Source organism: Zingiber officinale, chromosome 7B (assembly GCF_018446385.1).
Source record: "Zingiber officinale cultivar Zhangliang chromosome 7B, Zo_v1.1, whole genome shotgun sequence".
Classification (NCBI taxonomy): domain Eukaryota; kingdom Viridiplantae; phylum Streptophyta; class Magnoliopsida; order Zingiberales; family Zingiberaceae; genus Zingiber; species Zingiber officinale.
In genome coordinates, this window is record NC_055999.1 from 8,561,876 (window position 1) to 8,706,054 (window position 144,179).

Consider the following 144,179-nt stretch of genomic DNA (forward strand, 5'->3'; position numbering starts at 1 on the left):
ATTTTCTCGGACAGGGACTCCTCCGGGGCGTGACACGTCTCGAATCAGAGTCCTATGTAAACAAATACATTTACTTTTATTTAGCTAGGATACAAACAAATAGCTAAATAAATCCTAAATAGAAATTTAGGGATAAACCCTAAACCATATCCCTCAACCTTTCTAACGGTTAATTAGGGTTAATTACCTTAACCCCAAACAACCCTTTAGATAGAAATCCAAAACCTAATTCATCTACACAACCTCATGATGAATAAATTATCAATAGGTATCAAGATCATACCTAATCATCTAACACATGATTATCTAAAAAATATCCAAATTTGAAACATGATCTATAACATGTTCCAACCAAAAGTTCAATTCAAACCTAACCCTAATTCAATACATAGAGAACAACTCTTTCACCTTACCTTAATTCCAGTTGTTGTTGCTGCTGAATGGTTTACTGCCGAAACCAGAAAGTTCACAAATAGAACAGAGCAGATCAAACCTACTATTGATGCTGGATTAAGGTGATTGTTACTATCGAAACCAAGCAATCCACAAAAATGGCACCTTGCTAGAATTCTTCCCACGGAACAGATCAAGATGATATCAAACAAGAGTATCACGGATCAGAACAAGATTGAATATCACGGATCAACTAGTAGGTCACACTATGGAAATCATAGATCAAACAATACCCTAACCTTACCTCAACCAATTGTCTTCAGAAGGTGTCACCCGATTCGATTCTGCGTCCAGGGATTCCTCTGACCTTCAATCAACAGCAAGGCAGAGGAGATCCAAGATCCAATCAGGGGAAAACCGCAATAGAGTGATCCAACACTTCCCATAATCCAACAAGAAGAATCATGAAGAACAAAAACCCAAATCAGATGAAATCCTTGAATCTACGAAATGCTCGACGACGCTTACCTCTATCGATCACCTCTAGACGACATCACACAACCCAATCCAGCTGAGAAGATGCGGATCGCTCTGTGAGCAGCTCAAGAAGAGGAAAGGGAAGGTCGATTGGTTGGGAGACGACGCGATCAAGCCTCCACTGTGCCCTAACCGTACGACCGGTCGCTGAATCCACCGAACAGCAACTCCTCGGCCGAAGACGCCCTAGAGCCCGCTGGTTTCTGCCGAGCTCCGATGACGTGGTCCTCTGGTATCATCGCCGAGTCGTCCGCGAGAGAGCGCGTCGAGTGGAGGGAGATCGGGGGAGAGGAGATCGGGAATAGGATCGGGTGGAGACGGCGATTTGAGGGAGAAAAGGAAAAGAAAGGAATTTATAATTAAAACTTTTTCTCACTTAAACGGGTATCCCAAACAAGCTTTATCTGAAGCCAAAATTTTGTCCCAGCAACACCCGTCATACTAGCTCCGAAAAATCTCCAGAAAATTTCTAAAAACTCCGAAAAAATTTTATAAGGCTATTCCTCAAATAACCCTATTTGTTTAAATTTTTCGATATCTCACAAACACGGCCGGAACAATAATAATAATAAAATACAACACATATACATCCACGCAGTTTAATAGTTAACAAACTAGAACAGTGATAAGAAGACTAAAAAAAAAACCCTACTCAACTACACCCATAAAGCACAAAACTGATGTCCTACTCCACTACACCCATAAAGCTCAAATCCGACGATAAAATCAACTAACCTCTTCTGCCGTCTAGGCAGGCATGTAGTAAAACAAATCAAAATAAAACTCATCTACAATATCCTTAAAGTAACTCATACAAGTCCTGATAATGCAATAAGAAACATAACAAAAGACCAAATAAATATATCCTCTCTAGATCTTCAGGGGACTAGCGATTGGAACTCTCCGAACAACCTCAACCTGAAGTAAATATCCATGGGGTGAGTCAACTCCTCAGCGGGTAATATTGACATGCATAGTAAGAAAATAATAACTAGCAGTGATCATGCGTACAGTCTCCTGACATAAGAAAGATAAAAATGCAACTGAATAAACAGGAGAAAAATGTACTAACTAGGACCTGAGTATAAATATAACAAGGTCGTCAGACCGAGAGTGTCATAAATCCTGTATGCATGTCAATCATATGCATCCATATAAATGCAGCAAATAAATGTAGCAAACACAAGCAATAAATGCATCATGCATATGATGCAAATGTCATGGTCATCCCTGACACCAGCCAGCCATCTCACACACGATGGTGAGACCGAGTGGGTAGGGCTGTGACAACTGTGCACTCTGCCATCACTGCTCCTGATGAGTGATAGAGTGGACGGGATGCTGTCGGAGTACACCTATCCTCCTACCCTAAATCATAAGTGGGGGAGCTCAATGCTCTCATCTCCCGATACGCGATGACGGGGAGGGATCTCTACCGGCTACCACGCTGCGTCACACTACACATGAGTGGACCAACGGAGGCAAATAGAGCAAACTGTCTGTCGGCTACCACGCTGTGTCTCTAAACCAATAGAGACTAACAGAGCAGAACTGTCTGTTGGCTACCACGCTGAGTCACCGGACCAACGGAACCTAACAGCAGAACTGCCACACACCTGTCTGACATACCACTAACCCATGAGTGGTGGTGTGTGCAGATCCATGTAACTGGCGATGTGCTCGACAATAATGGAGCATACTATCGCACAGCATGCAATCATGCGAGATAATGCATGACACTAAACATGGCAATATCCTGAACAGCATAGAAATTACCATATATATAAAAAAAAATGTGTACAATAGGACAATGAATCAAATCAAAGGTACACAGATCAGATAAGGTATCAAAACCTAGGTCCTGAACATAATAAAAACATGGTTGTGTCACTACCCTTATAAGCATGTATAATCAGATAGGTACTAGCATGATGTGTATAACAAATAAACAAAACAAGCATGTAACAGACCCGAGTAGTGACCAACCGAAGCAAATAAGAAACACAATCATTGCTATTTGTTAAAAACACTACTATGCATATCAAATGACATACAGTCAAAGTACCCGCCTCCAATAGAAAGGTCAAACTGGTCCAAATCCGACGTCGAGATGCTCGTCTCGCGTCAAGGTCCTGTGTCACCAATATACATACATTTTTATTTAGCTACAACTCAAATGCATAGCTAAATAAAATCCTTAAGGCTAAATTAGGGTAAAACCCTAATCAATCTAACCAGCTAGTAATCCAATTTATCCCTAATTCAATACATGTACCTAGGTTAACGTTAGTTATTAACCTATCTATCAATCATCGACAACATGATCAAAACCATGATCTATAACATGTATCAAATGCCCTACACCTTACCTTATTTCTCAGCTACTCCCTTTAATCCACAGGCAAGGAAAATTGCTGCTGGACGAAGTAACTACTGCTAGAAACAAAACAAGCAAACCCAAATCAGTAATTTCCCTTCCAAACCATGTTCCCTAATAATCCTGATTTCAAATCTAAATTTCCAATAGCAAGAACTAGATCAAAACACAATTTGGGTAATCAACACTTACCCTAATGTCACCAATCCTCTACTCCACCAGAAGCAACTAGCTGTTCCGAAAGCCACCCAACACAAGTGCTGCTCACGGTAGGACAAGAATCAGAGCACAAAATTGAAAAAAACCAAACCCTAAGCCCTTACCTTCAATCACACAGCCGAATTACTGCTTCTCACTGTCACCTTCTCTAGCTCTCGGCTTCCGGCGATCTATGGCACAACGCGCCAGCAACACAGCAACGGGGAATGAAAGCAAGGCAGAGGAGGCGATCGTCGCTAGGGCAAAAGGGAAGACTATTGCCGCGCGATGTGCGGCTCGGGAGGCTTGGATCTTTGCCTCTGGTTGAAAGCCCACTCGTGTAAGGGTGGCGGTGGACCAAATCTAGGGCACGACTCAATCCAGTGTCGATAGGCGACGGGCAAAGGAGGGGGAGGCGACGCAGGAAGAGGTGAAGTGTCGGCACAGGCAAGGCGGCCAACTGTCGACGCTAAGCAGAGGGAGATTGGCTGAATGTCGGTGCTCAGGAAGGAAAAGGAAGAGAGGTGAGGGGGTATCGGGTTTGGCGAGGGAGAAGATGAGAAGAGGGGAGAAGAAACCGCCGTGTGCGGTTAGGGCACGACGTCGAGCGCGTGAGAGGGGAAAGAGGGAATCGGGCACGCAAGGGTGAGGGAAGAAATGAAGAAAAAATAAAATAAAAGAAAAGAAAATATTTAAATTAAACATTTCCTCACTTAAATGGGTAGCCTAAACAGGCTTTTCCCGGGGCCCAGTTTTATCCATGTAACCTCGTCCATACGATCTCCAAAAAATTCCAGAAAAAATTCTAAAAATTCTGGAAAATTGCCTTATCATTATTCACCATTTTTTTGGTATTTTACACATGGAGTATCTTTATCTAAAGAGATGTCTCTGAAGACATCAAAAGAGATAGAAGAGATGAAAGCAGTTCCTTATGCTTCAGCAGTAGGAAGCCTAATGTATGCTATGTTGTGCACGAGACCTGATATCTGTTTTGCCGTGAACATTGTTAGCAGATATCAAAGTAACCCTAGACAAGGACATTGGACTGCAGTAAAGCATATATTGAAGTACTTGAGAAGGACTAGAGATTATATGCAGGTTTACCAAGCAGATGATTTGCAACCTGTGGGTTACACGGATTCTGACTTCCAATCAGATAGGGACAATAGTAAGTCTAAATCAGGCTATGTGTTTACTTTAGGAGGTGGAGCTATAGCATGGAGGAGTGTTAAGCAGAAATGCATTTTAGACTCAACCATGGAAGATGAGTATGTGGCAGCCTCTGAGGCAGCCAAAGAAGCTGTATGACTTAGGAACTTCCTAATGGACTTAGATGTGATTCTTGGTTTGCCCAAAATCATCACTATTTATTATGATAATAGTGGTGCACTAGCAAACTCGAAGGAACCATGAGCCCATAAGGCAAGTAAACACATAAGCGCAAGTACCACCTGATACGAGACATCATAAAGCGAGGAGAAGTTGTTGTCGCGAAGATTACATCAGCAGATAACCTGGCAGATCCTTTCACTAAGGCCCTTCTGGCGAAAGCTTTTGATCGGCATGTTGAGGGGATGGGAATCAGATGTATGCCAGCATTTATGGCAGCATTTATGATAGCATAGTCTTTTAGTATAAGTGGGAGATTGTTAGAATGTATACTAAAAGTCTAGCTTTTTGTAAATATTTATTTTGAAATAAGAATCACATTGGTCAAATGTCTACATTTATGTTAAGTGTAGTTGTCCGTTTAATTTATATTCTAGATAACATGGTGTGAGGCTTGGATCTTTGCCTCTGGTTGAAAGCCCACTCGTGTAAGGGTGGCGGTGGACCAAATCTAGGGCACGACTCAATCCAGTGTCGATAGGCGACGGGCAAAGGAGGGGGAGGCGACGCAGGAAGAGGTGAAGTGTCGGCACAGGCAAGGCGGCCAACTGTCGACGCTAAGCAGAGGGAGATTGGCTGAATGTCGGCGCTCAGGAAGGAAAAGGAAGAGAGGTGAGGGGGTATCGGGTTTGGCGAGGGAGAAGATGAGAAGAGGGGAGAAGAAACCGCCGCGTGCGGTTAGGGCACGACGTCGAGCGCGTGAGAGGGGAAAGAGGGAATCGGGCACGCAAGGGTGAGGGAAGAAATGAAGAAAAAATAAAATAAAAGAAAAGAAAATATTTAAATTAAACATTTCCTCACTTAAATGGGTAGCCTAAACAGGCTTTTCCCGGGGCCCAGTTTTATCCATGTAACCTCGTCCATACGATCTCCAAAAAATTCCAGAAAAAATTCTAAAAATTCTGGAAAATTGCCTTATCATTATTCACCATTTTTTTGGTATTTTACACATGGAGTATCTTTATCTAAAGAGATGTCTCCGAAGACATCAAAAGGGATAGAAGAAATGAAGGCAATTCCTTATGCTTCGGCTGTAGAAAGCCTAATGTATGTTATGTTATGCACGAGACCGGATATCTGTTTTGCCGTGGGAATGGTTAGTAGATATCAAAGTAATCCAGGACAGGGACATTGGACTGCCGTAAAGCATATATTAAAGTACCTGAGAAGGACTAGAGATTATATGCTGGTTTACCAAGAAGATGATTTGCTCCCTGTGGGTTACACGGATTCTGACTTCCAATCAGATAGGGACAATAGTAAGTCTACATCAGGCTATGTGTTTACTTTAGGAGGTGGAGCCATAGCATGGAGGAGTGTTAAGCAGAAATACGTTTCAGACTCAACCATGGAAGCTGAGTATGTGGCAGCCTCTGAGGCAGCCAAAGAACCTGTATGGCTCAGGAACTTCTTGATGGACTTAGATGTGATTCCTGGTTTGTCCAAAATAATCATAATTTATTGTGATAATAGTGGTGCACTAGCAAACTCGAAGGAACCATGAGCCCATAAGGCAAGTAAACACATAAGCGCAAGTACCACCTGATACGAGACATCATAAAGCGAGGAGAAGTTGTTGTCGCGAAGATTACATCAGCAGATAACCTGGCAGATCCTTTCACTAAGGCCCTTCTGGCGAAAGCTTTTGATCGGCATGTTGAGGGGATGGGAATCAGATGTATGCCAGCATTTATGGCAGCATTTATGATAGCATAGTCTTTTAGTATAAGTGGGAGATTGTTAGAATGTATACTAAAAGTCTAGCTTTTTGTAAATATTTATTTTGAAATAAGAATCACATTGGTCAAATGTCTACATTTATGTTAAGTGTAGTTGTCCGTTTAATTTATATTCTAGATAACATGGTGTGAGGAGACACACAGAAGTTCATGTTATCAATTCCTTAGAAATTATAAACAGTTGCTCACAACTAAGATGGAATGGGACAAACCATTGGAGTGGTTGTAGTGTAATTAGGTATTAGTTTATCTTAACTAATAAATTACACTAGTACACTATGAGTGTATTGAGCAGGACCATTTGAGGTAGTTTTTTTTATATTTAATATATTAAAGAACAAAACCTCTATTATTATGGAAATGCGTATTTTTAATCATGATATAATAACAAGAATGTATACTTAATATTTATTTCTTTAATTTATCAAAGGGTACGATTTAGTTCGTTAAATCAATAGGCTCGATAAGTTGGGAAATGATATTATTTATATGGTGTGTTGTTGATTATAGAATGAAAATATGTCCTAGTAATCTAGGTTGATAATGTCCCCTTGAGGAGCTCATAAGGATTGTCATGTAAACCCTACAGGTGGACTTAGTCTGACATGACGATAAGGATGAGTGGTACTACTCTTGGAGCTAGATATTAATTAAGTGAGTTGTCAGTAACTCATTTAATTAGTGGACATTCAATATCTTAAACACAGGGAGACTAACACACTCATGATAAGAAGAAGCTCATATAGTAATATAGGATTGGTGCGGTAGTGCAGTAATAACTCTTTAGTGGTATGAGTTATTATTGATGAACTCGAGTTGGGTGTTCGGGGCGAACACGGGAAGCTCAAACTCATCAGGAGACCAAAACCAATTCCTCCTCTAGGTCCCTATTGTAGCCTCCTATTTATAAAGTCTTATATCCACCAAAAACCCAACTTCTTACCCACCTCTTGGTGGCCGGCCAAACCTAGCTTGGAACCCAAGCTAGGGCCAGCTAAACCAAACCAAGATGGAAGCCAAGTTGTGGCCGGCCCTAGCTTAGAGCCCAAGTAAGGGTGGCTAGCCACATTAAGATTAAAAGGAGTTTTAAATTTTGAAATCTATCCTTTTGTGGAAGACATGGTTTTAAAAGAAAGTTTTAAAATTTTATAATCTTTCTACAAAGGGTTAAGAGAAAGATTTGATATCTTTCCTTAATTTGTAGTTAAGAGAAAGATTTTAAATTTTGATAAAACTTTCCTTTTTATAGCCATCCACATATTTTAAAAGAGAGATTTTAATTTATAAAATTTTTCTTTTATAACCAACCATGAAGGGATTTAAAAGAGAAATTTTATTTTAAAATTTTTCTTACCGGGAACAAATAAGGAAGTTTTAATTTTATGTTTAAAACTTTCCTTGTTTGGATTTAAAGGGGTGACCGGCCATGACAAGAAGAAAAGGAAGTTTTAATTTTTTTTGTTTTAAAACTTTCCTTTTTAGTCATTGGTAAGGAATATAAGGAAGTTTTAATTATGTTTAAAACTTTCCTTATTTGTCAAGACCAAGGAATATAAAAGAGAAGGAGGGGGTGCCTCACCCAACAACACATCTATTATTCTTCCTCTCTTATTCCTTGTGGCCGACCCATTCTCTTTCCCTTTTCTTCTTCTTTGTGGCCGGCGGCATCTACCTCTTGGAGCTTCATTGGTGGTCGGATTTCACTTGAAGAAGAAGAAGAGAAAGGTGACATTGTTTCCTAGCATCCCTTGGAGATTGGTTGGTGGCCAAAACTTATCATCCTTTGGAGGTTGTTGGTGGCCGAAACTTGGAAGCAAGAAGAGAAGGCTCGGGTGGATTTCATCTTGGTAGATCATCACCCACACGACGTCCAAAAGAAGGAGAGGAATACAATAGAAAATCAAGAGGTCTATAAGCTATAAAAGGTATAACTAGTTATTAGTTCCCGCATCATAACTAGTTCATCTTTTGTATAGATATTGAAAAATCAAACATAAGAGGTTATCAGTTTTTGTTATCATTTTTGTTATCGATTTTCATTTTGATTTCATGTTTCGATATTGTGCGTGTATTGAGGTCTCTATAGTTAAACCTAGTTTACTGTAAGAAGTTAAATATCCAATTTCTCTATGAGACTTTGTCTAGGAAGGGGTGGATGATCCCATACCCAAGAAGGCCTAGTGCATTGCCATGTTTAACCTGGAAGCTGATCTTAGAAATAGATATTTGATAACTTCTGTAGTATGATTTAACTTAGGAAGATCTCATCGGTTGAACTTAGAGTAAGAATGTTAAGTTTCGTTCCCAACCCAAGTTTAACTTCTAAAGGGGAAATTTGGATTAATAATATTAAACATCGTTTTCAATCCAAATTTAACTTTAGTAGAGCACATGGGTAACTAGGATAGTTCTATGCTTGTACGAATTTTTATACAGGGGAACTAGGACGGTATTCTGAGTAGCAACCAACAAATCTAACATGGGTTTAATAACTTTTTTCAAAAATACTTATTCAATTAAATTAAATTTAATTAAAAAATGTTTTAAACTTAATCAAACTTAATTTAAAAAACATTAACTCAAATATTAAACCTAATTATGAAAACCTAATAAAATTTAAATACAAAATTAAAAACATCTAAAATTAGTTAAAATCCAAAATTAATTACTACTTTAAATTAATTAAAAATTAATTCAAACTTCATTAAAACTCAAATTAATTTAAACTAAAATTAAACTAAACTTACACTTAAATTAACTCAAGTGTAATTTAAAAGCAAACTAAATCAACTATAAATTAAAACTAAATTAATTAAATATTAATTAATAATAATCATTAACTAATTTACCTTAATAGACTTTAATGACTAAAATACTTTAACCTTAATCAATATTAAATAAATAATTAATAAGTTTAACTTAATTATATTAGCTTTACAATACACTTAATTAAATCTTAATGGTTTTCAACTTGAAATCTTAACTTTAATCAACAAATTAACTACTTTAACATTAAACAAATTTAAATAAAATTAATTCTTAAATCTTTACCTAATTAATTCCTAAGAAACTAATTAAATTCATCCTTAATTAATAATAATTCATGATAAATTAAACCATAATTATTAATTACGAAACTATAATCAATATAAATTAAAATAAGCAATAATTAATCTAACAATTATAAATCAAATTTTTAATCCTTATTTAATTAAAAACAAATAATCATACTAAATTAAACTCAATTGAAACTAACTTTGAATTATTCCAAATTAAATTTAACTGGATCAATAATCTAAAAAATCAACATATAACCATAACAGTTAAAATTAATTGTTAACCTAATTAATAATAAAATTATAAATCAACTTAATTAACTCTAAATTAATACTTTATTAATTAGCTAATTATCTTTAACAAATAACTTTACAATTTCTAAACTAAACATTAATTTATAAATTTAATTAATTCACAAAATAAAAATAAATGTTACCATTAATATCAACTTAATTAATAATCCATTTTAACCAAAAATTAATTTAACATAATCGAAGTTCAAATAAAACTCAATTTTAACTTAATTACAATGAAACTCACAATCAGTAAAGTCATCTCACACAATTATAGGATTACCATATGATCCGGTGGTCAAGGCAAGAGACCCCATTACGAGGGGTCAACACCACGTGGAGGTTAAAGGGCCAGGGAGGCCCGCCGGAGAAGGGTGAGCCGATCGGACTCACGGGAAAATGGTAGGCCGATCGGCCGACCAATTAACACCTGATAGTAAAAGGCGCCCTGACTAGGGTCGGGGTTCCGACGCTTAGTTGAAACAGTAGCTAAGAGCCTAGCGGAGGGCCTAGGAGAATGTGCCAATACTACCAATAGTCCTAACATTGGAAATATCCCTAGCATACCGAGGTCAATGGCAGGCCGGAAGCAAGGTGAGTACCGTCCGGCCGGCGCGTAAGAAGAGGAGGAGCTTGCCGGACGGACCCCTCGTCTAGCCGGTCGGACGCACCGGACTGGGAGCAGTAAGGAAAGGTGAATACTTTATGACAGCTATCAAGTCGTATGGCTAAGCCATACTTCAAGTCTGACAATGGGATGTTCTGTTGTCCCATCGAAGGCGCGATGGGACTGTGGCAGTATGGCGTCAGGTAAGCTTTCTGACAGACACATACCGAGGTATGGGCTGCGGACACGTACGCGCCTCGGTGGGCGTGTAGGAGCTCTTTCACTGCTCTATATAAAGAGCCGCAGACTTCGCCGGAGGTACGCGTTGAACACTTTTGGAGCTACTTTTTCCACCACTCGCTTACCTGACTTGAGCGTCGGAGGGTCGCCGCCGGGAGCCCCTTCCCGGTCCGACTTCTATGCAGGATCGCCGGAGCTTCGGAGGCCTACGCCATCGACTAGGAGAGCGACACGTGCCCAGCGTCCTTTGGTTCGGCGATTCGGACAGGATCAATTTGGCGCCGTCTGTGGGAACGCTCCTGTATCCGATCGGAAACAATGGACGAGGCTGGACGACAACACACAGTGACGCTTTCGAATGAGGAACTCGACGCTCTGATCGAGATAAGGGCCGCCAAGCTCGTGGAGAAAAAACAAAAAGCAACAGTCGAGCGGCCGGAGCAGCAAGCAATGTCAGCGTCTGGTGGTCGAGCGGAAGCACCGCCGGCCACCGTTGCATTTCATCGAGCCCTATTCTGTACCCCTGAAACTGCAGCAGCTCATAGAGATCGGGGATCTTCTTCGGATGAGATGCCTAGATGAGAAGACAGAAAAGGGAAAGCCCCCCGAGCGGACGCATCGCCCGAGCGGATCAATCGCCAATTTTCAGAGGATATTCTACGAGACCCTCTGCCCAAGCACTACGTGCCTCCGACGATCGGCGAGTATAATGGGACAACCGACCCAGATGATCATCTGGGTAAGTTTGATAACACCGCTACGCTCCATCAATACACAGATGGAGTAAAATGCCGAGTTTTTCTTACCACTCTCTCGGGATCGGCTCAACGGTGGTTTCGAAGGCTGCCGGACGGATCCATCACAAGCTTCAAGGATTTCCGGACGGCCTTCCTCCATCATTTTGCAAGTAGTCGGCGCTACCAGAAAACGAGCGTGAGCCTGTTCGCCATCAAACAAGAAGCCCGTGAATCGCTCCGAGCTTACATCCAGCGGTTCAACAAAGTGGCCATGGACATTCCAACGGCCACCTCGGAGACCATGATGAATACCTTCACACAAGGCCTAGTGGATGGGGACTTCTTTCGGTCGCTCATCCGAAAGCCACCCCGAGATTATGATCACATGCTACACCGGGCTAATGAGTACATCAACGTAGAAGAAGCGCATGCGGCCAGGAAAAAAGAAACTCCAACCGAGCGGGCTCCACCTACCGAGCGGAAGCCTCCGGCCGCTCATCAACCGCCCAGAGGACCGAGGGCCGAAGCAATCCGCTCCCCTTATGTGAGGTCCCACATGCAAGAAGTAGCAGCTGAACGGCCCAAGCCAAAGAAGAAATGGACTCCCATGTTCTGCTCAATTCACCGCACGGACACGCATAACACCAGAGATTGTCGGAGCCTTCCTTTGATTGCTCATCCTGTTCCTCGAAGTGGCGGGTGTAGATCACCGTCGTTCGACAGGCGACAGAGAACTCATGAAGCCGATCGGATGCAAACTGATAGGCGACAGCAACAGACGCCTGATCGGCACCGCTCTCCAAGGCAGGAGGATCGCCGAAAGTCACGAGAAAGGTCTCGACCGTCCGCTCGGGAAGAAGAGAATAGAAGTAATATTTCCTGAGGCGAGATCAACATTATTGCTGGCGGGCCGACCGGAGGAGACTCTAATCGAGCCAGAAAGGCGAGTGTCCGGCAGCTCCAAATCCATGCAGTCGGTTGCAGCCAAGAGCGGGCGAACGGACCGGAAATCAGTTTCGGGCCTGGGGACTTGGAAGGAGTTGAAGTACCCCACGACGATGCCCTACTCATCAAAGCGGTAATAGCCAATTACACTATTCACCATGTATTTGTTGACACAGGAAGCTCAGTCAACATCCTATTCAAGAAGGCGTTCGATCAACTACAAATTGATCGAGCCGAGCTGTTACCCATGACAACTCTGCTCTACGGGTTTACGGATAATGAAGTTCAGCCGGTCGGACAGATCCGGCTGGCTATCTCGTTGGGAGAAGAGCCGCTCAGGAGGACAAGGACAGCAAACTTCGTGGTAGTCGACTCTCCCTCGTCCTACAACGTCATTTTGGGACGACCGGCGCTCAGCGAATTCCGAGCGGTCGTCTCAACCTTCCATCAGAAAATCAAGTTCCCCGTGGAGGACAGAGTGGGAGAAGTACGGGGAGATCAGCTAGCAGCTCGGCCGAGCAGAAGCCAATTCGGTTCGGAAGGTGCCCCGGATCGAGGTAAACGCCATCACTGAAAAGCCACCCTCTTTAATTTATGAAGAAAAAGAGGAAGTACAGATTCACCCAACCCGATCGGAGGCCACGACCTTTATTGCGTCCGATCTGGAGGACAACCAGAAGGAGGAAGTGATCAAATGCCTCCAGAGAAACTGTGATGTCTTCGTCTGGTCGACGCATGAGCTGCCTGGAATTTCGCCAAATATAGCGCAGCACGAGCTACATGTCCGACCGGACGCTCGGCCAGTGAAGCAGAGAAAAAGGGATTTCAGCGCCGAGCAGAATTCCATCATCCGGGCGGAAGTTGAGAAGCTTCTAGAGGCCGGCCATATACGAGAAGTGCAGTTCCCGAGCTGGCTGGCTAACGTGGTATTAGTCTCCAAGCCGGGCAACAAGTGGAGAGTATGCATAGATTTCCGGGATCTTAACAAAGCTTGCCCGAAAGACTTTTATCCTCTACCCCGGATAGATCAGCTGGTGGACTCTACAGCCGGCTGCGAATTAATATGTATGCTCGACGCTTACCAAGGATATCATCAAGTGCCGCTCGCCCGTGAAGATCAAGAAAAAGTCAGCTTCGTGACGGCCGACGACACATATTGCTATAATGTGATGTCGTTCGGATTGAAGAATGCGGGAGCCACCTATCAGCGCTTAATGAATAAAGTATTCAGAGAGCAGATCGGGCGAAATCTGGAAGTGTATGTGGACGACATTCTCATCAAGTCCGTCCGAGCGGCCGATCTCTTCAAAGACATGGAGGAAACCTTCCGAACGCTGCGCAAATATGGAGTCAAGCTAAATCCCCAGAAGTGCCTGTTCGGAGCAAAGGGAGGACGTTTTCTGGGATACATAGTGACCGAGCGGGGAATCGAAGCAAATCCCAGCAAGGTGAAAGCTCTACAAGACATGCCGCCTCCAAAAAATACAAGGGAAGTGCAACGTTTGACCGATCGATTTATCTCCAAAACTGCCGACCAGAGCCTCCCTTTCTTCAAAATTTTGCGCAAGGCCACTAAGTTTCACTGGGATGAAGAATGCGATCGGGCGTTCGAAGACTTGAAGGCATATCTGAACTCTCTCCCGGTATTAGCCAAGCCGACTGCGGGTGAGCCACTTTATATGTACCTGTCTTCAACCGAGCATGCAATCGGCTTGGCGTTAGTGAGGGCGAGCGGAGAAGAGCCCGTGTATTTCCTTAGTCATATTTTAAAAGATGTTGAATCTCGCTACACTGGGCTTGAGAAGCTGGCTTTCGCTCTGGTCCTCGCTGCTCGGCGCCTTCGCCCATACTTGCTGGCGCATACCATCATTGTCAAGACCAATAGTCCGCTCGGACGTGTGTTACTGAATCCAGAAGCATCTGGGCGGCTCATCAAATGGACGACGGAGTTAAGTGAATTTGACATCCAATACCAGCCCCGCTCGGCGATCAAAGCGCAATCCTTGGCCGATGTTGTGATTGAGGTGCAAAGGCCGGAGCCGGAAGCTATGTGGAGAATATATGTGGATGGGTCGTCCACTCGGCTCAGAAGCGGGATTGGAATATTGTTGCTCTCCCCTTAAGAAGAAAAGATGCACTTATCCGTCTGGCTGGATTATAAAGCTACCAACAATGAAGCAGAGTATGAGGCCCTCATAGCCGGCTTGCAGGCAGCCCGGCATGTGGGAGCCGGTCGGGTAACACTTCACTCGGATTCGCAGTTGGCCGCTCAGCAGCTCTCTGGTACCTTCGAAATCAATAGTGCTCGGCTTAAGCTCTACGCTGAAGCCTTCGAGAAGCTCAAAGCTGATTTTAGAGAAGTTATTATCCAGAAGATACCTAGAGCAGAAAATCAAGCGGCCGATGAGTTAGCCAAGCTCGCGAGCTCAGTAACGCCGGTCGCCATTCAACAGCCAATGGAAAAAAGTATTGTTGGTGGCGCACGTCGACCGGATGGATGGACTCACGTTTCCAAGCGACTGGCGGACACCCATCATAGAGTTCCTCCGCTCGGGCGCCACACCATCCAATGAGAATGAAGCCCAGCTGCTAAGGAGGAGAGCCGGTCGGGTAACACTTCACTCGGATTCGCAGTTGGCCGCTCAGCAGCTTTCTGGTACCTTCGAAATCAATAGTACTCGGCTCAAGCTCTACGCTGAAGCCTTCGAGAAGCTCAAAGCTGATTTTAGAGAAGTTATTGTCCAGAAGATACCCAGAGCAGAAAATCAAGCGGCCGATGAGTTAGCCAAGCTCGCGAGCTCAGTAACGCCGGTCGCCATTCAGCAGCCAAATGAAAAAGTACTGTTGGTGGCGCACGTCGACCGGATGGATGGACTCACGTTTCCAAGCGACTGGCGGACACCCATCATAGAGTTCCTCCGCTCGGGCGCCACACCATCCAATGAGAATGAAGCCCAGCTGCTAAGGAGGAGAGCCGGTCGGTTCACACTCATCGGCGCTCAGCTTTACAAAAAGGCTTTCTCACACCCGCTGTTGAAATGCGTGAGCTCGGAGGACTCGGCTTACATCCTCCAAGAAGTACATCAAGGATCATGCGGAGGGCATCCGGGCGGACGATCACTAGCTAAGAAGATCCTACTAGCTGGATACTTTTGGCCAACCTTACAAGCAGACGCCGCTCGGACCGTGTCGACGAGCCTTTCGTGCCAGAAGTACCAGAACTTCTACCACCGGCCGGCAGAGGAAATGAAGGCATCAATAGTCTCATGTCCGTTCGATCAGTGGGGAATGGATATCGTCGGTCCATTTCCTATGGCGACCGGACAGCGGAAATTTCTGCTAGTGGCGGTCGATTATTTTTCTAAGTGGGTGGAGGCCGAGCTGCTAGCCAAGATCACCGAGCAGATGGTCAAAAAGTTCATATGGCAGCACATCATCTGTCGGTTCGGCATCCCCCGTCGACTTATCTCCGATAATGGGGGCAATTCACGGGAAAGTTGCTCGAAGATTGGTGACAAAGCTATGGCATCGAGCAACACTTCACATCCGTGGCATATCCCCAGAGCAATGGTCAAGCCGAAGTGGCCAATCGGGAAATTCTCCGTATTCTGCGCGCTCGGCTCGACTATTTAGGAGGAAGTTGGGTGGATGAAGTGTCGGGCGTCCTATGGGCCATCCGAACAACTCCAAAGGAAGGGGCGGGCGTCACTCCGTTCCACCTGGTGTATGGCGGCGAGGCGGTCATTCCGGTCGAAGTCGGTGTTGAGTCCGTCCGGATCCAGAGCTATGATGATGGCAACGCTGAATGGAGGAACATGGAGCTGGATTTGGTCGACGAGGAGTGAGCCAAGGCGTCCGTTCGGCTGATGGCGTACCGGCAGCGGATGAAGTAAAATTACAACCGCCGCGTAATCCCCAGATCCTTCCAGGTCGGCGATCTTGTCTGGAAGAAAGTCAAGCCGGTCGGCGACGTCGGCAAGCTGGAGGCACCATGGGCGGGCCCCTTCAAGGTTATTGAAAAGCTCCGCTCGGGCGCCTATTATCTGAAGGATGAAGACGGGCGTCAATTGGACCGGCCGTGGAGCGCGAATCATCTCCAACCTTATCGAGCTGGGTGAAAGGTGCACTAATGTAATTTATTTTTGCATATATTTTGGTCGCCTGTACCCTTGTAACGCAGGAAGCACAATTAAATTAATGCAAAGGATGGCCAAGGGTTCCGCCGATCGGCAGTATCGAAGTTAGCCGTTAAGGTCGTCGAGCTCCGACGTTAAATATCGAGAGACGCGCCGGCGTCTATAAACCCTCCGAGCGGAAGACCGTCGAGCTCCGACGTTAAATATCGAGAGACGAGCCGGCGTCTATAAACCCTCCGAGCGGAAGACCGTCGAGCTCCGACGTTAAATATTGAGAGACGAGCCGGCGTCTATAAACCCTCCGAGCGGAAGACCGTCGAGCTCCGATGTTATATATCGAGAGACGAGCCGGCGTCTATAAACGTCCGAGCGGAAGACCGTCGAGCTCCGACGTTAAATATCGAGACGAGCCGGCGCCTATAAACCCTCCGAGCGTAAGACCGCCGAGCTCCGATGTTAAATATCGAGACGAACCGCGCCTATAAACCCTCCGAAGCGGAAGACCGCCGAGCTCCGACGTTAAATATCGAGAGACGAGCCGGCGTTATAAACCTCCGAGCGGAAGACCGCCGAGCTCGGATGTTAAATATCGAGACGAGCCGGCCTATAAACCCTCCGAGCGGAAGACCGCCGAGCTCCGGCGTTAGAGACGAGCCGGCGCCTATAAACGTCCGAGCGGAAGACCGTCGAGCTCCGACGTTAAATATCGAGAGACGAGCCGGCGTCTATAAACGTCCGAGCGGAAGACCGTCGAGCTCTGACGTTAAATATCGAGAGACGAGCCGACGTCTATAAACCCTCCGAGCGGAAGACCGTCGAGCTCCGACGTTAAATATCGAGAGACGAGCCGGCGTTTATAAACCCTCCGAGCGGAAGACCGTCGAGCTCCAATGTTAAATATCGAGAGACGAGCCGGCGTCTATAAACGTCCGAGCGGATAGCCAGCCATGTGATGTATCCCGCCGGTAATAGCCGACAGATGACAGAGCCTGTACTTTAAGGCCAACATGGGGCAGAGCGGCTCGCATAGCAAAATCTATGGAAAACCCCTTTGAGGTAAGGCGCAAAGCAAAAGATGGTTAATTAGAATTAAAAATGTTAGCACGTGAACGAGTGACGTTCGCGCGTCAAGCGGCTGCCCGATTGCATGGCGAAAGACGTCATTGAAGGCAAGCGGCTTGAGTCCACGTTAGAGCGTGAAGCCGAGCGGAGTAGGTTTAAAGAACACTTAATGTGACGAAAGAAAATTTTCTTGTCAAAACAAAAGTTGAAGGAATGGAAAAGATAATCTATTTATGCCGAAGCTCTGGGCAAACCAAAAAACTTACAGCAGAAAACAAGTCTGGCCGAACGGCAAGGGCACAAAAAAGTTGATGAAAAACACTTCTCACGCGTCAAAATCAAAAAGTGCATCAGGAATGGCGCCCATCACGGTGGCCAGATCCTCTGGGGGGATGGTCAGCTCGGCGGGAAGGTGGCCCTTAGTCTTCAAGTGATCCACAGCCGCCTTGATCACCTCTTCGAAGGTAAGGGAGATCTTGTCAGTAAATTTCTCCCCAAAGGCATCTGAGCGGACGAATGCCTTCCTCACTTCCTCAGAGCGAGCCGACTCCCCCTCCTGATACTCTTTTAGCGCAGCCTGGGAGGCATCGTTGGCAGCATGGAGAGCCTTTAAGTCTTCATCAAATTTCAGCAAATCGGTCGAGCGGCTCTCCTTCTCGGTGGTCAGAATGGCATCCAGATCCTTGATGCGTTGCTCTAGCCCTCTGATCTCCACCTTCATTCGGTCCATGTCATCGATGGCCTGGCGCTTCCGAGTGGTCGCCGTCTTGATCTCCTTATCTCGTTGTTTGACCATCGCTTCAAGCCGAACGACCTTGCTAGCCAGATCGGAAGCTCGTTTCCGTTCGGCTTCCAGTAATTTTTTGGCCTTCTCCAGAGCGGCCGTCGATGGTCGGTTGTCCCCTGCGGCTTTAAGTTTTTTCAATTCATCCTCCAGCTCGGCCAACCGATTGCTAACGACAATCTGCTCCACCCAGTTCTGCGAGCCAGAGTGAACAAGTTAAAAACTAAATTCAAATACACGAACAAAGAAAGAGAGCATACCCCGGTGGCCTGTTAAAGGTTGCTGTCGCCGAGCTGCCCGGGAGTCATCGCGTTTATTTGGCGCCGAGCATCCTCCCAAGCTTTTGGAAGAGGACCAGTCAAGGTGATCTGCTACTCGGGGACCATTGGCCGATCAGCAGCAGCTATGTATTCCTCTGAGGGGAGGCGCAGGACGGTTTTAATTAAGTTCGGGCCGCTCGGCTCGCTCTGAGAAGCATCGGCCTTACCGGATGGCCCACCGTTGGACGAGGAAGGAAGCTCGCCCAAACGCCTGATACGGCGCAGAGTTCTTGAAGGGCTGGACGGCAGCACCTCATAGCTTGCCCTTGGAGAGCCATGTGGGGTCGGGGTACTCTCTAGAGAAATGGTCCCCGATAACATCGGAGCATCCGCGCCCCGCTCGGGCTGTGGCTCATCAAAGGCAGTTGATGCAGATGCCGGCTCTGGCCGTCTGCGCTTCCGAGTGAGCAGGGGAACATCATCGGCCGAACGGCCCTCCACCTCGGCTGGGGTAGAAGGTTCTGTGCCGCCCGCTGCCTCGTCGTGAGAGGTAGTAGCTGCTAAGGTTTCAGGGGCATCCTGAATCCCCTCACCTACTTCGCCAGTCGGATCAGCTGGATCAAGGCCTCGCTCGGCGACCTCCTTGTTCTTCACCGCTTCAATCTGAGCGGCTTTCAATTTGAGCTTCTCGGTAGCTTTGGCGCGCCACATAACTTCAGCTGCAAAAGCAAAAAATAAATCAGTTAGAACAAAATAAATAGGAAGATAAGGGAACTTACTCATGCTGCATGGCAGATCGGCTGGGGTAGGAGACAAGCCTAATATGTGTATTACTCCCGGAAGGAGCAGCTTGTCAATATGATAGCGTTGATCGACCAGCCGTTCGGCTGCATGAAGGTATGCCGCGTCGCCTCTAAATTTGCAGAGCTTCGGTTGCGCCGGCATCGCCGTCTGCCACTTGGTACGAAAAGTTGGCAGCTCGGGAAAACGCGCATAGAAAAAGTGCTCCTTCCAATGTTTGTTGGAGCTCGGCATATTATCAAAAAAGACGAAACCTATCCTAGACTGGAAAATGAAGGTGCCCCACTCGGCTTGCTTGGGATTAAAAAAAGTAGTGAAAGATCTTAGGGTCGAGGGGGATGTTGTTCAGTTTAAAAAGGACTATCACTCCGCTCAACAGCCTAATGGAGTTAGGGACTACCTGACCGAGCGGAATGCGAAAATAATTGCAGACTTGTAAGAAGAACTTGTGGGGTGGAAAGCGTAGCCCGGCCAAGAATTGGTCTCGGAAGAAAAGAACAGTGTCGGGCGGCAATTCATGAGGCCGATCGGCCGCTGTGGCTAATACTATGTGATGGTCAGGAGGAATATCGTATGTCCGAACCAGACGCAACGCGTCCTCCTCGTCAAAACGGCTCTCCGTGGTCGTGTACCATAAACCGGGAGCGCCGTCGGTCGACTGTGAGGTACTAGTCATGGTGTAGGACTGGGAATGAATGCGAAGTGGAAGGAAGGAGAAATAAAAACTAGGAAAGGATGCGGGATGATGAAAGAAATAGCTAACAGATAGAAAAAAGGAGAGGCAGCAAGGAAAAGGAATCCTTACGGGCAAAGAAGATGATCGAAGGGAGCCGTACAGTCGTCGGAAAGTTGAAACGCAAGGTCGCCGGAGAAAAAACGGAACAGAAGGATGGCTGGAGACGATGATGTCGAAATGCGGCGAAGAGCAGGGGTCGGGAACTTTATAAGGGCGGCCGCGATCAATTTCCATCGTCCGATCCAGGTCGTCAATAACGAGGTCATCATCCAGCCGTCCATTTCAAACGGCGGCTGTCCCATCGGATATGACGCCACCACCATACCCTGACAAGAGAAAGGTAGCCACGTGTCAGCAAGTTACGGGTTAACGCACGTGGTTGACGGAAGCTTCGGCATAAATTCCAAGGCACGGGCAAGATATCGCCGAACGGCTGAGCATCCATTAACCCGTCCGAGCGGACTAATGTAGCGGTCGTCACTCGATCAGATCGGCAGTCTAGTCAGTCGGACTTCGCCTCCTTCGACTAGACTTGAAGGGGAGGCAAGTGATCCGGTGGTCAAGGCAAGAGACCCCATTACGAGGGGTCAACACCACGTGGAGGTTAAAGGGCCAGGGAGGCCCGCCGGAGAAGGGTGAGCCGATCGGACTCACGGGAAAATGGTAGGCCGATCGGCCGACCAATTAACACCTGATAGTAAAAGGCGCCCTGACTAGGGTCGGGGTTCCGACGCTCAGTTGAAACAGTAGCTAAGAGCCGAGCGGAGGGCCTAGGAGAATGTGACAATACTGCCAATAGTCCCAACATTGGAAATATCCCTAGCATACCGAGGTCAATGGCAGGCCGGAAGCAAGGTGAGTATCGTCCGGCCGGCGCGTAAGAAGAGGAGGAGCTGGCCGGACGGACCCCTCGTCTTGCCAGTCGGACGCCCTGGACTGGGAGCAGTAAGGAAAGGTTAATACTTTATGACAGCTATCAAGTCGTATGGCTAAGCCATACTTCAAGTCTGACAATGGGATGTTCTGTTGTCCCATCGAAGGCGCGATGGGACTGTGGCAGTATGGCGTCAGGTAAGTTTTCTGACAGGCACATACCGAGGTATGGGCTGCGGACACGTACGCGTCTCGGTGGGCGTGTAGGAGCTCTTTCACCGCTCTATATAAAGAGCCGCAGACTTCGCCGGAGGTACGCGTTGAACACTTTTGGAGCTACTTTTTCCACCACTCGCTTACCTGACTTGAGCGTCGGAGGGTCGCCGCCGGGAGCCCCTTCCCGGCCCGACTTCTGTGCAGGATCGCCGGAGCTTCAGAGGCCTACGCCATCGACTAGGAGAGCGACACGTGCCCAGCGTCCTTTGGTTCGGCGATTCGGACAGGATCACCATACTTGAAAATTTAGAATAGGTGAGATGTTAAGAAAAATTTAAAATATTTTTTAAAATGTTTTGAAAACTTATAAATATATTTTCTTAAGAAATATTTTTTAAATTTTGATTGATGATTGATTGGGTGTATTATATATATAAATTATTGTTATTTACCACCTAAGTCTTTTAGATCTTTAAGTCAACCATGACCCTTAGACACATCTAGGAATATCTTCCTTGTGGGTAACAAGGATATCAAAAAAGTGTGTCTGGTTAAGGGGAAGAGACTTTACTAAAGGACATTTTTTTAAAAAAATATTTTTCAAAGATTTTTTTTATTCAAAATCTTACTTTTCAAAACATATTTTGAAAAATGTTTCAAAACATATTTTGAAAAATGTTTCAAAACACTCTTTGAAAAATGCTTGATAAAACTTCTTTACGAATCTTTTTGACAATTATCTTTAAAATCTCTTAATCAAATACTTTTTGAAAATTAATTTTACAAAACTATTTTTTAAAGCATCTTGGTTTTGAAATTAACTTGAAAATATTTTTGAAAACTGCTTTCAAGAGTAACTTTTACAAAATCTATGTTTCATTCTTTAAAAAAAACTATCTAAAAAAGATGCTCTCTTTGCAAATCATTTTGAAAATTATTTTTACTTATAAAATATTTTCAGATATCATTCTTACAAAATTTCTTGAAATATTAGAAGCATCATTGTTTTGAAAAAATTTCTTGAAAGATTTTACTTAGAGAATTCCTTAAAAATTACATGAAAACATTTTTTGAAATCAACGAGATCAACTTTGAAATATTTTTAATTGTTTCCAAAAGTATCTTGAAATTTTAAAAAAAATGATACTTCAATTTCCTTCCAAATTTTTAAAATTACCAACAACTATTTTTCAAAATATATTTGATGCATGTTCAATTTTAAAACCCAATATACATCTTATTATTGTCTTTCAAAAGGGAGTTATTACATCATTGTTGGTGCAAAACTTAGGAAATGCATTAGAAATCAAATACATTTATGAAGGGTTCTTTTTGTTGTATGACAAAAGGAGGAGAAGAAGGATTTAAGTTAGAAATCTAAATCTTTTGAGCTGACTTAACTTAAACATATTTGTCAAACATCAAAAAGGGGAAGATTGTTGGTGCAATCGACCTCCAAGGTTTTAATGTCAGAAAAATATGTTTAAGTATGTTTAAGATCTAGGAAGTCCTAATTGTAAGCTAAGCAAGAGAAATCTCAGTAGATCGTGGAAGTCAGGTGGGTAGGTCTGGAGGACCTGATCTCTCGGTAGCCGAATACTGAGTCCTAGCTGTAGGCTAGGGAAGAGAAATTTCGGTAGATCGTGGAAACCAGATGGATAGGTCTGGAGGACCTGATCCTTGGGTAGCCAAATACTGAGATTTCCCTTCCCTAGCCTAAATTAATTTTTGGTTAAAATGGATTATTAATTAAGTTGATATTAATGGTAACATTTATTTTTATTTTGTGAATTAATTGAATTTATAAATTAATGTTTAGTTTAGAAATTGTAAAGTTATTTGTTAAAGATAATTAGCTAATTAATAAAGTATTAATTTAGAGTTAATTAAGTTGATTTATAATTTAATGATTATTAATTAGGTTAAGAATTAATTTTAACTGTTATGGTTATATGTTGATTTTTTATATTAATGATCCAGTTAAACTTAATTTAGAATAATTCAAAGTTAGTTTCAATTGAGTTTAATTTAGTATGATTATTTGTTTTTAATTAATTAAGGATTAAAAATTTGATTTATAATTGTTAGATTAATTATTGCATATTTCAGTTTAGATTGATTATAGTTTAATAATTAATAATTATGGTTTAATTGATCATGAATTATTATTAATTAAGGATTAATTTAATTAGTTTCTTAGGAATTATTTAGGTAAAGATTTAAGAATTAATTTTATTTAAATTTGTTTAATGTTAAAGTAGTTAATTTGTTGATTAAAGTTATGATTTCAAGTTGAAATTCATTAAGATTTAATTAAGTGTATTGTAAAGCTAATATAATTAAGTTAAACTTATTAATTATTTATTTAATATCGATTAAGGTTAAAGTATTTTAGTCATTAAAGTCGATTAAGGTAAATTAGTTAATGATTAGAATTAATTAATATTTAATTAATTTAGTTTTAATTTATAGTTGATTTAGTTTGCTTTCAAATTACACTGGAGTTAATTTAAGTGTAAGTTTAGTTTAATTTTAGTTTAAATTAATTTGAGTTTTAATGAAGTTTGAATTAAATTTTAATTAATTTAAAGTTCTAATTAATTTTGGATTTTAACTAATTTTAGATGTTTTTAATTTTACATTTAAATTTTATTAGGTTTTCATAATTAGGTTTAATATTTTAATTAAATTTGAGTTAATGTTTTTTAAAATAATTTTGATTAAGTTTGATTAAGTTTAAAACATTTTTTAATTAAATTTAATTTAACTGAATAAGTATTTTGAAAAAGGTTATTGAATCCCTGTTAGATTCAAACTTAGCTTTGGGTTAATCAAGCAGGCTTTCTAAGAATAAATTTTCAGTTCAGTAGCGAGACATATGACCTTCTTGTGTATCAACGGTGGACCACTTGCTAAATACTTTCCATAATAGTTATGCCAAAAAAACTTAATATTAAATTTTGGTCTAACTAGCCCATGTTTGACTGGGGTAGCTTCGGTCAAATCCGCTAAGTCTAGTGCACCAGGTAGAATACACAAGATTCAGCCTAGACATGCCTTCGACAGAGCTTCCTTGACGTACTATCATCTCAATCCATTCCAATGTTATGCTATTAGGGTTTAGTAAACATTTTTAACTAACCATTCTAATTTAAGAGAAGATGCATGACATGTTATATAACAGATAAGTATGCATGATCATGGCAAGTCAAACAATTTAAACAAGTCATGCATGATACTAAATGTTGGTGTTGTTGTTGTTATTATTATTTATTAATATTATTGTTTTATTATTGTTGTTTATTAATATTATTGTTTTATTGTTGTTATTATTGTTATAATATTATTGTTATATTGTTGTTGTTTTATTGTTTTATTATTATTGTTTTATTGTTATTATTGTTTTATTATTGTTGTTTTAATATTATTGTTATTATTGATTAGTTTTATAATTAAATGGTACATGATTATAATTAGGTTTATAGAAGGTTTGGTTTATATTTGGTTTTGATTTATAGCTTAAATCTAGATTTTGTGAGTTTATAAAATTATTAATAATATTTTAAGTTTATCAATTTTCTTTTTCAAAACATTATTTTGTTTTTCTAGTTTTCTAAAATTTGATTTTGCATTTAGTTTATAGTTTAGTTTCTTATTTTTATTTTCTAAATTTTTTGTTAAATTGTGTTTATTATTATTTAATTTTAGATAATTATTATTTTGATTTAAATTCAAATTATCTTGAATAAATAAGTTTTGATTAACTAGATCTAGATCTAGATCTTGATTAATGTTTGAATTGATTTGATCAATTTTAGTTACATTTGAATTAATTAAAATTTTATTAATTAAATTAGTTTTGTTAAGTAACGTAAGATTTTCATGCTTTTTTAAATTCATTGTATAATTCAAACAAGAAGGATCTAAAGCATATAATTTTTCATGTAAAATAAATTATTTTACCTTAATTGATCCCCCTAGATCCATGGATCTTCTTTCTGGGCATTGAGATTTGTTGTGTCCTATCTTTTTGCACTTGAAACATTCGATGTAGTCCTTTGTTTTCTGGAATCTAGGCATCGGTTCCTCCTTTGCCTCTGGTTGTGCAAATTGGTTCTTTGAACATTTACTTTTAAAGTGTCCTTTTTCACTGCACTTAAAACATGTTATATGAACCTTAAATTTAGAATTGACAATTTTACCTTCTGAATCCTCGTTAGGATTCTCCCCCTTGACCATTGCAATTTTGGATTCAGGCTCGAGCATTTGGTCGGACTTAGGTTCAGGTTTGGACACTTGTTCTGACTCGAGTTCGGATCCATCAGCCTCCTCCTCAGCCACCAGTGCGATGAAGTTGATTTGATCTTGTTCTTCTAGATCTGGCTCTAAGGATAGCTCTCCGTATTCAGACTCGGATTTGAACTAACTTTCGACTTGATCTTCTAGCCTCGAAGAAGTCTCGTGAAGCTCGATCAATTTGGTCCATAACTCGAAGCATTCTTGTAATCTTCTAATTGACACAAAATTTTGTTAGGCAAAACACTAATTAATATATCTATTACCTTTGTGTTTGCTTGTGAGTTTCGAGAAGGTTGTTTCAGTGTGATCCAGTTGTCAAAACTCTCACTTCCTATGAAAGATTCCATCATTCACCTCCAGGAATTGAAATAATCTTGATCGTACGGTGGAGGTTCGTAGATGTTTCTGCCTTCTTAATAGGATGTCGACATTCTTGCAAAAAAAAAACTAGAAAACAAATTTCCAAGACTTTCGTCTTGGGATTAGTAGTGCTAAAAAAAGAATAAGAGATATTGTTTAAGAATTAAAGAGAACACTTTTTTAAAGAAAATGAAAAAGTTTTAAAAATTGCTCAAAAAATGGTTAAGTAATTTCAGAGCTATCAGGCTCTGATACCAATTGTTGGATCGGATGAGTGCGATAGGGGGGGTGAATATCGCGCTCTTCTTTTAAAACTTTTCTTTTACTTTAGAAAACAGAGTCATGCAGCGAAAAATTTTCTTGAATAATTTTCACCCCCCCTCTATCGCACTCATTGTTTTGAAAAATTTTCTTGAAAGATTTTACTTAGAGAATTCCTTAAAAATTACTTTTCTTTTAAAACTTTCCTTATCCGAGACTTTCGTCTTGCTTTAATACCAATTGTTGGATCGAATGAGTGCGATAGGGGGGGTGAATATCGCGCTCTTCTTTTAAAACTTTTCTTTTACTTTAGAAAACAGAGTTATGCAGTGGAAAAGTAGAGAACAAATTTGGATCAAGAGAAGAAGGATTTTGATAAGGAGAATGAATTGCTTGACAGTGGAAAAGAGGGATTCAAGCTAGCTCGGGAAAGGTTTTTAAAATAGAAACATGTGGCAGTAGAAGAAGAAAAACCGGAGCAAGAAGTTGACAAGAGGAAGAAGAAGAAAAGGGTGAGGAAAGCAGCCATCAGTGAGGGGACTTATTGTAACGCCCGCCCCTTCCGGGGGCACTAAGGCTACCCTAAGGGACGGGGTTACTTACACCTACCTAACATACATGTGCATATGATCTCATGGTAGCGGAAGATATTTATTAAAATTTTCTTTCTATTTTATCATATGCATCTCTTTTTTTTTTTTAATTAAACGTGGCATGTGAGCCATAAATCATACTAATATTCATACATAACTTAATCTATATTTACTACTTGAACATGAATATCTTATAAATCTACTGACATGAAATAAGACATCATAAATGCATAATATACTAGTTCAAGTTATCACTACAAGAAAAATGTCATTCAACAACACTCAAACGACAACGGTTTTATACCAAACCGTTGTCTTTTTGCCTTTTAACAACGGTTTTAACCAAAACTATTATCTTTTAGCAATTTTTTTGGCCTACGACAACGATTTTTAAAAACCGTTGTCTATTTATGTTTTTTTAAGACTACGACAACGGTTTTTAAATGCTACAACAACAGTTTTTGAAAATAGTTGTAAAAACAGTTTTTCACCGTTGTAAAAACTGTTGTCTTTGTCTTCAAAGACAACGGTTAAAAACCGTTGTCTTTGGGTACCCCCTTTAACAACACAGCCTTTAACAACAGTCCGAAAGGGGCTACGACAACGGTGAAAAACCGTTGTTGTAAGGCTTTTTTCTTGTAGTTATATCATCATAAACATAAGGTCCAAACTTAGCTCACATGCACAATTCAACCAAATAAAGTTTTTAAAACTAAATTAGATCTATCCACCATGCCACTTCCACACACACTTCCTGCCTTTCCTGCCGCTCCCCTTAGTTCATCCATTCCTTGCCTTTCTCTGCAGTACAAGGAAACATAAAACTATAAGCCCTAAGACTTAGTAAGTTCCTTTCCTACTCATAAAACCATAAATCATACGTACACATAAAACATATCATAGCATGTGAAAACATAACACAACCATATCATAGCATGTGAGAACATAACATAAAACGTATCATAGCATGTGAGAACATATCATGAAACATATCATAGCATGTGAGTACATTACATGAACTAATAACATGATCATCCAAGCATCATAAACATGATTTCAAAAGTATCTTTAATAAGTGTGAAGGGAATCATATAACATGTACATGTAGATGCAAGATGTTCCTTTGAAAATATGCATAATGAAATGAACATATGCAACATGTTTTTTTTTTTTTAAAAACATATCATATACATACTTGAACATAATATCAACATAAGGGCCCAGCTTGTACCACATACATACATAAATGCGCGCAATCCCTAGGACAGGGTAGCTAGCCCCGAACCTACTAAGGATCTAGGTCCGTTCATAGTCCGTCGACCTAGGGGCGTACTAAGGAGCTCATCCCTTTTTACGAGGCCCGTTTCATAGACCATCGACCTCGGGGCGCTTATGGAGCCCACCCTTGGTACAAGCCATACAAAAAATAAAATAGCATGTCATACATATCATGTATCATGTTTTTTTTTTATCATGTCATCATACATATCATGTTCTTGTCTTATCATACATGTCATATCATGAAGAGAGCTCTTGATCCCAACTTAAGGGAAGCATCTATTTGTCGTATCATGAAGAGTGCTCTTGATCCCAACTTAAGGGAAGCATCTCTTAGGCTTTTCTTCTTACTTAAGTCTTTCATAACATATCTCATAAACCATAACATGTTCTTATCATAACATAGGGCATAGCATGTTACATGAAACATAGCATTTATCATGTCATGAAGCATAGCATATCATCTCATGAAACTTAGCATATATCATATCATGAAGCATAACATATTATATCATGAAACATAGCATATATCATATCATGAAGTATAGCCTATATCATTCCATGAAACATAGCATATCCTATCATGAAATCATAGCATATAACATATCATGAAGCATAACATATCATATCATGAAGCATGGAAACTTAAACTAACCATATATCAAGAATCATACATTATGAGGAACCATAAGCATGCATAGTTAGATTCAAAACTTTTCCCCAAACTTATTCTTTCAATCTTGGCCGAAACCTTACTAGCATGAATTCTAAACTTTGGCCACCATAAGAACCATGAAACTTCAACCAACTATAGATAAATAATCATACATCATAAAGAAACATAAATAAGCATGGTTAAATTTCAAGTCCTTACTCTAAGCTCATATACTTGCTTGGCCGAACCCTAAGGTGAGGTTCTAAGATTCATTTGTACAACATGTAGCATGAAAACTTATCTAATCTCATACAAAAGCTCATACAACATGTAGAAACATAACTAAGCATAATTAGGTTAGAAAAACTAAATTCTAAGCTTACATTCTACCTTGGCCGAAACCTACAAGTAGGGTTTAAAGTCTTCTAGTGCAACATGTAACATAAAGTCTTAACCTAACTTCACACAAAGTATCATACTTCATGAATGAACATAATCAAGCATGTTTAGGTTTTAAATTTTGGCCCTAAACCTCATATCTTATCTTGGCCGAAACTTCACTAGGGTTTTCATTTCTTTTTTTTTTTCATATAACATGAAGCATAAAAAAAAATCTAAGCTATCAACACATACGAGTTCATTCATCATGAGGAAGCATAAATAACATATTATCATTGAAATTTCAAAAACCTTGCTCTAAATTTCATCCCTATTCTTGGCCAAAACTTGAAGATAAATTCCTCCTAATTTTATACAACATGGAGCATGAAAACCTAAGCTATCAACATATAAGAAAGTCTAACAAGTTTAGGAGCATAAACAATAGGATTCCTTTTTAAAGCTTTGCCCTAAACCCTATAACTCATCTTGGCCGAAACATTAGGTTAGGGTTCTTAAACTTTTTAATATCATATGAAGTATTAAACTTAGCTAACAACATGTAAAAGATCCTATATCAGGAAGGAGCATAGACAAGCATGTTACCAAAAGAAATTTTGCTCTAAACCTTCTCTTTTTGTCTTGGCCGAAACTTCAAGGTAAGGTTCTAGATTTCTTTTTTTTTTTTTTTGTACAACATAAAGCATAACTTGTAGACTTGTTTATCCTAAGTGACCACCAATCTATCTTGGCCGAAACTTGCAAGGAGATCTCTAAGGTTTCGAAAACATTTACATACAAGGAAAATCGATAACTACTTGTACTACAGTGAGGGGATACTCACATCCTCTCGCTTAATTTCCTAGAAGAAGTAGTCCTTGGTTGTGAAGCTTTTCCTAGAGAGCTTGCTTCTTGCTTGGTTCGGCAATGGTGAGGGAGAGGAGAGGGGTTTCGGTGGAGAGGAGGAGGGAAGAGGAAGAGAGAAAAATGAAGATTTTCATTCATTTTCTCTTTTTTATTCCAATTGAAAAGAAGAAGGGAAAATGGGTTTTTTCCTTCTCTTTTCTTTAACTCATCTCTTAATGAAAAGAGAAAGCAAGAATCATCTTTTCATTTGGGAGGAAGAAGGCAACTCCAACTTCTCCTTCTAAATAAGAGAAACCTTTTCTTACTCTTAACTATATTGTCCCTTCTCTTTCTAACAATATCTCCTCTTGATTCATTGGTTATCACATACATGTATCTAGTTAGAGGTCCAAGGTTCAAACCTTCGTCATCTCTTTTTGGTTCTATTTTATTATTTTTTTTCTTTACAAATTTCCACATAAGGCATATTTTTAACCATGGTAAAAAAAATATATAAACTTGCTAGATATCCTATGGGTGTTACACTTATGATGGTTACATTTCTCCTCGATCGTCATCTTCACTACATCAACTAAGACAATAGATGGGATCAATGCATTATTGCTTCCTGCTAATCTTTTCTTCTGTTCCTTTGAAGAGATCCAAACTTCCACACAAGACATTGATGAATCTCTAATTCTTGGTGTTAGTGGGTTTAGGAAGGTCTACATTGGGGAAATTGATGACAGAACCATGAAGGTCATAATCAAACGTGGTAACCCAATGTCAGAGCAGAATGTTCATGAATTCCAGACTAAAATTAAGATGCTATCGATGCCCTAACACAGGAATCTTATTCCCTCGATTGGTTTCCTTGAGGAAAACTCTGAACTTATCTTAGTTTGTGATTATATGGCTCATGGCACACTTCGTGAACACCTTGTATAACATAGGATGCAACAATTGCTAGGAGATTTTTCAATGTCAGATGATCTTCCTCCTAGTCTATCATAGGATGATACTATTCTAAAATTGAGAACTAGTTTTTTCCAACATGAAACGACTAATGTAAGAGATGTCAAACTTCAACCGGTCATAACTTTTGACTCAGGTATCAGAACGAGGTGATCTACAATGTAAATTGAAGCTCATTTAGAGATTTATATTTATTATATATCAGGTGGAATTCATAACCTGCCACTTTCGGATCCAAAATATATCATTTAGGGTCTTTTCAAAGACTCCATTTTTTTTTACTATTTTTGATAATTTTAAGATTTTAGGTATTTAGGGTATTTCCGTCCTTATAAGCTATTTTAGGGTTCAATGATCTATTTAAATGTTTTAGATCTTTTGTTATTAAATAATCTTTTTTTTCTTGATATTTTAAATAAAAACATACTATTTATAATAGATATTATGATTATTTTTTATTTATTATTAACATAAAAATATATGATATAAATTATTTTTTTATTAATTATAATCTTTTTAAAAAATTTATTTTTTAATTATCATGTATAGAATTTATTAATATATTATTTTATTTATTTATTTATTATTCTGCATCGTATGAGCTGTGATCTATTGCCTATTAAACTTTAGCTTTTAAGTTTTCCTCCAATAGATTATGACAATTGCATTATCTATAATAAAAATATACTATTTATGATAGATATTATAATTTATTATTATTATTATTAAATAAAAATATTAATCAACATATGATCTAAATTAATTTTTTTAATAATTATATATTATATTATATATATATATATAAACTAAAAAAATAGAAAAATATTAACCATGTCAAATTTTGAAAGTACTAATTATAATTAATCTTAAATTTAATATATCATTTAAGGATGAAAATAATAACTATACATTAATTGCAAATAATAATTACACATTAATTTTTAAACAAATTTGAGGTTGAGGTTAGTTATTTTTAAAGATTGCATTTTGAATGAAAAAATCTTCAAGGATGCAACATGGTAATTATATATATATATATATATATATATATATGATATGCATCATCTGTAAAATCTATTGTGTAATTTCCATGCTACTTCTACTTGCTTAGAGTATGAAACTTTGCCCTGTCTATTGTTGCTTCTCATCAATCAAAGTGTGATGAGAAAGAAAATATGATGAGAAAAAATAGTGGCGGGAGATAAAATATGATAAGAGAGGATGAGGAGCGAAATAGTGTGATGAGAGAGAAAATATAATGGGAGAGAATGAAGAGACAGAAAGTCGATGAGAAAAAAATGAGGAGAGAGTGGGTATGATGGGAGAGAGAGATTGAGGAGAGAAAAAAAAATAATGAGAGTGAAAGTGATATGAAAAAAAATTGAATAAATATATTAAGGACATTTTCGTTCAAAATTTAATAATCATTCTCATTCCCATCAAAAACTAAGGGAGAATGTGAGTTTCATCAAAATCCAAGTTTTTGGATTTCATTCCAAAATTTTAATTTTATTTCCATCAACCAAATACAAATTTTGAAAATGAATCCATTCAAAACCCTAAATCAAACATCACCTTAATTCCAAACTACCTAAAATACAAGACATTATATGAATAAATATTTTAAATAAAGCATACTATTTATAATAGATATTATAATTATTTCTTATTAAAATAAAAATATTAATCATATGATATAAATTAATTTTTTAAGTTAATTATAATCTTGTATTTAAACAATTACAATTTTTTATCTATCATGTATAGAATTTATTAATATATATTTTTTATTTATTTCCTTTGAACCGGATTACTTTTAAAGTTTAAATCCATCGTTTTTGACAAGTACATCATCTATAAATAAAAACATATCTATTTATAATAGATATTATAATTAATTTTTATTTTTTATTAAAAAATATTAATCATCGTATTAGATGATATACATTAATTTTTTAATTAATTATAATCTTATTTTTAAAAATTTATATTTTTTTATTAATCAGGTATAGAAGGTATTAATATATATTTTTATTTTATTTATTTCCTTCTGCATCGTCCGAACTTTGGTATGTTGTCTGATTAATCAGGTATAGAAGTTATTAATATATGTTTTTATTTTATTTATTTCCTTCTGCATCGTCCGAATTTTGGTATGTTGTCTGATTAACTTTTGCTTTTAAAGTTTACCATAGTCGTTTATAACAAGTGCATTGTCTCTCAATCTATATTGTTCTCGATAGAGGTAAATTATGAGTGACTATTAATTATTAATGTAAATAACTAAAATATGAAAGAAGATATACTTAGAAGTGTTGAGTTTTGATTTTAAGACCTCGTATGATAATACCTTATATCTCAACTACCGTACCACTTAGAGAGAATTAGGATGAAATTACCATGTTACATCCTGGAAAAGTTTTTCATTCAAAATGTAATCCTTAAACTTGAATAATTACAATAATAAATTTTATATATTTTGAGAATTTCAAAATGTACCATTTGGATAATAAAAACAAGTAAGTGTAATATATATAACTAATTATATAAATTCTATATAGTTATATCCGTAATAATATTTAATTCAATGAGGAACTTATCAAAAATTGGATAATTCTTTTTCCTTGATTATTTAGTAAAGTATGCATAATAGATTTATTAGGATTATTACGTCTTCAGCCTTTGTAATTCTCGGATGGTAGAGCTGTCGGGTTGACTGAGCCCGTCCTAGAATTTATGTAAATATTAATGTATAGTCATTATTTGTATTTTTGGGTTATATTAATGTAATTATTATTTGTATTTTTTATTTATATATTAAATGTAAGTTTAATGATAATTATTACTTTCGAAGTTTAACACCGTTAATATTTTTCTTTGAATGACATTCTATTTAATTTTTCTTTCTTATTTACTCTTGCTCGAAATAGATAATGTAATAAGACTTTCTAGTCTTAATTATTTGTCTTTAGTTTTATCCTCCTGCTCCAAGTATGGTAGTAAAAGATGGAATTCGTCATCCCAGCGGCCTCACACGATCAGTCCCATGACTATCTGTGAAGAGATAAATCGAGAAATTGTAGTTGGTGGTATATAAACCTTGTTCGAGCATCTCAAATCCATCAGCAATTTCGATTCATCAACAATGGCGAACACAGTGAGAAAGGCCACAAGTGTTCTTTTATCTTTGTTCCTCCTCTCATACCTAACGAATGACTGGGTGAGATTCTCTCTCATAAAAGCAAACTCTCGTCATTTTTTTTCCAATCTTTTGTCATATAAATAATTATTATTTGATTATTTGATCAATGTTCAAACCATTTAGAATTTTTTTTTCATGTGTTGGACTCTATGTCATGTTAGCAAGATTGATCTAATCGATGAACAAATTAATAAATGTGACAGGCAGCATCGGCGGAGACGGTCATGGCTGGCAAAGGGCCGTGGTGCGTGGCCAAGCCGCATACGACAAGGGAGGCACTCCAAGCGAACATCGACTATGTCTGCGGGTTTGCCGGATGGGTTTGCAACAAGATACAGAAAGGTGCACCGTGCTACTCCACAAGCATCGTCAGACAGGCATCCTATGCCATGAACGCCTACTTCTTCGTGTTTGGCCCCAAGGGAATTGACTGCGACTTCAATGGTACTGCCCGCATCGTCCACGTCGATCCCAGTAAGTCAATTATCAATTCATTGATTAAAACTACTGATTAATTAATTTGACGAATTTGCTCGGCCTCTCTGTTCTTGATTTTGATGCTTGGTTCACCACTTACTGTGGCAGGTTACGGGAACTGTGAATATCCTTCCTGAATCACGCTGATTAATTGCTTGAGGATATCGATGAAGTTTGAAGTTTAATTTAGTTGCACCAAAAATAAAATGAATAGCTTGTTTCCAAGTATTAAATAAATTCATAAATGAAGTGTTCGTTTATATCGATTTTTGAATTTTCATGCATCATTGCAATATATAAGTTTAAACATAAAAAATAATAACAATTAGAGGGTACATTGTTTCCCTAAATATAAAAAATCATACTAATAAATTATGACCCAACAAGATTGTCTTAATATAAAAGCTCCCCATATAGTTAGAAATAAAAAAGAAATTCTAAACCATTTTTATTATATCTTATCCCATCAGGGAAGATGGAATGCTAGGCACGACTCTGATATTAACTATGAGAAAACTCTGAGCTAGAAACAGAAGACATCGGATGATCTTGTGTGTCAAAAACTAAAAGTAGAGGAAAAAATATCAGCAACCGGGCTAGGGAGAGCTCCCTGGCACAAACACTATGATGCTCAAGTCAAACAGATGGACAAGAGAATATGTAATGAACAGTAAAATCAGAGTGCCTTAAGTTCCGTAGCATACCTATACCTGTAGATGGAGACTTTCTTATATAGTGTTACTTTTACTCTCTACGCGAATCTCAATGCATTTCCAATAAAAGACTGATCCTTTTGACATTTTCGATACATTTCTGAAAATGGACCCACTATCTCTTTGATTTGTAGAGTAGAAGCTTCCTCGCACAAATATCACGGGAAATATTCCTTTAATTCTCTGATAGATATTACACCAAACACCAAGAAAGAATATTAAGTCATTGAGTTGGTGAACCATTTATAATACTAGATGATAGGTCGATCGAGTCTGTCATCCGATTGGGCCTCATTCGCGCATAGGGGTCGAGTCGGCCAAGGGATGATGACCCTCTCGAGGGCTCGACCTCCGCTCGACCTTTTCACTTGGCTAAGGAGTCCAGTCAAGTCGTGTGCCTAGTATATCTAATTGGATTAACGGTCCGATCAGCAAGGCCACTTGATCGAGACACTTGACTCAGCTCCGAATGAAACTAATATAACTCAAGGTTCCATGAAGCATAGGCATAATGAAGTATCTAACTTAAACTATCCATTTCTGCTCCTTTGGCACACAAAAAAAATGTAAGATCTCACAAGCGTAACTAAGGAACTTAAAGGTGAATTTGTTGTGTTTTAATTCAAAGTATTCCTTTGCTTATTGTAATGAATCGATGTATGCATTTAGTCCCACATTGCTAAGCAAATAAAGGTTGGAAGGCCTTATATATGGAGCTCTTCCATCCTTGCTTAGCAAAGTTAAGGGGGCCTACACACATGCGAGGGTCGAGCCCAAATCAGGTGGTTTCGGGGGGTTCGAGCCAGAAATCCATAAATCGGGCGCGACGCACGCGATCATCGCGCGCAGGGGGGGTGCAAATCCCCAGCTCGTGGGCCTCGCGCTTGCAGGCGGCTCGGTTTTTTTTTGCCAGTCTCTAGTTTGGTCTGGTTCTTGGTTCTGTCCCGACCGTGCACACTTGGGTTTGGTCCACTCGTGCGGAAGCGACGCACGCTTTGCTTCATGCGCTGCTTCAGAGTGTATAAATACACTCCTCTGTTCCTGGTTCAAAACAAAAAACTTTCTGCTTTCCCTCTCTAGTGCGTGCATTTCCTTCTTCTCCTTTTCCGAGTTTTTCCCTTGTTCTGAGGCTTGGTTCCGCGATCTGAGGTTGAGTTCGAGTGCGTCGTTCGTCTTGGAGTGCACCTACCGACGACGCGAGCGGTTGTCGGATCTTGGGGGAATTTTGCCGGAGAGCCTCTGCACCGTGGGCGGCAATAAATTCTCTAAAGACAGTCGGCACGCCGACGCTTCAACCGGAGATACCAATTTCTTAACCCTACTCTTCTATTTACCTGTTTATTGCATGCTTGTTATTTTGGTGCAATTTACTACTGTTAGTGCTCTCTTTTTATAACAATTTTAGAGAATTTATTGTGAGCATCAATAGACATGATGAATGATAGGGTAACGGGGTCTGATGAGGCTAGCGCCAGACTCGAAAGATTTTTCGGGCAAAACTTCAGACGTTGGCAACAACAGATGAAATTTTGGCTTACTATACTAGGGCTATTCTCCGTTATAAAAATAGATCCTCCTTCACCAGATGAAGAGGAACCTGCCTATAGTGCTGCCTTACAGAAGTTTAAGCAAAGGGATTACCTTTGCCATGGGAGGATCCTGTCTGCCCTCTTAGACGCACTATTTAATGTATACTGCTCAACATCTTCGGCTAAAGAGCTGTGGAAATCTTTGGATAAAAAATACAACTCTGAAGATTCTGATTTAGAAAAGTATACTGTGGCAAAATTCCTAAACTTCAAAATGGTTGAAGGCAAATATGTAGTTGAGCAGACACATGAATTCCAAGTTCAAATTCATGGTCTTGCTAAAGGAGATATGTCATTACCTGAAAAATTTCAAATCTTATCTATCATCGAAAAATTGCCTCCGAGTTGGGAAGATTTTGGCATGACTCTTAAACATAGGAGAGGTAAAATCTCTCTTGAAGATTTGATGATTGCCTTAAATATCGAAGAAGAACATCGGAAGCAACATAAAGATAATGATAAAAGAATGCCTATGGATTTTAATCCAAAGGCAAACGTAGTAGTCTCATCTGACAAGAAAAAATTCAAAAATCAGAAAATGAAGAACAAGATGAAACTCAAACCAAAGATTCAAAAGAAAAATGGAACCAAGCCGTGCTGGGCATGTGGACAAGTTGGACATTATGCCAAATTCTGTCCTAAGAAGAAAAACCAGAGCAATATGTCCAACACCAAAGCACAAGCAAATGTTGTGACTGCTAGTGACGGCACCAGCGATAGGTTTGTTACCTTCAAACCCGAACTAAACTTGATCTATCAACCCAATGAATTGTTAGTTGATACAGGTGCTAATGTGCACTGTTGTGCTGATCGCTCTACCTTCCTTACTTATCAGGTAATTGAAGGTACTTCCGTGACCATGGGGAACCATTCTACAGCCAGGGTGTTTGGGATAGGACAAGTTGACCTGAGGTTCACCTCTGGAAAAGTCCTGTCACTGCATGAGGTGCATTATGTTCCAGCGGTCCGTCGTAATTTGATTAGCGGGTCAAAGTTAGTCCGCGCTGGTTATGAATTGAACTTTAAATGTAATAAAGTTGTAATATTACATTTAGGAACCTTTATTGGAAAAGGTTACCTTAATGAAGGTTTATTTAAACTCAATGTAGAAAATGCTACCTTAAATAAATCTACTGATATTGGTTGTTCATATAACATTGAGTCTTATAATATATGACATGACAGATTAGGATATGTAAATTTTAATACCGTAAAAAGGATGATGAATATAGACATGATTCCTAAGCATGCTATAAATGATAAGAAAAAATGTGAAGTTTGTGTGCAATATAAACAACCCCGTAAACCCTTCAAATCAGTTGATAGAAATTCTGATATTATAGAATTGATTCATACTAACTGTTGTGAGTTTAACGGTGTAATAACGAGAGACCATAAACGGTATTTCATTACCTTCATTGATGATCATTCTCGTTATTGTTATGTTTATTTGTTGAAAATTAAGGATGAAGCTTTAGATAAATTTATGGTTTTTAAATCTGAAGCTGAGAATCAAACAAATAAAACTATTAAGAGGTTAAGGTCTGATAGGGGTGGAGAGTTTACCTCGAACCTGTTTCAAAAAGTTTGTCAATATGCAGGTATAATTCACGAGGTAACTACTCCATATAGTCCTCAATCCAATGGTATAGCAGAACGAAAAAATCGAACCTTTGAATATATGATTATTTCCATGTTAGGCAGTTCCGGGTTACCCAACTACATGTGGGGGGAAGCTCTATACACTGCATGTCATGTGTTAAATAGAGTCCCCATGAGGTCAAGGGATAAAAGCCCATATGGTCTTTGGAAAGGCCGGAGGACAAGTTTGAAATACCTTAAAGTGTGGGGTGCCTTGCAAAGGTACTAGTACCTGAACATAGAAGGAAAAAACTTGGTCCAAAGACCGTAGATGGTATCTTCTTAGGTTATGCTCAAAATAGTATTGCATATAGGTTTCTGATTATTAAATCTGAAATTTCTGGAATAGATGCAAATACTATTATAGAACTTCGTGATGCTACATTTTTTGAGGATATATTTCCTATGAAGACGAGAACACCTCAGTCTATATCTAGTATTCCTACTAGAGATATACCTGCTTCCATAGAGGCCCCATTATCCGTAGAAGGTACACTTTCCTCAAGTCACTCTAGACTAGATGAATCTAGTGAGCATACAGAACTGAGAAGGAGCAAGAGGCAACGTGTGTCTACGGATCTAGGCCAGGACTTTATCACTTATAATATAGAAGGAGACCCTGTGACATATAGAGATGATATGGCTTCTCCTGAAGCTAAGCACTGGAAAGAGGCAATTAAAAGTGAAATGTACTTTATTATCTCTAATGCCACTTGGGAGTTGGTAGATTTACCTCCTGGGTGTACCACTATAGGATGTAAATGGGTGTTTAAGAAAAAACTAAAACCTGATGGGTCAGTAGATAAATTCAAAGTCCGCCTAGTTGCTAAGGGATTCAAACAGAAAGAAGGGATTGACTATTTTGACACTTATTCTCCTATTATCAGAATTACTACAATCTGAGTGTTAATAGCATTGACATCCATATATCATCTTGAGGTCCATCAAATGGATGTCAAAACGGCATTCCTAAATGGAGATCTTGAAGAAGAGATATATATGGATCAGCCTGAGGGACATGTAGTTTCTGGAAATGAGAATAAAGTCTGTAGGTTAGTCAAACCTCTTTATGGTTTGAAGCAAGCCCCAAAGCAGTGGCACGAAAAATTTGATAGTGTTATGACATCGTTTGACTTTGAAATGAATGACTCTGATAAATGTGTGTATGCTAAAATGAAAGGTGATAATTGTATTATCTTATGTTTATATGTAGATGATATTCTACTTTTTGGTTCTAACCTTTTTATTATTAATGAGACTAAGACCCTCTTAAGTGGTAAGTTTGATATGAAGGATATGGGTTGTGCTGATATGATTTTAGGGCTGAAGTTAACTCGTTCAACTGATGGAATAGCAATTTCTTAGTCACTCTATATTGAGAGAGTATTAGAGAAATATGGCTATAGCCAAGTTAAATCTGTCGTCACACCCTATGATCCTTCAAAAACTCTCCACAAGAATAAGAGTGGTGTGGCAGTGTCTCAATTAAGATACTCACAAATAATAGGTAGTCTAATGTATTTAGCAAATTGTTCTAGACCTAATATTTCTTTTGCTATAACGAAATTGAGCAGGTTTACTAGCTGTCCAGACAGAATGCATTGGGATGCATTAGACAGAGTACTTAGATACCTAAAAGACACTATATCCTTGGGCTTGTGGTATGAGAGATTCCCTGCAATCCTGGAGGGATATAGTGATGCTAGTTGGATAGCTGACACTGCTGAGTGTAAAGGCGTTACTGGTTATGTCTTTACACTTGGAGGCGGTGCAGTTGCTTGGAGGTCTGTTAAACAGACGATTATAACCCGTTCTACAACTGAGGCAGAATTGTGTGCTTTGGATACCACAGCAACTGAAGCTGATTGGCTTAAGGGTCTTCTTTCTGAAATTCCCTTGATGATAAAGCCAATACCTTCTATTTCAGTATACTGTGATAATCAAACAACAATAGCTCAGATTAGAAGCTCCAAGTATAACCAGAAAAAGAAGAGACATGTACGAATAAGATTAAAATTTATTCGTGAGTTAGTGTCTCTTGGAGTGGTGTCATTGGACTTTGTAAGTTCAAAAGATAATATTGCTGATCCACTCACTAAAGGACTTGATTCTGAGAAAATCAAGAGATCCAGTAAGGGAATGGGACTGAGGCCTATCCTGGTTTCATCTATAGCGGCAACCCAACCTATCTGATTGGAGATCCCAAGAAGTAGGTTCAATGTGGTATAAACAAGCTACAAGGGTGAACTGTAAGCATCAAATTGATTGAGATGTAATCTCATAGTCTTTTTCCCTGGATAGATGCTTGACTGCTAGTAAGGATGAGCTTAGGAGCTCTTAATGAGTTCAAGGTCTTAATGACAGGATGCTCGCAGTACATCCTTGGAGAACTTACCTATGTAAGTGTAACTGTGTGGCCGCAGTGTGGGGGGTCTAGGCAACTCTCCTTAGCACTTATGAAAGAAGATTCGGTGGCATGACCGTAATGCACCAACCCAGAAGGATTCAATTGTCGCCCGTGATGAGTTGTTACCAATTGATTTTCACATATAAAAGGTTTAAGTTCAAGACTGAGTTCACTTCAAAGCTATGTGAATAAGATTGGTGTACTTAGGTGAAAATTCAAACCGAAAGGTATTTTCACTAAAAGCTCATTACAACCAAGCCTCAGAACATATCTTTGTTTTCAACCAAAATAATTTAAATTAGTGGGGGATTGCTGTGTTTTAATTCAAATTATTCCTTTGTTTATTGTAATGAATAGATGTATGCATTTAGTCCCATATTGCTAAGCAAATAAAGGTTGGAAGGCCTTATATATAGAGCCCTTCCATCCTTGCTTAGCAAAGTTAAGGGGGCCTACACGCATGCGCGGGTCGAGCTCAAATCAGGTGGTTTCGGGGGGTTCGAGCCAGAAATCCATAAACTGGGAGCGACACACGAGCTCGTGGGCCTCCCGCTTGCATGCGGCCCGGTTTGTTTTTGCCAGTCTCTTGTTTGGTCTGATTCTTGGTTCTGTCCCGACCGTGCGCACTTGGGTTTGGTCTGCGCGTGAGGAAGCAGAAGCAACGCACCCGCTCGTGCGGAAGCGACGCACTCGCTCGTGAGGAAGCGGAAGCGACGCACACTTTTCTTCGTGCGCTGCTTCAGAGTGTATAAATACACTCCTCTGTTCCTGGTTCAAAACAAAAAACTTTCTGCTTTCCCTCTCTAGTGCGTGCATTTCCTTCTTCTCCTTTTCTGAGTTTTTCCCTTGTTTTGAGGCTTAGTTCCGCGATCTGAGGTTGAGTTCGAGTGCGTCGTTCATCTTGGAGTGCACCTACGGACGACGCGAGCGGTTGTCGGATCTTGGGGGAATTTTGCCGGAGAGCATCTGCACCGTGGGCGACAATAAATTCTCTAAAGACAGTCGGCACGCCGACGCTTCAACCGGAGATACCAATTTCTTAACCCTACTATTCTATTTACCTATTTATTGTATGCTTGCTATTTTGGTACAATTTACTACTATTAGTGCTCTCTTTTTACAATAGAATTTTTTTTAGAAACACACGAGCGTAATATTAAGAGATCTAATTATATAATTTCCATGAAATGGAAGGAATTACTTATCGGAATTCTTTTAAAAATGAATTGAAATATGGAATCAAATGGAAGCATGAGGGGATATTTAAGGGGGCGTTTGGTTCTTTCCTAGGAATAGGAATAAGAAAATGAATCATTGTATTATGGAATGGGAATGGGTATGAGCATGAATATCACTCTTAAAAGTAATGTTTAGTTAGTTGCATATTTTCTATCGGAATAAATCAAAAATTTCGTTTTTACCCTTAAAGGAAAATAAGAGAAAAAATTAGATGTGAGAGAAAGATGAATGTGAGAGAAAAATATGATAAAAGAGAATGATGAGGGAGAAAGTCTGATGAGAGAGAAAGTGTGATGAGAAAGAATGAAGAGAGAGAAAGTGTGATGAGAGAAAATGAGAAAAGAGAGTGTGATAGGAGAGATCATGATGAGAGAAGATGAGAGAGAAAATATGATGTGAGAGAAAGTATGATGGGAGAGGATGAAGAGAGAGAAAATGTAATGAGAAAAATGAGGGGAGAGAGTGTGATGAGAGAGATTGAGGAGAGAGAAAGTATGATGAGAGAGAAAGTGTGATGAGGAAAAAAGAGAGCAGTGGTGTGATGGGAGAGATTAAGGAGAGAGAAAGTATGATGAGAGAGAAAGTGTGTTGAGGAAAAAAAAAAGAGGGAGTGTGACAAGAGAGATTGGGGAGAGAAAAAGTGTGATGAGAGCGAAAGTGTGATAAGAAAAAAGGAGAAAAGATAGTGTGATGGGAGAGATTGAGGAGAGAGAAAGTATGATGAGAGAGAAAGTATGATGAGAGAAAAAGAAGGAAGTGAGTGCGATGGAAGAGATTGAGGAGAGAGAAAGTATGATGAGAGAGAAAGTGTAATGAGAAAAAAAGAGGAAAGAGAGTGTGATAGAAGAGATTAAGGAGAGAGAAAGTGTGTGATAAAATGATGAGAGAGAAAATATGATGAGAGAGAAGTGATATGAAAGAAAAATTAAATAAATATATTTTGATATTTGGTATTAAGGGAGAAAATATTAATTTTAGGTCAAGGGTATTTTTGGAATAAGGGAATATTTTGTTGGGACCGAAAAGTAGCTAGAGGGGGGGTGAATAGCTCGTCACGTGCTAGATGCTCGTCATTGCTTGTTTCTTCAAAGATGCGCAGCAGAAATACAAGAAACAAACCACACAACACTAACAAGGTTGGTTTACTTGGTATCCACCTCACAAGAGGTGACTAGTCCAAGGATCCACACCTACTCACGCACCCTCCACTAATAAAACCCTCCTTTTCGGTAACTACCGAAGGCGGAGAAGCCCTACAAGACTCTCAATACAAGAAGAACGGAAAGGGAAACAAAATACAAGCGCAAAGCTTACAATGAGTACAGAAAACCCTAACCCTAGCTTCTCTTCTTGTCTTTGATTCGTCTCTTGACTTGGAAAACCTCCAAGATCCTTCAAGGACTGGCGATCTGAGCTTTGAGAGCGCTGTAGAGGAGCTGGCGAGAGATCTAAGATGAAACAGTGGAGAGCTGCAGAAGGAGACTCCCGCCTGCAGCTCAAATATGACGCAACGGTCGGATCCCGATCGATTCGAAAACTCCCAATCGATCGGGGAGGCTTTGGATCGATCCACGGATCGATCCAGAGCGCCTCTGTGCTCTGGAAAAACGCCTGGATCGATCCACAGATCGATCCAGCGCTTATCGCACGAAGCGGCAGCGTCCCAATCGATCCACTGATCGATTGGGACCTCTGGATCGATCCACTGATCGTTCCAGAGGCTTTCTGTGCGCTGGGAAAAGCCTGGATCGATCCACTGATCGATCCAGAGGCTTTCTGTTCGCTGGGAAAAGCCTGGATCGATCCACTGATCGATCCAGCTCTTGGTTTTTGCCCAAAACCAAGTCCCAAGCCTCTCAAACCAACATCCGGTCAACCTTGACCTGTTGGTACATCATGCCTAGTATCTGGTCACTCCCTTGACCTGCCAGGACTCCCCACCAAGTGTCCGGTCAATCCCTTTGACCCACTTGGACTTTTCTCTTCGTGCCAAGTATCCGGTCACTCCCTTGACCTACTTGGACTTCCACCAGATGTCTGGTCAACCTTGACTCATCTGGATTTCCTCGTGCCAAGTATCCAGTTAATCCTTTGACCTACTTGGACTTCCACCAGGTGTCTGGTCAACCTTGACCCATCTGGATTTCCTTGTGCCAAGTATCTAGTCAATCCTTTGACCTACTTGGACTTCCCAACACCAGATGTTCGATCATGCTTGATCCATCTGGATTTTCCCTTGCCTGGCTTCACTCACCAGGACTTTCACCTAGCTTCACTCACTAGGGTTTTCCATCTGCCTAACTTCACTCACTAGGACTTTCACCTAACTTCACTCACTAGGGTTTTCCATCTGCCTAGCTTCACTCACTAGGACTTTCACCTAGCTTCACTCACTAGGGTTTTCCATCTGCCTAGCTTCACTCACTAGGACTTTCACAGTCAGGTAACCTACTTGACTCTTCTTCATCCACACTGATCAGTCCCTGATCAGAACTCCCCACATGAAACAACTGCACCTGCATTGTCCATGTGTCTACATGTATTGTCAAACATCGAAACTATGACCAAGACTCAAGTTTGGTCAACTCAGTCAGCCTTGACCTAAGGGATATTGCACCAACAATCTCCCCCTTTTTGATGTTTGACAATACCTTTAAGTTAGGACCACTCTGAGTTAAGCTAATCCCATAGCCTTAACTCTCTTCATGCCAAAGTATGAATGTTGGTTCCCTTCATTCTCCCCCTATGACCTCCCCCATAGGTAATGAAGGCCTAACTTAAACCACACATTCTCCCCCTATTGGCACACATCAAACAAACACTATCTCTCCCCCTGAAGAGATACTCATCATTGGTTATAACTGCACTCATTGAACCTTTATCCCTTTTTAAAACTCTCCCCCTGAAGAGTTTCTCAAGGTTGTAATCAACATCATAATGAAGGTCCCATACCCTTCATTTCCCTTACATTCTCCTGCAATGTAGACAAATGCCCAACCTTGAGCATTTTTCAACCACTTGAAATAATGAGGATATCCACTCCCCATTTCAAGTTCAAATGCTCATTCATGAGCATTTTCTCTAAAGAAGGTTAACCACCCTCCAAGGTTCATGAAAAATAATGTTTCATGTCTTTAACGAGTCCATCCCCCAAAGACATGGTGGTAACTTCTGTCATTGCACCAATAAATGACTTGGAGACCCTAAACCTTTAGGAACCCAAATTTAGAAGTTTTGAGGTTCAAATGTTCAAAATTTGAAACAAACCTCAACCTAAACTTCAATTTAGTCTTCTTTAACCAAACCATCCTTGTTTTTAACATGAAAACACCCTTTTTTATGTATACAAATGTATTTTGAGGGGTTTGGAATGATTATATTGACTAAACAAGGTTCAAAATGCTGAAATCAGGCTTTCTCAGCCAAAATCAGCATCCTGGATCGATTGGAGTTGGGTTCCAATCGATTGAACCTAGCTAAATCGATCCACTAATCGATTCAGTATGTGTAGATCGATCGGCTGATCGATCCAGCGAGCTTCTGCTCGCGAGAATTGCCTTCTGAATCGATCCGCTGATCGATTCAGACACTCCAATCGATCCATGGATCGATCGGAGCTTTGATAGTTGCTGAATTTCAAATTCAGCCAACTTCAGAAACCCCTAGAAAATTCTACAAAAATCCAAAAATCATGAAATTTCGTGTAGACACTATTTAGGGCATACTTGATCATGGAAAAATAGTTTTCTATGAAAATACTTCATGTTTTCAAAGATTGACACAAACTTGAAAACTTGCAAAAACTTTAGTGTTTTCTTCAAGTTTGTGTCTAACTATTCAATGGTGATTACTATAAAAAAATAGCTTTCACCAAGGTTTTCCAAAATCATTTTAAAATAATTTTCAAAACCAATATCCCATCACATTCCTTGGGCTTAATGCACATGACTTGTACATTAGCTTTCCCAATGATGGGAAAACACATAACTATGTGTTTTAATGAACCTAAACCTCAAAAGAATGCACTAAATCAATATCTTTGAGTTTTGTTCATCTTCCTAACATCTCACTTGTATCTAATGTACACTAAAACACATACAAGTCATCTTATTGGTCTTTGTGAAATGTAAAGTTTGGTTTTGCCCTAATCTAGGGATCATGCATATCTATCTAGGCATTTTGAGTGGTGAACACATAACAAGGATGTTACTTGTTGATTCCACTTGTGTGATACCACTTGTTGGTATAACTTGTATATAAATGTCATTTGTTTATACCACTTGTTGGTAAAAACATTAGTCCTTAATTTTAAGGAAATCAACATAATGCATGATAATATTATGACATATATCAAAATAAAATAGCTTTCAAAAGAAAGATTCCTATAACTACATGATGTATGTATGACATGACATGGTATTTTTATATTTTTCATAATAAAGGAATGAATGCAAAATACAAAACTAAATATAGTGTCATGGCATGTGATGGGCAAACATAACATGGCAAGGTTTAGCATAAATAAAATTACCCAGATTACCTATCTAAGTATCCTCAACCTTAGATAACTTAAAAATTAAACCTAGATTGCCCAAAAGTGCTTCAAGAAAATGCCAAAACCTAAATTGGCATTTCTAATTCTCTTGATTAATTTTTGCCAATTGAAATTAAGCGTATTCCTCAAATATTGGCAAATTTCATTTTACCACAAGAGTAGCACGTTAAATTAAGGCTTAGCTTGCCTTTAATTTCCTAAGAACATACCAAAATCCCAACTTGATAATTCTTATGTTTTCTCAAATTGTTCCATTTAAAATAAAATCAATACTTCTCCAATTTGGCACATTTTACTCTTTCAAAGAGTAAATCATAAATCCATTTCATTTTCAAAGGTTAATAATAACCTTGAAAATGCTCCTTGAGTGTCAATTTCTTCAAAGTTGGGTTAACTACCCTTCTTCTTAGAGTTGACACTCTCTAGCCCATTTATGGGGTAGAGAAGATGCTCCTAGGAACCCAAAACCTATTGGTGCTCCTTGGATGCTCTAGGTATTCACTAGGGATAACTTCCCTAGATACCTTCCTAGTGACCTTGTTTGGTTTCCTAGAAACCTTGGTCACATTTTCTAGGTCAACTCTAGGGATAGCCGCCCTTATGACTTTGTTAGTGACTTTCTTAGACTTTTTAGAAGTCTTAGTCACTTTGATTGCAAAGATACTTCTAGGGATATCTTCCCTTGTATCCTTAACTTGACCTCTAGACTTAGGGTTTATTCCATAACTATATGGAACCCTATTATAACTAGGCACATCCTTTTTAGCTTTGGGTTTGTCCCCCAAACCTCTATGGCCATTGGATGACTTTTGTACCCCTAAACCTAGGTTATGCTCATTTTACCCTAATAGGATATTTTCCAATCTTTTTAGGGTCTTTTCTAATTTATCAAGTCTTGAACTCAAAACTTGATTTTCCCTCACTAAGTCCTTAGTATTTGATTTTTCATTTGATCCATGAGCATTTTTATTCTTGGGCTTGTATCTATTATCCTTAGTGTTCTTGCCCAAAAGTCTATCTACCTTACTAACCTTAGGTTGGGTAGTCTTGGCATGTAGGGCCACATGCTTTTCCTTAATGCCCTCATGCTTTCTATTCTTATGGTAAATTGCGTTAAAATGATAAAAATTAGAACTATCATACTTTTTACCATAACGTAAAGGGGTAGACTCAATAAATGTTACCTTCTTCTTCTTTACCTTGGAGGCTCCCCCTTGACTAGTGCCTCCTTGAGCCTTGACCATCTTCTTCCCCTTGGGGCATTGACTTCGGTAATGCCCTTTTTGTTGACATAAGAAGCACACAATGTGCTCCTTGCTCTTCTTTGTTCCGGGGGTGGTCTCCTTGGGCTTCTTCTTGCCCTTTCGTGTCACTTGACCCTTCTTCTTGGCCAAGTTGGGACACTTGCTCTTGTAGTGCCCACTTTCCCTACACTCAAAACATATTATATGATTTTTATTTTTAATTGAAACATTTATACCTTCTTGTGTAGGGATGACATCTTCTCCTTTTGATCCGGAGGTAGAAACTTCCTCTTGATCCGATAACGATGCTCCTCCAATAGATTTGTCTTGACTTGTGGAGGTGGAAACCTCTTCCTCCTCTTCTTCTTTTTCTTGATCCGGCGTCACCAAGGATTGCTCCCCCTCAATCCTAGAGGTGGAGGCTTCTTCATCTTCATCTTGTTCATGGAACAAGGAGTAAGCTCCCTCCTTGCCCTCTTCATTGCATTCCGTTGAAGATGAGGCTTCTTGGACTTCTTCTTCGGAAGTTGAGCATCTCTCAATCTCGGAGTCCTCCTCTTGGTCTTGCTCCAATGAGTCGCCCTCTTTGGATTCTTCTTGGATTGGTACAGTGGAGGGGATCTCATGAATAATTGCCAACTTGCTCCAAAGCTCCTTGGCATCCTTGAATTGTCCAATTTTGCATAGAATTGTGCTAGGCAATAAATTAACAATAGTTTGGTTACCTTGTCATTTGCTTCGCACCTTTGGACTTGCTCTGGGCTCCATTTGCTTTTCTTGAGAACTTTACCCTTGGAGTTCGTTGGAGCTTCTAAGCCTTCCATAAGAGCAAACCATTGCTCTATCTCCATCATAAGGAAATTTTCGATTCTTGATTTCCAAGAATCGAAGCTTGTAAATGAATATGGTGGAGCCACCCTTGTGTCAAATCCAAGTCTATCTTGGAATTGCATCTTGAAGTTGAGCTTGATAAAATCTTGAACTTGAAGAATTTGTTCCAACTTCTTCACCCTCTAGCTTGGCTTGTTTTGTTCGCCTCTTCCGGCGATGATTCCGGTGAAGAGCAACCTTGCTCTGATACCACTTGTTGGGACCGAAAAGTAGCTAGAGGGGGGGGGGGGTGAATAGCTCGTCGCGTGCTAGATGCTCGTCGTTGCTTGTTTCTTCAAAGATGCGTAGCGGAAATACAAGAAACAAACCACACAACACTAACAAGGTTGGTTTACTTGGTATCCACCTCACAAGAGGTGACTAGTCCAAGGATCCACACCTACTCACGCACCCCCACTAATAAAACCCTCCTTTTCGGTAACTACCGAAGGCGGAGAAGCCCTACAAGACTCTCAATACAAGAAGAACGGAAAGGGAAATAAAATACAAGCGCAAAGCTTAAATACAGAAAACCCTAACCCTAGTTTCTCTTCTTGTCTTTGATCCGCCTCTTGACTTGGAAAACCTCCAAGATCCTTCAAGGACTGGCGATCTGAGCTTTGAGAGCGCTGTAGAGGAGCTGGCGAGAGATCTGAGATGAAACAGTGGAGAGCTGCAGAAGGAGACGCCCGCCTGCAGCTCAAATATGACGCAACGGTCGGATCCCGATCGATTCGAAAACTCCCAATCGATCGGGGAGACTTTGGATCGATCCACGGATCGATCCAGAGCGCCTCTGTGCTCTGGAAAAATGTCTGGATCGATCCACAGATCGATCCAGCGCTTATCGCGTGAAGCAGCAGCGTCCCAATCGATCCACTGATCGATTGGGACCTCTGGATCGATCCACTGATCGTTCCAGAGGCTTTCTGTGCGCTAGGAAAAGTTTTTACGTGGATCCAGAGGCTTTCTGTTCGCTGGGAAAAGCCTGGATCGATCCACTGATCGATCCAGCTCCTAGTTTTTGCCCAAAACCAAGTCCCAAGCCTCTCAAACCAACATCCGGTCAACCTTGACCTGTTGGTACATCATGCCTAGCATCTGGTCACTCCCTTGACCTGCCAGGACTCCCCACCAAGTGTCCGGTCAATCACTTTGACCCACTTGGACTTTTCTCTTCGTGCCAAGTATCCGGTCACTCCCTTGACCTACTTGGACTTCCACCAGATGTCTGGTCAACCTTGACCCATCTGGATTTCCTCGTGCCAAGTATCCAGTCAATCCTTTGACCTACTTGGACTTCCACCAGGTGTCTGGTCAACCTTGACCCATCTGGATTTCCTTGTGCCAAGTATCCAGTCAATCCTTTGACCTACTTGGACTTCCCAACACCGGATGTTCGATCATCCTTGATCCATCTGGATTTTCCCTTGCCTGGCTTCACTCACCAGGACTTTCACCTAGCTTCACTCACTAGGGTTTTCCATCTTCCTAACTTCACTCACTAGGACTTTCACCTAACTTCACTCACTAGGGTTTTCCATTTGCCTAGCTTCACTCACTAGGACTTTCACCTAGCTTCACTCACTAGGGTTTTCCATCTGTCTAGTTTCACTCACTAGGACTTTCACCTAGCTTCACTCACTAGGGTTTTCCATCTGCCTAGCTTCACTCACTAGGACTTTCACAGTCAGGTAACCTACTTGACTCTTCTTCATCCACACTGATCAGTCCCTGATCAGAATCTCCCCACATGAAACAACTACACCTGTATTGTCCATGTGTCTACATGTATTGTCAAATATCGAAACTATGACCAAGACTCAAGCTTGGTCAACTCAGTCAACCTTGACCTAAGGGATATTGCACCAACATATTTTGATTGATAAAAATAGGGTAATGACTCATTGAAGGGGAGGTACATGGGAATGAGTTGTTACCCAATTTCAAGGATTCATTCCCTTATTTGCATTCTATTCTTATAATCCAAACATTAAAAATGACAATCAATGATTCTCATTCTCATTCCCCACTTCTATTCCTCTAAATCAAACGCCCCTAAGTTAGGGATGGATTAATTTTAATTAGCTTAAGTTGAGGTAAATTAAACCTAAGTATAAGTTACCTCCTAGGTATAAAATACCCAAAGCGTACGTACTGTGCCGATTCCCATTTCTTTCACTCTTACCCGCCGTTCTCCCGAAGGAGCCACCGCCTCAGTTTGCCAGCTTCACCATCGCGACGAAGCGGCGAATCACTGTGTCCGAGCTCCGGCCAGACATCGTGCGTTGCAGTCCGGTGGAGGCGTCGACGGGGAAAGGCAAGTACATGTTGATTTTGATGCTGGGAGATCCATAAGGTAGACGATAGGAGTCTAAGTGTGTCTGATAACCGGATACGAAGCTGTTTCGGTTGATTGAAGAGCGATTTGAGGTTTTCTATGGATCAATGGTTTTGTCTTGCGAATTCCAATTCTTGTTCTTCTCGGATTCGTGCTCTGTTTCATGAATTTCTTCGAGTTTTCGCAACGGAGTTCAGCGTTTGCAACTGGGAATGGAATGGCTAGGCTTTGTGGTTCCTTCTGTGGTGCTTATGTTTCGAGTTAAAGGTTCGGCGGGGTGTTAGTTTTGTTTCGGGTTTCCTCTATGGAGTTTGATTCGTCTTAAGGTGTTATTACAATCCTCATTTGGTGCACAAGATTTCTAGAATTCACCGAGCCATTTGAATGCTACCTGTTTGCTTGAATGCCTGGTTGAGAGGTTAGATAGAGATGGAAGCTGAGTGTTGATCTCTGTGGATTTCTGAATTTGGTTTTCGGATTCGTGAGGTTGCCGAGTCAATTTTAAGAACAATCTGTTTTCTCCTTGATTTTTGGAAGTTTCGGATGGACGGTGGAAGGCTTAATCCATGATGTTTTACCTCGGTGTTTCTGCTGCTGTTCTTGATAGTATTGATTTGCTCTCTGTGAAGTTTTAGTCCATTGACATATTTGGGTTCACGAATGCTTTTTTTTTCCTTGTGATTGCCTATGCCTTGGTAGAAGTAGATCTGTTCCTTTGGGCAAATGGAGATATTAGTTCGATCTGTTGCGGTTCTGTATTGAATACAAATGTTGATTGTTCCTTATGTCATGTGAGGTTGCCGGATTTGTGTGGTCATACTTTAATTCCTTATAGCTAATTTAAGTTTTGTGATATGTTTTTCCAATTTGTATACATGAGTTAGCTTCAGTCATTTGTTAGTTTCTGCTAGCTTAAATTCTACATTCTACTCTCTATCTAGCTGCATATATGAGGTAATTTTATTTATTTGTTGTGTTCTTAATGCCTGTTAAAAATCAGTGAATTCATTCTTTACTACATTGAGCATGTGATAGATTGATAAGCATTAGCAACTTTATTTAATACATTGGGCATGTGTTAGATTGATAAGCATTAGTAACCTTATTTAGTGCCCGACTGGATTTGTGGTAAAATGACTGAGAAATTGGTGGAATTATTGAAAGAACCGAATGTGGTATTGATACAGAAAAAAATGGAGCTGAATAATATGTATATTGATATAGGAAAATGGAAATGGTTTATGTATTTTGTTATAGCTAACTGGATGGGTATGTGCATATGTGGTGACAGTACGGGTTGGGTGGCCCGGGATGAGCTCCGGGGAGGGCCCTTCCAAACTTGACTGGTAATTTATTTATGTTAGCTTTGGCTAAATAATTGCATGTTCTCTAGGAGGTACCTCTAGGATCATGGGACTGTTGACTGACTCTAATAGTGGTTACCGGATATGTAACATATTCACCCTAGTTAGCTAAATAGGATCATTTATGCATGATACATCCTTCTTTTCAGTATCATTATTGAGTTACGTTTCCATTTTTGTTTCTAGTGGCTATATCTGTTACTTTATGGATGTTCCTTCTATTCATATCGAACAGTGCTTGCTGGGCTGTAGACTCATGATGCCTACTTACAGGTGAGGGAGATGTACTCCAGGATGGGAGGGAGGGAACGCAGATGGGGTAGCCGAGGAGACTTGATGGATTCACGATACCGTCCAGAAGTTTCAGGAGTGCTCTGTATTTCTTGGTTTGTTGAAATAATGTTTGATATTGGTGTATGCGGTCATACATGTGTTTCACTTGTTTTTCGTATTTCCGGATGGTGGTGTTTTGTTTACGCTGAGTATGAAAGTTTTTCTGTGATATATTTGTTCAATGTCTATGATGGTCGTCTAAAAAAAAAATTCATAAGTCTAGGGATGTTTCAAAAAAGATAGAGAAAACATAATCCACCACCAATCTAAACTCCCCCTTAATCCAAAATTCCTTCCAAGATCAAGGATCAAAGATGCAAACAATTAGAAAACAACAAAATAAGTCATATACAGAAAATAGACATACTCACCAATAAGCAGAAAAGAAAAACACAAATAACCATAAGGAAATGATAAGGACTACTGCAACACATAATTGTCATACAATGTCATAGAAGACATACAACTAAACATACAAAACACATAGAGGTAAACACTTATGCAAAGTCAGAAGAGAGCACAGTGATGAAAAATAGCGTACTAGTGTTAGAATGTATACTAAAAGTTTAGTTTTTTATATAAACATTTATTTTGAAATGAGAATCACACTGGTCAAATGTCTACATTTAGTTAAATGCAGTTGTCCATTTAATTTATATTGTAGATAATATGGTGTGTGATGTTACACAGAAGATCATGTTATCAGTTCCTTATAAATTATAAATAGAAGCTCACAACCAAGATGGATTGGGACAAACCATTGGAATGGTTGTAGTGTAATTTGGTACTAATTTATCTTGACTATAAAGTTACACTAGTACACTATGTGTGTATAGAGTAGGACCATTTGAGGTTGTTCCTTTTATATTGACTGCATAAAAAAATAGAACCTTTGTTATTATGAATGTGCGTACTCTTAATCTCGATATAATAACAAACACATATACTTAGTATTTATTTCTTTAATTTATCAAAGGGTGAGATTTATTCGTTAAATCAATAGGCCCAATAAGTTGGGAAATAATATTATTTATATGGTGTGTTGTTGATTATAGAAGGAAACTGTATCCTATTTATTAGGATGATGATGTCCCCTTGAGGAGCTCATAAGGATTGTCATGTAAACCCTGCAGGTGGACTTAGTTCCGACATGACAATGAAGTTAAGTGGTACTACTCTTGAAGCAAGATATTAATTAAGTGAGTTGTCAGTAACTCATTTAATTAATGGACATTTGATATCTTAAACATAGGGAGATTAACGCGCTCATGATAAGAAGAAGCTCATAATATAATATGGGATTGGTGTGGTAGTTCAATAATAACTCTTTAGTGGTATGAGTTATTATTGATGAACTTGAGTTGGATGTTCAGGTCGAACACATGAAGCTCAAGTTCATCAAGAGACCAAAACTAATTCCTCCTCTAGGTTCCTGTTGTAGCCTCTATGTATAAAGCCTCGCATCCACCCAAGTCATCCTTATGACCAGCCACATCCTTCCTTGGTGCCCAAGCAAGGGGTCGACCAAGATGAGTTTAAAAGTGACTTTAATTTTTTAAATCTTTCTTTTTGTAGCCATCTACAATGTTTTAAAAGAGAAATTTTAAATTTTAAAAACTTTCCTTTTTTGAAGCTATCGACATGGTTTTAAAAGAGAGTTTTAAATTTAAAAAATCTTTTCTTTTGTAGCCATCTACAATGGTTTAAAAGAGAGATTTTATTTTTGTTAAAACTTTCCTTTTTTGTAACCATGATTTAAAACAGAGGTTTTAATTTTAAAAACATTTCTTTTTTGTAGCCATCTACAATGTTTAAAAGATGAATTTTTAATTTTAAAACTTTCCTTTTATAGCCATCCACAATAGGAAATTTAAAAGAGAGATTTTAATTATTGTTAAAATCTTTCCTTTTTAGACATTACCAAGGATTATAAAAGAGGATAGATGGTGCCTTAGAAGAAATAATCATCTACACAATTTCTATTCCTCTTCTATTCTCCTTGTGGCCGGCCCCCTCATATTCTTATTCTCCCCTTGCTTTCTCATCTAAGGCCGACGACATCAAGAGGCTTCAACCATCTTGTGGCCGACGGGTTGCAAGGAAGAAAGAAGAACAAGAGGTGGTGTTCCTAGCTTTGATCCCTTGGTGCCCGAAAGTCTTGGAAGAAAGAAGGACTTGGGTGGTTTTTGCGTCTTGCTAGATCGTTGCCCACACGACGTCTAAGAGGAGGAGATGAATACAACAGAAGATCAAGAGGTCTTTAAGCTACAAAGAAAGGTATAACTAGTTAATTATTTTCGCTGTGTACTAGTTTATTTTTCCTTTGTATGGATCTTGAAGTACCAACACAAGAGGCAAGCGATCTTGTGCTTTAATTGAGGTCTCTGTAGTTTAATCTAGGGTTTACTGTAAGGAGTTTAAATATTCAATTTCTTTGAAAGGCTTTGACTAGGAAGTGGCGGATGATCCCATACCCAAGAAGGTCGAGTGCCTCGCCAACGACCTGGAAGCCAATCCTTGAAATAGATATTTAATCAACTTCTGTAATATGGTTTAACTTTTGATGAACACATGGGTTGAACTTGGATTAATAATGTTAAGTTTCGTTTGCAATCCAAGTTTAACTTTTGAAAAGCACATGAGTTGCTAGGAAAAGTTCTATGCTTGTACAAATTTTTGTACAGGGGAAACAGAACGGAATTCCGAGTAGCACCAACAACTAGAAGAGAGACAATAGTGTTAAAGATAAATAAAAGAGAAACATGTATAGGCCAAATATCTCTCAACACCAACTAGAACCTAAGCAACATGGCTAAACATCATCACTAGGAGGAAGAGGGGTCCAGTAAGCCAAATCTGAGCACTACATCATCATGTACATCTCGATCTAACACTGCTGAGAGGTGGGTCAATCCTGTTAGAAACCATGAACCTCCTGAAACCCCTAACGAATTATCTCCTCCTATCAAGTCAATCGATCCTCTACGGTCATAGGATCAGGAGTTGGAGTACGAATATCCACCTCCTCACCGTCAGAGTCCTCTGCAGCCTGACCGCGCCAGACCATCACTCCCTAGCGTCTCTCAAATCCTGCTAGAGATAGTTGTCGACACCTGATCTGATCATAATCCTTAGACAACTGATGTTGTTGGCCCCTAGTGACATTTATACCTCTAGATGCGAAAAATAATGTCAGTATGTGGAAAAATGACATGTATAACTTCCCCTGGATAGGGCTAGAGAAATGTAATATGAACTTAAAGACCTATAGATCGATGTCAATATCTACCCTATGTTCTAAGGCATACACCAGAACCAGATGGGGCAGCTTAATCTTGGCTTGCCCTTTAGTGACAATAGGTAAGATACATGCAATGACAATTTTGTAGAGAATGTTACTGTGGGCGGACATATGCATAGCATCAAAGATGCGCTTCAGTGGAGCCCAAAGAGCATTGAAGTAATACTGATAGATCACCTTGACCGACAGATGAGAAAATGAATTAGTAAAAGGCTCCACAATAGTAGAAAAGCATGTGAATGTGCTATCCGAACCTCTACATCCTAAGAATGGCTGGAGAATGCTAGGAGTGAACTCAATATTTATTCCTCCAACATGAGACACCCATGACCGATTAGTACTGCTGCTAGGATGCAAGTTATTGTAGAATTCCCTACACAGATCTAAATTGACTGTATGCGTGCAATGAACCCACCTATCTAATCCGAAATACTTGATTATCTCCATGATGTCGGGAATATCTCAGTAAAATATGTTTAGTTGAGATACCGATAATTCATTATAAAAAAGTTGGTATTCGCAAACCGTTGTCGTATGACCTTGGAATGAAACCGATCTATCGAAGGGATTGGGGCGGATTGCTGGGAGGTTCCCTCTCTAGCCCTACGCTTTTGTCTAAACTTAGTAATGCAAATGTATCCAGTATGAACCCAATCGGAGGAGTGAAACAAGGTAGACATATAAAGAAGAAAGATTAGTCTTAAATCACAATGAAACTGAGAGATATTGGTGAGAAATCGTTACCTTCATTCCATTACATTAGATTTGAAAGATTAGGGAAGAACAGATGAGTTGGCAACCGAAAACCGCATCCTCGTAGTGTCTCGGATGCCTACGGTGTCGAGAAGCAAACGGGAAACCAAAAATCGGCAAGGAAGGAAATAGGCGGTGGATCAAAAATGTAGAGGGGTTTTAGGTGGCCGGAGGTGACTAGAGGTGACTAGAGGTGGTGAGGAGAATCTTTAGATCCCGGGTAACGGCAGGCGGTTGGAGGAACTAGGGTTTCCATCGAGCCGCCTATTGCACGCAGGGTTATAAAAATGCAATTACCAGTTGACTGATGTAACTATCAGTTGATTGGTACTCGAAACAAAAACTCGCAGAACCCTCTATTCGTAAAAATTACTGTTACTAGTCGACTAGTATCTGCACTAGTCGACTGATACCTTATATCAACCTAATTCTGTAAATGGAATAGATTTCAAAAATTTACCAAGAATTCTACGGACCTCCAAAAATCTCCAAACTTTGTGGAGAGGTCTGTTTTATCAGTGTCTACGTGGTGAAATTATATTTAAAGATATATATGTCTTGGATTCCAAGGTTGACACAAGGTTTTAAAACTAGCTAAGTGATGTAGCATATCCTTGATCGAAAGTCCTAGTCTTGACTTCCTTATGATTTCTCCATTTATATTAGAGTATAATGCATTTCTTGCATTTATTTGTATGGTATTTATGCAACTCATCTTAATTCACATGAAATAAGGGATGATTCATAATTTGCAAGAACCTTGTGTCATTGAATTAAATTTTCAATCATGTTCAAGGAGCTATGTACACATTAATTTTGCACAGGTCTTCCTAATGATTGGTCCAATGAAGGATTAATGTCGCTAGATGTCATATTGGCTCAAAGTAATGTATCATAACTAACATGATGAGCCAAATGCATCATCTTAACATCTCACATAATTTCTAAATGAAGAAATACACAAACAAGGTTTCCTAGGTCTTGTGTGAGATGCATTGAGGTATATTCTTGAGTCTTAGAATATGGGATCATGCAAGGCTATAGCCATTATTCTACAAAGCACATACCAAGTTCTCTCCTAAGAGAGGTAAACTCCGCTTTGTGTAGTGGTTTGGTAAATATGTCGACAAGATTTGACTTAGATTCAACATAATTTAGTACAATGTCTCCTCTTGCCACATGATCTATAATAAAGTGGTGCTTCGCCCCTAGGGCGTAGCGTAGACGGTGGGTGCATGACATCTCTAGCGTAATGGCCAGGGGTCGATTCTCAAGAACTGACGACCTAGGGTTTATCCCACCATGCACCTATGGCTTATGTACCTGCATGAACCTCCCTCCATATCCATGGGGCCGACACTAGGGGAACCGCTAAGGTAGCGGATCTACCTTTTTATAATAAAGTGGTGCTTCACTTTAATGTGCTTTGTATAAGAATGATGCACCAGATTTTTGGATAAGTTGATGGTGCTTACATTATCACACAATACCTTAACTTTAGAGTAGTGAATCTTATAATCTTCTAAAGTATGCATCATACAACGTAATTGAGCCACATAACTAACCATAGCTACATATTTGGCCTCGGTGGTAGACAAGGTAACACAAAGTTACTTTCTAATACTCCAACTTACTAGAGAGGATCCAAGAAATTGACATCTGCCACTAGTACTTTTCCTATCTAATTTGCAATCCTCATAGTCAGAATCAGTGTACCCAATCAAGTCAAAATTTCCAGTCCTAAGGTAACAAAGACCTATATTAAGAGTGCTTTTGATGTGCCTCAAGATTCTATTGGGTCCCTTGTTTAGTGTTAGCCCTAGTACCAATTATGAGATAATTGATAAGGGCATTTTTTGTATCATATTTCACTTATTAATAAAAGGCAAAGTTGGCTATTATATTTATTTTAGTTCAATGCTGATTAAATAAGTATAATAATATCTTTGGGTAGTAGGTTCTTATCTACAACATATTAATTGATTGAATTCGTTGTGAGATATTGTAGATATACAAAGAACACTACTCTTAACTATTCGTAGTTAAATATTAATATACAAGGACAATATTAATGTGTTGAGACTAGTATGTAGGTCAACGGATGACTTAATCTCACAAGTCATGGATATGAGATATTAGGTTGATACATGAGTATGTATTAGAGAATATATACTGAATGCCCCTCCATGAGAATGTTTCATATATTGTTATATGAGTGTCATAAATATTCTCATGTGATTATTGGTATGAATAGTCCTTAGACCTGAAGTCACTACGTTTCCCTACATAAGGAGTTGTGTACTTTGGTATAGGAAAACATCACCTATAACAAGGTGGACAATAAAGTTGATCACTGGGTATGCAATGAATTATGTGGAGGGATGTGAGTGATGTAGATGGGATCTATCCCATCCATATAACGAAAGAGAAATCTGTGGGCCCCTTGATTAGTAGAACATAAGAAAGTATGTCCATGTTAAAATGAGTCAATATGAGATATTGAGCTTATTTGATTAAGTGTGTCTACTTAGAGATCAAGAAATATAAAGGTTGATAAGAGAATAACACGGTATATGTCTCATTGATCAATCTAGATATCAAGTATAGAAGGACTGAGTCATACAAGATAATAGACATGGACATGTTAGGTCAGATCTCGACATTCTCGTCACTTGGGTTGCATAGATGCATTGCATGATGTCACTCATTCCTTATGTATTTAAATGGTTTTAGATACATTGCCAACATTATGAGAGCCTATTAGGTCACACACAAAGAATTTGTTGATTTGGAGATGGATTATAAGGTTAAGTATAATCCAAATTTTACACATTGAGTTAGACTCGAATGTATTCGGATTAGACTCATTGAGTAATGGGTTAGACTTATTGGTTTATTAGGTTAATGGCTTATTGGATTAATGGTTAATCCAATATACTAAATCCAACCCATTAAGATTAATGAATATTAATAGAGATTAATACATCATTAATCATAAGGAAGATCAAGAGATAAAATATTTTTGTATTCATTGGATGAGAATAAAAACCATTTGTAAAAGTAACCTTTAGGTGAATTAACCTTTTTAGTAAAGTAACCTTTTGGTGAAGTAGCCTATTTGGTAAAGTAACCCTTTGTGAAGTCAGCTTATATAGATGAAGAGACTTTTGGGGTGAGTGTGATCTTCTTGGTTTTTGCTCTTCTTCCTCTTCTTCTCTTACCCAAAAACAACCTTGTGTAGTTGCTAGCACAACAAAGGTTGTTTCTTCTCCAAGTCATGAGTTCATGAGATGGACGGAGAACGTGTTCATTGATCAATCTAGATATCAAGTATAGAAGGACTGAGTCATACAAGATAATAGACATGGACAGGTTAGGTCAGATCTCGACATTCTCGTCACTTGGGTTGCATAGATGCATTGCATGATGTCACTCATTCCTTATGTATTTAAATGGTTTTAGATACATTGCCAACATTATGAGAGCCTATTAGGTCACACACAAAGAATTTGTTGATTTGGAGATGGATTATAAGGTTAAGTATAATCCAAATTTTACACATTGAGTTAGACTCGAATGTATTCGGATTAGACTCATTGAGTAATGGGTTAGACTTATTGGTTTATTAGGTTAATGGCTTATTGGATTAATGGTTAATCCAATATACTAAATCCAACCCATTAAGATTAATGAATATTAATAGAGATTAATACATCATTAATCATAAGGAAGATCAAGAGATAAAATATTTTTGTATTCATTGGATGAGAATAAAAACCATTTGTAAAAGTAACCTTTAGGTGAATTAACCTTTTTAGTAAAGTAACCTTTTGGTGAAGTAGCCTATTTGGTAAAGTAACCCTTTGTGAAGTCAGCTTATATAGATGAAGAGACTTTTGGGGTGAGTGTGATCTTCTTGGTTTTTGCTCTTCTTCCTCTTCTTCTCTTACCCAAAAACAACCTTGTGTAGTTGCTAGCACAACAAAGGTTGTTTCTTCTCCAAGTCATGAGTTCATGAGATGGACGGAGAACGTGTTCATGTGGATACCGTAGAGGCATGAACGTGCTGAGATATGCATATAATGAAACATTACTGCCGGGATTGGGAAGGGAAGGCAGTAAAGGTATAAATTCCCTTCATTAAACTTAGTATGTTCTTTGACCTAGGTTGATTTATCGCTCTTTTCATTGGCTTGAGAAGATCATAGTTTATGGAGGCCATGACCATGTAATGTTTTATTTATGTATATATGTGATGTGTTCTTTGATTGTATTCGATACATGTTTAGTTTAAACATAATTAGCTTCTTTTATTATATACCTACTAAAGTTTAGTACTCACTTCTAGCTTGATCAATTGTAGTAAGGTTTTGCCAAAGTAAAGTGACTTGATTTATCTTGCTAGAGTGAGACAGGACAATTGTGATATCCGACTATTAAATTTCAGGTTTGACTTAACTAAGTTGAGAACTTAGAGGCATATCCCATATGATGATATCCAAATTATACTAGTCTTGGGCAATTAGCTAAAGCTAACTCAAGATGAGCTATAATGTGCATTTCATAAGATAGGTAAATGAACAAATGAGTTAGATAGGATGTAATTGGTAAACGTTACCTACCTAAGTTATACTAAGTCTTGGTCGATTAGCCAAAGCTAACTCAATATGAGGTATAACTGTTAGAGTGTATACTAAAAGCTTAGCTTTTGTAAACATTTATTTTAGAAATAAAAGAATCACATTGGTCAAATGTCTATATTTATTTGTTAAATATAGTTGTTCAATTAATTTATAAAGTAGATAACATGGTGTGTGGTGTCATACATAGAAGATCATGTTATCAGCTCTTTATAAATTATAAACAGTTGCTCACGACTAAGATGGAAAGGAACAAACCATTGGAATAGTCGTAGTGTAATTAGGTATTAGTTTATCTTGACTAATAAATTACACTAGTACACTCTAAGTGTATTGAGTAGGACCATTTTAGGTAAGTTCTTTTTATACTGACTTAATAAAAGAACTAGACCTTAGTTATTATGGAAGTGTGTGCTTTTAATCCTAATATAAAAACAAGCACATATATTTATTATTTATTTCTTTGACTTATCAAAGGGTGAGATTTAGCTCGATAAATCAATAAGCTCGATAAGTTAGGAAATGATATTACTTATAGTGTGTCTTGTTGATTCCTAGTTATCTAGGTTGAGAATGTCCCCAAGAGGAGCTCATAAGGATTGTCATGTTAAACCCTGCAGGTGGACTTAGTCCGACATGACAATGAGATTGAGTGGTACTACTCTTGGAGCTAGATATTAATTAAATGAGTTGTCAGTAACTTACTTAATTAGTGGACATTCGTTATCTTAAACACAGGAAGACTAACACACTCATGATATGAAGGAGCCCATAATGTAATTTGGGATTGGTGCGGTAGTGCAACAATAACTCTCTAGTGGAATAAGTTATTGTTGATGAATTTGAGTTGTATGTTCAGGGCGAACACGGGATACTCAAGCTCATCGGAAGCCAAAACTAATTTCTCCTCTAGGTCCCTGTCGTAGCTTCATTAAAGTCTCAAGTCCATCCAAATAAAAGTCTTTCTTGGTGTCCAAGAAAGGAGGCCGACCCATTGCTTGGTGACCAAGCAATGGCCGGCCACCATCTCCTTAAGAGGGCCAACCCTCTTGCTTGGTGACCAAGCAAGTAGGGGCCGACCATAATAAATTCAAATAGGAGGGGTGTTTTGAATTTTTAAAATCTTCTCTTTGTAGAAAACTATAAGTTTTAAAAGAGAGATTTTAATTTAAAAACTTTCCTTATTTGAATTAGACCACATGGTTTAATAGAGAGTTTTAAAAATTTTAAAATTTTTTATTTTTTAACCATCCTCATGGTTTTAGAAAAAAAGGAAGAGAAGTTTTAAAATTAAAATTTTCTATTCATGTTAAAAAAGGAAATTTTTGAAGAGCAGTTTTAAATTTTAAAACATGATTTTAATTTTTAAAACTTTCCTTTTTTAACATACACTTTTAGAAAGAGAGCTCTTAAAATTTTATAAGAGTTTTTCTTCTTTTATAAAATTTTATAAAGAATATTTTCTTCCTCTTTAAGGGGGCCGACCACCCTTGCTTGGTGCCCAAGCAAGGGGGCCGGCCGAATAAAAATAAAAATAAAAATAAAAATAAAATCATCATCTAATGATTTGGTGATTGATTCAATCAAGAGGAAAGAAAAGGAAAATAAAAAAGGGAAAAGGAAAAATAAGAGGAAGATTTTAATTTTTGTAAAAATTCTTCCCTTATTTGCCTTGGGCAAGTAATATAAAAGAAGAGGTGAGGAGACCTTATGACACAACAACTCTTATTCTCTTGGTGGAGACTCTCTTGGTGTGGTCGGCCCTCTCTCTTCTCCCTTTCCCCTTGCTCTCTTTTCTTTGGTGGTGGTGGTGGCCGAATATTAGAAGAAGGAGAAGAAGGCTTTGGGTGGTGTTCACCTTGGAGGATCGTCGCCCACACGACATCCAAGGTGAGGCGAGGAATACGGCAGAAAATCTCGAGGTCATTAGCATACAAAGAGAATGTATAACTAGTATTTTTCTTCCGCATCATACTAGTTATTTTTCTTTGTTAGAATTTCAAACACAAGAGGCATTAGATTCTAGTTTTTCAAATTTGCTATTCGAATTTGTGTTTTTGTTTTTTGAATTTGTGATTCGATTGTTCCTTTTGGTTAAACCTAGAGTTATATAAGGAAATTAAATATTAGCTTTCCTTAAAAGGCTTTGTCTAGGAAGTGGTGGTTGCTCCCATATCCAAGAAGGCCTTGTGCCTTGCCATGTTTAACCTGGAAGCCAATTTTGGAAATTAATATTTAATTTAATTTATAACGTAGGTGGATTTGGATCAATAGTGTTAAGTTCCGCTTGCGATCCAAATCTAACCCATTAAGAACAGATAAGTTAAATTTGGAATCAATAATGTTAAGTTCCGTTTGCGATTCCTAATTTAACTTCTAAAGAACACAATAGGTTATTTAGGAAATGCTCGACACTTGTAAAAAAATTTTGTACAGTGGAACCGATACGATCTTCCTAGGACTAACCAACAATTGGTATTAGAGCTAGGGTTTGCCTCTGTGTGTTTTGGTTTTCAAATTAATTATGCACATGTCATACATAATTTAGGCAGGATAATAGTAGGATGTGTTAACTTTGTAGTTGCAGGCTGCAACTATTATGACATATAGATATTGTGCATGATTGGACCCTTGGACATGTCAAGGGCATTATTTTGTGTGCATGATTATATGTATCAAATACAGCAGGAGTTGTATTATTTTTAAAATTTTATTTTTGTTCGATCTAGAATACATGTACATTTCTTTGTGGAATATAGGATCGATATATGTAAAATTCTATATTTATCGCGGATCGTATCTTTGCAAGGCGCGGTACTATTGGAGGACCAGAGGCGCAGCAGAATAATAAGTAAGATAGATGCGACAACTCGACCCGGTGGCGGTGGCTAAAGATGGCAGCAGCTAGGGTTGGAGCACACAGAGAACAGTGATATAAAATGTCATAATAGTTAGAAAATTAATTTCCATATTTATTGCTTTTATTTACTGTGATGTGTGTGTGCATGTGATGTATGCTAGCATAGGTTAAAATCCTCAATTTTAAATAACTAAGTGGGAGAGGGATTTTAATAAATTCCACGGTCTCCATTACTGGTTTGTAAGTGATGCAACAAGCTTGCGTGTTGGCTCTGAGTGCCTCCCTCCACAACGGATGAGTTTGTTGCGGATCACTAGATCAAACTTCCTTTATGGATGGTTATAGAAAATTATTTAGGAGCGTGTGATCTTCTCCAACTAAAGGGGCACAATCCTATTTAATGGACTAAGTATCAAGTAATGGTATACACTTAGACGCATTCAATAGTATCCTCCCCAACGGAGTCACTGCTATTATTTTGTGTGATCAAAGGAAAATCAACTATTAATTTTATTTGTCATAAATTTAGGATGACAAGATAATAAAATTAATGGGTTACACCCTCCTCTTACAAATGTTGAATTTGTATACGTCCACACTAACGTGGCATGCAATATTCGTAGTGTTTTGAGGTGTTGGTAAATTTGAAATAGTATTGTTTGAGGAATCAATATTATTCTAAATTTAGAGTCTTGACCACAGTTTATTTTGTGATTCTTAGGATGACTTTCAACCCACTGGCCATTATACTGAAAGAGAATAGACTTACTGGTCCCAACTATATAGATTGGAAAAGAAACCTGGATATTGTCTTAACTGTTGAGGGCTATAAGTTTGTACTGTCAGAGGTATGCCTAGAAACACCTAACAGTGATTCTACCCCAGAGGAGATTGAGTATCATAAGAAATAGGTAAAGGCAGATGAGATGGCGTGGTGTTACATTTTGGCTTCAATGTCAAATGTATTGCAACATCAACATCAGGACTTACCAAATGTCAAATTCCAAATTTGACATTTCTTTTGCTTCTCTCAAGTGTGTCAGTTTAACTTAAAGTCAACTCCTCAAATTTTGACACATTTTACTCTTTCAAAGAGTAACACAATAATCCTTTTCATTTTCAAAGATTAACAATAATCTTGAAAATGCTCTCAAGTGTCAACTTTACCAAGGTTGGGTTAACTACCCTTCCAATTGGAGTTGACACTCTCTAAACCCATCTAGGGTGTAAAGAATATGCTCATAAGAACTCAATACCTATTGGTACTCCTTGGATGCTCTAGGTACTCACTAGGGATAACTTCCCTATATACCTTCCTAAGGACCTTCCTAGGCTTCTTAGAAGCCTTGGTCACTTCTACTAGGTCAACTCTAGGGATGACCTCCCTTGTGACCTTCTTTGTGACACTATTAGGCTTCTTAGAAGTCTTAGTCACATTGGTCTTTACAAAATTACTCTTAGAGACAACTTCCCTTGTACTTTTAGCTTGACCACTAGTTATAGGTTTGGTTCCATAGCTATATGGAACCCTATGAAAGGAAGTCACTGTTGGTTAGTCCTAGGAAAATCGTACCGGTTCCACTGTACAAAAATTTTATACAAGTGTCGAACCTTTCCTTAAATAACCTATTGTGTTCTTTACAAGTTAAATTAGGAATAGCAGACGGAACTTAACATCATTGATTCCAAATTTAACTTATCTGTTCTTGATGGTTTAGATTTGGATCGCAAGAGGAACTTAACACTATTGATCCAAATCCACCTACATTATTAATTCCATTAAATATTAATTTCTAAAATTGGCTTCCAGGACTGCATGGCGAGGCACATGGCCTTCTTGGATATGGGAGCAACCACCACCGCCTAGACAAAGCCTTTTTAGGAAAGCTAATATTTAATTTCCTCAAATAACTCTAGGTTTAACCAAAAAGAACAATCGAATCACAAATTTGAAAAATAAAGAAAAAACACAAACACGAATTTCTAATACGAAAAACTAGATCTAATGCCTCTTGTGTTTGGAATTCATACAAAGAAAAATAACTAGCATGATGCGGAAAACAATTGATAATTATACATTCTCTTTTTATGCTAATGACCTCGAGATCTTCTGTCGTATTCGTCGCCTCACCTTGGACGTCGTGTGGGCGATGATCCTCCAAGATGAACACCACCCAAAAGCTTTCTTCCTCTTCCTCTAAAATCCGGCCACCACCACCACCAAGGAGAAGAGAGCAAAGGGAAAAGAAGAAGGAGAGGGTCGGCCACACCAAGAGAACCACCAAGCTAGAGAATAAGAGTTGTGTCTCATGAGACCTCCTCACCCCTTCTTTTATATTACTTGCCCAAGGCAAATAAGAGAAGAATTTAAAAAAAAATTAAAATCTTCCTCTAGTTTTTCTTTTCCCTTTTTAATTTTCCTTTTCTTTCCTCTTGATTGAATTAATCACCAATCATTGATTGGGTTTAATCCTATTGGTCGGCCCCTTGCTTGGGCACCAAGCAAGGTGGCTGGCCACCTCATCAAGGAAAAAGAATAATAAATTTTTTATAAAATTTTATATGCCCTTATAAAATTTTACAAGCTCTATTCTAATTTCCTAAAGTAGGAGTTAAAAAACGAAAGTTTTAAAAAATTAAAATCATGTTTTAAAATTTAAAACTTCTCTTATAAAATTTCCTTTTTTAACATGGTGATAGAAAATTTAAATTTTAAAACTTCTCTTCCTTTTTTCTTAAACCATGAGGATGGTTAAAAAAGAAAAGTTTTAAAACTTTTAAACTTTCTTTTAAAACATGTGGCCTAATTCAAATAAGGAAAGTTTTATATTTTAAAATCTCTCTTTTAAAACTTGTAGATTTCTACAAAGAGAAGATTTTAAAAATTCAAAACACCCCTCCTTGTTTGAATTATTGTAGCCGACCCCTACATGCTTGGGCACCAAGCAAAGGGTCGGCCCTTTAAGAGGAGATGGTGGTCGGCCATTGCTTGGTCACCAAGAAATGGACCGACCCCCTTCTTGGACACCAAGATGGGCCTTTCTTTGGATGGACTTGAGGCTTTAATGAGGCTACGATAGGGACCTAGAGGAGAAATTGGTTTTGACCTTCCGATGAGCTTGAGTATCCCGTGTTCGCCCCGAACACACAACTCAAGTTCATCGATAATAACTCATTCCACTAGAGAGTTATTGTCGCACTACCGCACCAGTCCCAAATTATATTATGGGCTCCTGCTTATCATGAGTGTGTTAGTCTCCCTGTGTTTAAGTTAACAAATGTCCACTAATTAAGTAAGTTACTAACAACTCACTTAATTAATATCTAGCTCCAAGAGTAGTACCACTCAACTTCATTGTCATGTCGGACTAAGTCCACCTGCAGGATTTAACATGGCAATCCTTATGAGCTCCTCTTGAGGACATTCTCAACCTAGATAACTAGGACACAGTTTCCTTCTATAATCAACAACACACACTATAAGTAATATCATTTCCCAATTTATCGGGCCTATTGATTTATCAAGCTAAAGCTCACCCTTTGATAAGTTAAAGAAATAGATACTAAATATATATGCTTGTTATTATATTAGTATTAAGAGTACACACTTCCATAATAACTAAGGTCTAGTTCTTTTATTAAGTCAGTATAAAAAGGACTTACCTAAAATGGTCATACTTAATACACTTAGAGTGTACTAGTGTAATTTATTAGTCAAGATAAACTAATACCTAATTATAGTATGACTATACCAATGGTTTGTTCCTTTCCTTCTTAGTCATGAGCAACTGTTTATAATTTATAAAAAACTAATAACATGATCTTCTGTGTGTCACACCACACACCATATTATCTACTTTATAAATTAATTGAACAACTATATTTAACAAATAAATATAGACATTTGACCAATATGATTCTTTTATTTCAAAAATAAATGTTTACAAAATCTAGGCTTTTAGTATACACTCCAACAGTCACATCCTTCTTGGCTTTGGGTTTGTATCCCAAACCTCTATAGCCATTGGATGACTCTTGTCTAGCTTTTCCAAGGTTGTGCTCACTTTGCCCCTTAAGCTAGTTTTCCATTCTTGCTAAGGTTCTCTCTAAGTTATCAAGTCTTGACCTTAAGACTTGGTTTTCCCTTACTAAGTCCATAGATTTGGATTTTTGTTGATTCCTATGAGCATTGCTAGCCTTAGGCTTATATCTAAAGTCCTTAGAATTGTTGCCTAAGTAGTTATCTACCTTCCTCACCTTAGGTATGGTAGATCTAGCATGAGGAGGTATATATTTGTCCTTAGGTTTATCGTGCATTCTATTTTCATGATAAATAGCATTATAACGATTTAAATTTGAACTAGCATGCTTTTTATCATTTCTAAGAGAATTTGCATTAATAAAATTTACCTTGGGTTTGCTCTTACAAGCTCCTCCTAGATTTGTGCTTCCTCTAATCACCTTGGTTGGCTTCTTCCCTTTAGGACATTGACTTCGGTAATGTCCTCTCTGATTGCAAGAGAAGCACACAATGTGCTCCTTGCTTCTTTTTATTGTGAGGTTGGTCTCCTTGAGCTTTTCTTTGCCCTTTGTTGCTACTTGACCCTTCTTCTTGGCCAATTTGGGGCATTTACTCTTGTAGTGACCATGCTCCCTACACTCAAAGCAAATGATATGATTTTTAACTTTAATAATTGAAATCTTTATACCTTTGCTTGTAGGGTTGATGGTTGATCCTCCATTTGATTTTTCTTGCAATGTAGAGATGACATCATCTTCTATTTCTTCCTCTTCACTTGAGGATGTGGACTCTTCCACTTCTTCATCTCTTGAGGATGTGGAAGATCTCTCGCCTTACACCTCTTCCTTCTCTTCCTTTTCCTCCTCGAATGTTGACCTCTCGTCAACATCGGATTGCATCTTTTCTTCCTCCTCTTCTTCGGATGTTGACCTTGTGTCAACATTGGATTGGTCCTTCTCTTCTTGGACCAATGAGCCCTTCTCCTTGGGCTCTTCCACTTCTTGGACTTGTGTAGGGTCTTCATGATAGGAAATGATCTTTTTCCAAAGATCACTTGCATTTGTGGTTTCACCTACACTCAACAAAATATTAGAAGGTAGTAAATTATGCAAAATTCTCGTTACCTCCTTGTCCGCCTCCGATTGCTCTCGTTGCTCTTCGGTCCAATGTCGAGGTTGGAGGCGTTTACCTTTCTTGTCCGTAGGAGCTTCAAATGGGTCACTCAAGATAACCCATTGGTTCCAATCCATTTGGAACCATGTCTCCAGCTGATTCCTCCAAAAGGCATAGTCTTCCTTGTCATATGGTGGAGGAATCCGGATGTCCCATCCGAGAGGTCCTTCACTCTCCATCTTCTTCTTCCTCTAGCTTCTTGCTCTCTTGGCGGTTAGTCCGTAGAAGAGCGACCTCACTCTGATACCAATTGTAGGGACCGTGATGTCCGCTATAGGGGGGGTGAATAGCATTTCGTCACGCTTGTCGGTTGCTTCGTCTTGATAATGTGCAGCGGAAATAAACACAAGACACACACAACGCTAACACTACGGATTTACTTGGTATCCACCTCAAGAAGAGGTGACTAATCCAAGGATCCACACGACATGCTCACTCCACTAATGAAAACCTCCTTCTCGGTCACAGCCGGAGGCGGAGAAGCCTTGTACAGTACTCACACACAAACACAAACACGAACACAACAAGAAGAAACAAAAATACAATGTAATACACCCTTCTTCTTGCTTACTTGTGCTTGTCGTCGCCTCTTGAACCTTGAAGAACCTCCCCAAGTGCCTTCAAGAACTGGCGTGAGTAGATCGGAGAAAGCTCGTGAAGTATCACTGAAGAATGGCATAAAAGACCGCAAGAGATCTGGTTAAGAAAACGCTCCACCCAGGCTATATACAGTGCTCCCAATCGATCCAAATCAACCTCAATCGATTGCCACATCAGCACCCAGCAATCCCAGCAGTCCATCGCCTGCAACCTGCGCAACGGTCACTTCCCAATCGATCATCCGATCGATTGGGACTGCCTAAATCGATCGGTCGATCGATTCAGAGCCTTTCTGTGCTCTCGCGTCTGCGCGAGAGTTTCTGCTGCCCAATCGATCAATCGATCAATTGGCAGCTCCCAATCGATCTCTCGATCGATTGGGAAAGCCTCTGTGCTCGCGAATAATGCTCCCAATCGATCGACCGATTGATTGGGGTTATCCCACACTCGCAGCACAGTCCAATCGATCGACCAATCGATTGGACTCTATTGAATCGATCGACTGATCGATTGAACACTTAGAACATGACTCAAACTCAAGTCCTAAGTCCCAAACCCAACTCCCGGTCAACCGTGACCTACTGGGTCTCCATGTCTAGCACTCGACCACACCCGACCAACCTCGAACTATCCTTCTAGCCTCCTCCATCAGCCTTGCGTCCCTCGGATATCTCCCATCCTTCACGCCTTGCCTTCAAGCGCTTCCTTCAGCCTCATCCTAGTTATCGAGTTCTCCTTGCCAAGTTACACTAGGACTTGCTTTGCCAATATCACACTTGGACTTTCCAATTGCCTGGCTCCTCACCAGGACTTTCACTTTGCCAAGATCACACTTGGACTTTCCAATTGCCTGATCTCACTTATCAGGACTTTTACTACTTGGATTTTCACTCTTGCCTACATTCCTGTTGGATTTACCTTTGCCTAATCTCCAATTAGGACTTTCTCAGTCAAGTCTCCTGTCAACCTTGACCTCCTTGACTTCTCTTTTGTCTAACCTCCGATTAGGACTTTCCCATTGCCGAAACTCCAGTTAGGACTTCTCCACTGCCTAACCTCCAGTTAGGAATTTACCACTGCCTAACCTCTAGTTAGAACTTCACCATTTTCTAATCTCCAGTTAGGACTTCACCACTGCCTAACCTCAAGTTAGGACTTCTCCATTGCCTAACCTCCAGTTAGGACTTACCTAGTCAAGTCTCCTGTCATCCCTGACCTACTTGACTTGTGTTCTTCTCAACCTGGTCAACCCTTTGACCATCTCCACAACCAGACGATTGCCCTAGCAATCTCCATATATTCTCAAACATCAAAACTCAAATCTCGACTCAAGCTTGACTCAACTCAAGCTTAGTCAAACTTGTCAAACTTGTCAAACTTGACCAAGGAAAATTGCCCCAACATATTTCACGAACGAATGCACATGTAATCTAGATCGAACAGAATGTAAAATCCTAATAACTAATACAACTCCTGCTATATTTAATAATTACAATCATGCACACATATAAAATGTCCTCGACATGTCCAAGAGTCCAATCACATACAAACAAAATGTTGGAGTGTATACTAAAAGCCTAGCTTTTGTAAACATTTATTTTTGAAATAAAAGAATCACATTGGTCAATATATGTATTTATTTGTTAAATGTAATTTTTCAATTAATTTATATAATAGATAACATGGAGTGTGGTGTCACACTCAGAAGATCATGTTGTCAGTTCTCTATAAATTATAAACAATTGCTCATGGCTAAGATGGAAAGGAACAAACCATCAGAATAGTCGTAGTGTAATTAAGTATTAGTTTATCTTGATTAATAAATTACACTAGTACACTCTAAGTATATTGAGTAGGACTATTTAGGTAAGTTCTTTTTGTACTGGCTTAATAAAAAAAACTAGATCTTAGTCATTATGGAAGTGTGTGCTCTTAATCCTAATATAATAACAAGCACATATATTTAATATTTATTTCTTTGACTTATCAAAGGGTGAGGTTTAGCTCAATAAATCAATATGCCTGATAAGTTGGGAAATGATATTACTTATAGTGTGTGTTGTTGATTATAGAAGGAATCTGTGTCCTAGTTATCTAGGTTGAGAATGTCCCCAAGAGGAGCTCATAAGGATTGACATGTTAAACCCTGCAAGTGGACTTAGTCCGACATGACAATGAAGTTGAGTGGTACTACTCTTAGAGCTAGATATTAATTAAGTGAGCTATCAGTAACTTACTTAATTAGTGGACATTCGTAATCTTAAACACAGGGAGACTAACACACTCATGATAAGAAGGAGCCCATAATGTAATTTGGGATTGATGCGGTAGTGCGATAATAACTCTCTAGTGGAATGAGTTATTATCGATGAACTTGAGTTGTGTGTTCGGGGCGAGCATGAGATACTCAATCTCATGGGAAGGCCAAAACCAATTTCTCCTCTAGGTCCCTGTCGTAGCCTCATTATAACCTCAAGTCCATCCAAATGTAAGGTTCTTCTTGGTGTCCAAGAAGTGGGCCGGTCCAATGCTTGGTGACCAAGCAAGGGTCGACCATATCCTCTTTATAGGGGCCGACCCTTTGCTTGGTGACCAAGCATGAAGGGGCCGACCACAATATTCAAACAAGGAGGGTTGTTTTTGAATTTTTAAAATCTTCTCTTTGTAGAAAACTATAAGTTTTAAAAGAGAGATTTTAATTTTAAAAACTTTCCTTATTTGAATTTGGCCACATGTTTTAATAGAGAGTTTTAAAAGTTTTAAAACTTTCCTTTTTTTAACCATCCTCATGGTTTAGAAAAAAAGGGAGAAAAGTTTTAAAATTAAAATTTTCTATCAACATGTTAAAAAAGGAAATTTTGTAAGAGAAGTTTTAAATTTTAAACACATGGTTTTAATTTTTAAAACTTTCCTTTTTTAACTCCTACTTTAGGAAAGAAAGCGTGTAAAATTTTATAAGAGTTTTCTTGTAAAATTTTATAAAAAATATATTTCCTTTTTCCCCTTGATGAGGTAGCCGGCCACCTTGCTTGGTGCCCAAACAAGTGGCTGGCCATATTAAATTATTTAAAATTATCACAAAATTAAAATTGGTGATTGATTCAATCAAGAGGAAAGAAAAGGAAAAATTAGAAGGGAAAAGGAAAAACTCTTGGATGATTTTATTTTTGTAAAAAGTTTTTCCTTATTTACCTTGGGCAAGTAATATAAAAGAAGGGGTGAGGGGGCTTCATGAGAGATAACTCTTATTCTTTGGCTTGGAGACCCTCTTGGTGGCCGGCTCCTCTCTCCCTCTCTTCTCCCTTTGCTCTCTTTTCTATTGTGGTGGTGGTGGCCGAATATTACAAGGAGGAGAAGCTCTTTTGGGTGGTGTTCATCTTGGAGGATCGTCGCCCACACGACGTCCAAGGTGAGGTGAGGAATACGGCAGAAGATCTCGAGGTTATTAGCTTACAAAGAGAAGGTATAACTAGTAATTTTCTTTCGCATCATACTAGTTATTTTCTTTGTAAGAATTCTAAATACAAGAGGCAATTAGATCTAGTTTTTCGAATTTATTTTTCGAGTTAGTGTTTTCTTCTTTTTCGAATTTGTGATTCGATTGTTCTTTTTGGTTAACCTAGAGTTATTTAAGGAAATTAAATATTAGCTTTCCTTAAAAGGCTTTGACTAGGCGGTGGTGGTTGCTCCCATATCCAAGAAGGTCATGTGCCTCGCCATACAGTCCTGGAAGCCAATTTTGGAAATTAATATTTAATAGAATTAATAACATAGGTGGATTTGAATCAATAGTGTTAAGTTTCGCTTGCGATTCAAATCTAAACCATTAAGAACAGATAAGTTAAATTTGGAATCAATGATGTTAAGTTCCATCTGTGATTCCTAATTTAACTTCTAAAGAACACAATAGATTATTTAAGGAAAGGTTCGACACTTGTACAAAAATTTTTGTACAGTAGAACCGGTACGTTTTCCTAGGACTAACCAACACAAAATATGGTCATAATAGTTGGAACTAGGATGCCTGCACCCATAGAGTTAAAATAGATAGAAGAAATGAAGGCAGTTCCTTATGTTGTAGGAAGCCTTATGTATGTTATGCACGAGACCAGATATCTGTTTTGCCAAGGACATGGTTAGCAGATATCAAAGTAATCTAGAACAGGGACATTGGACTGCCGTAAAAGCATATATTAAAGTATTTAAGAAGGACTAGAGATTATGAGCTAGTTTACAAAGGCAGATCATTTGCTCCCTGTGGGTTACAAGGATTCGGACTTCCAATCTGATAGGGACAATAGTAAGTCAATCTCAGGGTTTTGTGTCTACTTTAGGAGGTAAAGCCATAACAATGGAGGAGTGATAAGCATAGATGTTTTTCGGACTCCACCATGGAAGCTAAGTAAGTGGCAGCCTCTGAGGTAGCCATAGAAGTTGTATGGCTCAGAAACTTCATGATGGACTTAAATGTGATTCCTGGTTTGCCCAAAAATTATTACGGTGTATTAAGATAATAAGTGGTGCAGTAGCAAACTCGAAGGAACCACGAGCCCATAAGGCAAGTAAACACATAGAGCGTACGTACCACCCAATACGAGACATCGTATAACAAGGAGAAGTTGTTGCCGCCTAGATTGCATCAGATGATAACCTAGGAGATCCTTTCACTAAGGCCCTTCAGGAAAGAGCTTTTGATGGGCATATTGAAGGGTTGGGAATCAGATGTATGACAGGGTATATGGCAGCATAGTCTTTTAGTATAAGTGGGAGATTGTTAGAGTGTATATTAAAAGCCTAGATTTTTGTATAAATATTTATTTAGAAATAAGAATCACATTGGTTAAAAGACTACATTTATATGCAAAGTATAGTTGTTCAATTAATTTATATTGTAGATAACATGGTGTGTGGTGTCACACACAGAAGATCATGTTATCAGTTTCTTATAAATTATAAATAGTAGCTCACGACTAAGATGGATAGGAACAAACCATTGGAATAGTCGTAGTGTAATTAGGTATTAGTTTATCTTGACTAATAAATTACACTAGTACACTATGAGTGTATTGAGCAGGACCATTTAAGGTAGTTTCTTTTATACTGACTGCATAAAAGAACAAGACCTTTGTTATTATGGAAGTATGTGCTCTTAATCCTGATATAATAACAAGCGCATATATTTAGTATTTATTTCTTTAATTTATCAAAGGGTGCGATTTAGTTCGATAAATCAATAGGCCCGATAAGTTGGAAAATAATATTATTTATAGTGCGTGTTGTTGATTATAAAAGGAAACTGTAACGCCCACCCCTCTACTACCCTAAGGGAGGGACGAGGTTACTTACTTGAATCATACAAACACACATATATATACATATGAAATCATGGCAGCGGAAGTGAGGTTTAAAAGTTTGATTTAATCATAAACATATTAACTAAACATGACATGTGAACAATATAATCATATCACATATTAAACATGCTAACAAGCTAATCCTTTAACATAACATGTGAACATCCTAGTATTCATGCATATAACTTGATTTACTATCAACCATTTGAGACATGATTCATGATATCATAAGCATATTAACATGAAACAAGAAGAACATAAGTGCATAAACTATCCATACTAGCTCAAGTTATTATCAAAAGCACAAAGTCAAAACATGTTTCTCATGCACAACTTAGATACATATAAGTTTGAAACCCAAATGGATATATTCTACCATGTCACTGCCATACACATCTTTGCCCTTCCTGCTGCTCCTCTTAGTGTAGCCATTCCTTACCCTTTTCTGCAATACAAGGAAAACATAAAACTATAAGCACATAGACTTAGTAAGTTCCTTTCCTACTCACAAAATCGTAAATCATAAATCAGTCATAGAGTAGTGACATATTCATTTAAGTACCATAGGCATATCTCAAAAGAGCATAAGCATAACATATGAGAGCATAATCAAAAGGTAGTAGCATATTCATCTAGGCATCATAAACATATCTCAAGGGAGCATTTTTTTTTAAAGCATAAAGATCACATAACATGAAATATCTCCATAGAGCATTCTTCTAAAGCATAAGAAATCATATATCATGAGACATGTAGATGCAAGATGTTCTTTTGAAAATATGTAACGTATAGCATGAATGAGTAGATGCGAGATGTTCTTTTGAAAACATATATCATATAGGTACTTAAATATAATCTCAACATGAGGGCCCGACTTTGTACCACATACATGAATTTGTGTGTATCCTAAATAGATCCAAGGTAGCTAATCTTGAACCTACTAGGAACTAGGCCCGTTTCCTTGACCATCGACCTAAGGGCAACTTAGGAGCCCATCCCTTTTTACTAGGCCCGTTTCTTTGACCATCGACCTAGGGGCAACTTAGGAGCCCATCTCCGGTACAAGCCATACAAAAGTAAAATAGCATATTATGATTCTTGTCACATCATAGTATATCATGTTCTTGTCATATCATAGCATATCATGTTCTTGTCATATCATGAAGAGTGCTCTTAATCCCAACTTAAGAGAAGCATCTCTTAGGCTTTTCATCATACATAAGCCTTACATAAGCATAACATGATGACATAAAGTGCACATAACATATGGCATGTCATAAGGAAAACATAACATGATAGCATATCATAGGTAAGCATAACATGATGGCATAAGTGCACATATCATATGGCATATCATAAGAAAACCTATCATGATGGCATAAGTGCACATATCATATGGCATGTCATAAGAAAGCATATCATGATGGCATAAGTGCACATACATATAACATATCATGGGTAAGCATAACATGATGTCATAAGTGCACATATCAATTAACATGGTGACATGAAATTCATATCATATTATAAGGAACATATAAGCATGAATCATGGGTTTTCAAGCAACATAACAATATGGAATCAATATCCTAATATCTGATAGTATTTAGCATGACATGTGAGACCCTTTGGAACCCTAGGTAGCTCCTTAACATAGTTTCCTTGTTTTGGCCGAAACATGTAAGCATGACTCTATTCTTTTTTTTTTCCAATTTAAAGCATGAAACCTTTACACCATACATAGCATAGCAAGTGAAACTCTTGGTAAGCATATAGAAGTTTCTAACCCTAATGCACAAGCCTTGGCCGAAACCTATAAGCATGTGTCTAGGTTTCTTTTAACAACCTAAAGCATGAAACCTTTAAACTAACATCATATGGTGGGTTACTTATCATGAGGAATTATAACAAGCATAATTAGGTTTCTACATTTCCTCTAATCCCTTTTATTTTTACTTGGACGAAACCCTAAGGCATCATAATAACTTCTTGTGCAACCTAAAGCATGAAAACATTTAACTAGCATCATATAGTAGGTTACATATCATGAGAAGTCATAAAAAAGCATAGTTAGATCCTAAATTTCATCTAACCCTTTTTATTCTTCCTTGGCCGAAACCCTAAAGCATCATTCTAACTTCTTGTGCAACCTAAAGCATGAAAACATTTAACTAGCATCATATAGTAGGTTACATATCATGAGAGGTCATAAACAAGCATAGTTAGATCCTAAATTTCATCTAACCCTTTTTATTCTTCCTTGACCGAAACCCTAAAGCATCATTCTAACTTCTTGTGCAACCTAAAGCATGAAAACATTTAACTAGCATCATATAGTAGGTTACATATCATGAGAAGTCATAAACAAGCATAGTTAGATCCTAAATTTCATCTAACCCTTTTTATTCTTCCTTGGCTGAAACCCTAAAGCATCATTCTAACTTCTTGTGCAACCTAAAGCATGAAAACATTTAACTAGCATCATATAGTAGGTTACATATCATGAGAAGTCATAAACAAGCATAGTTAGATCCTAAATTTCATCTACCTTCTTTTATTCTTACTTGGCTGAAACCTTAGGAGCATGGATCAAACTTTTCATTCAACCTAAAGCATGGTAGGTTACATATCATGAAGAGTCATAACCAAGCATAGTTAGGTCCTAAATTTCATCTACCTTCTTTTATTCTTACTTGGCCGAAACATGTAAGGCAAGACCCTAATTTTCAAGCAAATTTTAAGCATAAAAACATACGAAGCTACTTGTACTGCAGGTGAGAGGAATACTTACATCCTCTCATTGGATTCACTAAGAGAATACCCTTGCTTCGTGAAACTTCCCTAGGAAGGGGACCTTAGCTTGGTTCACTAATGGTGAGGAAGGATGGCTTGATTTCGGTGGAGAGGAGGAGGAATGAGGAAGAGGGAAGCAAAAATGAAGTTTTCCTTTCCTATTTTCCTATTTATTCTCAATGAAGGAAGAAGGCAAAACCAACTTCTCATTGAAAGAAGAAGAAGAAAACTTAAATTTTTCCTTCTTAGTGAAAGGGAGTCTTCTCTTTCCCTACCTTTAACTACAATTTCCCTCTCTTTTATAACAGCACACCCCTGCTGGGGCTACTGGTTATTACCTAGAACCACTTGCTAAGAGGTCCAAGATTCAAACCTTGGTCATGCCTCTTTTTGGTTCTAATTTTTTTCCTTTTATTTTGAAAAAATCCACATAAGGCCTATTCTAATCATGTAACAATTCATATGAAATCATTAGGGATCCTATGGGTGTTACAGAAACTGTGTCCTAGGAATCTAGGTTGATGATGTCCCCAAGAGGAGCTTATAAGGATTGTCATGTAAACCCTACAGGTGGACTTAGTCCAACATGACGATAAGGTTGAGTGGTACTACTCTTGGAAGTATATATTAATTAAGTGATTTGTCAGTAACTCATTTAATTAGTGGGCATTCAATATCTTAAACACAGGGAGATTAACACACTCATAATAAGAAGGAGCCCATATAGTAATATGGGATTGGTGCGGTACTTTAATAATAATTCTTTAGTGGTATGAGTTATTATTGATGAATCCGAGTTGGGTGTTCGGGGCAAACACGAGAAGCTCAAGTTTATCGGGAGACCAAAACCAATTTCTCCTCTCGGTCCCTGTTGTAGCGTCTTAATTATTAAGTGTTATACCCACACATACCCACCTTCTTACCCACCTTAAGGTGGCTGGCCAAGCTTAGCTTGGAGCCCAAGCTAGGGGCGGCCAAACCAAGGTTAGATGGGTCAAGTAGGTGGCCGGCCCTAGCTTGAATCCAAGCTTAGGTGGTCGGCCACAATAAAATTAAAAGGATTTTATTTTTTTTAAAAAAATTCTTATGTGGAAGTCATGGTTTTAAAAGAGAGTTTAAAATTTAAATCTTTCCTTTTATAGTTTTCTACAAAGGATTAAGAGAAATGTTTGATATCTTTCCTTATTTGTAGTTAAGAGGAAGATTTTAATTTTAGATAAAACTTTTCTTTTTTTTAACCATCTTCATGGTTTTAAAAGAGAGTTTTAAAAAGTTATAAATCTTTCCTTTTATAGCTTTCTACAAAAGATTAAAAGAAAGATTTGATATCTTTCCTTGTTTGTAGATTGTAAAGGAAGATTTTAATTTTTGATAAAACTTTCTTTTCATCCACATGTTTTAAGAGAGAGATTTTAATTTATAAAAGTTTCCTTTTATAACCAACCATGAAGGGAATTTTTAAAAGACAAATTTTTATTTTAAAAATTTCTAGAAATAAATTAGGAAGTTTTAATTTTGTGTTTAAAACTTTCCTTATTTGGAGGAGTTGTAGGGGCCGACCACATTAATAAATAAAAGGAATTTTTATTTAAATTTTCCTTTCATTAGCAAGGAAATTAAGGAAGTTTTAATTAAAACTTTCCTTATTTGCCAAGACCAAGGAATATAAAAAAGATGGTAGAGGTGTCTCACCTCATAACAATATATCTTCTATTATTCCTCTCTTCCTTGGTGGTGGTCAGCCCTCTCTTCTTTCTCTTCCCCTATTCTTCTTCTTAAGTGGTTGGCGGCATCATCTTCTTGGAGAGATCTTGGTGGCCATATTTTGATTGGAGAAGAAGGAGAGATAGGAGGTTTTGTTTCTTAGCATCCCTTGAAGCTTGGTTGGTGGCCAAAGTTCTTCATCTCAAGGAGGTTGTTGTTGGCCGAAACTTGCAAGGAGAAGAAGGAAGCTTGGGTGGATTCTCATCTCGGTAGATTGTCGCCCACACGACGTCCAAGATAAGAAGAGGAATACGACAGAAGATCGTGAGGTCTATAAGCTACAAAAGGTATAACTAGTTATTAGTTTCCGCATCATAACTAGTTCATCTTTTTGTTTAGATCTTGAAATACCAAACACAAGAGGCTAGTGATTCTAGGTTTCAGATTTATGATTCGATTTGTGTTTCTTTTTTTTTTTTATCTTGTGATTCTATTGTTCTTTTTGGTTAAACCTAGGGTTACTATAAGGAGATTAAATATTGAATTTTGTTGAAAGGCTTTGTCTAGGAAGTGGTGGATGCTCCCATAACCAAGAAGGCCTTGTGCCTCGCCATGTTTAACCTGGAAGCCGATCTCTGAAATAAATATTTAATCGAATTTGTAACATGGGTGGATTTGGATCAATAATGTTAAGCATCATTTGCGATCCAAGTCTAAACCATTAAGAACAAATAAGTTGAATTTCGAATCAATAATGTTAAGTTTCGTTTGTGATTTCAAATTTAATTTCTAAAGAACACAATAAGTTGTTAGGAAAGGCTCAGGACTTGTATAAAATTTTTATACAAGGGAACCGGTATGATATTCTGAGTAGCAACCAACAAACCTGAAATGGTCCTGCTCAATACACACATAGTGTACTAGTGTAATTTTATAGTCAAGACAAACTAATACCAAATTACACTACAACCATTCCAATGGTTTGTCCCAATCCATCTTGGTTGTGAGCTACTACTTATACTTTATAAGGAACTGATAACATGATCTTCTGTGTGACACCACACACCATGTTATCTACAATATAAATTAAATGAACAACTACATTTAACATAAATGCTGATATTTGATTAATGTGATTCTTATTTCAAAATAAATGTTTATTCAAAAAGCTAGACTTTTAGTATATATCCAAACATCTTGTGGTATCTCATCTTTTACCGTTGGTACTAAAGTAGACATGTCTTCTCTTATTTCCTCAAGAACAATTTTACTCATGGGCTTGTGGTTCATTACATAGTCCTCTTCTAAAAATCAGGTATTGGTGCTAACAATGACCTTCTGATCTTTAGAACTATAAAATAAATCACCTTTCGTTCCTTTAGGATAACCCACAAACAAGCGAACTTCTGTACGTGATTCCAACTTATCAGCGTCTCCCCTCAGCACATGTGCTGGACTACCCCAAATTTGAATATGTTTCATATTAGGCTTACGCCCATTCCACAATTCTGTGGGAGTAGAGGTTACTGACTTAGAAGGTACCAAGTTCAGAATGTACACTGTCGTTTCCAAAGCATATCCCCAAAATGAATTTGATAATTCTGAATAACTCATTATTGATCTAACCATTTCCATAAGAGTCCTATTCCTTCATTCTACCACACCATTCTGTTGGGGTGTACTAGGTGCAGACAGTTGAGATTGAATCCTTTCCTCTGATAAGTAACTCCTAAACTCTCCTAAGAGGTACTCGCCACCACGATCAGATTGTAGTGTCTTGATACCTTTACCATAATGTTTCTTCATATTAGCCTTGTATTTTTTAAACTTATCAAAGCACTCAGAATTACGGCACATAAAGTAAATGTACCCGTATCTCGAATAGTCATCTATAAAAGAGACAAAATATTCGAAACCACCTCTTGCTTGGATAGTCATAGGTCCACACAAATCAGAATGAACCAATTCCAACACATCTTTGGCTCTATACCACTTGGCCTTAAAAGGTCTCTTGATCATTTTTCCTTCCAAGCAAGATTCGCAGGTTGGAAAATTTTCCACCACTAATGAACCCAAAGGTCCATCGCTTATTAGCCTTTGAATCCTACTCAAGTTAATATGATCAAGCCTTAGATACCAAAGGTATGTTTGGTTCATTTTTGAAAGATGCTTTCTCTTATTAGATTTAGAAGATGTGTTATTAATTTCCATTTGTTGCATCATGGGAGTTATTAGATTAAGAGTGTACAAATTGTCAACCAACGTACCAAAACAGATAACCATCCTATTTTTCTTGGCAACTACTTTGTCATCAAAAGAAACAAAATATCCATCTTTAAATAATTTAGAAACTGAAATCAGGTTCTTTCTAAAACATGCCACGTAAAGACAACTTCTCAAAATCAAAGTTTTATTTCTATAAAAGATAAATAAACATCTCCCACTACAACAACCGCCACTCTCATAGCATTGCCCATGTAGACGGTGATTTCCCCTTCATGTGGTTGTCAGGTTTCCTGGAACCCTTGCAATGAATTACAAACATGATTAGTGGATCCCGTATTTACACACCAGGTACTAGTAGATAACACCGCTAAACATGTTTCAACAACTGATGAATAAGATACACCTTCATTGTTCTCGTTTATGTGAGGACAGTCCGTCAAATGAGCCATCATCTTGAGGATATGATCCCTTACGAGTGTCCCCTCAGTCATGGTGGTTGTCATTAAGTTTCTCATGGCCTCCTTCCTGGCAGCCTGATTCTGGTGTCCGAAGAGTTCCTTGAGATTGAGCATCATGTCATAGGTAGTGGGTAGGGCTTGATGCTGATGTTGCAACACATTTGACATAGAAGCCAAAATGTAACACCGCGCCATCTTATCTGCTTTAACCCATTTCCTATGCCTGTCAATCTCCTCTTCACTAGAATCCTTATCAGGCACGCTAGGACAGACCTCAAGAAGTACGAACTTGTATTCCTTAGCAGTTAAGATAATGTCCAAGTTTTGTTTCCAATCAATGTAATTGGGACCAGTAAGTTTATTTTCTTTCAATATAACAGCGAGAGGATTGAAAGCCATTTAAAATCCTAAGAATCACAAAATATTTGGTCAAAACTTTAGAATTTAAAATAATATTGATTCCTCAAACAATATCATTTAAATTCATCAACACCTCAAAACACCGTGAATTTTTTATGCCACGATAGTGTGGACGTATACAAATTCAAAACATTTCTAAGAGGGGGTATTACCCATTAATTTTATTATCTTGTCAATCTAACTTTATGACAAATTAAATTAATAGTTGATTTTTCTTCGGTCACACAAATAATAGCAGTGACTCCATTGGGAAGGATACTATTAAATGCACCTAAATGTATACCATTACTTGATACTTAGTCCATTAAATAGGATTGTGCCCCTTCAGATGGAGAAGATCACACAAACCTAAATAATTTCCTATAATCATCCATAAAGGAAGTTTGATCTAGTGATCCTCAAACAAGCTCATCTGATGTGGAGGAAGGCACTTAATGCCAACACGCAAGCTTGAATGCATCACTTACAAACCAGTAATAGAGACCGTGGAATTTAAATAATTCTTCTCCCACTTAGTTATTTAAAATGAGGAATTTTAATATGCACACACACATCACATATAAATAGCATAAAAGACAATAAATATGAAAAAATAATTTTTCAACTATTATGACCACATCCATAGCTATCCTCCGTGTGCCACCAACCCTAGCCGCCGCCAATGAGTCATGTCATTGCGTCTATCTTTCTTCCTTTTCCACTGTGCCTCTGGTCCACAAATAGCACCACACCTCGCAAGGATACGATCCTCGACAAAAATATAATTTTATATTTATCGATCTTATATTCCACAAGGGAATGTACATGTAATTTAGATTGAACAGAATGTAAAATCCTAAAACTAATACAACTCCTGCTGTATTTAATAATTAGAATCATGCACACACATAAAATGCCCTCGACATGCCTGAGGGTCCAATCACACACAAACACAATAGGGCCATAATAGTTGGAACTAGGATGTCTGCAACCACAGAGTTAATCTATTTGCACATCCTACTATTATCCTATCTAAATTTATGTATGAAAAGTGCATAATTTAACTGAAAACCAAACACACAGAGGCAAAAAACTAGCTCTGATACCAATTGTTGGGTGCTACATGGGATTCCGTTCTGTTTCCTCTGTACAAAAATTTATACAAGTACAGAACTTTTCCTAGCAACCCATGTGTTCTTCAAAAGTTAAACTTGGATTGCAAACGAAACTTAACATTATTAATCTAAGTTAAACTCATGTGTTCTTCAGAAGTTAAACCATATTACAGAAGTTGATTAAATATCTATTTCAAGGATTGGCTTCCAGGTCGTTGGCGAGGCACTCGGCCTTCTTGGTTATGGGATCATCCACCACCTCCTAGACAAAGTCTTTCAAATAAATTGAATATTTAAACTCCTTACAGTAAACCCTAGGTTTAACTACAGAGAACTCAATTGAAGCACAAAATTGATAGCCTCTTGTGTTGGTATTTCAGAATTCATACAAAGAAAAACTAAACTAGTTTCGCTGCAGAATAAAGAACTAGTTATACCTTTCTTCATAGACAAAGACTTCTTGATCTATTGTTGTATTCCTCTCCTCCTCTTGGATGTCGTGTGGGCGATGATCTACCAAGACAAAGACACCCGACCTTCTCCTTCCTTTCCAAACTTTCGGCCACCAAAGAATGCAAAGTGAAGAGGCCTCCTCCTTCTTCTTCTTCTCCACCAAGCAACCGACCACCAAGTGCTTCTTCTCTTCTTCTTATTCTCCTTCAAGCCATGACCACCAAGGTGAGATGGGCACCGGCCCTAGAGGGAAGAAAGGGAGGAAGTGGGGCGCCTCCCTAAAGAGAGAAAGAGAGAAGAAAAGGGTCGGCCACCAAGAGAATAAAAGAGAGAGAGAGCTTAGGTTTTTTTTAGGGAGCACCTCTTCCTCTTTTATAATCTTTGCTAGAAGCTAAAAGGAAAGTTTTAACAAAATTTTCCTTTTATTTGCTATTGTGGATGGTTACAAAAAAAAAAAGGAAAGATTTTAACAAAATTAAAATATCTCATTTAAACCATTGTAAATAGCTATAAAAGGAAAGATTATAACAAAACTTTGTTTTAACAAAATCTTCCTTTTATTCCTATAATGATTTGTTACAAAAAAGGAAAGATTTTAACAAAATTAAAATCTTTCTTTTAAATCATTGTAGATAATTACAAAAAAAGGAAAGATTTTAATAAAATTAAAATCTCTCTTTTAATCCTTTGTAGAAAGCTATAAAAGGAAATATTTTAACAAAATTTTGTTTTAAATAAAAACTTCCTTTTCTCTTCTATTATGGTCGGCTCCATGCTTGGGCACCAAGCAAGGCTTGGCCGACCCACATCTTGGGCACAAAGCAAGGCTTGGCCAGCCCCTTGCTTGGGCACCAAGCAAGGATGTGGCCGGCCCCTCACTTGGGTAGGAAGGAAAATCAAAATGGGTGAATGTGAGGCTTTATAGAGGCTATAGCAGGGACTGAGAGGAGGAATTGATTTTGGCCTCCTGATGAGCTTAAGCATCCTATGTTCACCCCGAACACCCAACTTGAGTTCATCAATAATAACTCATCCACTAAAGAGCTATTATTGAACTACCACACCAATCTCATATTACATTATGGGCTCCTTCTTATCATGAATGTGTTAATCTTCTTGTGTTTAAGATATCGAATGTCCATTAATTAAATGAGTTACTGACAACTCACTTAATTAATATCTAGCTCCAAAGTAGTACCACTCAACTTCATTGTCATGTCAGACTAAGTCCACCTGCAGGGTTTACATGACAATCCTTATGAGCTCCTCAAGGGGGCATCATCAACCTATATAACTAAGACACAATTTCCTTCTATAATCAACAACACACCATATAAATAACATCATTTCCCAACTTATCGGGCCTATTGATTTAACGAATAAATCTCACCCATTGATAAATTAAAGAAATAAATACTAAGTATATTGTTAGTTAGAGCCCTAGAGCCAATTATTTGATGATTGTTGTATGGACTCGTTGTATCATATTCTTATATTAATAAAGGCATTTGTTTATGGTTATTATACTTACTTGTATTGGTGCCAAATAACTAAGTATAATAGTGTCCTTGAGTAGAAGGTTCTTACCTATATCAATCGATTGGTTGAATCGATAGTGAGATGACATAGGGAACACTACTCTTAATCATTCCTAGTCGAGTATTAACATTCAGGGACAATGTTAATGCGACGAGACTAGCATGTAGGTCAACTCGATGACTTGATCTCACAAGTCATGGATATAGAGATATCAAGTTAACACATGGATATACATTGGAGTATGTATACTGAATGACCCACCATGAGAAAGTATCATGGATCGTTATATGAGTGTCATATACTTTCTCATGTGGCTATTAGTATGACTACTAGTCCTTGGACCTGAAGTCACCATGGTTCCCTACATAAGGAGTTACGTACTTTGGCTTCATCAAACGTCACCCGTAACTGGGTGGACTATAAAGGCGATTACTGGGTATGTAACAAATTATGCGGAGGGATGTGAGTGATGTAGATGGGATCTATCTCACCTATATGACGGGAGAGACATCGATATTCTTGATAGAGTGAGACCACTAAGTGCATGGCCATGCCCAAATGAGTCAATATAAGATATTGAACTCATTTGATCGAGTAAGTCTACTTGGAGTTCGAGATTTAGATTGATTAGAGGATGACATGGTCTATGCCTCATATTGATCAATCTAGATGTCTAGGATAGAAGGACAATGTCATATATTGTGAGGAGTCACAATTAGTAGTCACAAGGTGATGTTGGATCTCAACATTCTTATAACTTGGGTAGTAATGATGTGTTGCTAGATACCACTCATTACTTATGCTTCTAAATGGGTTTAGGAGCATTGCCAACGTTATAAAAACCTATAGGGTCACACACAAAGGGAAATTAGATGGAGATTAGGTTCATTTGATGAACCTAAAAGATTAGGTCCATGTGATGAACCAAATTGGATTAAGAGTAATCCAAAGTAGGCTAATTGAGTTGGACTCAATTTGGTTCATGTGTTAAGTGAGTCTAATTTGGACTTAGACTCATTTAATCAATTTAATTCAATGAATAGAGATTCATTAAATTAAAATTGACTTGAACCAATGGTTAGATTAGATCAACCAAGGGAGAGAAGTAGTCAAGTTTGACTTGACTTGAGAGGAAGATGAAGGGTCAATTTTGACTTGACCATTTGCCACCTCATTGGTGAGTTGGCATTAAGTGGTCCAATGATGATGCTCCACATCATCATGGTTTCTTAAGTGGAATGCCACCTCATGGGAGTTACCAAGAGTTGTGACTCTTGGCATCCCATGGAGGTTACAATTCCCCTTAAAGTGGCCGGCCACTTTTGATGAGGAGTAAGTGCATTTTGTGTGCGTGTGTGAGTAACTCCATCATCTTATTCCTCTCTAGTTTTCTTCTTGCTCTCCCTCTCCTCCATTACTGATCTCTAAGGTTGCTAGCACATCCTTAGAGGTTCTTCTCCATCTCTTGCTTGTGTGGATACACATAGAGAAGTGTCTACTTTGACACTTTCGAGATCCGGCGAACCGAGGACGAGCGGGATTGCGAAGGGCTTCGCATCAAGGGTAAATTCCTTCTCCTTGTAGATCTAGTTTAGAACTAGTGTAAGAAACTCATACTCGTAATGTTTTTTGAAATTTTAATCTTCGCACGGATCCGGTGGCTGGGGTTTCGGGGTTTCCGCAACACAAAAAGTAGTTTTTTCGGCCCGAAAAACCCAACATATATGTGCTTGTTATTATATCAAGATTAAGAGTACACACATCCATAATAACAGTGGTTCTATTCTTTTATGCAGTCAGTATAAAAGGAACAACCTCAAATGGTCCTGTTCAATATACACATAGTGTACTAGTGTAATTTTATAGTTAAGATAAACTAATACCAAATTACACAACAACCATTCCAATGATTTGTCCCAATCCATCTTAGTTGTGAGTTACTATTTATAATTTATAATAAACTGATAACATGATCTTCTGTGTGACACCACACACCATATTATCTATAATATAAATTAAATAGATAACTGCATTTAATTAAATGCAGACATTTGACCAATGTAATTCTCATTTCAAAGTAAATGTTTATACAAAAAGCTAGGCTTTTAGTATACATTCTAAGAGTTTCTCCACCCACAAGGAGCTATTCGAGCTAGCCGGAGGTTTTTCGAGGAGTCATCCACCGACAGATCGGGATCGTCCACCTTACAGACAACCATGGAGTAGGAGTAAGTGATCTTCGAACCACGTTACATAAATATGTTAGACGTTTGATTATCTTGGTTATTGCCTCTAGGTTTTGCTTTCTATTTATTAGATTTGTTTTATACTTCCTCTATGCACTAACAAGCATAGGAAACGATGATTTGGGTGAGATGTTATTCCCCCCCCCCCCCCCCTAGCGGAAGTCAAGGTCCCTACACTTAGTAGATGCATACTACATCTCTAAGGATCTTGAGGTAAGTACGCTAGAAAATTTGTTCCCTACTTTTGAACGTCACGAATCTCAAATTGCAAATCCAAAAGAAATAGAAAAGGCGAATCTCAATATTGCCCTAAAAGCAAAGACAGAAGATCGAGACTCCGAAGCCTCCATCGATGAAGTCAAAGCAGCTCTTATGGTAAGAAAGTTCAATAAATTTATTAAATCTAATAAATTTAAATCGCAGATGAGAAAGCATCTTCGAAATAAAAGAACTGTTCGATGCTACAATTGCAACGAAGAAGGCCACATCAAAGATGACTGCCCGAAATTGAAGAACAAAGAAAGAATAAGAAGCCAGCTCGACCCAAACATAATCTCAAAGCCACTTGGGATGACTCATCGTCCTCCGAACACCGGAATTGCTCTAACGACAATCCATCAAGAAGAAGATGAGTCTTGCTCAAAGATGAGCATAGATGAAGGGGGAGAATCAGAAGAAGAAAGTTGCGATGAAAGGGGAGCATCAGAAATTTAGGTAAGGTAGGTGCTCTATCTTCCAAGTAGTCCTTTCAGTTTATTAAAATTCTTACCAAAGATTTGGCAAAACATGAAAAATAAAATGATGATTTAAAAGGACAATTAAACAATTTAAAAATTGAAAATGATAACTGTAGGGGATCGGTGGCTGGCTAGAAGGGGGGTTGGATAGCTAGGTCACCCCCCAACTTCTTTTCTTCTCTACACGGTTAGTTTGCGCAAGCGGAAATGAAACTAACTAATGAAAACAATAAAGAAAGAATACCAAATCGCTAACAAGCTCGATGTAACGTGGTTCGGAGATTGCTTGCTCCTACTCCACGGTGTGTCCTTGAGGTGGATGAGCCCTTGATCCTTCGGTGGATCAATCCCCGACAATCTCCGGCTAGAGTTTTCTCCTTCTCGGTGGAGCAAACCTCTCACAAAGGATCTCTTCCTCTTTACAATGATGAACTTAGGTTTAGGAGGAAGAGAGTAGGCTTGGAAGCTTTGGGCAATGACAAGGAGTTATTCAACAAGCATGAGTAACCTCCTTCAAGCCCCAAAGATTCTCTTAAATAAGAGGACAGAGTTGATCATCATATCAACTCATCTCGGCACCAGTCGACTGGCAAAACCATCAGTCGACTAGTGTTACCGTTGGAGGTAGCCAACGGCTACTTCGCAGCACCAATAGTATGCCAACGGTCATTTACCAGTTGACTGCTAAAACATGTAGTCGACTGCTAAAACTTGCAATCGACTGATCCACACTGACCGAACGAACAGAACCATTATGTTCGTGCCCAATCGACTACATGTCGACTGCATCAGTCGAATGTTAAAACATGCAGTCGACTGCTACAGTACGCTACAGTACTTCTATAGTAAAACCCTAAAACTATGCTTTTACTCCGAGTACAATCTCTCGTGCACTCGTACCCTCACCCTTACGACTCATTTGACGCTTCCTTTGCAGCTTTAACAGAACTTTCAAGCATACTTTCTTTGGCTCTCGTCCCTCAGATGCATTCAAGCCTGCGGCTCGTCCCCAATGCCATCCTTCGCGTATGCCTCGAAATCGCTTCCCTCGACCCTTGTCCTCGCTGCCTTGTCCATGGTCCCTCGGATGCTTCATCCTTCACCGGACCCGAAGCCATCAACCTGAGTCGCATGTGTATCCTGCGAACCTGCACAACTCAAATACACATATCAGATACAAGGGTGAACCTAACTTAAACTCTTTGACACACACATCAAAACTATGATCGTACCGATCAAACCTAGGTTGATTGCACCAACAATCTCCCCCTTTTTGATGTGTGGCAATATGTTTAAGTTAGGCATAAATATCAACATGAAAATTAGAAGCAATATATAAACATGAAGCATAATACCCAAGCTCCCCCTTAACATATGCTCTCAACCATAATTTTCAAGTTTTGCACATAGTTAGGTTTTTAACTTAAACCTTTGCATTTCTCCCCCTTTGACACCATCAAAAATTGTACCAAATATGTATACATACTACGGTATAAATGTGGACTTAAAAATACCCAAAACCAGCTCTTGAAAGTGCTGGAAAACAGCTACCAGTCGACTGCTAACTGTCGCAGCCGACTGGCACAAACCAAATCGAATTTCAGCATTTTACTACCAACTTCAGAAATGCATAGAAAACTTTAGAAAATCCAAAAAATCATGAAATTTTGAACACACATTTCTTATAATGTTCTTTACCAAGGAAAAATATGTTTTCATGAAAATTCATTATATTTTTGAAGTTTTGATAAAAACTCAAACACCTTGAAAAACACTCAAGTTTGTATCAAATTAAACCTTAGTTATGAATTCATATGTTTCAAAATATCTACGCACTGTAAATAAAACATAGAATTATTTTCAAAATATTTGAAATGTCCAACTATGATCTATGGGCAAGATGTCCATTAATTAAACATTTGTCTTCCCCATAATTGGCCTATGATCACTAAAAATTGATACATCACATAACTCATCAAAATGCCATAAGCATAAGAGACTTATTAGTATCATCCCAGAATCTCGCATTTATGGTTGGAAAATCATACAAGTCATTGTGAGATAAGGTATAATGGTAACCTCTACTTAGCCCCCCTTGATCATGACTTTCTATCAAGGCTAAGTGCTCCCCCTTAAGGTCTCAAGTCAACCATCTTTCAAATATTTGAATAATTATTTCTTATGGTTGACTTGACCTAAAATCCTCTAACCCTTGAGGATTGATTTTGACACCCAATAGAAATTCTTTCTAATTGGGTTAACCAAATATTCCTTGGGGATCCATTTTCTATCTATGGTCTTGGTTTTTGATTGCCCCCTAGCAAGTAGACAATGATAGGTCTTTTCATTGTTGGGTTCATTGTATCCTAACCCATTTTTCTTAAAACTTTCCCTTTGGCTCCCAATGATCATGTTTAGGGTTTTAGAGCCAATTTCAAATTTTCTAAGGGCATTGGTAAGGTATTCTACCTTTTCCCTTAATTTCCTATTTTCTTCTTCTAAACATGAATCATTAGAAGAATTAGAAGAATCATGCATATTGTTGTCCTTAAAGCACATGGATTCTAATCTTTCTTCAAGCATGCAAATATCATTTTTCAAGGATTTATTTTTCCTTTTAGCTTTAAACAAATCATCATTTGTACTTGAAATAATTTTGATTAAAATATGGGGAGGAAGATTATGTACCTCACTTACCGAGAAGTCCGAATCCGAAGTTTGACCTCCCCCTTCACTTGAGCTCCCCTCTTCATCTTCACTTGAGCTCTTTCCCTCTTCATTTTCGGATGAGGTGGAGGCTATATCATCAATTCCCATTAGCGCAAAATTGACTACATGGTGCTCTTCTTCCTCCGATGATGATGAAGGATCATCGCATGTTGCTTTTAGGTTTTGAGCCTTCTTCCCCTTTTCTTTTGTCTTCTTCTCCTCCCTCTTCTTCCCTTCCTTTTTCTTCAAGAGAGGACAATCATCTCTTATGTGTCCTTCTCCTTGACAATTATAGCAAATGATCTTCCTTGTCCTACTTTTGCTTCTAGTACTTTTCCTAGCACGAGATTTGTTAGAAGAAAAAGATTTAAATGCTTTTCTCATCTTCCTTACCATATATGCCTCTTGATCGCTATCCATTGAGGCACTTGATTCTTCGGAGTCGGAAGATGGTGTTGATGAAGATTTCTTCTTCTTTCCCTTTCCCTTGTTTGCCACAAGGGCTACTCCTCTTGATCTATGAGCTTCTCCATCTAATCCTTCAACTCTTGTTTCATGAAGCTCCATTGTTGAGAAGAGTTCATCTAGAGAGGATTTCTCTAGGTCCTTTGATATGTAGTATGAATCTACAATGGAGCTCCAAGTTGTGGTTCTTGGGAAAGCATTTAGGGCTTTCATCATCATGTCTCGATTTGAAAGTGTCTCACCTACACTTGTTAGCCCATTAATAATTTCTTTAATTCTAGAATTCAAAATTGATACATTTTCTCCTTTCTCAAGCTTGATATTGTTGAGTTGAGTTCGAAGGAGGCCTCTTTTTGCCAATTTTGCTTCTGATGTCCCTTCATGAAGCTCCACTAGCTTTTCCCACAAGTCTTTGGCACTTGTATAGTTTCCAATTCTTGTTACTTTTTGTTATGGAAGAACATGTAGTAGGTGATGCATTGCCTTGGAATTTGCTAGATGCTCTTCTTTTTGCCTTTTGGTCCATCTTGTTATGTAGATTGTCTCATAGCGTTCATCCTTGGGTTCTTCAAAACGACTTCTCATGATTAGCATAATGTCAAAATCGGTATTGAAAAATAGCTCCATTGTCTTCTTCCACCATGAGAAGTCCCCTTCGAATTTCGGTGGATGAATGTTTGAGCCGGCCATTTTGATGAAGTGTTCTTCTCGGCGATTAGTCCGTTGAAGGGCGTCCTCGCTCTGATACCACTTGTAGGGGATCGGTGGCCGGCTAGAAGGGGGGTTGGATAGCTAGGTCACCCCCAACTTCTTTTCTTCTCTACACGGTTAGTTTGCGCAAGCGGAAATGAAACTAACTAATGACAACAATAAAGAAAGAATACCAAATCGCTAACAAGCTCGATGTAACGTGGTTCGGAGATTGCTTGCTCCTACTCCACGGCGTGTCCTTGAGGTGGACGAGCCCTTGATCCTTCGGTGGATCAATCCCCGACAATCTCCGGCTAGAGCTTTCTCCTTCTCGATGGAGCAAACCTCTCACAAAGGATCTCTTCCTCTTTACAATGATGAACTTAGGTTTAGGAAGAAGAGAGTAGGCTTGGAAGCTTTGGGCAATGACAAGGAGTTATTCAACAAGCATGAGTAACCTCCTTCAAGCCCCAAAGCTTCTCTTAAATAAGAGAAGAGAGTTGATCATCATATCAACTCATCTCGGCACCAGTCGACTGGCAAAACCATCAGTCGACTAGTGTTATCGTTGGAGGTAGCCAACGGCTACTTCGCAGCACCAATAGTATGCCAACGGTCATTTACCAGTCGACTGCTAAAACATGCAGTCGACTGGTGCAGTCGACTGCTAAAACTTGCAGTCGACTGATCCACACCGACCGAACGAACAGAACCATTCTGTTCGCGCCCAGTCGACTGCTAAAACATGCAGTCGACTGCTACAGTACTGCTACAGTAACGCTACAGTACTACTACGATAACGCTACAGTACTGCTACAGTGAAACCCTAAAACTATGCTTTTACTCCGAGTGCAATCTCTCGTGCACTCGTACCCTCACCCTTACGACTCATTTGACGTTTTCTTTGCAGCTTTAACAGAACCTTCAAGCATACTTTCTTTGGCTCTCGTCCCTCGGATGCATTCAAGCCTGCGGCTCGTCCCCAATGCCATCCTTCACGTATGCCTTGAAATCGCTTCCCTCTGCCCTTGTCCTCGCTGCCTTGTCCATGGTCCCTCGGATGTTTCATCCTTCACCGGACCCGAAGCCATCAACCTGAGTCGCATGTGTATCCTGCGAACCTGCACAACTCAAATACACATATCAGATACAAGGGTGAACCTAACTTAAACTCTTTGACACACACATCAAAACTATGATCGTACCGATCAAAACCTAGGTCGATTGCACCAACAATAACTTGAAAATGTAAATTGATAATTTAAAAAAGGATGCATGCCTGAAACCAACTAACTTTCAAAAATTAAAACTTAGAATTTATGGAAAGTTAAATGGGTACATTAGATAATATCAAGGCCAAATTAGAAAATTTTCAAAAAATAATATTCCTCCTAAATTTTTTATTAACCTGGTAGGAAGGAACCTATATTGTGTTCCAAAGTCTTATTTAGATTAAATTTTTTAATTTAAGGCTTTCAGACAAATTAAATGTTGAAATTCTTTAAAATGATTTGTCTAGAAGTGGTTGATGATTCAATAACCAAGAAGACCTAGTGCCTCGCCACAATCTAGAAGTCGATTATTGAATTAAATATTTAATTGATTAACTGATAAGCTTGTGAAATTAATACTTTCAATATTTGTTAAGTATTTAAAAAGTTCATAACTTGAAATTGGTTTAAATTTGTCTTACTTATTCTATTTTTTTTAATTTCAAACTTCCCATATTTTTACCCTTTTTTTTTTATGTGATCAAAGGGGGAGAAAAAAAATACAAATTTAGGGGGAGTAGAGGGAGTCAGGACTTTTTCAAAATTTTTACTTTATATTATATTCGTCGCAAGAGTTGTTTTCGTTGCGGATTGTTATTGACAACTTTGCGACATATATTATTTTTGTTACAGTATTTTCAACATATTTGGCGACAAAATTTTAATTCGTTGTCAATTTTGTCGCCGAATTCGTCCCCAATTTTATAGCAATTTGTAACGATCTTGTTTTTGTTTCAAACCTGACGACGAATTTGGCAACAAAAATATTTTTTGTCGCTAATTTCATTCCCAAATTCGTCTCCAAGTTGGCAACGAGAATTTTGGGACGAAAATTTTTTCGTCCCAGATTTCGTCCCGAAAAATTTTGCAACGAAAATATTTTATAAATTCATCCCAGAATTCGTCCCAAAATAGCACATTTTTTGTAGTGAAGTACAAATTATAATTAATCTTAAATTTAATATATCACCCAAAGATGGAAATAATAACTATACATTAATATAAACCAAAGATGCAAATAATAATTATACATTAATTTTTAAACAAATTTTAGGTTGAGGTTAGTTATATTTAAAGATTGCATTTTGAATGAAAAAATCTTCAAGGAAGTAGCATGGTAACTTTACTATAGATTATATATATATGTGTGTATGTAATGCTGCCTCTCATCAATCCAAGTGTGATGAGAAAGAAAACTTGATGAGAAAGAAAGTGTGATGAGAAAAAATGAGGAAAGATAGTGTGATGGGAGAGAAAGTATAATAAGAGAGGATAAGAAAAGAAAAAGTGTGATGAGAGAGAAAATGTAATGGGAGAGATTGAAAAGAGAGAAAATTGCTGAGAAAAAAATGAGGAGAAAGAGTGTATGATGGGAGAGAAGATTGAGGAGAGATAAAATATGATGAGAAAGAAATTGATATGAAAAAAATTGAACAAATATATTAAGGGTATTTTCGTACAAAACTTAATGATCATTCTCATTCCCATCAAAAATCAAGGGAGGATGTGAGTTTCATCACTACCCACATTTTTGGATTTCATCCTAAAATTTTAATTTCATTCAACCAAACAAAAGGTTTGAGAATGAAAACATTCCCTCATTCCGAAACCATAAACCAAACGTCACCTTAATTTCAAACTACCTAAAATACGAGACAATATACGAATAAATATTTTATATAAAACATACTATTTATAATAGATATTATAATTATTTCTTATTAAAATAAAAATATTAATCATATGATATAAATTATTTTTTAAATTTATTATAATCTTATTTTTAGAAATTGTAATCTTAATTTATCATGTATAGAATTTATTAATATATATTTTTTTAATTTATTTTCTTTGATCCTGATTAGCTTTTGCTTTTAAAGTTTAACTCCGTCGTTTTTTGAGAAGTGCATCATCTATAAATAAAAACATATATATTTATAATAGATAATATAATTATTTTTTATTTATTATTGAAATAAAAAAATATTAATCATCGTATCATAAGATATAAATTAATTTTTTAATTAATTATAATCTTATTTTTTAAAATTTTATATTTTTTATTTATCATATATAGAATTTATTAATATTTATTTTTATTTTATTTATTTATTTGATATGTTGTCTATTAACTTTTGCTTTTATGACAAATACATTGTCTAGCCATTAGTACAAGTGATCAAGGTATAAAGAAATATATACTTGGAAGCATTAAGTTTCGACCCCAAGATCTTATATAATAATATATGAGAGAACTAAGGTGAAACTATCATGTTATATAAGAGTTTTTCATTTAAAATACAATCCTTAAACCTGACTAATTATAATAATAAATTTATATAGTTTGAGAATTTCAAAATGTACCATTTGGATTAAAAAAAGGCGCAAGTGTAATATATATAACTAATTATATAAATTCTATATAGTTATCTCTATATTAATATTTAATTCAATTAGGAACGTATAATTTCATAAATTAGATAAATTTTTTTCCTTGACTATTTAGTAAAGTATACCTAATAGATTTACCAGAAACAACCTATGATATTCTTATACAATTTATGGGTAGACTCAATCTAAAATTTATTTAAATATTAATGAATAATTACTATTGCGTCTTCAGCCTTCGTAATACTCGGATGGTAGAGCTGTTGGGTTGATTGAACGGGTTCTAGAATTTGTTTAAATATTATTATTTACATTTTTGGGTTATATTAATGTAATTATTATTTGCATTTTTGACTTATATATTAAATGTAAGATTAATTATAATTATTAGTTCCTAAATTTGACACGGTTAATATTTTTCTTTAAATGACATTCTTTCCTAAGTTTTCCTTCTTATTTACTCTAACTAAAAATTGATAGTGTAATAAGACTTTCTATTCTTAATTATTTGACTTGTTTTTTCCCTCTGCTCTAACTAGCGCTACATAAACCTTCTTCGAGCCTCTCAAATCTAACAACAATTTCGATCCACCAACAATGACGGGCACAGTGAGAAAGGCCACAAGTATATTTCTTTTATCTTTGTTCCTCCTCCCGTGCCTAATGAATGACCGGGTGAGATTCTCTCTCATAAACGTAAATTTATATCATTTTTTCAATCTTTTGTCAGATAAATAATTATCATTTGATTATTTGATCGAAGTTTAAACCATTCCATGTTTTGGACTCTATGTCGTGTTAGCAAAATTGATCTAATCGAAGAACAAATTAATGAATGTGACAGGCAGCGTTGGCGACGAGGATCTTGTCAGGCAAAGGGCCATGGTGCGTGGCCAATCCAAATGCGCAAACGGAGGTGCTCCAAGCGAACATCGACTATGTCTGCGGGATCGTCATAGGGGCTTGCGGCGCGATACAGGAAGGCGCCTCGTGCTACACCACGGACATCGTCAGGCGGGCATCCTACCCCATGAACGCCTACTTCTACATGTACGGCCACAAGGACATCAACTGCTACTTCAATGGTACTGGCCGCATCGTCCATGATGACCCCGGTAAGTCGACAATCAATTCATTGATTAAAACTGCTGATTAATTAATTTGACAAATTTGTTTGTCCTCTCTATTCTTGATTCTGATGCTTGGTTCACCACTCATTGTGGCAGGTTACGGGAACTGTGTATATCCTTCATGAAGCACGCTGGATTAATTGCTTGAGGATATCGATGATGTTTGAGGTTTAATTTGGTCGCACCAAAAATAAAATGATTTGCTTGTTTCCAAGTATTAAATAAATTCATAAATGAAGTGTTTGTTTATGTCATTTTTTGAATTTTCATGCATCATTTCAATATATAAGGTTAAACATAAAAATAATAACAATCAGAGTGTACATATTTTTTTTCTCTAAATATTAAAAAAACATACTAATAAATTAAGGACCGAACAAAATTGTCTCCATCTAAAAGCTCCCCTTATAGTTAGAAATAAAAAAGAATTTCTAAACCATTTTTATTATATCTTATCTGGTATAAAATCAGGGGAAGATGGAATGCTAGGCATGCATACTCTAATATTGACTCTGAGAAAACTCTGAGCTAGAAATCAAAGACATCGGGCGATCCTATGTGTCAAGAACAAAAATAGAGGAAAAATATCAGTAACCCAGCTGGGAAGAGGTCTCTAGCATAGACACTCCGATGCTCAAGTCAAATAGGTGGACGAGAGAAAATGCAATAAATAGTAGAAAGGAACAGTAGACTCAAAGTGCCTTAGGTTCCATAGCGTACTTATGCATGTAGGTGGAGACTCCCTTATATAATGTTACTTTTACTCTCTGTGCGAATCTCAAAGCATTTTCAAAAAAGGACTGACTCTTCTGACATTTTGACACCTTTCTGAAAATGGACCCACCATCTCTTTGATTTGTAGAGTAGAAGCTTCCTCGCACAAATAGCACTAGAATTATTCCTTTGATTCTCTGACAGATATTATACTAAACACCAAAAAAGAATATTAAATCGTTAAGTTGGTGGACCATTTATAATACTAGACAATAGGTCGATCGGGTTTGCTCTGTCATCCAATTGGACTTCATTCGCGGACGAGGGTCAAATTGGCCAAGAGATGATGACCCTCTTGAGAGCTCGACCTCTGCTCGACCTTTTCACTTGACTGAGGAGTTCAATCAAGTCGTGTGCCTAGTATATCTAATTAGACCTACAGTCCGATCAACTAGGCCACTCGACCGAGACACTTGACTCAGCTCTGAATGTCACTAATATAACTCAAGGTTTCTTGGATCTTGAAGGACTCGGTCTCCAATTAGACCAGTTGTTCAATTGGATAGGCCACTCGACTGAGATATGTGACTGTGATGGCCCCGAATGTTGACCCTTCCTTTACTAACACATCAGACGACTTTCTTGACTTTGACCCCAACTCCGAGGGCCCCACCTTATTCGTCATATCACAAGCCTCCCCTCAAGTTTAGTCGAAAGAGACTGTAAGCTGACTTACTAGACACTTGTGTTTCATGTGTCTCTCATTCTCCAATTGTTCCATCACTCGGCTTGAGCTGACATCATACAGATGCCTTGAAGACTGAGCATGTCACCTACCATTAATGTTTATGAGCATGTCTTTTTATCATAAGTGTATTTGCCACCTCCAATCCCTAATAAATGTTGCTCGTATCTTTCCACCATGTGGCATATTCCTGTGAAAAGAATATATGAAGTGACAAGTTACTGTTGAGATTTGATGTGACATTTGCCGATTAAAATTTAACGATCATGATTAATCCTCTCTTCTTCACATTTGTGATCAAACGGCTAGGAGAAGCCTCTACTAGGAATTTTAAGGTTTATGGTATTAAATACAACCTTTATCATTTTTGCATTCTCCTATTCATCTTCCTCTTCGCCTTCTCGCCCTATTACCGATGATTGTTAAAGTTCCATCCTTTAGCGTAAGTGCATTTGCCTTCCCTTTTTTGTTCACCATTCCTTTTTCTTATGGCTTTCGCCCCCACATAGCTGTTCATGATCTCTAGTACACCTCCATAGCTTTCGACTTCAACTGCGGTGAAGTGGACCATATGTGTCTCACTTACCATCTTTCCCACGATCATCACATTATCATTCTAGCTAACTACAATCATCTGAATCTGCCCCAGGTCGGCTACATAACTTTCTTTAAGGATCAATTTTTGGTTTACCTTCATTTTCCTTTACACCCTTTCTTCTCTAAAGTATACAACTATTTCTACAATCTCGTCCAACAGTTATCTCCCAATTCCATTAGATTAATGTGTGGAGTCATGATAACCATGATTTTGTAACACTATTTTAATTCATACATGCATGATTTGATGTCTTGTGCATAGATGAAGCTCATATTTATATCACATTTTATGAATTTCATTTAATCTTAGACTTAATTACAAATTAGCTTATAATCATGGTTCTTGATGCTAATATTCGATATATTCTTTATAGGTATCAAAAGGGTCATCGACTCAATTAGATCAGACCATATTTGTGCTCGAATCGTAGTTTAATCAAGACGATCAAGCCTTGGAGCAATCTGGACTGTTTATCAAGAATAAGAGAGAACTGAATCATCCATTGAAGATCTGATCCATCCAAATCAAGGGGAAGTAAATCATAGCCATTGATCAAGATCCGAAGCTTTTGATCCAAATCTGAATTTATCTAGCCATTAGATGAGATCAAAAGCGTTCTCAGCCATTGATTGAGATTTGAGTTGATTTAAAAACTGATGAGAAGCTACAGTGACGCGAGCTCAGGCATTTCTCTGTTCACGATTTTTGGCACTATTCATTATCATCCCCGATGCTCCCGTCCCCATTCTAGATCCAAGAGTAAGTCTTCTCCACCGACGGCGATCTCTGAGCTGCCGGCGTTCATCCTCTGAGGTCAGAGAGCGACAGAGGGAGGTACCCCAATCCACGAGATTAATTCTGTCCACTACCGTGTTCCAGATCGAGGGAGGTTCCCGATTTGTGAATTTCACCATCAACGGAGCTTGAAGGGAGTTACCCAGGTGTAGTACTCAAAATCATTTATTTAATTAATAAAATTTATTGGATTAAATTGTAATTTAATTAATTAGAATCCGAATTTATTTAGTTAAGGTATTTATTGAATTAATTACAATTAGATTTTTATTTTTATTTAATTAAGGATATTTTTGGGTTAATTGTAATTGTTCATATGATTTAATTAAGAATTTATTTACATAAATAGATTTAATTAATTAGCTAGCCCACAATTATGAAAATTTGATTAATCAATATATATATAGATGGATATATATAAATATGAAATTAGTATATGGATATAAATATATATACAAAATTAATACAATGACCTAGTATTAAGAAACTATAATATTAATTATATATGTTACCATGTATATCCAATATAAACATGGATATATATAAATATAAAATTATTATATGGATATAGGCTTCTATTTAGACTTAATATTAAGTTTTATAAAAATAATATAAATGAGTTAGCATTTATAAAATTAACTTACGGACTTTTATGTAGATATATATGGAATTATATTAAAATAATAATAATAATAATAATAATAATAATAATAACAAGATAAAAATTTATAAAGACTTAGTATTTACATAATTTAAATGTATAAATTATCCTTTTAAAAAAATATGGAAATGAAATATAAATAGCATACATATATATATATATATAGAAAATTTGATGACTTGGTATATAGGAATTAAAGGACTTAATATTTAGGGATAAAACTTAGTATAAATTTTAGAGATTATTCATCTAATTAATATAGAAATAAAATATATTATAAAAATGTATAATATACATTATAAATCATAAATAAAATTAAATAAGAAAAAATATAAGATATAGAATGTGTAAAATTTCATATAAATAATATATTATATAATATAAAATGTATAATATAAATGATAAAGTATAAATTAAATTAAATAAGGAAAATATAAGATACGGAATATCATGAATAAAATTTATATGACTAAGTAAAATATATATGGAATTGGATATATATTTCTATTTAGATTTAATAACAAGTTTTATAAAAATAATATATATATGACTTAGCATTTATAAAATTCATAATAAGTAGGAATTGAGACCAAGTCCTAAGCCCTCTTCTATTTAAACCCTCACCTAGAATCCCACTTATTCTTCTTGTTGCCACCGGCCCTAGGAAGATTTCCCCACCCTTTGCTTCTCCACCTGTGCTAGAGTTTTAAGGGAAGACAAGGAGTAATATTGTTTCTCCACCGATGCTAGAGTTTCAAGGGAAGACAAGGAGTAATATTGTTTCTCCACCGATGCTAGAGTTTCAAGGGAAGACAAGGAGTAATAGCTAAGTACTTAAGGCATGTTGTAAAATATCGAAAAATAGGCGAATATTAATAAGGGAATTTTCCGAAATTTTTGAAAATTTCTCGAAAATTTTTCGAAGCTCGTACGGACAAGTTAACGGGGATAAAAACGGGGCCCGGAAAAACCTGTTTAGGCTACCCCATTTAAACTAGGAAATGTTTATATTTATATTTCCTTTTTCTTTTATTTCTTTATTTTCTTCGTTTCTTTTCTTTCTCTCTCGCCGTTTCCTTCTCTTCGCCCGCGCCTGCTCTCGCGTGCCCTAACCGGCGCCGCGGCAGTTCCCATCTCCTCGCAATTTAAGCCGTGGAGCATCTCCTTCCTTTTCCTTCTCCACGCAGTCCCTGTGCTCTTCTCCCTTCCCGCGACACCGAAGTCACCACCGCCGGCTCCTCCTTTCCTGCGCGTCGACGCAGATCGTCGGCTACTGCGAGCCCTAGCGCCGACGCCGCCTCCCGATTTCTCTCCCCTCCTCTGGTCCGACGAGACATCGCCGGCCCCTCTTCTGTGCCGGTGCCCTAGCAAGCCGTCGGCGTCGCCCGGAGCAGTGCCGCTCCTCCCTGTGCCGCTTCATTTGTGCTTGTGCCCTAGCCATCTTCTCGGCCGAGCCTTCTCCACCCGACGGCGCTACCACCTGTAGTACATCGGCACAGCTTCTTGCTGTGCCCTAGCGCCGGTAGCCGACTTCACCTGTGCCCTAGCACTGTCGCCGGAGTCTTGGATCACCTCCGACCAGTGGAGAGGAAGAAGGTAAGGTGAGTTGGAAAATTTGGTCATTTCTGGAATTGTTATCTCTGTTTCTTGATCGCAAACTGATCTGACCAGTGGGAAGGAATCTAGTAGGTTGTTTCTGTGAATTCTCTTTAGCTCCAGCAGCGAACACACTCTGAGACTGTGGATCAAGAAACGACAGTGAGGTGAATTGAGGTAAGATGTAGAGAAAGTTATTTCTTTTGGTTACCGTGTACACTTGATTGGAGCTAGGAAAGGTTAAGCGTAGCATGCTGCTGCACACTTGAATTTATTTTGTTAGGTTGGATATACATATATGTATATATATGGATCTTGATCAATTGAATAAAGGAAGGGTTAAGGTTAACGAAATTAACCCTAATTGATTAGTTGGATTAGAATTTAGTTTGGCTAATTGTTATATTATAGAATTAGCTAAACTAGACATTTTGTTTGATACCGCAGGACTTTGACGCGAGACGAGTATCTCGATGTAGGATTTGGACATTCCTATTGGAGGCGGACACTTTTGACTTTATGTCGTTTGATATACATAGTAGTGAATTTAACAAATTGCATTAATTATGTTCCTCATTCTGTTTCGGTTAATCACTACCCAAAAACTTGTTACATGCTTGATTGATTGCTTGGTTTGCATCTCATGTATACTTTACCTGTTTATACATGCTTGTAGGGGTAGTGGTATACCATACTTCACCATGTTCAGGACCTAGATTGTATACCTTATCTGATCTGTGTACCGTTGTTTCGATCCATTGACTTATGGTGCACTTTCTATATATATACATGGTTTAGCTCAGGATATTTTGTGGTTAGTGCCATGCACCATTTACATGATTGCATGTTGTACGATAGTCCGCTCTATTATTGTTGAGCACATCGCCAGTTACATGGATCTGCACACACCACCACTCATGGGTTAGTGGTCGATTCAGGCAGTGTGTGTTGCAGCAGGTACTTTGTTTGGCTCCGTTGGTCCGCTCATGGGTAGCGTGATGCAATGTGTTAGCCGACAGGGATTCCTCCCCGTCATCGTGTACTGAGAGTTGAGAGCATTGTGCTCCCCCATTTATGATTTGGGGTAGGAGGATAGGTGTACTCCGACAGCATCCCGTCCACTCGGTCACTCATCAGGAGTAGTGACGACAGAGTGCACGGTTGTCACAGCCCTACCCACTCGGCCTCACTATTGTGTGTGAGATGATCGACTGGCGTCAGGGGTGACCAGGACGCATCATTAGCATCATATGCATGATGCATTTATTGCTTGTGTTTGTGTTTGCTGCATTTATATGCTGCATATTGTTTGGATACCTATGTTTGACATGCATACAGGATTTACATATCACTCGGACTGTTTGTCCTTATACCCAGGTCCTGGTTAGTACAGTTTCTCTCATGTGTACTTCAGATGCATTTTTATCTTTCTTATATCAGGAGACTGTACACATGATTAGTGCTAGGTGTTATTTCCCTACTTTGTATATCAGTTGTACCTGCTGAGTGTTGGACTCATCCCGCCTCCATTGTTGTTATTTTTCAGGTTGATGCTGTCAGGAGAGAGTTCCAGTTGCTAGTCCCCTGCAGACCACGAGGGCTTAGTAATCTTTTGGTTTTCTTCTTTATTAGTCTATGTTCAGACTTATTCTGTTTTTGATACTATGGATTTTTGATACTATGGATATGGTATGGATTTTGTGATGTCGATGGATTTGGTTTGGTTTTGCTTTTACTACATGCCTGCCTAGACGGCAGAAGAGGTAAATTGATCTTATCGTCGGATTTGTGTTTTATGAGTGTAGTTGAGTAGGGTGGATTTTGAGTCTTCTATTCATTGCTTATTAAATTGCGTGGAATGTTTGTGTGTTGTGTTTATTTACTGTTATTATTCTAGCCGCATGTGGCTGAGTTATATGGATATGTAGAAAGTTTCAGATTGTCCGCCGCACAAGGGAGATGCTGCTGAAATTTCTTCGGACAGGGACTCCTCCGGGGCGTAACACATGTTCCTCCTATATCTATGTATTTCTTAGTTCCTATTAACTTGTGATTTCTTTAGATGCCTTTAGGTATGGATTCAAGAAAATTTGGACACCATGAAACTAAACTCAAGTTTATGATAACTCGATAACATGTGAAGTCATGGACCTTAGGGATTATGATGCCATGAAACTAACCATGTTATACTAATCCTTAAGACATATGCTAAATTTCGGATTTAAGTGTAGTTATGTTTAGGTTCTTCTTACTTTTGAACATGATCACCTTGGATGCCTTATATTAATTTCAGATTGGTGGAAGGTTAGTTATTCACTATTTTTAAGGGTGGTTATTCATCATGTTCTTGCATTACAATTACATACATATTGTCTAATGGTTTCCGTTTAAAAGTTAGCAAGTTTCTTAATGTGCTAAATGGTTTGTAAAGGGGTGGATTTAGGATTTATGTAGTAACTGTGTTCCTCACTCTGTTTAGGATTTTAGAATGTAATAAGATCACCCATATTCTTGGATACCTTTGTAGTTTTAGTTGGGTTCGATTATATGCCATGAAATCAATTCATGTAATGATAACTTTGTAAGCTAAGTTGGTTTCGGACAAGAAGGTTTCTATTCTAGTTATATCTATGTTTCTTCTTGCTTCCTATCAAGAAAACCTAATGAGTCACATGTTCATTTTTATGCCTATGTTTCTTTTGGTTTTTATCATGATAACATAATGAGTCGCATGTTAATTTTTATATGATTCGAATTTGTTCTAGTTATGCCTATGTTTCGCCTTATTTCTTAATGTGATAACATTACAAGAGATAGGTGTGATTTTCAAATTAAGTTAGGTTTATGTATATCTATCTTTTACTTTTTATCATGGTATCGTTATAAGACATAGGTGTAGTTTTTGGCACCAGTTTAGGTTATTTCTTATGTTCCTTCTTGCTTTGTATCATGATGCCTTTGTATGCTAGGAGTTAAATTCATTTAGGGTTAATATATCATGCAGTCAATTATATTTTGACAACTTTGTATGTTAGATTAGTACGTTATTTTAGGGGCATGAATGTTATGAAATTGATGCTAACATGTATGTGTAATGTGATTCAAATGTGTAACTGATTCTATGTGAAGTTATAAGCAGTTCTCTTTATGAAGACAGTTTAAGAACCGTGCATGTATACTTGCGATGTATGATATGAAAGAGTTATATGAATAACTAGAAAAAATATAGGCATGTGTGGTGATAGGACGGGATTGGTGCCTCGGGATGAGCTCCGGGGAGGACCTTTCCAAATAAAATGAATGAATGTGCTCTAATGGTGACAGTACGAGATTGATGCCTCGAGATGAGCTTCGAGGAGGGTCTTTCCAAAAATGAATGATGGTGCAACGCATTGGTTTCGACTAGTGTGAGTTGGACCATAAGTCATATGCTTGTTGCGCAACTAATTACATGATTATGGACTAAATGAATATGCTCTAATGATGGTTACCACACCTGCATTGTGTTTGTCCTTTATTAAGCTATACATATGTTTTCCTTTCTATAGAGTAAGTTTATGTTTCATGCTTCCTAATTTTGATCTCACTTATGTTATGCTCTTGTTAGGTTTTAGATCCTTGCGTTAGTAATCGCTTAAGATTATATTTTTATCATGTTCATGTTATGCTTTAATTATGCAATTATATATATGGAGTGGAAAGTATGTTAGTTTTTATGTTTAGCAAGGGTATATTCATGATTATGCTATCCTTATGTTTATGCAAAGAAAGTAGCTAGAGGATAAATTATTTAGTATAGGTTCCCCGATAGGACACAGGAATATAAGAACTAATAAATGCATAGTATGGTTTGAATGTGCTGAGTCTCTTGACTCATAGTTTATATTTTTTTTTCAGACAATGAGACGAATGAGACAGGAGGCATTGACCAGTGAGCCAGCTCGGAACAAGGGCAGTACAACCCGAAGACCATCCAGTTTAGATTTCGCATTTAATTATGTTTTCTTTTGAACCATCTATGTAATTTTGTTTATACTAAGGAATCACTATGTAAGTATGAGTAAGTGACATCCGCAATTGTATTTATGAATAGTAAAGAAAAATTTAGGATGTTTTAGTTGGTATCAGAGTAAAAGTTCCTGGAAGGGTTGTGCCTACTACTTGTTCCGAGAAGCTCACAGAGTCAAGCTTCAAGTCAAGCTTCAAGTCGATAAGTTTAAATGCTTTATATTTACTTGCATGAAAAAAAAAACATAAAAGTGGTTCAAATATTAGGTTAAATGATTGATAGTATAGGTAACATTGATTAAAACTACTTAGACATAATTAATTGCTAGATTGAGTATTAAAATATTATGGTTAGCTTTAGGCCAATCAAATATTTTTCCCCTAATATAGAATGACTTTTACTAACTTGGTAAGTGTTAATTTCGGGGACGAAATTTTATTTAAGGGGGGAGGAATTATAGTACCCAAAATCATTTATTTAATTAAGAAAATTTATTGGATTAAATTGTAATTTAATTAGAATCCGAATTTATTTAGTTAAGGTATTTGTTGAATTAATTACAATTAGATTTTTAAATTTATTTAATTAAGGATATTTTTGGGTTAATTGTAATTGTTCATCTAATTTAATTAAGAATTTATTTACATAAATAGATTTAATTAATTCAGCTAGCCCACAATTATGAAAATTTGATTAATCAAGTATATTAAGAAAATAGTAGGACCTAAATATATAAAATTTATAAAGACTTAGTATTTATATAATATATGTGTATAACTTTTTATGTAGATTATTCATCTAATTAATATAGAAGTAAAACATTAGTAATATATTATACATAATATAGAAATATATAACTAAATAAAAAATAAGAAGAATATAATATATATGTATAATGTGTAAAATGTAGAATATATAGTATATATAATAATTAAGAAAATGTAATATCAAAACATACAAATTATATATATATGAAATTAGTATATGGATATAAATATATATACAAAATTAATGCAATGACTTAGTATTAAGAAACTATAATATTAATTATATATGTTACCATGTATATCCAATATAAACATGGATATATATAAATATAAAATTAGTATATGGATATAGTCTATTTAGACTTAATATTAAGTTTTATAAAAATAAAATAAATGAGTTAGCATTTATAAAATTAACTTACGGACTTTTATGTAGATATATATGGAATTATATTAAAAAAATAATAATAATAACAAGATAAGAATTTATAAAGACTTAGTATTTACATAATTTAAGTGTATAAATTATCCTTTTAAAAAAAAGTTGAGTGTTCGGGGTGAATACGAGAAGCTTAATTTTATCGGGAGACCAAAATCAATTCTCCTCTCGGTCCCTATCGTAACATCTTATTTATAAAGTATTATACCCACCTTTATACCCATCCTAAGGTGGTCGCCTAAGCAAACTTGGAACCCAAGCTTGGGCCGACCAAGCAAATAGGATGAGCCAAGTTGTGTGGTCGGCCCTAACTTGAACCCAAGCTTAGTGTGGCCGACCACATCAAATTAAAAGGATTTTAATTTTTAAAATTTTTCTTATGTAGATTCCATAGTTTTAAAAGAGAGTTTTAAAATTATAAATCTTTCCTTTTATAGCTTTCTACACAAGATTAAGAAAAGATTTGATATCTTTCCTTATTTGTAGATTGAAAGAAAGATTTGAAATTTTGAATAAAATATATAGTATATATAATAATTAAGAAAATGTAATATATATATATATATATATATATATATATATATATATATATATATGAAATTAGTATATGGATATAAATATATATACAAAATTAATGCAATGACTTAGTATCAAGAAACTATAATATTAATTATATATGTTACCATGTATATCCAATATAAACATGGATATATATAAATATAAAATTAATATATGGATATAGACTTCTATTTAGACTTAATATTAAGTTTTATAAAAATAATATAAATGAGTTAGCATTTATAAAATTAACTTACGGACTTTTATGTAGATATATATGGAATTATATTAAAAAAATAATAATAATAACAAGATAAAAATTTATAATGACTTAGTATTTACATAATTTAAGTGTATAAATTATCCTTTTAAAAAAAAGTTGAGTGTTCGGGGCGAACACGGGAAGCTTAATTTCATTAGCAGATCAAAACCAATTCCTCTTCTCGGTCCCTATCGTAACATCTTATTTATATAGTATTATACCCACCTATACCTACCTTTATACCCATCCTAAGGTGGTCGGCCAAGCAAACTTGGAACCCAAGCTTGGGTCGACCAAGCAAATAGGATGAGCCAAGTTGTGTGGTCAGCCCTAGCTTGAACCCAAGCTTGGTGTGGCCCGCCACATCAAATTAAAAGGATTTTAATTTTTAAAATTTTTCTTATGTGAATTCCATGGTTTTAAAAGAGAGTTTTAAAATTATAAATCTTTCTTTTTATAGCTTTCTACAAAAGATTAAGAAAAGATTTGATATCTTTCCTTATTTGTAGATTGAAAGAAAGATTTTAATTTTGAGAAAACTTTCTTTTTTGTAACCATGTTCATGATTTAAAAGAGAGTTTTAAAATTATAAATTTTTCCTTTTATAAGTTTCAACAAAAGATTAAGAAAAGATTTGATATCTTTCCTTATTTGTAGATTGAGAGGAAGATTTTAATTTTAAAAGATAACTTTCCTTTTTGGAAATCATCCACATGTTTTAATAGAGAGATTTTAATTTATAAAATTCCTTTTATAACCAATCATGAAGGGAAAAATTATTAGAGAAATTTTTATTTTAGAATTTTCGAAAACAAATTAGGAAGTTTTAATTTTGTGTTAAAACTTTCCTTGCTTGGAGCAATGAGGTGGCCGACCATGATATTTAGGAAAAGGAAATTGGTTTTAATCAATTAAAATTTTCCTTTTCATGGCAAAGAAAATAAGGAAGTTTTTATTTAAATTTTCCTTATTTGCCAAGACCAAGGATTATAAAAGAGGGCGTAGGGGTGCCTTCATGGGTGACAACTCTATTCTATTTTCCTCCCTTTCTTCCTTAGTGGTGGCCGGCTCTAGACCTTGCTCCTCTCCTCTTCTCTTCTTCTTTAGTGGCTGGTTTCATCCCTTTCTTGGAGTTCTTGTTGGTGGCCGGTTCTAGCTAGGAGAAGAAGGAGAGAAAGGAGATTTTGTTTCTAACATCCCTTGGAGCTTGGTGGTGGTGGCCGAAACTCTTCATCCCAAAGAGAAGTGCTTGGCCGAAACTTGCAAGAAGGAAGAAGAAGGGCTTGGGTAGTTCTCATCTCGGTAAATCATTGCCCACACAACGTCCGAGATAAGAAGAGGAATACGGTAGAAGATCAAGAGGTCGTTGTATACAAAGAAAGGTATAACTAGTAATTATTTTCCGCATCATATTAGTTCTTCTTTGTATGAATTTCAAACACAAGAGGCTAGAGATTCTAGATTTTCAGATTTGTAATTCGAAGTTGTGTTTCTTTTATTTTATTTGTCGATCTTGTGATTCGATTGTTCCTTTTGGTTATACCTAAGGTTATATAAGGAAATTAAATATTGAATTTTGTTAAGAGGCTTTGTCGAGGCAGTGGTGGATGTTCCCATATCCAAGAAGGCCAAGTGCTTCGCCATGTTTGACCAGGGAGCTAATTTTCGAAATAGATATTTAATTAAATTTGTAACTTAGGTGGATTTGGATCTATAATGTTAAGTATCATTTGCAATCCAAGTATAAACCACTAAGAACAGATAAGTTAAATTTAGAATCAATAATGTTAAGTTCCGTTTGTGATTCCGAATTTAATTTCTAAAGAACATAATAGGTTGTTAGGAAAGGTTCGACACTTGTACAAAATTTTTGTACAGTGGAACCGGTACAATCTTCCTAGGACCAACCAACAATTGGTATTAGAGCTAGGGTTTGCCTCTGTGTGTTTGGTTTTCAGTTTAATTATGCACATGTCATACATAATTTAGGTAGGATAATAGTAGGATGCGCTAACTCTATGGTTGCAGGCTCCAACTATTATGGCTTATAGATATTGTGTGTGATTGGACCCTTGTGTTAGGACCTTCGGATGGCTAGAGAGGGGGGGTGTGAATAGCCTCTTCGCAAACTTACACAAATTTTCTTCCAGAACTTTGTTAGCACAACGGGAATAAGCAAAAACAAACTAATACAAGGAAGAAAACAAAACACCACTAATACAATGATGTACGAGGTTCGGGGATAACTTGCCCCTACTCCTCGGCGTGTCCGTAAGGTGGACGATCCCTTGATCTTTCGGTAGATCAACCCCCGGACAGATTCCGGCTAAGTATTTCTCCTTCTCGGTGGAGAAACCTCTCCACAAAGTCTCAAAAGGATTTAAATGAAGCACAAGACTTATAGAATTTGGTGGCTACAATGAATGCACAATTAACTTACAGCCACAATGAAAGCAGAGCTTAAAGAAGCGGATCCTCAGCCAAGAGCTCCACACTGCACTCTTGCTTAATCGACGACAGAGAGTTTGCAATGCAAAAACATTACCCCAACCTCTCTTCTTTCTCCTTCTTATTTCTCTGCTTTCTTCACTGCGTTTACCTGCATCGAATCACTACAAGCTGCATAGAATCGCTGCAACCTGTATCGAATCACTGTAATAAACTCAGGCGTCGCCAATCACTCCTCCTCCTCATCTGGTCCTCTGAACTCAGACCAATACCATCCATGGTCTTCACTGCTGTCTTCTGAGCTCGAACCAATGCCAAGGAGTCAAGCTGATTGCAGCCAGAACATACCCAGATCGCCAGTATCCGTTGATGCTTCAAATGCGCCATTTGCAGCCAAGCTCAGTAGAAAAACCATTTTATCTTATTCCTCTGATAGACCTTAATTTGAATTCAAGCATCGTCATGATACCTGCAACCTGTAACTCAAAAAGCTCACAGTAGATCGTTAGTTCAGAGAAATCAGAAGTTGCAGAAAGATAGCAGAATACAAACGACATCGCTGTGGATCGGTCGTGACCGATCCATGAGCTCTGACCGATCGGACACATCCCGATCGATGCGGAAGAGTCGATCGGTTTGTGGACCGATCGGCCTATGTGGATCGGTCCACGCACCGATCCCCTCTCGCTTTGAGTCGGCGTTTCGATCGCTTGTTTACGATCGGTCAGACCGATCGATAACCCAAATGTACGTAGTTCTTGATCGGTCCACCGATCGGATAACCGAAACTTTACGTGGTTCTGATCGGTCCACCGATCGGATAACCGAAACTTTATGTGTGGTTCACGATCGGTCACGAGACCGATCAGGTGACTTATGTATCACTGGATCGATCCAAACAAGAATTTCCTTGGATCGGTCAGCGACCGATCCATAGCTCTGTGTTAGTTTAGAGCCTCGACCCTAAACCTAACATCTTCTGGTCCAGAGCGAGCTACCAAGCCCTCTCGACTTCGCGAGCCACTGTCGAGCCCTCTCCGACTTCGTCCGGTCCAAAGACCGAGCTACCGAGCCCTCTCTGACCTAGTCCGGAGAACGAGCTACCGAGCCCTCTTCGACTTCGTCCGGTCCAGAGAACGAGCTACCGAGCCCTCTCTGACCTTGTCCGGAGAATGAGCTGCCGAGCCCTCTCCAACTTCGTCTGGTCCAGAGAATGAGCTACTGAGCCCTCTCTGACCTAGTCCGGAGAACGAGCTGCCGAGCCCTCTCCGACTTCGTCCGGTCCAGAGAATGAGCTACCGAGCCCTCTCTAACTTTGCGTGCCAAGTATCCGTACTTGGACTTTTCCTCTCCTCATGATCAACCTTGATCATCAATCAGTCTGAGTTTAATTAATGTCTGATACAAACTTAAATCAGTGTCAACATCAAAACAACAGCCAGGTCAGACTGTATCAACAATCTCCCCCTTTTTGTTGTTTGACAACACGATTTAAGTTTAGATCAGAAATGTTCATATTTCCATATTTCCCTAATTTTAGGGGAATCAAGATCCTCCCCCTAAAGCCAAACTTTCATTTATCTCTAAACTTAGTTATTCTCTCCCCCTTTGTCAAACACCGAAAAGGTACGAATTAGGTAAGAAACTTTAAAAGACTCCCCCTTAACCCATACTGTCTTTTTCTAAATTCACCTAGAACACCCTCTAAGTGTATTATAAGACATTGATAAAGAAATAAGAGACATAGAAGACAAGGCATATGAAGAGCATATTAAAAACCAATAAAGAGTGAAACATAAAGAAAGAAAATAAACAACATAAGTAGAAGAAATCAGGAAGTATCCAGGACAGACATACATATCCAACAACCAACATCCAAAACATAGACAGTCAAAATGACAACATAGAACAATGTATATCAATCAGCCTCCTCATCATGAGGAGCATCAGCATCATCAACGAGAGGAGTGGGTCCCTGAGGTGGCATGCCGCTGCTCGAGGATGGATAGCCCGGGAAATCCTACGGAGGTGGGTATCTGGCCATCCAATCCATAATCGCCTGATGTGTCACCCGCTGCTGACTGCGTAAATCATCGTAGCGCTGGTCAATCCGGACGCGCAGCCCGTGAAGCTCAGCAACCAGCAGCTCATCGTGTCGATCAAAGCGACTCTCCAGCTCGGCGATCTGCCAGCGCAGATCAGGATCGGCCTCTCCATCGTCGGCAGCAGGAGGAGCAGCAACAGGAGCAACCTGTCGTGGAGGTCCCCGTGGTAACTCACCTAGTGCCCTCCCATCCTTCCACCGAACGTCCCCATTTTGTCCTATGATTCCAGACTTGGAAAATGCCCGCTTCCCAAGTCTGCAATCCTGTCTGACCATCTTGATTAATCTACCCTTAGAGACATCAATTTGAAGGGTCTCGAGCCAATCTGTAATTATATGCCCATAAGGCATATAAACAGTGTAGCCGCTCGGCTCACTATAGGAGATGATCGAAGAGTAGATGCTAGATATGATGTCAAAGTCGAGACGCCGACGCAATCCATAAAGCATCAGGCAATGATATGGTCGGATCTCAGACAATGGTTTAGATGTGATAGGCAGAAGGCAGTTTGTGACAATTTTAAAAAGAATGTAGTCTTGAGGAGATAATCTCAAGGCTGCAAAAGTAGGAAAGTCAACATCTAGCTCATCAAGCCCACCCGGTCTAGGTTGTCTGAAGAAATACTCATAGACGGAGTCAGGTGTGACATCAAAAGGTGAGGGTAGGGGGTCTGGTAGATCAGGAAATATCGAAAAGGCATTACCGGAACACCTCCGACAATCGAGATATTCAAAGAAGGATGAGAAACTGAAATCAAGAGTCCGCTTAGCAACTCTTGTTTTATAACCTACATCATTAGGAGTCTGATGAAGGTTGTTATAAAACTCAGAGACCAAGTCATAGTTGATATCCCGTTCTAAGTAGACAAGTGAGTCAAGTTTATAGTAGGCAATGATTTCAGACACAGTTGGACAAAATTCGTCCATGAATTTATGATCTACAGACCTACAAGGGAGTAATTTGAAAGTTCTTTGTCTAAAGGCTTCCTCAAAATTGTGGTTCGGGAATCTCCCGGAAACAGAAGGTTGAGGTCGGGAAGGAGCCTTAGACTTTGACTTCTCAGGTGACTTAGAGGTCCCCTCACCCACTGGTTTCTTTCTAAGAGTTAACAATGGGATACAATGGGATACAATGGGAAATAAATGAGCACAGGAGCCACCCGAAACAAAAACCACAGTTATGGTGAGAAATGAAATCGAAATGCCAAGTTCTAGAGAAGTAAGGAGTTACCTTGGTGCCATTGAGCTGTTGGCTAGAGCTTCGGCTAGGGTTCCGACGTGCAAAGAGAAGAGAAGGGAAGAGAAGGTGTAGGGAAGAGTCGGCTAGGGTTCCGCGTGAAAGAGGAAAAGAAGGGATCGGGAAGATTTAAGGGTTTATTGATGGGTGTACAGTTGATGAAATGATCGGACGGCTGTCCGATCAGGAGGTATCAGGAGCCTCCTGATCAGTCCCTGGACCGATCCGGGAACATCCTGATCGGTCCGCAGACCGATCAGGAAACGATCAGTAGTCGCTGATCGGTCCCTGGACCGATCAGGGAACTTCCTGATCGGTCGGTAGACCGATCAGAGAATGATCAGGCCAGCCTTGCGTGCCGGATTGATCTGATCAGTCTCCGGACCGATCAGAAAGTGATCAGTAGTAGGCTCTGTGTGCCAGGCTGACCTGATCGGTCCGTAGACCGATCAGTGTCTGATACTTATATCTCTCCAGTAATTTCAGTAACTGAAATTAGATAGAGATGTTCGATAGTTCGTGGAAGTTTCTCTAGGAAAACTTCCAAGTTCAGAACCTAGAACCTGGAGGATCTACAAGCATAACGATTACCTAAAAATTATGGTCTGAACTTGTTTATAGCCCTAAAGTTGCAGACATTTAGAAAACAAACAACTTAAGGCCTGAAAGCTGAAATTTTTGACCTTTGTTATGTTCAGTTTCAAGTTTGTCAAAATATAACCAACTTGCTATCATTCTTTCAAGGACTTGTCCTAGTATCAATCAAAATCATGAAAAGCATCGTTCAAGTGTAACAAACAGTCCATCAACCAAAGTTTCATAATTTCTAGGTAAAGGTCCAACCAAGTTTCCTTGGTTGGAATATATGAGTAAGATCTAGGAACCAAATACACATGAATTATGTAATGGTCTTCCCCATACTCAATTTATGTCTCTTCAACCTAATTATTCAAGGAATGCATGATACATTTTGAATAATTCGGCTGATCCTAGCATCTCACCCCATTTCTAGCAAACAAAAATCATTTGTTAAACCTTATAGTTTGTGTGAGATGTTCCCAAGTTGCCCAAATTAATTTCCCTATTTCTCTTGTTGTTTTAATTGTCCTTATTGATCATGATAAAGTCCTAATGGCCTATTGAGCCAAACACATTCCCAATTCTCTCCTCAAATGACTAAATTCATTTTCCGGAAGAGGTTTGGTGAAAATATCGGCTAGGTTTGACTTTGACTCAACATAGGTGAGTGCAATGTCTCCCCTAGCTACGTGATCTCTAATGAAGTGGTGACGCACTTCAATATGTTTGGTTCTTGAATGATGGACTGGGTTTTTTGTTAGGTTTATTGTGCTGATGTTGTCACACAACACTTGCACTCCCTTATACGAAAGTCCATAATCTTCTAGAGTATGGATCATCCACAACAATTGTGATACACTCTCTCCCATGGCAATGTATTCAGCCTCGGTCGTGGAGAGAGCAACACAATGTTACTTCCGACTTGACCAACTAACTAATGATGAACCTAAAAATTGGCAACCCCCACTAGTGCTTTTCCGATCCAATTTGCACCCAGCGTAATCGGAGTCGGTATAACCTATCAAGTCAAAAGACTTCGTGCGAGGGTACCATAGACCCACTCTAATTGTGCCCTTAAGGTATCTCAGAATTCTCTTAACTGCAATTAAATGAGATTCCTTGGCACAGACTTGATATCTAGCGCACATGCCCACAGCAAAAAGTATGTCCGGTCTACTAGCTGTGAGATATAGAAGACTACCAATCATGCTTCTATATTGCGTTAGATCAACTGGTTTTCCATTCTCATCACTGTCTAGGCGAGTGCTCGTCGCCATTGGAGTGGATACTTCCTTAGAGTCACTCATTTTGAATTTCTTGAGCATCTCTTGAGTGTATTTTGTTTGATGGACATAAATGCCATCTCGAGTTTGTTTGATTTCAAGTCTAAGGAAGAATGTCAATTCTCCCACCAGACTCATTTCAAACTCACTTTCCATGTGAGTGATAAATTTATTCAAATAGCCCTTGTTATTTGAGCCACAAATTATGTCATCGACATCCACCTGGGCTACAAATATGTTTTCACCATCTCTACGCAGAAATAGTGTTGGGTCTATTTGACCTCTCACAAAACCCTTTTCTAATAGGTAAGTTGACAACCTTTCGTACCAAGCTCGAGGTGCTTGTTTAAGCCCATAAAGAGCTTTCTTGAGCTTATACACATGGTTTGGAGCTTCGGTATTCACAAACCCCGGTGGTTGTTCAACATAGACCTCTTCTTTAATGAAACCATTTAAGAAGGCCGATTTAACGTCCATTTGATAGAGCTTGAAACCTCTATGTGCAACAAAAGCTAGCATTAAACGAATGGACTCTAATCGAGCCACGGGAGCATAAGTCTCATCATAATCGAGACCTTCGACTTGACTATAGCCCTTGGCTACAAGTCTTGCCTTATTTCTTATGACTTCTCCCTTTTGGTTTAACTTATTTTTGAAGACCCATTTGGTTCCAATAATGGTGGTCTTCTTAGGTCTAGGAACTAAGTCTCACACTTGGCTCCTTTCAAATTGACCTAACTCATCTTGCATAGCTATGACCCAGTCAGGATCGTGCAATGCATCATCAACTAATTTTGGCTCGATTTCTGAGATCAAGGCGACCTCATTAGACTCATTTCTAAAGAATGACCTAATCCTAACCCCTTGTTGAATGTCTCCCACAATCTGGTCTTGGGGATGACTGGAGGCTATCCTTGATTGCCTTGGTGTCGATGGTGCCTCATGAGTGATCTCACTAAACACAGGCAAGGGCTCAGTATCAGGTAAAGGATCAGACTGAGCTCTCTCTTGCCTTTGCTCATCGTCATCGGAGTCAATTTGGACTCTTTCTATGTTTTGATCATTTAAACTTAGATTTCTAAGTTCAAATTGAATTTCTCCTACATCCCTTGATTGATCATTTGATTTAGGGATTTCTTCAAAAGCTACATCCGAGGACTCTTCAATCAACTTAGTCCTATTGTTGTAGACTCGATAGGCTTTGCTGATGAGAGAGTACCTGACCAGTATCCCTTCATCAGCCTTAGTCGTGAACTTTCCAAGATGATCCTTGGTGTTCAAGATAAACACCTTACAACCAAACACTCTAAGATGTTTGATTGTAGGGGGTTTCCCAAACCAAAGTTCATGGGGAGTCTTTCCTAAAAACCTATGTATCAAGACCCGGTCCTGCACATAGCAAGCTGTACTTACAGCTTCAGCCCATAGGTAGCTCGGTAGAGAGTACTCATTGAGCATGCTTCCTGCAGCCTCTTGTAAGACTCGGTTCTTTCTCTCCACAACCCCATTTTGTTGTGGGGTCCTTGGAGTAGAGAACTCATGCCTATATCCTTTTTCTTGACAAAATTCCAAAAATCTATGGTTTTGAAATTCTCCACCATGATCACTTCTAATTGTTTTAATTGTTGTTGATTTTTCATTTTCAGTTCTTCTACAAAAGGAAATAAAAATATCTATGGTTTGATCCTTATTTTTCAAAAAGAAAGTCCATGTAAATCTAGTAAAATCATCAATGATTACTAAGCAATATCTACTTCCATTCAATGAAATAACATTACTGCAATCAAACAAGTCCATATGCAATAAATCTAAAGCAGTAGATGTACTTACAATGCTCTTACCTTTATGAGGCGCTTTTGTTTGCTTACCCTTTTGACATGCATCACATAGTTTTGACTTTTGGTACTTGATGCTTGGTAGGCCTCGCACTAATCCTTTGTTGACCAGCTTTCGAATGTTCTTCATGTTTACGTGGGCCAACCTCCTATGCCAAAGCCACGATTCTTCTTCTTTTGACATGAAACACTTAGCAGAAACATTAGTAGCACTTTTAAACGATACTTGATAGATGTTATCTACTCTTGTGCCTACTAGTACCGTGTCAAGTGTGTCAATGTGTTTGACCAGACATTGACTTGAGTGAAACTCAATTGTGTAACCCGTATCACACAATTGGCTGACACTTAGGAGATTAAAAGTCATCCCCTTGACTAGAAGGACATTTCTGATTTGGAGACATTCGGATATATGAATATCTCCAACTCCTATAACCTTAAGGCTACCATTATTACCAAAAGACACGTTACCTCTATTTTTATTTTGAAGGGTAGTAAAGAGTGACTTGTCCCCGGTCATGTGCTTGGAGCATCCACTATCAACAAACCAAGTTGATAGATGCTCCCCCTCGACAAATGCCTACAAGACACGAAAGATAGATGTTTTAGGTACCCAAATCTTGGGACCTAATGCATCTACAATGTAAGACCTAGGAACCCATGCCTTGGTTACACCCTTCCTAGTCCCATGAACCCTAGAAGCATGTGATCTATGAAATTGGGTTCTAGACACTAGTGAAATGAAACTAGACTCTTTGGGTTGATATCCTAACCCGGCTTTGTTGTAGACCGCCCTTTGGGCATTTAGAATCATGTCTAAGGTCTTAGAGCTAGTTGAGAATTTCTCAAGCATTTTCTTGAGTTTCTCAACTTCACTCTTTAAAGCTTTGTTTTCATCCTCAAGAAGCTCTTGATGTAGGTCATCGACCTCATCTTCCCTAAGAGCCTTCAATTTTTCTACTTCATCTTTTAGTGATTTAATTTCTGTTTTTGATTTCTTGAGCAAAGTAGATAAATGAGTAATAGTTCTATAACACTTTTCTAAATGAGGCGAAGTTACCTCTTCATCATCCGAAGATGATGAAGCCGCGGTTGACGTGTCACTTGTGTCACCATCACTTCCGGAATCCGGTTCCTCCCTTGCCATGAGCGCTAGTTGACGTGTGCTTTTCTCCTTCTTCTCTTCCTCCGATGAGCTTGAGGAGGATTCATCCCAAGTAGCTTTGAGAGCTTTCTTCTTCTTGGCCCTTTCCTCCTTCTTCTTGAGTTTTGGACACTCGATCCGATAGTGTCCTTTCTTGCTACACTCATAACAAGTAACGTTAGTCTTATCAATATTTTGATCAACAGATTTACCTTTCCCTTTGTATCTCCCGCTTCTTCTCATGATCCTCCTTACAAAGTTGGCCATCTCGCTTGATGATGATCCACCTTTATCATCGGACTCGGAGGAGGATGAGGATGTAGGGATCTCTTTCTCCTTCTTCTTTTCTTTCTTTCTTCTTCCATCCTTGCTCTTTTCTCCTGCAACTAAGGCAATACCTTTCTCTTTTTGACCTTTGTTAGCAAGTTCATGAAGTTCCATTTCACAGAAAAATTCATCTAACTTAACAATTGAAAGGTCCTTGGAAACCTTGTAGGCATCTACCATAGATGACCACAAGGCATTCCTTGGAAAGGCTTTGAGTGCATACCTTACGAGATCGCGATTCTCTACGCGTTCATCCTCGGAATGAAGACCATTGAGGATCTCTTTAAACCTTCCGTGTAGTTCACTTACCGTTTCGTTCTCCTTCATGGTGAGGTTTTGTAGTTGGTTTAGGAACAAGTCTCTCTTGGCGATCCGAGAGTCTCGGGTTCCTTCTTGGAGCTCAATGAGATTGTTCCACAAATCTTTTGCGCTCGTAACTGGACCTACCTTGACGAGTTGACCTTTAGCTAGCCCACATTGTAGGGTTACCACTGCCTTGGCATCGACTTGTCCTTTGCGGGTTTGCTCGGCGGACCACCTTGACGAGTCTAGTTCCTTACCTTCTTCGTCCTTTGGAGGTGTGAACCCTTCCTTGACCGAGAACCACATGGAGATGTCGGTCTTGAGGTAATACTCCATGCGGCTCTTCTAATATTGGAAATCCGCTCCGTCGAAGTAGGGTGGACGATTGGTGCTAAAGCCTTCCTTCATAGCCATCTTCTTGCTCTTTAGGGTGTTAGTCCGGATGAAGAGCGCCAAGCTCTGATACCACTTGTTAGGACCTTCGGATGGCTAGAGAGGGGGGGTGTGAATAGCCTCTTCGCAAACTTACACAAATTTTCTTCCAGAACTTTGTTAGCACAACGGGAATAAGCAAAAACAAACTAATACAAGGAAGAAAACAAAACACCACTAACACAATGATGTACGAGGTTCGGGGATAACTTGCCCCTACTCCTCGGCGTGTCCGTAAGGTGGACGATCCCTTGATCTTTCGGTAGATCAACCCCCGGACAGATTCCGGCTAAGTATTTCTCCTTCTCGGTGGAGAAACCTCTCCACAAAGTCTCAAAAGGATTTAAATGAAGCACAAGACTTACAGAATTTGGTGGCTACAATGAATGCACAATTAACTTACAGCCACAATGAAAGCAGAGCTTAAAGAAGCGGATCCTCAGCCAAGAGCTCCACACGGCACTCTTGCTTAATCGACGACAGAGAGTTTGCAATGCAAAAACATTACCCCAACCTCTCTTCTTTCTCCTTCTTATTTCTCTGCTTTCTTCACTGCGTTTGCCTGCATCGAATCACTGCAAGCTGCATAGAATCGCTGCAACCTGTATCGAATCACTACAATCAACTCAGGCATCGCCAATCACTCCTCCTCCTCATCGGGTCCTCTGAAATCACACCAATATCATCCATGGTCTTCACTGGTGTCTTCTGAGCTCGAACCAATGCCAAGGAGTCAAGCTGATTACAGCCAGAACATACCCAGATCGCCAGTATCCGTTGATGCTTCAAATGCACCATTTGCAGCCAAGCTCAGTAGAAAAACCATTTTATCTTATTCCTCTGATAGACCTTAATTTGAATTCAAGCATCGTCATGATACCTGCAACCTGTAACTCAAAAAGCTCACAGCAGATTGTTAGTTCAGAGAAATCAGAAGTTGTAGAAAGATAGCAGAATACAAACGACATCGCTGTGGATCGGTCAGCAGACCGATCCATGGCTCTCTGGACCGATCAGGACACATCCTGATCGGTCCGGGAAGAGTCTGATCGGTCTGTGGACCGATCAGCCTATGTGTGGATCGGTCCATAGACCGATCCCCCCTCTCGCTTTGAGTCCCAGCGTTTCTGATCGCTTCTTTCTGATCGGTCTATAGACCGATCAGATAACACTCAGGGAACATCTTGATCGGTCCACGGACCGATCGGATAACCACGAAACTTTACGTGGTTCTGATCGGTCCGCACGATCGGATAACCGTAAACTTTACGTGGTTCCCGATCGGTCACGAGACCGATCAGTGACTTATCGGATCGATGGCGTGGACCGATCCGGACAACAGTTTCCGGATCGGTCAATGCACCGATCCATAGCTCTGTGTTAGTTTTAGAGCCTCCCAGCCCTAACATCTTCCGGTCCAGAGAGCGAGCTACCAAGCCCTCTCGACCTCGTCGTGCCAAGTTTCCAGCCCTCTCCGACTTCGTCCGGTCCAAAGAACGAGCTACCGAGCCCTCTCCCGTCCGGAGAACGAGCTGCCGAGCCCTCTCCGACTTCGTCCGGTCCAGAGAACGAGCTACCGAGCCCTCTCTGACCTAGTCCGGAGAACGAGCTGCCGAGCCCTCTCCGACTTCGTCTGGTCCAGAGAACGAGCTACCGAGCCCTCTCTGACCTAGTCCGGAGAACGAGCTGCCGAGCCCTCTCCGACTTCGTCCGGTCCAGAGAACGAGCTACCGAGCCCTCTCTGACTTTGCGTGCCAAGTATCCGTACTTGGACTTTTCCTCTCCTCATGATCAACCTTGATCATCAATCAGTCTGAGTTTAATTAATGTCTGATACAAACTTAAATCAGTGTCAACATCAAAACAACAGCCAGGTCAGACTGTATCAACACCTTGGACATGTCAAGGGCATTTTATTATGTGTGCATGATTGTATTTAACTAATATAGCAGGAGCTATATTAGCCCTAGGATTTTACATTTATGTTCGATCTAGACTTGGTGTACATTCCCTTGTGGAATATAGGATCGATGTATATAAAATTTTATTTTCTATCGCGGATCGTATCCTTGCGAGGTGTGGTGCTATTGAAGGACCAGAGGCGCAGTGGAAAAGGAAGCTCGATGGACCCGACGACATGAACCCTAGGGCTGGCAGCACGCGAAGGACAGTGATGGAAAAGGCCATAATAGTTGAAAATTTAATTTTTATATTTATTGCTTTTATTTACTGTTATATGATTGATGTGTGCTAGCTAGGTTAAAATTCCTCACCTTAAATAACTAAGTGGGAGAGGGATTTTTAAATAAATTTCGCGGTCTCCATTACTGGTTTATAAGTAATGCAACAAGCTTGCGTGTTGGCTCTGAGTATCTCCCTCCACAATGGATGGGTTTGTTGCGGATCACTAGATCAAACTTCCTTTATGGATGGTTATAGGAAATTATTGAGGAGCGTGTGATCTTCTCCAACTAAAGGGGCACAATCTTATTTAATGGACTAAGTATCAAGTAATGGTATACACTTAGACGCATTCAATAGTATCCTCCCCAACAGAGTCACTGCTATTGTTTTACATGACCAAAGGAAAACCGACTATTAATTTTATTTGTTATAAAGTTAGGATGACAGGATAATAAAATTAATGGGTAAAACCTCCTCTTACAAATGTTAAATTTGTATACGTCCACACTAACGTTACATACAATATTCCCGGTGTTTAGAGGTATTGGTAAATTTAAATAGTATTGTTTGAGGAATCAATATTATTTTAAATTTAGAGTCTTGACCAAAGTTTATTTTGTGATTCTTAGGATGTCTTTCAACTCACTACCCATTATACTGAAAGAGAACAAACTTACTGGTCCAAACTACGTAGATTGGAAAAGAAATCTGGATATTGTCCTAACTGCTGAAAGTTATAAGTTTGTACTTACAGAGGTCTGTCCTAATGTATCTAATAGTGATTCTAGTGAAAAGGAGATTGAGTATCATAAGAAATGGGTAAAGGCAGATGAGATGGCGTGGTGTTACATTTTGGCTTCGATGTCAAATGTATTGCAACATCAGCATCAGGACTTACCAATGGCTTATGATATAATGAACAATCTCAAAGAACTCTTCGGACACCAGAGTCGGATTGCTAGGCAAGAGGCAATGAGAAAGTTAATGACAGTCACCATGTTAGAGGGGACACTCGTAAGGGATCATATCCTTAAAATGATGGCTTATATGAACGAAATACAAATCCTTGGAGGAGAAATCGTTGGGGAAACTCAAGTCGATATTATTCTCCAAACGCTGCCCAGAAGTTTTGAGTAGTTTTGCCTGAACTATAACATGAACAAAAGGGAGTATACGTTGGCGGAACTTCTGACAGAACTACAGGCAGCAGAAGGTATATTTCGTCACAGTTCTCAGATTCATTTTACTGAAAATGTTTCTACTTCTAAGTTGAAAGGCAAGAAGAAGAAGAAATAGGCTGGTTCAGCAAAGAAGAGATCTCTAGGTACTAAACCTAAAGCTGGAGTGAAGAAGCCAAAGGGCAAGTGCTTCATCTACAAGCAGACTAGACATTGGAAGGCAGACTGTCCTCGTAGGAGAGAGAACAATAAAGGTATATCTTATTCTCTAGTAGTTGAAACATGTTTAGCAGTGTTATCTACCAGCACTTGGTGTGTAGATACAGGAGCCACTGATTATGTCTGCAATACTTTGCAGGGGTTCCAGGAAACCCGTCGACTATATGAAGGAGAGATAACCATCTACATGGGAAATGCTACAAAGATGGCGGTTGTTGCAGTGGGAGATATCTACTTATTTTTTGATAGAAATAGAAGTTTGGTTTTAAGAAATTGTCTTTATGTACCCAGTTTTAGAAAGAATTTAATTTTAGTTTCTAAACTGTATTTGGATGGATATTCTGTTTCTTTCAGTAACAATGTAGTTATAAAGAGAAATAGAGTTATTATCTGTTCTGGTGCATTGGTTGACAATTTATATACATTAAATCTAATTTCTCCTACAAAGCAACAAATGGAAATTAATAACACATCTTCTAATTCAAATAAGAGAAAGGAACCTTCAGAGATAAACCAAACATATCTTTGGCATCTAAGGCTTGGTCATATTAACTTAAGTAGGATTCAAAGACTTATAGCAAATGGACTCTTGGGTTCATTAGTGTTGGAAAATTTTCCAACATGTGAATCCTGCTTGGAAGGTAAAATGACCAAGAGACCTTTTAAGGCCAAGGGGTATAGAGATAAAGATGTGTTAGAACTGGTTCATTCTGATTTGTGTGGTCCTATGTCTATCCAAGCAAGAGGTGGTTATAAATATTTTGTCTCTTTCATAGATGATTATTTAAGATACGGATACATTTACTTGATGCACCGCAAGTCTGAATGCTTTGATAAGTTCAAAAAATATAGGGCTGATGTGGAGAAATGTCTTGGTAAAAGTATCAAAACACTACGATCTGACCGTGGTGGCGAATACCTCTTTGGAGAGTTTAGGAATTACTTATCAGAAGCCGGGATCCAATCCCAATTGTCTGCACCTGGTACACCCCAACAGAATGGTGTGGCAGAAAGAAATAATATGACTCTTATGGAAATTGTTAGATCGATGATGAGTTATTCAAAATTATCAAATTCATTTTGGAGATATGCTTTGGAAACAGCAGTGTACATTCTGAGTATGGTACCTTCTAAAACAGTTCTTTCTACTCCCATGGAATTGTGGAATGGATGTAAGCCTAGTCTGAGTCATATCCGGATATGGGGTAGTCCAGCACATGTGCTGAAGGGAGATACTGACAAGTTGGAATCACGTACAGAAGTTTTTCTATTTGTGGGATATCCTAAAGGAATGAAAGGTGGTTTGTTTTATAATCCTAAAAATCATAAGATCATTGTTAGCACCAATGCTCGATTTCTAGAAGAAGATTATATAATGAACCATAAGCCCATAAGTGAAATTGTTCTAGAAGAAATTAGAGAGGACATGTCTACTTTAGTACCAACAGTACAAGATGAAGTACCACAAGAAACTGCAACACGTGTCACAAATGATGCACAGCTACAGACAGTGCCTCGTCGTAGTGGGAGGGTTGTAAGGCAACCTGAAAGATTCATGTTTTTGGGAGAGTCTTCGGACTTGATCCCGGGTAAACATGAACCTGATCCCTGGACATATGATGAAGCACTCCAAGATAAAGATGCAGTATCTTGGCAAAAGACAATGAATTCTGATATAGAATCTATGTATTATATTAAGGTCTAGGAGCTTGTAGAACCACCAAATGGTGTAAAAGCCGTTGGATGCAAGTGGATCTACAAAAGAAAAAGAGGGACAGACGGGAAGGTAGAAACCTTCAAAGCAAGGCTTGTTGTGAAAGGGTATACTCAGAAAGAGGGAATCGATTATGAGGAGACCTTTTCACCGGTAGCTATGCTTAAGTTTATCCGGATACTCTTATCCATTATCGCTTATATGGATTATGAGGTTTGGAAAATGGATGTCAAGACAACTTTTCTTAACGGAAGTCTTGATGAAAACATCCATATGAAGTAATCATAGGGGTTCATTGAAAAAGGCAAAGAGCATCAGGTTTGTGTATACAAGAAGTGTAACTGAAACATGGTGGTATTTCTTGTACTATACGTAGATGACATTTTATTAATTGGCAACAATGTCAAGGTGTTATCAGACGTAAGGGTATGGTTGTCCAAACAATTCGATATAAAGGACTTAGGAGAATGTGCACACATTCTTGGGATCAAACTCATAAGGGATCGCAAGAAAAGGATGTTGTGTCTATCTCAAGCCTCATATATAGATACAATCCTTGCTCGTTTTAGCATGCAAAACTCCAAGAAAAGTTTCTTACCTTTTCGGCATGGAGTAGCTTTATCTAAAGAGATGTCTCCGAAGACATCAAAGGAGATAGAGGACATGAATGCAGTTTCTTATTCTTCGGTTATGGGAAGCCTAATGTATGCAATGCTGTGTACGAGATCGAATATCTGTTTTGTCGTGGGCATGGTTAGCATATATCAAAGTAACCCTGCAAAATGACATTGGACTGCTGTAAAGCATATATTGAAGTACCTGAGAAGGACTAGAGATTATATGCTAGTTTACCAAGCAGATGATTTGCTCTCTATAGGTTACACGAATTCAGACTTCCAATCAGATAGGGACAATATTAAGTCTACATCAGGCTATGTGTTTACTTTAGGAGGTGGAGCCATTGCATGGAGGAGAGTTAAGCAGAAATATGTTTCAGACTCAACCATGGAAGCTGAGTATGTGGCAGCCTCTAAGGCAGCCAAAGAAGCTGTATGGCTTAGGAACTTCCTAATGGACTTAGACGTGATTCCTGGTTTGTCTAAAATCATCACAATTTATTGTGATAATAGCGGTGCAGTTGTAAATTCGAAGGAACCACGAGCTCATAAGGCAAGTAACATATAGAGCGTAAGTACCACCTGATACGAGACATCGTCAAGCGAGGAGAAGTTGTTGTTGTAGGGACCGTGATGTCTACTAGAGGGGGGTGAATAGCGTTTCATCGCACTTGTCGGTTGCTTCATCTTGATAATGTGCAGCGGAAATAAATACAAGACACACACAACGCTAACACTACGGATTTACTTGGTATCCATCTCAAGAAGAGGTGACTAATCCAAGGATCCACACGACACGCTCACTCCACTAATGAAAACCTCTTTCTCGGTCGTAGCCGGAGGCGGTACAGTACTCACACACAAACACGAACACAAGAAGAAAAAACAAAAATACAATGTAATACACTATTCTACTTGCTTACATGTGCTTGTCATCGCCTCTTAAACTTTGGAGAAACTCCCCAAGTGCCTTCAAGAACTGGCGTGAGTAGATCGGAGAAAGCTCGTGAAGAATCACTGAAGAACGGCGCAAAAGATCGCAAGAGAGCTGCGGAGTAAACGTTCCACCAAGGCTTTAAACAGTGCTCACAATCGATCCAATCCATCCCCAATCGATTGCCACGTCAGCACCAAGTCATCCCAGCCGTCCATCACCTGCAACCTGTGCAACAGTCACTTCCCAATAGATCGACCGATCGATTGGGACTGCCTGAATCGATCGGCCGATCGATTCAGAGCCTTTCTGTGCTTTCGCGTCCACGCGAGAGCTTCTGCTACCACGTCACACTAGGACTTATCTTGCCAAGACCATATGCTTGGACTTACTGTCACGCCCCAGAGGAGTCCCTGTCCGAAGAAATTTCGGCAGCATCTCCCCCGTACGGGTGACAATCTGGAGCATTACTATATACAAAATATACCTCAGCCACACTCGGCTAGAATATATATACAAAATATAAACAACATGACACGCAGTGTAATATACTCAGCCTACCCGGCTGGACAAAAATGAAATAAACACAACCACGCAGTTTATATCGTCAGCCCACTCGGCTGGAACAATATAAATACCACCACGCAGTTTAACAAGCCTACATGGCTGAACGTAAACACACAGCAGCGAAAGATATAAAATGATACGAACATAAAACCAACAACGGCACTAACAAAAATACCTGTCATCACAGACTTGACCCAAAATTCACATCGACTTATTGAAAAACAGAATACACAAAATCAATATACCACCCCAAACGATAACAAAACCAAAACGAAAACTATTCTCGAGTGTGACGTAGGACCCAGGACTGGCAGCCGGCATCTCTCCAAGCATCCATAACTCATCTATCTGTTACCTGGCGAAAGAAAACCATTTTGTGGGGTGGTGAGTATTGGAACTCAGCGGGTAAGGAAAGAGATAGTGCATGAACATAACATGTAAGTAGAGAGTGTCAATAGTATACAGCCTCATAAGAAGAATAGCGGATACTATAATAGAACCAAAATAAATGCTCATACCTGAAACCATATCCTAGGCTAGGTATAGTAGGTCAGAACTAGTACTAATCTGCTACAGTACTGCTCATACTACAGAGGTAATAAGCAAGGTATATATAAATTTCCAATGACTAAACATCTACAATGAGAATATATCTCAACCTAAGTAAGCATATCAGCATATGTGAACAACAACAATAAGCAATAACAGCATATATAGACAGCAGTAGCCAAAGCAAATATAATAACAGCGTATGCACGGATGGTCACTCCCGCCCACCTCTCGGCATCATGACCCCTGTATGGTCGAGAGGTCGGGTCAGTGACAGACTGTACACCACTCCAGCTGTCACTCACACGAGTGGCCGAGGGGACAGTTGCATAGTAACTAACTAGCTACATCTACGACGGGGTCCCTGCTGCTCGTACTCCAGCTACCACTACCCATGAGTGGCCGAGTGCGGCACGACAGGACAAGCGGCATCAACTCCAGCTACCACCCTCTCGAGTGGCCGAGGATGCGGCCCCTTTTAAACGACTCTCTTGACCGCAAGGGAGAATTGGTCGTTGACATGATGCGCCAAATGCAACAATCATCATACAAATATAAACAAATTTAGGTATGCTACATGAAGCCATCATGCTCATTATAGTACATAATAAACAACAGTCAAAGCATACAAACATGGTATCTAGTATCTGCTACTGATCATGGACAACAAGAGACTGTATAGATATGGAAACGAATTTCTCAAAGATCGCGTGGAAGTATCAAGCGCAGGAAAATAAGAGTGGAGTCAAGGTAAAAACAGTCCTTATCCAAAATAGTTCATGCACTAAGTTCAAAGAACTACAGAATCAAAGTAAGAAGTACCCGCCTTTATATGCAGATCGTGTCAACCGTCTTCAATCAATGTCCTGCAAATCACATGATGTACAATTTAGCTAATTTCATAACGACACTAGCTAAACCGAAAACCCAACTTAATTAGGGAAAAATCCTAATCCAATTATGAACCTCGATTCACCCAAATCTATCCAAAAGTTTAGAGTTATCTTGAAGAACCAAACTCAACATGTAGCACCAAATTCATCTACCCTTCAACCCTGATCCAAGAATGATCACACAACTAATTTTCGACAATACTATCAGAAAATAAAACCAAACTCTTAATAAGCTAACCCTCTAGCAATGTCCCTAACTTTCGAAAATAAAAGAAAGAATCTAGACAGGTATCGATTAAATCCATTCCACCAGAACTGTGCAGAGAATTTAAAAACTCTACAGGACAAGAACTACAATCATCACAATTTATCCATTGAAGCCCAACCTATCAATTAATCTGCCGATATAAAAGACTTCATCAAATTCAAGCTACGAATACCCAATCTACCAAGAAACCTCAAAAGAAACAAACTCGGCAATAATTCAAACTCCAAGTAATGCATATACTTGCCATATATCATAGGGTATCAATGAAAAACATCCAACTACCAGAAGCGAACAGTGAAGACCTCTAAGCACCCTAAGGAAACAATGAAAACATCTACTACCACACCTAAACCTATTCCTTCTAATCTGTCCGGAAATTCCACTGTCAATACAAGAAATAATAACACAATGAAAATCCATTTTATCCGCTACGAATCTGTCCAGGAAACCACAGCCATCACAAAAGACCCCTACTGGACGATTAGTCATTCTAATTACCACAAATCTGTACAAAAATGCCACAGTCAACACAAGATAACAAGGCTCAAATCCCACACCTGATTTCAAGCTCTTAAATCTGTTCTAGCAATTAAAATCCATTACAGAAGAATGAAACACCATTGGAAAAGAAGTAATCGCGACCTTCCCCAAATCTGAAACCGAAAACCAACACAAAACCTTCATAAAGAACTAGAACTTCATCAAAGAAAACCGTGCATATGCCTACTCCTATCCCTTTTTTCGAAACCCATACCTACAAGAGGGAAATTCTACCTGCCGGATCAATTAGGGCACAGCTCGAAGAAGAGGTCGGCGGCTGCTGTGGTGGTGCTCGAGCTAGGGAAGGAAGACGCCGGTTGCTGTGATCGCTGGCTATCTGGATCGTGTGAGGGAGAGCTCGGCGGGGAAGGAATCAACACGGGAGGCGGCCGCAGCTACTGATCGCGCGCGACGGCGATGGGTGGCACAACAAGGTCACGGGAGGGAGAGGGATGGCGACGACGTCGGGCTTAGGGCACGGGAACGAGAACTCGCCGGAGGTTGTGGTTGGCGGGTTTTGGGGAGAAGAGTTTGTGAGGGGGAGAGGGCTCGGGGATGAGGAACGGCGATATTAAGGTTAGGGCACGGGAGGGATTTTAAAGAAAAGGAAAAATAAAATAATTTAAGGAAATTAAACATTTCTTCGTTTAAATCGGGTAACTTAAATAGACATTTCATTGGCTCAATAATTCATCCCCTTAACTTACACCATACCAGCTCAGAAAAATTCCTAAGAAATTTCTAACAATTCCTAAAAATTCCAATAAGATTATTTGCCCATTAATCTTATTATTTAATTATTATCTGGTTCAGTATTTTACACTTACAACCTGTGCCAAGATCACACTTGGACTTCCCAATTGCTTGGCTCCTCACCAGGACTTTCACCACCAAGTCTGGTCAACACTGACCTACTTGGATTTTCACTCTTGCCAACCTTCCTGTTGGACTTACCTTTGCCTAATCTCTAATTAGGACTTTCCCAGTCAAGTCTCCTATCAATCTTGACCTACTTGACTTCTCTCTTGCCTAACCTCGAGTTACGACTTTCCCAGATGCCTATACTCCAGTTAGAAGTTTCCCATTGCCTAACCTCCAATTAAGACTTCTCCACTGTCTAACCTCCAGTTAGGACTTCCCCACTGCCTAACCTCCAGTTAAGACTTCACCACTACCTAACCTCCAGTTAGGACTTCACCCAGTCAAATCTCCTGTCATCCCTGACCTACTTGACTTGTATTCTCATCAACCTGGTCAACCCTTTGACCATCTCCATAACTGGACGATTGCCCTAGCAATCTCCATATATTGTCAAACATCAAAACTCAAACCTCGACTCAAGCTTGACTCAACTCAAGCTTAGTCAAACTGGTCAACCTTGACTAAGGGAAATTGCCCCAACAATTTCCCTCTTTTTGATGTTTGACAATTCCTCTAAGTTAGGCTAAATCCCATAGCCTTAACTTCTTCTTTATCACAAGGCTAAATCTCATAGCCTTAACCTCTTCTTTATACCAAGGCTAAATCTCATAGCCTTAACCTCTTCTTTATACCAAGGCTAAATCTCATAGCCTTAACCTCTTCTTTATATCAAGGCTAAATCTCATAGCCTTAACCTCTTCATGACAAGGCATGAATGAAGGTTTCCTTCATTCTCTCCCTTTCCTAGAGGGCAAACTCCCCCTACTTGGGATGAAGGCCTAATTTAACCTTCCATTCTCTCCCTTTGTCACACATCAAACACTGAAAATAAACTTTTCTCCAAAAGAGTTAACTCTTCGTTGTTTATAACCTCACATGTTGTTAACAACCCCATGATGAAGATCTCATATTCTTCATTGTCTCCAAAGCTCCCCCTTGAGCTCTACTTCACTTCAAAATGTTTATCCTAGAGCATGCATCAACTTCCCAATGAAACTCTCATTCATTGTATTCAATGTTCCCCCTTGAGCAGTAATCTTCTTCTCAATGCTCATCCAACAACATCTTTCACGTTACCAATGAAGGTTTGATCCCCTTCATTAACCCAATGCTCCCCCTTGAGTAGTAATTGTAACGCCCGCCCTTCTCATATGATGGGGTTACGGGAATATACATGCATATTAATCTATTTCTAAAGCAGTGAAAGTATTTATTTATATATTTTTCTTTTCTTTTAAACACAAATAACTAATTATCTAAACATCTATAATCATGTGAGCATGTTTAGCATAATTTTAAATTTAAGAAGTCATGATATCAATTTCTAACATAAGCATGAATAAGTGTTAAGTAATCATGCAAAACATTAACATAGGGTAGGCATAGTTCATATCAAGCATAAATTAACATAAGCAGGTCTTTTTCCTTAGCCGAGCCACCACCACACACATCTCTTGCCCCTCCTGCTGCTCCCTTAGTTTATCCATCCTTTACCTTTATCTGCGGTACAAGGAAAGTAAACTATAAGCACACAGGCTTAGTAAGATCCTTTCCTACTCACAAAAGAAACATATATCATAGCATAATCACATAAGCATATAGCATGGAGACCTAATCATCTAAACATCATATCATGTAAAAGAGCATCATAACATATTGTAGGACAGTTGGGTCGGCTATAAGGGTTGGTAAATAACCTGTCAATTAAAAACAGACAACCCTTCCTCGAACGATTAAGCTAACACTTGTAAAATGAATTAAGCAGATAAATAAAAGCATAAAAGAAAAGACGAGGCACCAGATGTTTACTTGGTTACAACTGATGTGGTTGTTAATCCAAGGAAGATTAAGCTCAAAAACTCCTACAGGCGGAGAAGCCTCTTACAGCGTTTAGGTACAGAAAACAGAAGCTTAACTACAACTAAAGCATACAAGTGTTTGGAAATAGAATGATCGTGATTGTTGAATGCTGGTGGGTAGTCGCTAGCTGCGTCTTCCGCTCGACTACCTGTGTTCCTAAGCTCCTGCACACTTAGACACAAGGTTAAAACAAACAGGACCTACCTTAACTTGTTGATCACACCAAAACAACCTTGGGGTTCCAACACATATCATATCATCTTATATATGAGTATCATGTCATACGTATCATATCATGAAAGAACATCATGTCATATCATATCATAACATATCATATCATAAAAGAGCATCATGTCATATCATATCATAACATATCATATCATAAAAAAACATCATGTCATGTCATATCATATCATAAAAGAGCATCATGTTATATCATATCATATCATAAAAGAGCATCATGTCATATCATATCATAACATATTATATCATAAAAGAGCATCATGTCATATCATATCATAACATATCATATCATAAAAGTATATGCAAGATGTCTTTCAAAAACATGCGTCATGTCATGTGCAAGATGTCTTTAAAAAAATATATCATATAATACTTAAATATAATCTCAACATGAGGGTCTGGCTATGTACCACATAACATAAATGCGCGCAATCCTTAGGGCGGGGTAGCTAGTCCCGAACCTACTAGGGAACTAGGTTCGTACTACGACCGTCGACCTAGGGGCGAACTAAGGAGTCCATCCCTTAGACACTAAGGTCCGGTACAAGCCATATAAAAAGTAAAGTAGCATGTCATATTTACTTATCATATCATGAAAGAGTGCTCTTAGTCCCAACTAATAGGGAAGCAACTCTTAGGCCTTTACTTGTCATATCATAAAGAGTGCTCTTAATCCCAACTAATAGGGAAGCATCTCTTAGGCCTTTTCTTGTCATATCATAAAGCATGCATACTTGAGCATATAGACCATCATAAGAGTCATTATCATGCATGATTCATAAGCATACATAAATGAGCATATAATATATCATAGGGAAACATAATCATGCATGGAAAACATTAACTATCATCTCCTAATCCATATCATAGCATGTGAGACACATAGTACATCATAATTGGGTCTCTAACCCTAATTCCATGGAGTGGCCGAAACATGCAAGGTATTGTCCTAGGCTACAAGCAACATAAAAGCATATGAACCCTAAACCAACTTCATAGCACTTATCATAAAGAACATCATGAGCATGTTTAATTTAGGTTCTAAGCTTCCTAGGTCTTTTAATCTTGTTATAGCCGAAACTTGCCAAGCATGAATCTAGGTTACAAGTAACATAAAAGCATTTGAACCCTAAACCAACTTCATATCATATACCATAAGGAACATCATGAGCATGTTTAGTTTAGGTTCTAAGCTTCCTAGGTATTTTAATCTTGTTATGGCCGAATGTTTAAGGAGCATGAAACTAAGTCCAAGCAACATACAAGCATAAGAATATCAAGCTAACTTCATATCATATCATAAGGAAAACCATGAGCATGTTAGATTTGATTTTAAGCTTTCTTAGACCCTTAATCTCATCATGGCCGAAACCCTAAAGTGGGATGCATCTAGGTTCCAAGCAACATGCGTGTAACACCCACGAAATGATAAGCTATACCTATGGATATTTTTCTTTTAGAATAAAAGAAAAAGAGAAATGGAAATAGATACCAAAATGAAATAAAAAGAAAGAGAGGTTAAGGTTTGAACCTTGAACCTCCCACAAATGATAGAGTTAAATTGGTGTATGGTAACCACTAGAGTAATGAATGATATATGAATAGAAAAGAATGGAAATTGTAGTTAAAAGTAAGAATATAATTAAGTAAAGGAACAAGAGAAAATCAAGTAGCTTACCTCCTCTTCCTCTTGGTTAAGAAAAGAAGCAAGCAAAGGACAAGTTGCCTTTCTTCCTTCTTTTTGTTCTATTTTCGTGGGAATTAAGAGAGTGAGGAGGTAGAGGAGTTAAGGGGATGAATGGGGACATGTTTCATTCTCATTGGGAATAAATCGGAATGAGAGAAGAAAAGGGAAAGAAAGTTGGTTAATTCTTCCTCCTTCTTCTTTCCTCCTCCTTCCTTCTCCTTCTTCCTTCTCCACCGAAACCTAAACCTCTCCCTCTCTCATTTCCAAAAATCCAAGCTAAGGTTTTTCTTGCTAAGAAAAAACTAATTCACAAGAAGGAGTCCTCAAGATCTACTCCTTACAAGTAAGAGAAGAAAAGAGAGAACTAAGAAGAGAAGTTTCTTCTTCCTCTTCACAAGGGTACCATCTTCCTTAGAAAAAACAAGCAACAAGTTGTAAGTATCCCCTCACCTGTGGTACAAGTTGTTTACGTGTTTTCCATAAGGTTAGAATGCTTAAAAACCTAGAATCACTTCTTGAGATTTCGGCCAAAACTTGAACAAAGGATTTAGAGAAGTTTAAAACCTAACTAAGCATGCTCACTATGTTCTTATGATATGTGCCCTAGTATAGGAGTTAGTGAATGTTTCTTATGCTTGTATGCTTACCTAAAACTTAGATACATGCTCTTGAACTTTCGGCCAAAGTATGAATAAAGGATTAGGAAGGCTTAAGACCTAAACTAAACATGCTCACTATGTCCTTATGATATGTACCCTATGATAAGAGATTAGTTTGGTGTTTTTATGCTTGTATGTTGCTTAAAACCTAAATACATGCTCATGAAGTGTTCGGCCATGATAGAGAAATTTACTAAGAGAGGTTAAAAATTTAGTCTACCATGATCATATCTTGCTTATTAATATGTTATGAAGAGTACTTAGTGTTTTCACACTTGTATGTTAATTGGAACCTAAATGCATGCCACCTTAGGGAATTAGGGTTTCGGCCATCATAGAAATGAAAACCTAGAAGTGTTTAAAAAATTTAAGCTATCATGCTCATGACTTTTCTTATGAAAAAGAGTAGGAAGATTTCTTAGGGTTTCATGCTTGTAGGTTGTTTGGAACCTTGATATGTTGCACCTTAGGGCTTCGGCCATAATGAGAATTAAAACCTAGGAGAGCTTAAGACTTACTCCCACAGGCTCATGACTCTCCTAATGACATGATATAAAGCTAATTTAGGGTTATCATGTTTGAATGTTGCTAGAAACCTAGATGCATGCCTCCTTATGTTTCGGCCATGATCAATTTTAGGGTCCAAGGAAGCTTAAAAAGTAAATCTAGCATGCTCATGAATTCTCTTATGATATGATATGAAGTTAGCTTGATATTCATGCTTGTATGTTGTTTAGGGTTTAAATTCCCTCTTCATGAACTTTCGGCCATGATAGAATTCAAGACCTAGGGAAGCTTAAAAATTGGTTTAACATGCTTATGACTTCCCTTATGATATGATATGAAGCTAACATGAGATTCTTATGCTTGTATGTTGTTTAGAGCTTATATTCCCTCTTCATGAACTTTCGGCCATGATAGAATTCAAGACCTAGGGAATCTTTAAAATTGGTTTAACATGCTTATGACTTCCCTTATGATATGATAGGAAGTTAACATGAGATTCTTATGCTTGTATGTTATTTAGAGTTTAGGTTCATACTCTTTGAACTTTCGGCCATGATGGGATTAGGAGCCTAGGAAAGTTTAAAAGTTGATTTAACATGGTCATGACTTTCCTTATGATATGATATGAAGTTAACATGATATTCTCATGCTTGTATGTTGTTTAGAACTTAGTTTCATGCTCCTTACTATTCGGCCAGAACAAGATTTAAATACCTAGGAAGCTTGGAACCTAAACAAAATATATTCATGATGTTCCTTAAAGTATATGATATGAAATTGGTTTAGGGTTCATATGTTTTGTGCCACTTGTAACCTCGGTTCATGCTTACAATGTTTCGGCCACAACTAGGTTGAAAGACCTAGGAAGCTTAGAACCTAACTAAATATGCTCATGATGTTCTTTATGATAAATGCTATGAAATTGAGTTAAGGTTCATATGCTTTGATGTTGCTTGTACCTTAGGGCAATACCTTGAATGTTTCGTCCTCCCTATAGAATTTGGTGATTGAGATCCAATTATGAATCATTATGTGCCTCACATGATACGTTATGAATTAAGAGATGTTATTTAATGATCCCATGCATGATTACGTTTTTGCTATGATAGGTGATGTGTTTATTTATGTATGCTTATGATCCATGCATGATAATGTCTCTTATGATGTGCTATATGCTCAAGTATGCATGCTTTATGATATGACAAGTATTATGCTCATTTATGTATGCTTATGATCCATGCATGATAATGTCTCTTATGATGTGCTATGTGCTCAAGTATGCATGTTTTATGATATGACAAGCAAAGGCCTAAGAGTTGCTTCCTTTTTTGTTGGGATTAAGAGTACTCTTTATGATATGACAAGTGAAGGCCTAAGAGTTGCTTCCCCTTGGGGATTAAGAGCACTCTTCATGATATGACAAGATATAATATGCTATGTTATGACATGTACCATGATATGCTATTTTACTTTGTATGGCTTGTACCAAGGGTGGGCTCCATAAGTGCCCCTAGGCTTACGGACTATGAGCTGGTCTAGTAAAAAGGGATGGGCTCCTTAGTACGCCCCTAGGTTGACGGTCGTAGTACGGACCTAGTTACCTAGTAGGTTCGGGGCTAGCTACCCTGTCCTAGGGATTGCGCGCATTTATGTATGTATGTGGTACAAGCCGAGCCCTCATGATGATAATATGTTCAAGTACTATATGATATGTTTTAAGACATCTTGCACATGACATGATACATGTTTTAAAAGACATCTTACATGATATTTCTTCATGATATGATATGCTCTTATGATTTATATGACATGATGTTCTTTTATTTATGATATGATATCTCATGATATTTCTTTATGATATGATATGCTATTATGATTTATATGACATGATTTATGATATGATTTATTGAATCAAGTAAAATTTAATCGATAAACTATTGATAATGATAAATTGTTATTAAATTACTAACAAGCTATCTTATTCAATCTTAAACCAGAGTTTCAGGACTTGAATCTAAAATTAATTAATTTTAGAATAATTGATTAATTTAACTTAAATAAACAATTATACCAAGTATATAGAGATCCTTATGTAAATAAAAAGGTGTTAAGGCTTTGAACATTAAGATACCCAAACCTTAGTGTTAACTTAATAGGGAAAAATAAATTAAGGAGAGTAATAAAGTCAAGGAGAGTATCAAATTCAGGGGGAGGAATTAATTAAATATATATTTTTCCTTTATTAAAAATAACTTAATTGGACTTGAAAATTTTACGTTTGTCTTTATAAAACTTATAATGTCTTAAACTTGTAAAAAACTTCTTTTTGAAAATTTGATCAATTCTACAAAGCTTATCTTTATATTTTTTTATACAAAACTATCTTTCAAAATCATCTTACTAAAGTTGGATTTACTTAAAAATTATGTTAGGTTCAGGAGGAGAATTAACTCATTTCATACTTATTTTTCCTTCATTCTGAAATTAGTTTTGTGAAAATATTTTCTTAAAAATATTTTCAATGTTTTTGAAAAATCTAACTTATTTTTAGAAATCTAATTTGATATATCTATTTTTCAAAACTAGCTTTTATAAAACTAAGCTTTTAAATTGGATTTTATAAACTAAGTTTTTGAAAATTGAATCTTTTGCAAACTTAGTTTTAATTAGTTTTGAAAAGTAGATTTTTCAAACATAATTTTGAAATTTTTTTTGAAAACTCTTTGTTTCAAAGTTGAAACTTATTTTGAAAATTTAAACCTTGAGTTTGAAATTTTGGTTTTGAAAACTTAGGTTTGAAAACGTTCCAAGTTGAAACTTATTTTGAAAATTTAATTTCTTGAAATTTGGAACTTAAAAACTCATGTTTGAAAATGAGACTATCTAAACTTAACTTTCCTAAACTTATACTTCAAAATTTGCTTTTAAACTCTTTTTGGAAAATTCTCTTTGAGTTTGCAAAGTCATTTTTTTAAAAAAAAAAATTAAATTAATTTTGCAAAAATTATCTTTAAAAATTACTCAAAATATACTAACTCATCACTAAGTAATCTTGCTACAATTAGCTATTTTTTCAAAACTTAGCTATTTTCTAAAAATCTAAAGCTAATGCTTTAAGCAAGCCTTCAAAAGTTTAAACTCCCCCAAGTTAACTTGACATCGTTTCCTACATATTTTTTTATATATTCTGTATTTTTGAATGTTTAAAATATATCCTTGTTTGATGAATGCCAAAGGGGGAGAGGGATAGATAGTTAAGTTAGAAAAACAAAATTAAAAATTAACTTAAACCTCATGCTAGAACAAAATGCTTAATTTGTTTTTCACATATTTTAAAAATTCTTTAAAAACTATTTTAAAAAATATTTAAAACCTATCTTTAAAAATACTTTTAAAAATTATTTTAAAAACTTTTAAAACTCATTCTTTAAAAATTATTTAAAAACTCTTTTAAAAATTATTTAAAAAATACTTTTAAAAATTATTTTAAAAATCCTTTTTAAAAACTATTTTAAAATTCCTTAAAAACTATTTTAAAAAATTCTTTAAAAATTATTTTTTTAAAAAAAATTCTTTAAAAACTATTTTAAAAAATATTTAAAACCTATTTTAAAAATTCTTTTAAAAATTATTCTAAAAAATCCTTTTAAAAACTATTTTAAAAATTATTTTAAAAACTATTTTAAAAATCCTTTTAAAAATTCTTTTAAAAAATTCTTTTAAAAACTATTTTAAAAACTCTTTAAAAATTATTCTAAAAAAATCCTTTTAAAAACTATTTTAAAAATTATTTCAAAAATCCTTTAAAAATTATTTAAAAAATATTTTTAATTCATTAAAAAGTATTTTTAAAACATTTTAAAAATTCATTTAAAAAAAAATCCTTTAAAAAAAATTTCTTTTAATCATTAAAAAAAACATTTTAAAGTCATTTTAAAATTAAGACACTTAAGCTATTTAAAACTTAAACTAAAAACTTTAAAATTAAAGTAAAAAAAAAAAAGAAAACTTAATTTTAAATGAAATTAAAACTTAACATTAAAGTTAAACTTAATTTAAATTTGAAACCTAAAATTTAAACTTAATTTAAAATTTACACTTAAAATTAAACTTAAATCATTTTAAAAAATTATATTAAAAATCCTTATTACCTAAAAAAAAATTATTATTTTTAACTTAAATCCTTTAACTTAAAAATTAAGTTTTTCTTTAAAATTAGGTTAAAAAGTAAACTTAAAGTTAAAATAAAATAAAATTTTATAATAATAAATCCTAAACCCTAAACCCTAAATTCTAATTACATTATTAATATTTGATTAACTAACTTAACCAGGTTGTCATTCCATCAAAAAGAGGGAGATTGTTGGTGCAGTTAGCACTAACGGTCTAACTCAGATTTTGATGAATGATAAATCAGGTTAAGTTAGGTTTGTCGTGATCTAATACTTTGACCGAGTGTGCAGACGAAGACCAGACAGGTCGACGGACCGACCGGATGTCTGGCACGAAGTCCAAGCGGGTCGATGGACTGTTAGCACTAACGGTCTAACTCAGATTTTGATGAATGATAAATCAGGTTAAGTTAGGTTTGTCGTGATCTAACACTCTGACCGAGTGTGCAGACGAAGACCAGACAGGTCGACGGACCGACCGGATGTCTGGCACGAAGTCCAAGCGGGTCGATGGACTGACCAGACGCTTGGCGAGAAGTCCAGCTAGGTCGACGGGTTGACCGAATAGCTGACGAGAAGTCCAAACGGGTCGACGGGCTGACCGGACGCTTGGCGAGAAGTCCAGCTAGGTAGACGGGCTGACCGGATAGCTGACGAGAAGTCCAGACGGGTCGAAGGGCTGACCGGACGTCTGGCAGGTAAGTAAAGGTAAGTCACTGGAAGGGAATGACTATGAGGACGTGTTCCCGGGAAGGGAACATTAAGCGTCGATCCGGCTTAGATCCATTTTGGATCTCTAAGTCGAGATCGTGACTAGATTCTGGTCTCGGAAAGACGGAATCTAAATCATACTTTTTATGTCAAACTTATAAACTGTGCTAACACTCTGTTTTGCAGGATACACATTATTTATTTACCTCGGACTAACCTTGTCTTGCAGGAAAGCTGGTTTCTGGAGAAAGGTAGTCCGGGCGCCCGGAGGGGATCCGGACGCACGGAAGGAATCCGGGCGTCCGGAAGGAATCCGGGCGTCCGGGAGGCGATTTTTATCCAGATTGCACATCGCCACGTGGAGCTCGCTGGTTGGACCTGCCACGTCTCACCAGGGCGCCCCGAGCCTCATATAAAAGGAGGGTCAGGGGGAGCTTCAAAAACAACTGAAAAAGAGAGATCTTCTACTGCTTGCTCTGCTGCTCTGCGCTCCTGCGACGTTAACAAAGCTCCAACAACGCGCTCTTTCTTCTTTGGTAAATCATATCATAAAGAAAGTATTAAATTAATTTTATCTCATGAGATCTTCTACTGCTTGCTCTCTGACAACCTGCAACTCAATTTCCTTTTCCTGTTGTCGGTATTCTTTTAATAATTTTTGTACTAAAGTTTGTAATAATTTTGCTAATTATTAGTGATTGCCCAACGAAAGCACTCGACGAGTGCGGGCCTTGGAGTAGGTGTCGACGAAGGCTCCGAACCAAGTAAAATTAGTTCTATTAGCGTTGTGCTTGTTATTTCCACTTGGTACTCGATCTAATTTTTGAATTCTCGACGATCGCTATTCACCCTCCCCCTCTAACGAACTTTACGATCCAACTAGTGGTATCATAGCGGATACCGCTCTGATTTGGTGCAACCACCAATCAGGCAAAGGGGGTGAAAGTTTTTTCTCTTTTTTCTCATTCTTCGGTTTTAAGTTTTTTAACATAATCCAAATTGGTATCATTACCTCTTTGGAAACATTTTTTCATCCCGAGTTGTCTGTAGCTAAACCCTAGCGAGACATAAAGCACTAGGCGACAACAATGTCAAGGATTGTTGGTACGGTTAGCACTAACGGTCTAACTCAGATTTTGATGAATGACAAAGTAGGTTAAGTTAGTTTTGTTGTGATCTAACACTTTGACTGAGTGTGCAGGAGAAATCCAGCTAGGTCAACAGGTCAATCGGATAGCTGGTGCGAAGCCCAACTAGGTCGACGAGCCGACCGGATAGTTGGCACAAAGTCCAGCTAGGTCGATAGGCCGACTGGATAGCTGGCACGAAGTCCAGACAGGTCAACGGGCTGACCGGATGTCAAACACGAAGTCCAGCTAGGTCGACGGGCTAACCGTATAGCTGGCATGAATTTCAGACAGGTCGATGGGCTAACCAGATATCTGGTAGAATGGTAAGTGAAGATAAGTCACTAGAGGGGAGTGACTTGGTGAGGACGCGTTCCCAGTTAGGGAACTTAGGCATCAATCAAAATTAGATCCATTTCGAAAATTTAAGTTGAGAGCGTGACTAGATTCTGGTCTCGTGGAGATAGAATCTAATTACTACTCTATTTGACTATAATTGTGCTAACGCTTTGTTTTGCAGGGTAGTATAAGTTTTATTTACCTCGAACTAACTTTGTCTTACAGGAAAACAGTCTGCTAGAAAAGAAGGTTCGGACGCCCGGAAGGCAAATTTTATCTCGACAGCTTGGAGTGCGCCGATTGGTTGGACGACGTCACGGTCCAGGCGCCCAAAAGGGATCCGAGCACTCGAAGCACTCCTATAAAAGAAGCCTTCCACTAGAGCTTCGAACAACAACTTTTTCTACGACTGCTCTGTTGCGCACTGCTCCTGCGATGGTGCGAGGCTTCTCTGACAACCTGCGACTCAATTTCCTTTTCCTGTTGTCGGTATTCTTTTAATAATTCTTGTACTAAAGTTTGTAATAATTTTACGAATTATTAGTGATTGTCCAACGAACGCACTCGACGAGTGCAGGCCTTGGAGTAGGAGTCGACGAAGGCTCTGAACCAAGTAAAATTGGTTTTGTTAGCATTATGCTTGTTATTTCTGCTGCGTACTCGATTTGATTTTCGAATTCTCGACGATCGCTATTCACCCCCCCTCTAGCGAACTTTACGATCCAACAAGGGAATCGTAACCTCCTGTCAGGGAATACTTATCATCCATTAGGGAATATTCCAATGGTCTGCTATCATTTGTGAATGGAACCTTCTTTCAACCAATGAGGGGGCCCCACATGTCGTCCACCACCTGACAGGCTCTGACACCCGACATTCTCTGACATCAGTCAAGCTCTAGAGGTACGCATTGTTATATAAAAATGAAGGTTCTTTCCCTTAGCCAGGTACGTGCACACACACATTCTCACTCGTCTTCTACAATTCTTTTTTATTTTGTACACTGTTCTTTTGGGGAAAAATTACTTGACTTGAGTATCGGAGGGCTTGCATCAGGGACTTTTTCCCTGATTTCTGGTCTCTAACGTTCTGGGTACTTATCTTAGTGTACGCAACGCTTAAGTACTACTATTTTCGTCACCATTATCTTGTAGCTCCATGTGGGGGTCTGTCTTCCTATACACATACACTAGGTGTGTCCAACTCATCTCTCTGTCAACATTGACGACATCTCAACCGGCCTTCGTCTGACTCAGATTGCAGACGGGATCAATTTGGTGTCGTCCGTGGGAACTTCCTTCACCTGTTCTGGAACATGATGATGGAAGAGACCAGAAGAATCAATGTCACCATGACAGCAGGAGAGCATGAGCTATTCAAGGAGGCTAAGAGGCGAGCGGCTTCCAAAAAGCACATCACTGCTTCA